The sequence below is a fragment of the Euprymna scolopes genome, chromosome 45 (genome assembly GCF_053919585.1).
Source record: "Euprymna scolopes isolate OS-2025 chromosome 45, ASM5391958v1, whole genome shotgun sequence".
Taxonomy (NCBI): Eukaryota; Metazoa; Mollusca; class Cephalopoda; order Sepiida; family Sepiolidae; genus Euprymna; species Euprymna scolopes.
Genome location: NC_136526.1, coordinates 27,422,487 through 27,546,388, shown reverse-complemented (window position 1 = coordinate 27,546,388; position 123,902 = coordinate 27,422,487). Strand labels below are relative to the sequence as shown.

The 123,902-nt window shown below is 36.7% G+C and overlaps 1 protein-coding gene across 2 annotated transcripts; it reads left to right on the top strand.

Moving 5' to 3' along the window:
- Positions 1-24,664: 24,664 nt before the first annotated feature.
- LOC145269303 (uncharacterized) lies at positions 24,665-86,038 on the top strand. Of its 2 annotated transcripts, XM_080125000.1 has the most exons (3): positions 24,665-25,495; positions 48,193-48,465; positions 81,513-86,038. In XM_080125000.1, the coding sequence occupies exon 3, from the start codon at positions 82,239-82,241 to the stop codon at positions 82,902-82,904; it is 666 nt and encodes a 221-aa protein (XP_079981126.1). In that variant the 5' UTR covers positions 24,665-25,495; positions 48,193-48,465; positions 81,513-82,238; the 3' UTR covers positions 82,905-86,038. The 2 variants fall into 2 exon arrangements, with proteins under 2 accessions (XP_079981126.1, XP_079981125.1); XM_080124999.1 differs by lacking the exon at positions 48,193-48,465.
- Positions 86,039-123,902: the final 37,864 nt, after the last annotated feature.

Below are 123,902 nucleotides of genomic sequence, written 5' to 3'. Positions count from 1 at the left end.
AATTATTGCTCCTCCGTCTCTTATAACGGATTTTCAAATTTTGAAGTCATTTCTCGAAAAAGTTAAGAGAGATTTGACCGAACTCGATAAGTCCTATGGGACTGACATTTTTAGAATATCGATGAAAGAACATGGATGACTAATCTATTTTTTCTGTTTGATTGATACGAGGAGTCCAAGTTTTTCGCCCAGGAAATTCTATTTAAATTGTGTTCTGCTAAAACCATAAAACACAAGAAGGTTGATGCAGCTGTGAACACGTTGATTAGCAATGACTCCTTGAGATTGCAGGAGTACAATATATCTATAAAATTAGGTGATCAAAATCCTTTTAAATTTGCGGCGTTATTTTCCAGGGATTTGAATTTAAAATTCGAAGCTGATAATTTCAATAAAGTTGTTAATAACTTATCTCAAGAAGGTTTCTGATCCAAATTTTCTCCTCTAGTAACTTAAACCCAAAAGTAACAATCCTGTGTCAAATTGATAATCCTGTGTCAAATTGTCAATCCTGTGTCAAATTGATAATCCTGTGTCGCATTGTTAGAAGCACATTCTATTCACTGAGAATCTACACAATAATTTTGTGTTTTATGCAAATGATTTTGCTGTAAGTTCAGATTAAGAAACAAAAATATGGAAAATATTTTTTATATAAAAATGTTTGTTAAAAAGATTTTTTTCTCACTTTTTCATTGATAAAACTCCGTTTATGTTTTACCTAGCACTTCCTAATGTGTGACCCTTCTATATTCTCAGTGTTTCGATTATTTTCAATTATTTCTATGCAATGTACATATATTGAAGTGATAGTTGCTAGTGTTTAGTAAAGAAATCAGAGCCAAACAATATGATAACAACTTTATTCAAGAGAGCGTCCTAGGATGATAAGATTTACATCTGGTAGCAGGCAATCCAAGGCGAATAGTATGCTTAGTTGTATGTGAATATTTCTTATCTGCTTTGTCCTTTGATTTAAAGCGTATGATGATGTTATGATCTTTGCGATAAGATCAGTCATTGTACTGAGTTTTCTTATAGTTCTGCTTCATTTATGCGGTGCCTTCAAGAAAAGTTAAGAGTGTAGTGACCAGCTAAATCAAATCGCTCGCCACATAATCAAAAGAATCTATTTGGCTGGAATTTCAGTTTACCACCACTCACATAAACCCTTTAGTGTGTAAGAGACTCAGCTATAACGCATCCCTTTTACACACAATATAGTCCATGGGACTATATTGTTGTCTATTCACGTATGTAGGCAGTGTATAGGTTGGAACATTCGAGAAAGCCCATATATAAGGGCCAGCCTGGCAAAAACAAAACCAGTCTAGACAGTGTTTCTGCAAATCACCATTGTCGCCACTCGTAATTGTTGCTTGTGTCAGACTCCATCCAAGGACGTTAAAACTGCACCAAATCTCAACAACGATTCCATGACAGCTTTTCACAGGCTGCATAGCCGCTGCTCGAAATTATCATGCATGTGAACTCCATCTTTTTTACATTAAAAAGCTGCACTCGTAAGAGTGTGATGTTCGAACTGTAAATGGACAAATTACTCAATCCTTTACTAATGAAGCTCACGTGAACAACCATAGATGAATATTTTTTGCTCACAAACTTTTTCCTTCCTGGTATTTTTCATTTCTTCATAAAATTATGCTGACATAATTTCCTCAGTCTCCATCAATACCTTTACAATTCTGCAAATATTTTTTCTACTGGAATGATATTCCTGAACTTTCATCTTATTAGAATACACATTCATTGCATTATTAATGGACCCCAATCTTTTTAATTTCATGTTCATTGAGAGATATCATTCAAGAAGGACTGTGACTTGCACATAAACTTTTTCTGATGAAATAAAAAATTTTTTAATGTTTCTATGTGTTCTCGAATCGTTGCTATAAATAGCAACGACTCGAGAACACATAGAAACATTTTAAAAAATTTATCGATGTTTTATTTTGTTTTGTTTTCTTGTTGGAAAAGAAGTTTCGACGTATGCTCCCATCACCGTTATGAATTTGGAGTCGATGCCCCTTCTTCCTACAAACTGGTGACCTCGACTTCAGTAAATCAGTAACACACAACCTTGGTGCTCCCCACAAACTACTCGCAGTTCTCATAAAATTTCTTATTATGAGTTTTAAAAAAGCGTGAGTCACTTCATTTTAAAAAATTTGATGCTTGAATTAAAAACAATCTTACAAAACAAATAACGAACAGATTCTGAAAGGAAGAAAGTAAAAAAAAAAAAGAAAAAAGGACAAAACTAATCTAATAAAATACCACAAACTGGTGATACGCAACCTCGGCCCTCCTTACAAACTAGTGATTCTGGCTTCAGTAAATTAGTGAGTCACACTGATAATCACTCAAAATTCGAAAATTAAACAAAACACAAGCTCCTGTCAACATATGGATTATCTTTCCTTGTTGTTTATAATTCGTGCTGTACGAGTTACTTCCCTGGGAAAATAAAGATGTCTTCCGTGAGCTAACATGCTTTATTTCACCTCCTTAATATTACACATTCATAATAATAATATTACAAAACAAGGAACAGCGTGGTGGCAGCAATAAAACTCGACTATGAACCAGTACTGTTTAAAAAAAAAAAAGGGGAGAACTTTGAAAACAGCCCGATAACAATTCAGTCTTTTTAGCAGACTTTTGAGAACACGTGCATCACCAATGTCATATTATGAGTTATGTCCCCTTCGGTCAACTCTTTAATATAAAACAATACAAGAGTTGCGTCCCTTGTGGTGATAAATACATGGACTTGCTCCATGGCTTATCACGCTTAAATGTATCTTGTCTTCTGGTGTCTTTTTTAATAAGGTTCATCCCGTATCATATAATGAAACAAACATAATCGGACATGGTGGCAGCGGTGGGATTCGAACCCACGCCTCCGAAGAGACTGGTGGCATGCTACGGGGATTTTCTTAAAAAGAGAAAAAAGAAAAAAAAAAGAAATCCATCCACAAATAGAATGAACACAAAAGAAAACATCAGTCTTCGTGTTGCGCGTAAACGCACATGGTGACGACGACAAGCGCCATCTTAAAAAAAAAAATTTATGCACAAATTAAGTTCGCCAATTTCATTCAGTCATGTCATTGTTTTGTTTTCTTTGGGTTTTTTTTATTTAAAAAAAAGGGGTATAAGTATAAAAATAATATAAAAAAAAACAATAATTAAATTAAAGTAAAATGAGTTCTAATGCAAGCGAACCCATTATGCACTGGGAGTCTGAGAATCTATTTGAACCGTTCAGATTCTTCAAGCAATGGTGCGCATTATATTTCTCAGTAAAAAACATTCCCGTCCAGAAGCAGATCGACCACATTCTACTGCTGTCTGGTGAGGAAGGTTTACGGCAATATAACGCCTGGACATTTGATGATGATGCTGACCGGATGAACCGGAGGCAATTTGGCGTAAATTTGAGGAGCGTCTAGAGCCCCAAACCAATTTTCGTATTGCACGTTTCTATCTGCGTGAATATAAACAGAAGAATACGGAAAGCATCGACGACTTCATGGCGAGATGTAAACTACAGGCAAAAAAATGCAGATTTAGGGATAACCAAGAGACTGAAGAACGTCTCATTGAACAAATGATTACCGGCACCAGACACCCGGAGTTACAAAAACTTCTACTTTCGAAAGGCATGGAGCTTACACTCCAAGAGGCCTTAAATAGTGGTAGAACACACGAAGCGTCCCTTAACCACATGCAGCAAATGGCTGAAATTTGAGGCGATTGTCAGGAAATTAGTGCAATAAAAACAAGCCAGTGTCGACGTTGTGGAAATAAACATGAAAAAGAAAAATGTCCAGCCTGGGGCACCACATGCTCAGCGTGTGGCAAAAAAAACCACTGGGCGAAAGTCTGCACTAACAAAAAGAAGGGCACAAGAAAATACAGCCAAACAAAACGACGAACAGTCAAAAGCAGCCGCAAGAAAACAAATACAGAAAGCGGAATAGTAAAATCTGCTCAGTAAAATCTGAGCCCAAGGAGATGTATAGAGAATTTGAGCAGTTAAACTTTAATGCGATTCATCAGCCAAAAGACGAGCGTACTGAAATAATAACGGAACTTAAAATAAAGCTTCCCAATAGACCAGGCACTCATATACTCAAAGCAAAGGTGGACACAGGTGCAGAAAGGAATACACTTCCTCTACGAACTTTTCGAAACATGTTTTCCAACAGAGTTGATGACTTAGGACAACCCATTCCAGGCTCCACAAAGAAAGAGCACACGATTCTGACGGCATACAACGGCTCAAACATGGATCGATCTACATACAATGCGGACACAAGACAAGTGGAAAACTTTAAAATTCTTTGTTGTTACAACAGAAGGGCCTACAATCATAGGATTACCTTCTCTCAGAGACTTGGAGCTGATAAGCCTCCACTGCACCATTCAACAAAAGAAAGATCCTATTAACTCCGTCAGCGAATTAAAAAATCCATATGCAAGTCAGTTCGATCACATAGGACATTTTAAAAGTGACTACCACATTGTCCTAAAATCTGATCATCCTCCAGTAATACATGCACCGAGGAAATACCCTATCCATCTTAGAGAAAAAATAGAAGAGGAGTTGAAATCCATGGAAGCCCAAGGCATCATCAGAAATGTCATCGAACCGACTGAATGGGTCAGCAGCATAGTATATGTTCGAAAGAAGAATGGATAACTTCGCTTATGCCTTGACCCAAAGGATCTGAACCGGGCAATAATGAGATGTCATTACAAGACTCCCACCATGGAAGAGCTAGCACACAAGCTATCAGGTGCTCAACACTTCTCCAAGCTAGATGCCAAAACCAGATATTAGTCCATACCTCTTGACGCAGAATCCCAATTACTAACGACCTTCAACTCACCATTTGGGAGATACTGTCTCCAAAGAATGCCCTTTGGTCTGGTAATGTCACAGGATGTATTTATGCAGAGAATGGACATGATACTGGAAAAATGCCCTGGTACAATTGGACTAATAGATGATGTTATCGTCTTCGGAAAGACTAAGGAGGAGCACGACAGCAACCTCCACCGGCTTATGGAAGTAGCACAAACGGAAGGATTGTGTTTTAGTGGTGATAAATGTAAGATAGATCAAAAGCAGATAAGCTTTTTGGGGCTATCTATGACAAGAACAGCATTAAACCAGATCCTAGTAAGGTAGAAGCTATAAAGCAGCTTCCCAGCCCTACCAACGTCAAAGAATTGCAAAAAGTGTTGAGAATCATCACTTACTTGTCACCATTCATTCCACGCCTATCAGACTTAATTGCACCTATGAGAGATCTGTTAAAAAAAGAAGCAGAGTACCAGTGGACTGCCAGTCACCAGAAGGCTATGCAGAAAATAAAGAATGAGATCTGCAAAGAAACGTCTCTCGCTTACTTTGATCCAATGAAAGAGACAAGCCTACAGGTAGACGCCTCAAACAAGGGTCTAGGTACAGTACTCTTGCAAGAAGGAAAGCCCATTGCATTTGCATCAAAAGCTCTAACAGCAACAGAACAAAGGTATGCAAACATAGAGAGAGAGCTTTTAGCTGTAGTTTTTGGCTGTGAGCGCTTCAAAACATACCTATATGGAAGCAAATTCCAAGTAGAAAGCGATCACAAGCCATTGGAAATGATCAGCTTAAAAAATCTAATTGCTGCTACACCTCGTTTGCAACGCATGCTGCTGCGCCTACAAGGATATGACATGACCTTCATGTATCGCCCAGGTAAGGAAATTACCCTGGCGGATGGATTCTGCCGACTACCCAACAGAAGGAGTAACGAGGAGATCCACCTTAATATCCAAGTTAACTTTGTCCAATTTTCTGCTAAAAAAGTAACAAAGATAAAGCTAGCAACGAAAGCCGACCTTCTACTCTGTGAACTTAAGGAAACCATCCTGCACAGCTGGCCCAATACATCCAGGGAAATAAGCAAAAACTTGCAGCCATATTGGTCGTATCGGGATGAGCTGGCCATCGAAAATGGAATTTTGATGAAGAGTAATCGGATAATTATACCCAAAGTGATGCCGCAGGAAATCCTACAAAAAATCAATTATGGTCATCAGGGTATGGAAAAATGCAAACTGCGGGCAAAAAATTGTGTCTTTTGGCACAATATTAATAAAGATATAGACAGCATCACACAACAATGTACCATATGTCAACAGCACGAAAAAGCCCAGAGTGCAAAACCTCTGATGCCACATGAGATTCCTGTAAGGCCCTGGCAAGTAGTGGCCACTGACCTGTTCCACAGTGAAGGTCACAATTACCTGCTGATGGTGGACTATTACTCAAAGTTTCCATTTGGGAGGAAATTAAAGAAATTTTCCAGTCAGGAAGTAGTCAAACTAATAAAGCAAATATTCGATGAACAAGGGATCCCAGAAAGAGTCATCAGTGACAATGGTCCTCACTATAGCTCCAGTCTTTTCAAACAATTTGCAAGTGAATAGGGGTTTGAACACGTCACATCATCCCCTAGATACCCCCAATCAAACGGTCTGGCCAAGTGCTGTATACAAACCATAAAATCAGCGATGAAAAAGGCTGCCTCAAGTCGTGAGACTTATTGGCCTGTAATGTGAGGGAGATGAGCGATCACCTGAATTCCTAAATACGGGGCATACTGATGAGATTTTCCAGGGTGACGGGAAGCAATTCTCCTTAGGAAAACGTTTAAACAGTTTTGTAAGGATGGGCGCAAGTTCTGGTTGAAGTCTTTTGAGTACTATAATTGGAATACCGTCAGGGCCAGTTGCTTTACTAGAATCAAGGTTTTTCATTAGTTTGGCAACATCATGTACAGATATTTGTATATTACATAGCGTGTTTTCTGATACAGGAGGAAATACTGGAGGTTGGCAGCCTTGGTCACAAAGGTTAGAATTAGCTGTAAAGTTCTTGGCAAAGAGTTTGGCTTTGTCTGATGCTGACGAGATTACCTCAGGTCCATTTATAAGAGGTGGGGTAGAGCACACGCTTCTGTTCAGGATTCTGTTTGCTATTTGCCAAAACTGGTGGGAACCAAGCCGCTGCTCAGGTACTTTGGACTTGACGGACTGAGCATACAACTCTCTTGCGTTCTTTATTACTTTTTTTACAGTGGTTGCTGGCAGTCCTGAAAGTCGCTTTAGTCTCAGTACATCTATTATGTTGGAAGCAATGGAAAAAGTGATTTCTATGCACAATGGCAGCAGGACATCTGAGGTAGATCTGATATAAATGTGTGGAAGCTATTCCAGTCAGCCATAGAGTATCGATATACTGTACGATGGAGAGGTACATCTGGGGACTTATTACATTTCATTTTTATCTTAATTGATACAACTGAGTGGTCGGAAGATCCAAGTGGAGACAGAACAGAAGCTGAACACAGTTCAGGGCAAGTTGTGAGAAAGAGGTCTAGGAGACTTGCATACTGGCCGTCAGTCTCGGGCACACGGGTGGGTTTGTGAACAATCCGAGTGAGGTCATAAGCAATGGAGAAATCATGACAGAACCTCCCCTCATCATCGGTCTTGTTTGAGTGAGTTAATCATTCCACATTGTGAACATTGAAGTCTCCACAGACATGAATATTAGCTGAAGGCTAAGCAGATAAGGCATGGTCAATTTTCTCAGATATGCTTTAAAAGATAATAACTCCACTGATAGAGAGCAAATATAAATGCAGTAGTTTGAGCTAGAGCAACATAGCACATATAGGGTAAGTTAGGATCTTCTATGGGGATTTCCCTACCACATGGAAAGCCATCTTTTATATATGCATATATTCCATACCCCTGGCGATCTTGGGGGTCAGATTTGGAAGTTAAATTAGAGTATCTTTTACTTATGAACTCATCTAGGGAAATGGTCTGTCCAATGCCAGTTTCACTTAGAAATAATATGTCTGGTTTAGTCTCCTGTAATTGGGTTTCAATCTCTGGAAGGTTAGAACGTAGACCCCTGATGTTAGAGAAGGAGACCTGGTAGTGGGGGTCTACATTAGAAGTTTGAGATCCGGGTTTAATCATGTGTTTTTTATTTTCATGATGGTGTTTTGGGATTTGTGGACTAGGTTGACAGACATGCCTGAAGCAAAGCAGGGCAGAGAGGGAAATTAAGAGAGAAATAGAAATGAAGAAATATTTTTTTTTTGTAGCACATGAAAAGGTAAAGCCGTAACAATTACCCACTAATATGGCATCGAGAAGCCCCACCAGAAGCTACTACATAGTCCAGAATCCATTCACCAAATGGCTATACAGCAGCCCCAGTACTTTGCACCTGCTGATAGGACAGCCTCCTTAGTGCTTAATCCAAGGTTCGGGTCCCTGACTATCAGGCGGATAACGTCAGCCCAGATAAAACTTTTACCTCCAGCACCCTTACTAGTGACATGACTACAAGAATAGACATAGAAACAGAAAATTTCCGACATCCCTGGCGGCTGTTCATGCAAAATACTGCCAACCTAGAAAACAGCTTTTTCTTCTCCTTTTGTAAGAAAAATCACTCATTAAAAAATGAGGATTGAGGGACAAATAAAGAGAAGCGAGAGTAACGGGAACTGCCGATAACGCATCCACAATGCATTGTCTACTCTCCATTAAAAAAAAAAAAAAATGAAGTATTGTACGTAATAAAAGTCCATTTGGTGTGTTTAAGAGGGGGTAAGGTGAAAGATTCCCCTCTCACCAACTGAAAATGAAAACAATTGCAAAATCTGTTATACTATCAACTTGGAACATATAAAAATTTATGGACAAGAAAAATCTATGATAAAAAATAAAAAATAAATAAATAAAAAATATATATTCCAAATGAACTTGCCAGATAGAATCGGCACATTTTTCCACGAGAAAACCATTTACACAATTAATAAAACAATGAAATAAAAATAAAGATTAAAAACTGAAATAAATATAATATTAGCATTTGCATCTAGAAAAGAAATATCATAAAAATTTACAGCTGCAAATAGGAATTGATTTTGCTTGAAATAAAAATGCAGTGTTTTCATTTTTGAAAAGAAAACGGTCATCACATGACATAGCTCGCTACTTAGACAAGCATGTTCTTTTATAAGTAGTAACGTGTCGACGAACGGGGGGGGGGGGGCAAGAAACCAGCATTTTAGATCTATTTATGCTCTATTTTAAATGAAACTTACCAGATAGATTCGGCACATCTTTCCACGAGAAAACCATTTACACAATAAATCAATGAAATAAAAATAAAGATTAAAAACTGAAATAAATATAAAAATAATATAAAATATTATAAAAAAACTTCAGTGGATTAGCCGCACATACAACCTCGGTCCTCCCTACAAACTAGCAGCCTTGATTTCAGCACATGCAAACACGGTCCTCCTACAGATTAGCGGTCTTGACTGTCTCACATAAGGACACCATTTTTTCTACAGCTGGTGATCCTGATTTTAGCAAATGATACATTTCCATGAATTGATGACTTCAGATTTTTTCAATGAAGACAGATGCTCTATCATCAACCACAGCCACCCAGGCTGTATTAAAGATCCTGCCATTTTGGACGCAGGACCCAACACATGTGCGAGTACAATTTTTCTTACAGAGAATTCATAATGAGTTGACAAAGCTCAACCATGTGATGGCCTCACAAATGCATGAGGTTAACAGACATCAGAAAAACCCGCAAGATTACTCTCAACCCTGGTGTGCTAACAAACAGGACCATCCCCATCGACAAGCCAACTGCCACCATGATAGCTGTTTGTACCGTTATCATGCGCGTTTCAGCAAAAAAGCTTCAACACGCATATTCATGAAACCCATTGACAGGACAGCAGCAACCAGGCCAGGTAGTATGTGACAGCGATTTACATCCGATTGTAGCAGACCAGCGGAATGTCAAGAAATTAAATAAACCATTCTATCAGCTTATCGGTCAAGCAATTTTCTTCATCAATTTGAATCAATTTGGTGTGATACTTCAGCTGGATATGAACGTCCATACATACCTCTTAAATACAAGCAAGCCATTTTGTTTCAAAGTTGCATCATTTATCACATCCAGGCATCCATGCGACCAGTGGCGGCTCGCTGCAGCACCCCCAATCATTTCTACTCAATATCGATACACGGTAAAAATAATACGTTTATTTTTTCCTTTCTATGTGATAATAATAATAATAACTTATTCTACATAAAATTTTTAATAAGAACACTATTAAGCTTAGCTACAGTTGCACAAATAATCTAGAAAATAAAATTAAAAAACACAACAATAAAATACTAAATAACCACAACTATAATAACAATGGTCAAAATAATTGTAACTGCCTTAACAAACCCCAATGCCCGCTCCAGCAAAATTGTCTCTCAACAAATGTGGTTTACAAAGCAACTATTGCCCCTGCTGAAGACCCACAAAACAAAAAATTTTACATTGGCCTTTCAAGCACCACGTTCAAAGACAGATTTAGAGTGCATAAATGCTCCCTAAATAACCCCAACCACCCAAATAGTACTTCATTAACTAACCACTATCTACTACTTACCCGAAACAACCTCACCCCAATTATTAGCTGGGAAATTCTTAATAGAGCTAGTACCTGTAAATCACTAAACTCCCCATGTTATTTATGCTTAACTGAAAAATTACTGATTACTAATTTTAGAGATAGAGATAAACTTCTAAATAAAAAAACTGAAACCTCACTTAATTGTAAACATTATAAATCCCACCTCTTAAGCAACTTCTCACCCTTCTAATAATAACTATAACCCACCCCTAAAATCTAACACTAACGAATTACACACACCCTATTTACAACCTAAACTATATAGTCCCCCATTCATTTTAAAAGAACCCCTCCACAGAACCCCCACCTATTTATCCCACCATTTTTTAGCTACATCTCTCTTTACCAAACTCATTTTTGTACCCCCCCCCCTTTGCCTTAATCACTCCTTATGTCATTATTTAAAGGTTCTCGCCCCATAGTCTCTTATTGGCTATTTCCATAATCAGGTCTCGATTTCTATTATTTCAATTACGTACTTATCACAATTGGTATCCTTCGACTTGCCTCTCGGTCTATTATCTACTTGTTAACAACTAATCATTTACTTACCTTCTATTTTAATTAATTATTTAATTTACCATCTACATATAACATATATAATACGCTTTTCTCTTATATTTACCTCTTACTAATTCTTTCAATAATAATTATCATATTTTTTAACACGAAGCTTATTTACATATTTTTCGTATTTGTGTTTGTACATATACTCAAGCACATGCTTCTCCCCCATTGATGTGTGTATTTTTTACATGTGTACTCATGTGTATGTATTTGTGTGTTTTTGTTATCTACTTACTATCTACATTTTATTAATAATTATATTAATTTTTATTATTTAATTAACTTACTTATATCCTTAGTTTTTTTACTTTATTAAATAAACCTATAACGTATAATTCACCTATTTACCCTTCTATTTCTCATTTCTTTCTTCCAACTTAACGCCCGACAATTCAAAAAACTATAAATAATAAATTAAAAACAAAAAATTAATTTTTTCAATTTCTCCCTGCCCAGCTAATTTATATATATATATATATATGTGTATATATATGTGCACATGTATATATATATGTGTGTGTGTGCGTGTGTATGTGTGTGTGTTTGTATATGTATGTATATGTGTGTGTATGTATGTATTTATATGTGTGTATATATATGTGTGTGTGTATATGTATGTATATATATGTATTTGTGTTTGTGCGTATCTTCTATATGTGTGTATATGTATGTGTTTTTTTTATATATATTTGTATTTGGTTACGTATCTTCTACATGTATATTTGTGTGTGTGTTTTTCTGTGTGTATGTGTTTTATTCACTTATTATAAATATCTCCCTAATAATTTTATGAATTTTATTATTTGATTAACTTACTGATATTCTTACCTATTTCTATATTAGTAAAATAAACTTGTAACTTATAATTCATTAATTTATATTTTTCTCTTTCTCTCTTTCCTTCAACTACAACGCCTGAAAATTTAAAAATTATTTATAAAATATTTTTCAATTCCCCCCCCCTCCCAGCTAATTTATATTTATATGTATATATATGTATGTATATGTATATGTATATATATATGTATGTGTAAGTGTTTGCATCTGGATGTATGTGTACTTGCATATATGTTTATATATGTATATATGCGTGTATTTTTACGTATCTGTGTATGTGTACATATATATATATGTGTTTGTATATGTATGTTTGTGTATATGTGTATGTGTATATATATATATATATATATATATATATATATATATATATATATATATGTATGTGTGATCACGCATGTGCTTTTCCCCCATTTACGTATGTGCATTTGCTGTACATATTTATGCGTGTGCTTATATTTGTGTGTTACTTATTAAAAATGTTTTGTTTTTTTTTTTTTTCCTATTATTTAAGTTACTTACTTAAGCCTTCACCTATTTTATTTTATTTCACTAAAATAAACCTGTAACGTATAATTTCTACCTGCCCGGCTATTTATTTATATATATATTATATTTAATTATATATATCATTACACTATCAAAATAAACCTGTAAAGTATAATTCATTAACTTATTTTTCCTTTTCTTTTTCTTTCCATTTTATAAACAATAAATATCTTTCAATCTCTCCCCGCCCGGCTAAATTACTTTAAACCCCATTTTCAACCCGTTCCTTCACCTATTTTATTTTATTTTATTAAAATAAACCTGTAACGTATTATTTCTACCTGCCCGGCTAATTTATTTATTATATTTAATTATATATATCATCACACTATTAAAATAAACCTGTAAAGTATAATTCATTAACTTATTTTTCCTTTTCTTTTTCTTTCCATTTTATAAACAATAAATATCTTTCAATCTCTCTCCGCCCGGCTAATTTATTTATATATATATATTATATTTAATTATATATATCATTACGCTATCAAAATAAACCTGTAAAGTATAATTCATTAACTTATTTTTCCTTTTCTTTTTCTTTCCATTTTATAAACAATAAATATCTTTTAATCTCTCTCCGCCCGGCTAAATTACTTTAAACCCCATTTTCAACCCGTTCCTTCACTAACATTAACTTTCCAACCTGTTGCCATGGTGATCCTTTAAATTAACTGTTACTTATGCCGTTATCAACAAAAGTAGCGTCTTTTAAGTTTAAACTGTTAAAAAACACGTATATAAGAATTTACACATAATTAATATTTAATTATAAACCCCTCTCTTTTTTTAATACACTCCTACTACTTTAAACTCCAACGTCCTCTCCCCACCACTCCCCCTTCTTTTCTAACTCCCCTTTATCTACGATCTTTCCATTTTTATTTGACTTTATAACTTAGTCCATCTATGAATTCTGATGATGCTAGTTGGATTTTTCCTCTCTTTGAGGATTTTCCTCTAGTTGAAACAATTTGTAAACTCATTCTGGACTCACAGTAATAAATTTCCTATATACTGCTCTGACTACACATTGAGCACTTTAGTCCGGTTTTTTTTACCACTGGTAAATAAATATATATATATATATATATATATATATATATATATATATATATATATATATATATATATAATCCTGAAGCTTAATGTCGATAACTGTCCCCATATTCATATAAGTATAAAAGTAAAACTTTGCTTGGAGCTGCCAAATTCACAGTTACACATTCTTAGCGAAGTTCGCTTATACGCATGCCCGCTTCAGTCGGCGAATGAAAGCTAAGTTGGAACTGTCGTTTTAACAGTTCCAAATGCTCGTGAAAACCGGTGTTTGCGTGTTTTCGCTTATATTATTTTTTTTTTAAAAGGCTTGTTTAACCTGAGAATTATTTTAAGGTGGATATTTATTTACAAGAACACTTCACACTTTTTTAATAATAGTAAAAACAAAACATTTGTAAACAAGCCTTTTTAAAAAAATAATAATATAAGCGAAAACACGCAAACACCGGCTTTCACGAGCGTTTGGAACTGTTAAAACGACAGTTCCAACTTCTCACACTTTTAAATGCGATTTAAGCAGACAAAAATATACAATATGCGAAACTTTTTTTTTTAATTAAAAGTGTTCGGGCTTTTTACCCGTAAAGCTACCAACGTAACTAATGTTATTTTTTCACGTACGGCTTATTTTGTTTGTGTTTTTATGTAGTTTGAAATCTATTCATTTTGTGGTAGGTAAAATCCATTGAAAGCGGTCGGTGGTTCTATGAGAAAATAAAGCTGTGTACGCATTATAAATGTTTCTTTTCTGTGTCTTACGTTATACATTAGTACATTAGGGGTCATTTCAAGTTAAAAGTTTATTTACTGCACTCATCTGGATTAGAGAAAATCATGATTTAAATGTGTATATCTCGTCTAAATAACTAACGATAATTCTCTGATATAGGCGACCAGACGGGTGATCAAAAAGTCAGATCGAGCGTCGGAAAACGAAATGAGATCAAATTGACAATTTGCCTTTTTTTTTTTTTTTTTTTGGCTTGAAATTTGCGCTTTTCAGATTAATTTGTTATGTTTTATTTTCTTGGTGGATAATTTTTTTTTTTTTTTTTTGCCCGTTTTTTTTTGGGGGGGGGTTCTTGAATAAAAAAAATAACTTGACTGTTTTTTATTCAAACGTAAATAAAATTCAATTTCGATTTGGCTCATTTCGTTAGTCTCATTTCGTTTTCCGGTACGCAGTCGGTACGCTCGATCTGACTTTTTGATCACCCGTCTTGTCGGCCATATCAGAGAATTATCGTTAGTTATTTAGACGAGACATACACATTTAAATCATGATTTTCTCTAGTCCAGATGGGTGCAGTAAATAAACTTTTAACTCGAAATGACCCCTAATGTACTAATATATAACGTAAGACACAGAAAAGAAACATTTATAATGCGTACACAGCTTTATTTTCTCATAGAACCACCGACCGCTTTCAATGGATTTTACCCAAAATCTTTGAAATTTACTTGCTTGCACACGATGGTAAAGTTAGGAGTTTACCATTTAAAAATGGTTTTATTGGATAACAGTTTTATTCAAAATTTAAAAATGTGTTTATAACTAAACTTTGTAAATAAAATATAGAATAAAAACAGTTTACATGTTTGTACTATGAGCAACATTTAAAAACATTTTTTTAACTAAAATGTATTTAAAAAATAAAATTTTCTTCGCTTTTCTTTAGAAAAAAAATGTAAATATTTTTTAAATGGATTTTACCAGATTTTGTTTTTATGAAAAAATGAATTATTAAAAAATTGTGAATAAAATGTATTTAAAAAATGTTTTTTGTTTGTTTGCCTGCGGAAAAGCCCATAAAAATTATTTAATATGTAAAGTTTAAAAGAAATATATTTGTATATTTTTTATTACTCTGTAAAGTGTACACAATTTAAAATAGTATTTTTTTATTAAAATGCTTTTGCGTATTATCCCTTTTTCAACGGCTTAAAATGGCAAAGTTAAAAAAATATTTGTATTAAAAAAAGACAATTTTAATGGCAAGCTTATTTTGTTATACGCCTATTTTTAATTAACAACAAGGTTTTTTATAAATAAAAACGTTTTTAAATAGTAAAACTATTTTCGTTAATAAAAATCTATTATCTAAAATATCTATTATCTAAAACTTATAAAAGTACGATTAAACTCATTTAGAATTTCCGGTTCAGTTGAATCGCAAAAAGAGGATCACGTAAACATTGTATTCCTTCTACCCTAATTAATATTTTACTAATAGACTGCCTAGTACTTACCTTTCCCAACACAATTGCATGAGGTCGCCAAGCTAATAAAAAAACCAAGATTCCAGTAAAGCAACTGATGGCATCCCAATTAAAAAAGCTTCAACCAGAACTTGCTCCCATACTTACGAAACTATTTAAGCGCTGCCCTGCCTTAAGGAGAAGTGCTTTCCGACCCCCTGGAAGACCTCATCGGTTTGCCCTGTATTTAAGAATTCAGGTGATAAGTCATCTCCCTCTCAGTACAGACCTATAAGTCTCCTGTATGTTATGAGTAAGTTGCTGGAATCTGTGCCAGTTGGCACAGTTTAATATTCAAATTTAAAATCATTAAATACAATTTAGGCGCGCAGTGCAATTGATTGTTTCGGCGCGTTAAAAAATGAAAAATGACACCCACGCAAATTCCGGCGTGACCTTTATATACCAAAGGTGCGTACGTAGTTGAAAGCACCCCATGTGATGTCTTCCATCCAATGGAATTCCTCCTAGGACACATTTTAAAACTTATTTTCTAGAGCTCGTTTGGAGCCGATCAAATCAAATATAAACATGCACAAACACAAAATCTATCTCTTTAGTCTCTTAGCCTTTCGATCATTCTTTCGTCTCTTTAAACTCTTCCGACTCATTCAACGCTTTCTCATATGGACTTACCACGTGTGCAAACATCAATTATTTCATTTCCACTGCTCCACGCATTAATACTCTCTTTTAACAGACGAACATTAATATTGTTTCTGTCACATATTTGAACATTCAAAGAACACAAAAAAGAGACTCTCCATCTTTCATAAGAACTCAAAAAAAGGAACTCTGAAATATTGAGAACTATGTTTTAACTTGTTATTATTTGTTATTTCTATTCCGGAAATAAACCTCCGTTTGTGTTGCATATAAGATTTCTTATTTTTATTTTTATTATTTGTGGAGGAAGTCAGTTCCCAAAAAAAGGCCAGGCGACCCCCACAAATTGGTGACCCGACGCAGAAATCATATGCACAACGGAATCTTATAAACTATTAAACAACCATGACTCAGCGGAAAAAGCGACAATTTTTTTTCGACCACAATTTCAAGCTCCGCGTCATCGGAAAAAGTCAGTTGACAGTTTAAAGGCTTTAAAATCACTTTCGAGCGAAGAAAACAAACATGGAACCTTCCTGTGTTGAAAAACCTCTGGCAACGTTAACGGTAAATATACCAGCATTTAATCCTACCAACATAAAGACCTGGTTTATCCAAATCCAGGCCCTTTTCGACGCAAAGCGGATAACGTCTCAACGAACCAAATACTGTTACTTGGTGGAAAAACTCCCGGCAGACGTCGTCGAAGAGGTGGCGGATTTATTGGAGAATGTGCCTGAAGACAACCCATATGACGAACTTAAGAAGGCCATCTTACGATGGACGGGCTTTTCAAACGAAACAAGGTTACGCAATCTTTTCACCCAAATAGAATTGGGAGATCACACTCCGTCACAACTTTTGCGATACATGCGTACATTGCTAGGGGACAACAAAATGTCCAAAAATATAATGAGAAGTCTGTGGCTGGATAAACTTCCAGACACAACAGTACAAATCCTACCACAACGGAAGAGACAAATATTGAAAAACTCGCCGATATGGCAGATCGAATTCATGAAAATCTGAGGCACCGAAAAGTAAACTCAGCACAAGCACAGCAGAAACAGACATGCGACGACGATATATCGGGACTAAAAATGACGGTCGAAAATCTCACTCGACAAGTGCAGGAATTAATACAAATAAACCATCGTTACTCATTTAATAAACAATCGGACTACCGAAAACGAAGTCTTAGTAGAGGTCGAAGCAACACACGGGAACGAGCGAACGGAATCTGTTTTTACCACAAAAAATTCGGCACACAAGCTCGGCGTTGCACTTATCCTTGTTCTTTTAAAAACAGGGAAACGAATATTCCGGCCAGTAGAGACGACGACTGTCGCTGGATTTTCCACTAAAGGTCGTCTATTTTTTATTCGTGATAATAATCATGGATATAATTTCTTAATAGACACTGGAGCTGAAATCAGCGTGATACCACCTCTACATAAACAAAAAGCTATTCCACAGCCTTACCACCTCCAAGCAGCTAATGGCACACAAATACCGACATACGGTGAAAAATATTTAGACGTCAATCTCGGCCTACGCCGCACATTTCCGTGGATTTTTACCATAGCCAACGTGACGACACCAATATTAGGAGCAGATTTCCTAGCACGGTTTAATCTATCGGTAGACATGACTAGTCGCACACTAACTGATAACCAAACAAAAATCGTAATTAAAGGTATCACCACAAGATACCAGTCTACTGGGATTAGTTCTGCCTTACCTGAAGAGACGTACATTCGTCGGCTGTTTCAAAAATACCCACAACTTATTCAGCCATTCAAAGTCACGGATAATATTAAACATAATGCAAAGCATTATATTAAAACGAATAGACAACCAGTCTACGCCACCCCCAGACGTCTGAAGCCGGATAAGTACAAGATCGCAAAAGACGAATTTCAACGCATGTTACAACAAGGAATTATCCGACCTTCCAAAAGTGCGTGGTCATCTCCTCTACATATGGTACAGAAAGCAGACGCGACAACATGGCGTCCATGCGGCGATTTCAGGAGATTAAATGCACAAACTGTACCGGATAGATACCCTATCCCACACATTCACGATTTTGCAATCGGACTGCAAAATGCCACAGTATTTTCCAAACTGGATTTAGTAAAAGCGTATTACCAAATACCGGTGGCGGATGAAGATATCCACAAAACAGCACTGACCACACCATTTGGATTTTACGAATTCGTCAGAATGCCATTCGGACTTAGGAATGCTTGTCAAACCTTCCAAAGGTTAATAGACGAGGTTTTTAGGGACCTTCCATTCGTATTCGCTTACGTGGACGATGTCCTAATTGCTAGTAGAAACCTCGACGAACATAAACAACACTTGGAACAAGTTTTTCAAAAACTGTCCCATTACGGTTTAAAAATAAACTTGGACAAATGTATTTTCAGTCAGCAAGAAGTAAACTTCCTTGGACATTCAATTGATAAGGATGGTATATCACCATTACCCGAGAAAGTAAGCGCCATTACAGATTTTCCACAACCTACGTCTGTTAGACAAGTTCGTCGCTTCATAGGTATAATTAATTACTACAGACGATTTTTACCCAACTGTTCCACAATCCTTGCACCGTTAACGTCATTATTGAAGAACAAAACGAAAAACCAACAATTAAAACTGGACGGATCAGCTTTAAAAGCTTTCCATCAAGCTAAAACTGCCTTAGTCAATTTTACAAAATTGAATTATATTAAGGACAGCAAAGAATCGAAGCTTACACTTACAACAGACGCGTCAGACATAGCTGTAGGAGCAGTTATACATCAACTGACAGGGGATACAATGACCCCTATATCGTTTTTCTCAGCCAAACTGAGCAAGACACAGACAAAGTACAGTACCTTTTCAAGGGAACTATTAGCAATTTATTTGTCAATTTTAGACATCTGTTAGAAGGAAGAAATTTCTGTATTTACACTGACCATAAACCGTTAACATATGCACTGCATACGCATGTAGATAAATATGGTCCAAGAGAAACCAGACACCTTGATTATATTGCCTAATATTCCACAGACATCAGATACGTCAAGGGGCAAGAAAACATCGTGGCGGACGCATTATCACGAGCTGCAATAACTTCACTAAATTCCAGTTCGTTAACTATGGAATTAATTGCACAAAAACGGAAAGACAGGAAAGACAACATCGCGATCGACCGAATTAAACCAGCATACATTGAGGAATACCCTCAGACAATTTCCCCACCAGAACAAATTCCCTTAGAACATGGGAGACCAGCAGAAAATGACGAGGACACCAAACCCACGACAAAAACGGGTAGGAAAGTCCACTGGCCGAAACATTTCAAGGAATACATTACATATTAAAAAAAAAAATAAATAAAAATTTTTTTCCAATCTGGGGGGAGTATTTGTGCCAGTTGGCACAGTTTAATATTCAAATTTAAAATCGTTAAATACAATTTAGGCGCGCAGTGCAATTGATTGTTTCGGCGCGTTAAAAAAATGAAAAATGACACCCACGCAAATTCCGGCGTGACCTTTATATACCAAAGGTGCGTACGTAGTTGAAAGCACCCCATGTGATGTCTTCCATCCAATGGAATTCCTCCTAGGACACATTTTAAAACTTATTTTCTAGAGCTCGTTTGGAGCCGATCAAATCAAATATAAACATGTACAAACACAAAATCTATCTCTTTAGTCTCTTAGCCTTTCGAGCATTCTTTCGTCTCTTTAAACTCTTCTGACTCATTCAACGCTTTCTCATATGGACTTACCACGTGTGCAAACATCAATTATTTCATTTCCACTGCTCCACGCATTAATACTCTCTTTTAACAGACGAACATTAATATTGTTTCTGTCACATATTTGAACATTCAAAGAACACAAAAAAGAGACTCTCCATCTTTCATATGAACTCAAAAAAAGGAACTCTGAAATATTGAGAACTATGTTTTAACTTGTTATTATTTGTTATTTCTATTCCGGAAATAAACCTCCGTTTGTGTTGCATATAAGATTTCTTATTTTTATTTTTATTATTTGTGGAGGAAGTCAGTTCCCAAAAAAAGGCCAGGCAACCCCCACAAATCCATATTAAATAGAGAAATAGTCAACTATCTCAGCAGGAATAACCTTCTTAGTGACACACAATATGGTTTCCGCTCTGCAAGATCTACCGCAGACGTGCTGACGGTTATATCCCACAGGATTAGTGAATCTCTTGACAAAGGTCTAGGGCAATTGCTCTTGACATATCAAAGGCCTTCGACAAGGTATGGCATAAGGGTCTACTTCACAAGATTTCCAGCTACGGTATAACTGGAAATGTTTTCTCAATCATTAAATCATTTCTCTCCGATAGGTTCATAAGAGTAGTGGTAGATGGACAAAAATCGGAAGCCTGCAATATAAATCCTGGAGTCCCTCAGGGGTCAATCCTGGGCCCAACTCTCTTCCTGATCTACATCAATGACCTCCCTAAACACATACTTAAATCATTCGTTGACATCTATGCTGATGATACTACCATCTACGGCAACACATCAAAGGCTGTAAATGACAAAGTTCTCTCGGATTCTCTCTCCTGTGATCTCGAGCACGTGTTTCAGTGGGGGAAGATGTGGCTGGTTACCTTTAATGCATCCAAAACCAAACTCCTATCCTTACATTATCAACGCTCTGATCCCCAGCTGGCATCAATTGTGATGGATGGCTCTCGTCTGAGTGAGGCCTCGTGTTTTGACAAGCTTCTGGGTTTGACGTTTACTCCTGATCTGAAATGGAACACGTACATCAAGTCTGTTGCCAAAGTCGCTGGAAAGATGGTGGGATCCTTCTACCGCTCCAGAAGATATCTCACTACTGATGCAATTCTCTATCTATATAAAAGCCAAGTACGTCCAAGGATGGAATACTGTTGCCATATCTGGGCAGGAGCGGCCAAAAACAGCCCATCATGCCTTGACAAATACAAAAGTACAAAATAGACTTCGTGGCTTAGTGGGGGATGCCCTTTTCTCTACCCTGCAACCTCTCTCCCACAGAAGAGACGTTGTGAGCCTATCCTTGTTTTATCGTTATTTTCATGGCAGGTGCTCGTCTGAACTCCAATCTCTAGTCCCCCCTCGCCAATCTTTCACGAAAAACACCCGTCTAGCTGAATCCACTGTGAAAAATTTCCCCCACTCTATATCTGTGCCTAAATCAAAATGCGGATTCCATGAACAAAGCTTCTTTCTTAGAACTGCACGCCTGTGGAACTCTGTCCCGTCTGTCTGCTTCCCTCCGGACTACAACTTGGATGTCTTCAAGTCCAATGTTAACAAATTCCTAATGAACCGCCCCCTTAATTAAACACTTCATCAAATCTCCACACTAACGTAATGTACTTGCAATAACCCTTATCCCTGAGTGGCTTCCGGGCCTTGATAAGTGGTGATCAATGTGTAAAAAAAAAATTTAAAAAAAAAGAATTTAACCATGGCCTCCTTGCATCCCCAAGAAATAACTTCTGTGACGGTAAGTGAACTTCAACAGATTGAGTTTTCACTGCTGCCTCTCCATGATAAAGTTGAAATTAAGAAAAGAGGCCGTTCAACACCTGATATTCAAATATCTCAGCCAGGCATTAGCAACAACGAAGTGTATATTATTAGCTTTAATTCTGACTGGTACCAATGGAAAAGTTGGCTTTGCGACTGAACTAAAAAAGGCATTGTTCTGCTTTCCTTGTTTGTTGTTTGGGGGGTGATGTAACATGGACAAAAGATGGTTTCAGAACTATTAGCAAAATGAAAGATAGAACTGAAAAGCATGAGAAGTCAAAGAAGCACGTTGACAATGTAGTTTCCCTATCAATTTTGGGGACCGTAAATATTAAAGAAAAACTTAGTGAGGCCTACAGACTTTCAATCAATCATCATAACATGAATGTTAAGAAGAACCGTGAAATTTTATCTAAAATAATAGATTGTATTTTCTTTTGTGGGAACTTTGAAACTCCCTTACGAGGACATGATGAAAAAGATGATTCAGTAAATCCAGGTGTATTTAGAGGATTAGTAAATTTTGCATATAAATTAGATCCAGATTTAAAGAATCACTTAGAAACCAGTAGTGTCTTCAAAGGTGTTTCCAAGACCATTCAGAATGACATTCTTGACTGTCTTTTACAAATATATCGTGATGAAATAAGGGCAGAAATTAGCAAAGCTTCCTTTGTAGCTGTCATGGCTGACGATACAACAGATGTGTCTGAACATACACAAATGATCATTGTTTTACGGTACGTCTTGGATGAAAAAATACTTGAACGCTTTTGGGGATTCTTTATTCCAGAAAACCAAACCGCTGATGGAATATCAAAATGTATTCTACAACAATTGGATATAATCCTTCAAGGGAATTGCCAAAAACTGATAGCTCAGACATTTGATAGTGCAAATGTCATGAAAGGCAAAAAAGCTGGTGTTCAGGCGAAAATAAAAGCAGTTTATAGTAATGCACATTTCACTCACTGTTATGCGCATCAACATAATTTAATAATGAGGAATGCAGCAAGCATTACACGAAATGCTAGAATATTTATCTCTAACATTTTGGCTCTTCCGACTTTCTTTTCTAGATCACCACAGCGTCTTTCCATTCTCAAGAAGCATCTGGATGTAAGCATTCCACGTCCATCCGCCACAAGGTGGAACTTTAACATACGGACCATAAATAGAGTTCATGAAAATGTTCAAGCATTAAAAAAATGTCTCACTGAAATTCAGTCAACATCATATGTAGATGAAACCGTTGCAGAAGCGACAGGAATTCTGAAATATTTGAGCGATGAAAATTTCATATTTTGGTTAGAGCTATTTCATACAAATTATGTCTCATGTTGAAATTATTTATAATCAAATGCAATCTCGGGAAATTAGCATATATAAAGTCAATGAATACATAGCAAATTTCAAAACTGCTATTTTAGAGATAAGAAACTCCAAATACTGTGAAAATCCTTCACAAACACTCAAGGCCGAAGCTAAAGAACTGTGTGACTATATATCTGTTGATATAACGGACAGATATTCTTCAACTAAACATTTAATACTTGCTAAATTGTTTAACAAGAAAAGCTTTGCTAGTTTTAAGAAAGAACTACCTACAGACGAGATATCCTTGACAACTGAAGCATATCCCATGATTGACAAACAAAAGCTTGAAACTGAGTTAGAAATATTTTATAGTAGGTCAGACATCCATGAGTATTGCAAAGTAATTGATCTCCTGAAATTTATTTTGGAAATCACAAAACTCATAAAAATTATCTTGACAATTCCCATGACTACATCAGAGGCAGAGCGTTGTTTTTCAACTCTGAAAAGAATAAAAACTTTTCTAAGGAGCACCATGGGTTGCGAAAGACTAAATGCACTTGCAGTGCTTTCAATTGAAAAAAAGTTCTTCAGCAATCATTCAGAAATTAAGGAGAAAATTATCAATCTTTTCTCACAAATTAAAACAAGAAGAATGGAATTTACTTTCAAATAAATATAAGTAAGCTATTCCAAATATTTACATCTATTTAGAATTCCTTTAAGTTATTGTATTTTTATACGTGTGCATACGTATAAATTATGTATATTTTTTATGTTTGTTTTATTTTTACACAATATTAAAACAATACGCATTTTTTTTTAAACAGCACCCCCACTAATCTTAGGCACGAGCCGCCACTGCATGCGACACAAAAAAGGGTGATGTCACTTTTTATTTGGACTGCCATCAACAAAGATATACACGACTGGACACAAAATTGTATTCCTTGCCAGAAGTCCAAGGCTTATCGGCACATTCAAAACCATCCTGCCTGCAACCACAGTCACTTTTAACGTCTCTGAGTAATTTTGCTTGACAACTTCTACAAGGTCAGGGTACGCACATAAGGCGTCCAATTTGCTGCCTACATCCAGTGATATATTGGCAGCATTTTTATTCTTCTTCGGCATATTGACGTTCCGTCTAGTGAGGGGTCCGTCTAGTGAAGAGGTCCGTCTAGTGAGGGGTCCGTCTAGTGAGGGGGGGGTATGTAGTTACCAGCTAAATCAAGTCACTCATCATATAATCAGAAAAATCTATTCAGAATTTATTCGTGTCAGGTACAATTTGATTTTGCCACCGGTTGCTCACACAAATCTGTCGGTGCATACAGAGACGCAGCTCACAGCTGTAATACGTCCCTTTTACACACAAATCCATGGAACTATATTTTTGTCTATTTGCGTAGATAATGAATGCGTTGGAACATTCAAGAAAGCCCGCATATAAGGGACAGCATGCAAAAAACAAAACCAGTCTGGACAATATTTCTACAAGTCACCATTTTCGCCACCTGTGATTGTTGCTAGCGTCAGACTCCATCCAAGGATGTTAAAACTGCATCCAGTAACGATCCCATGCTTTCCGAGGTTGAGGTGTACGTTGTAAAAATTTACCACTATTTTGAATTCATAATAAATCCATTAAAACACTAATTTTTAAAGTTTCACAATAAAAATTGTAATAAAAAATTAAAAAAAAAAAAACGAAAATCATATTTTAAGGTTTACGGTCGGAGGTTTCAACGACTGAAACGTTGTACCACTAAAATCCCAATATGAGAATAATTGTCTGAACAATCAAAACAATACGAACATTGTTAAGGTTATTTCATTAAAAAAAAAAAAAAAAAGCAATAAATCCGCCAATAATTCAATATGTTATCATAAAAGTTATTTTGATGCGAAAAATATACAAACAAATATGAACTTTACGTAAGAAACTGATGGACTTCTTTCCACAAGGAACCAGATCAAATCTTACACCGATCGGTGTGACGAAGCCTCCTTCTATTTTTAGCATTTCTTTCTTTGTCTCATTTGATTGGAGCTGGATATTTGTTATGAATTGAACAAAGAAGAAATTATGAAGATTAGATGAATTTTCTCGTTTAAAATTCTTTATCTTGAGGTAAGTCGAAAAAGATTAGCAAAACCTGAATTACAAACAAACACAATATTTTTTTTAGAATTACATTTTTTTTTTTTTTGTTTGACTGTGAAACATTAAACAATAAATATTTGAGATAATTAAATCATTTTAAAAAGTTAAAATTACCTTTGCTGGTACTTCTGCAGTTTAAGAACCGTTCTATTTTTAAAATATCTTTTTTGTGTATCGTTTATTATTATTATTGTTATTATTATTATTATTATTATTAAATTATTGGTAAATGTGTAGTTTAACGGCGTAAATTATTTGGCAGACAAAAACTTATAAAAACTATTTCTTTTTATATAAAAACACATTATTAAACAGCAATAAAACCAGGAAAAAAATTCCATTTTTATGTTTTTTTTTTGTTTTTTTTTCATAATTTTTATTAAACTAAAATGTACGACAATTTAGCCTTTCTAAAGTTTGCTTTTTTAGGCCCTTTCATGAACTATGTTTTTGGCCGCCATATATTTTGTAATGAAAGAGCGTAAAAAAGGTAAAATTTGACCTTAAAAAGGCCAATCCGCCAAATCTTAGAAAGACCAAATTTTAAAATCAATATGGCAGTCTCGAATGTCGTACATTTAATCTAATAAAAATGATGAAAAAAAAATATATGAAAATGGATTTTTTTCTGGTTTTATTGCAGCCTTAGGGTTTAATAGTGTGTTTTATATAAAAATTAATAGCTTTTATAATTTTTTGTCTGTCAAATAATTTACGCCACTAAACTACACATTTACCAAATTATTAAATGAAAGTACAAAATAGTCAACAAAGTTCCCTCCCGATGTTAAAAATGATTTTCTAAATAATAAACTTATTTTAGCACGTTCCATAAACTGCAGAAGTACTAACTTGTTAATAAAAAAATCGACCTGTTCAAATTTTAGAATAAGATTTATTGACCCGAGTTTCATACTAAAAGACAATGATATTTCTAATTGAGAATAAACCAAAAATTCAAATAAACAAATAAAAAATATCTAACAAACAACAGTAAATGATGAATATTTAATGCAGTTCTTACTTGAAATTGACACTTATGGTGTCAATTTCAAGTAAAGAAAATACAGAAAAGTCTATACAATGTATGTAGTCATTATAGAACGAAGATATTGGAAAAAAAAATTAATTTTCCCTTAAAATCCAATGACTGCTCAGTCGAGAAAAGGAAGCAATGTGCACCTATCTTAAGTTGCGGAAGAATTGCCTCTCTTCCGCGATGTGACAGTCTGTTAACACTCTCTAGCCAGCAAAGCTGAGGTAATCAAAGAGTAGCTTTCTGGCACCAGCCACAAATGCATCTAAAAAAAGAACTTAAACCATTGGAGAGAATCTCCTTTTAAATAACCAAAAGGTCATGTGATTAACTGTCACCTGACCTGGGAAAAAAAAACTTTAAAAAGGCAGAGAAGGTAAGGCAATCTCTTTTGGTTAGTAAGCAAGGTAAATGCACACTGCTCTCCCTCTCTTGAGCAATCATTAATCCCCCCATTTTTTTTTTCACACATTCCCCAGGAAAGAAAAATAAAATAAAATGCAGGAAAACAAAAAATATAAGGCATGCACTTACTCGAGGAAGTTAACCTGTTAGTATAATTTTTTGGTTATTTTTTTTTGTTTGTTGGTTACTAATTATTCAGGGAGGAGGCTAGGTCTGCCTCACCGCCGTCTCTGGGGTGCACAACTTGGACAATACCATTTCTGTCTGGCAGAAGGTGGAGACTCGATTCCCACACACTGAAAGTGACACCAGTCATCACATCCATCGCAACAAATCATGTCCTGATCACCTTATGGAGAACCGCATATAGGACCAAGCCAAATTAGTTCATTGGCAGGTGTTGATTGAGGAGAAATAGCATTAATCCCATCCTCAGGCCTATCAACAGATGCCGGTATGGATCCATCTTGATCCATTTAAGGATAATTCAAGAGGGAATAGGTTTTTTAACGGGTGGATACACACTGCATCTCTCCCCTCTTTTACCCTTGCTGACCTGACTACCCCATCCTCTCCGTAAAACATCTCCAAAATGATCCCAAGAACCCAAAACGGTCTAGGTTTATGTGGACTCCTCACAAATACCACATCCCCAACCTTTAATCTGTTTTGGAAGGGCACTCTAGAACGCCCCTAGGGTTTCTCTCAGAGGCTCAACAGGTAATCATTATACCATAGAGTGCAGAAATTCTCCAGCCACTAGTCCCGAACCTGCATGGTCCTGAGCAGCCTTTCTTGACTGGGTGGGAGGTGGTAGGCAAAATCCTCATCGTTCAGATCTAAAAGCAACCCAGGACTCTTATTAGGCCGCAAAAACATGTTAGGAGTTACTCCCTCTAACTCTGTATCTGTAGATTCTCGATAAGTCAGAGGGCGGTTATTGATAGCTCTTTGGATATCCGATATGATGGTAAGTAAAGAGAAATAATCCATCTCACCTCTAGCAACCACCTTGTAAAGACAATTCTTAATTGTCTGGATACTCCTCTCCCAAACACCTCCCACCCAAGGTGAGTAAAGTGAAATGGGGCAGAACTTGATAGAACAGGAGCCAAACTTCTGTTGATAATCATGGTTTAGTACCAACCTTTTAAACAATCAACTGCCTCCTAGGAAAGTTTTAGCATTATCACTGTAAATGGTAGACGAAATGCCATACAGGTTCGTGAACTGCACCAATGCCTGCAGAAAGGTCAGTACACTCATGTCAGGTATCACTTCGATGTGTATAGCTCTGACACTGAGACACGTGAAGATCAGTAGATACATTTTCACCTTCTTACCCCCTTGCCTAACCCATGCTTGAAGGGAACTTCCAGTTCAATACAGGATGCAGGCAAGTTAGCTACATTGGGTGGCAAGACTTGTTTGGCATTATACCTTCAGCACAGAGCGCACAAAGTCAGGATCGTCTTCACTGCCTGTCTGCCTTTTGGCACCCAGTACCCATAACGCCTCAGTTCCACTAAAGTGGACGCAATCCCTAAGTGCTGGCACCTAGCATGCGCATCCATTATGATAAGCTTGGTAATCGGGTGATTCTTTGCCAACAGAATAGGGTGTTTAACCTCCCTGCTAAAGTAGAGAGACCTACCAATTCTGCCACCTGACCTGATTAGACCTTCATCATCAATAAACAAATCAAGGTCTCGCACCAACTCAGGTATCGTTTTTAGATAGGTATCTTCCTTTATTCATAACACATCAAAGGATGATCTATGTATCCTGAAACACAAACAGAACAAATAGTGTTAGAAGTGCAGCACTACTAGACATATCTAGTGCGTATCTATCTATCTCCCTTCCCCCCACAAGTTTTTGGGGTAACCACAAAGCTTAATTGAATAAATACAACAAAAGTCTCCAACTGAACACCAACCAAGTCCGTGGTTAACACACATCGGACTAGAGTGGTCATTGGGGTAGACTGCCCTCACACTCACAGCATTATTCTGGCTGGTCCGAATCTAACCATATCATGATCACTTGTCACAACGCGGCTTTCGCCGTGTGGAATGTTCCATTTCACTGCGTCCCGCCGTGTTATGTGGTAGTAGACGTGCCAGGGCACGAGGCAGCTTCTTCTCAGGCATGGGAGGCGTTCCATGGGGAGTAAGAACCGGAGCTGGTTCCACGCCAGCACAGGGTAGAGGGATGCTGTCATGCTCAGACGGGTTGTGGGATGCTGGCTGCGTCTGTGATGGCTGTTGCATGGGTTCCATGGGTGTTGGGGGTGGAGGCTCCGAAGATGGGCCTATAGTGTCAGGGTGCTGATCGGAAGGTGATGGAGATGTGGTGACAATTGGCCAAGGTTCCAAAGACTTGGTGGGAAGGCCCTTATTGGATTGTGTAGTGGACTTTCGGAGTTACCTCTCATGAAAGAGGAGAACTATTTATGGCACAATGGGAGATTCCATTGTGCACACATGGGCCAGTCTATTCTTTGGATTGTGATTGGCTGAATCACCTGATTGGATATGCTTGTACATAAATACAAGCCCTCAGTCCAGCTCAATCTGGTGTCTGTCTTGTGCATAAGCTGGACCCTTGGTAAGTGTTGCTGCTATTATTATTATTGTTGTTGTTGTTGTCTATTATTGACTAACCCAGTTCTTTCGATTATTCTACATCTCCCCTCTCCCCCCCCACGAGTAGGCTGGGTTGTATGAGAGGTGTATCTCTCTTTTAGGCCTAGTTTGTTGTGTGGTAGTAACCTAGAAAGAGCTCGGAGAATCCTTGATCGAAAGCGTGGGGATATATGTGTGGTTTGTTGTTGGGGTTTGGTTGCTGTGTATGTGCTACAGGGAGACAGTGGGAGATGCAAGAATGTAGTATCGCTTGAGGGAATTGTTGGTTCTAGTGCTGCACTTGGTATTGGGGTTGGTGCAGGCTTGAGTTCGCATTTTCTGAGGAAACGGCGGTTCCTAAGTGTGATCCTTCCGGATCCGTTAACCCTGATTCGGTATTGTCGATCTGGTAGGGAACTGATGATTTTGCCCGTTGTGTTCCATCTGCGATTGACTGGATTTTGGATGGCTACGGTGTCACCAGCTTGTAACGGTGGAAGGTTGTGGGTATATTTATTGTATCGTTCTACTATTTTTGCATTGTGGTGGTGGAGCATTTCCTCGCGGTGTTGTGCCGCTGACACCCATTCAGGATGAGGCTTGTAGAGGATTGGCTGTGAAGGGATGGAGTCACGTAGTCGACGGTGAAGTAATAATTGAGCCGGTGATGGGCCAATGCTTTGGATTGGGGTATTCTGATACTGCAAGATGACCCGGGCAACACTGTCATTGTCCAAGGAATCCTGGGGGCCTGTGTTTCCTTTCACAATCCTCTTTGCAGTTTTTACTGCGAGCTCTGCCCTGCCATTGGATTGGGGATACGCAACAGAAGATAATCTGTGCCTAACACACCATGTTTTCAGAAATTCTTGAAACGTGCTGGAAGTGAAAGGTGGGCCACCATCGGTGCTGAGTTCTTCTGGGGCACCATATGTTTGGAACAGTTGTCAGCATATGGACATCAATTTGGTTGTAGTAGTGTGACCTGATTCTAGGCGGTATAAAATTAGCCAACAAGTTAGCCTATCTGCGCAGGCAAGGTATGTGTGATCTCCAATATAAAAAATATCCATGACGATTTGCTGGAATGGCCACTCTGGGGATCGTGTTAGAATGATAGGCTTCCTTGGTTGACTAGGTGCGATGGTTGAGCATACCATGCAATTTGCCCTAATACTGCGGATTGATGCATCCATCCCTGGCCAGTACACCGATTCGTTGGCATGTGCTTTCATGCCGACTACTTCTTGGTGTGCAGAATGCAGGCAGTGTAGGACCTTTTTTCGTTGTGTTTTGGGGATGACGATCCTTCGATCCAACAATACTAGACCATTGTCAGTACTAAGGCGGTGCCTCACCTCCCAATACTCACGGACTTCGGGCGCAGTGAGATTACGTGTTTTTGGCAAGCCTTGCTGTATTGTGTCTATTAATTTGTTATATTGTTGATCGCCACAACCTGCTGAACGAATTAGGTCTGGTGATATCATGGCTATATTACTGCTGTCTGCAAATGTTGCTATTAAGGCTGTTGACTCTGTTATGTTGCTTATGTTGTTCGACTCCAGTATATCCGTTTGAGAGGGTTTTGTTGGAAATACATTGAGGAGGGCTTGCACCATCGCCACTGGGTGGCGGGAGACTGCATCAGGGCCTCTGTGCCACTTCCCGGGGCAATGCTGTATGGTAAATCTATATCTCAGGGTCTTTTCCTTTAGTCTAAAGAGCCGGGGGTTTTGGATCTTGCTCAGATCACGATCGCCAAATATCCCCTTCAGAGGTTCATGGTCTGTGACCACTATGATGTTTGGAGAACCCATGACGAACATACGGCATTTCTCCAATGCCCATGCTATTGCTGCTGCCTCACCCTCTATTGGTGCGTATCTGCGTTCAGCATCTGTGCAAAATCTGCTGCCGGCATATATCAGATGCCAACCTTCGGAACAGCAGATTGGGGCTTTTTCCATGGTACATTGGCAATGTTTTTGTAGGAGCAGGAAGCCCATTCCTTCTTTGCTCCAATCTGGAGCAAGGCAAGTTGCTCTGTCTTTGTCAAATGTTGCTACCCCCTTCTGGACTAGGTGAATTATAACTCGCTTGGAATCTTTGAATGCGTCTTCAAGGTTTTGATTCCAAGCAAATTTGGAGTTTTGTTTGACGAGGTCCCGAAAAGGCACCATAACTGGACCCAGTGAATATGCCCAGGCTACTTGGTTGACAAGCCCAAACCATTATCTGGCATCAGTAATTGTCCTTGGGACTGGAAAATCCTGTATCGCTTGTATCATGGACTCAGAAGGGGTCACTCCTGAAGAAGTTATCTGGAGGCCTCCAAATTGTACGACATCCTGACAGAATTGGAATTTGTCGGTGTTGAGCACAATTCCATTCTTAGCACATTGGAGAAGGAAATCGAAGGTATGATAAAAGGCTCCCTCAATGCTAGAGTCATATAGCAGGGTATCGTCTACTATCTTTACTTTGCGTGGGATATCTTTTATTATCTCATCATATCTGCGAGTGTAAGCATCCCCAGATGCGACATATCCTTGAGGCATCCTAAGATACATGTATCTTCCCCACTCAGTTATGAAGGTGGTTAATGGTTGAGATTCTTTGTCTAAGAGAATCGAGTGGTATCCATCAACAGCGTCTAGGACTGTTTTCTTTGTTCTAGGTGGCACTTGCAGTGCCAACTGGAATGGCAACCCAGTATGGTGGGTTTCTCGCTTGCATTGAGAGTTAAGGTGTTGGTAATCTATTGTTCTCCGTGGATTACCATTCTTTTTGGCAGTTATTACCATAGTACTGCACCAATCAGTAGGCATACCCACGGGTACTGGAGCTATGATACCTTTTTCTACATCCTTCCAAAGGGCTTGTCTTACTGGTTCCTTGAAGTGGAAGGGTACAGGAATTGGGTTATGCCTGGCTTTAGGGATTGCTCCCTCTTTGAGGTGAATGTGGGCAGCTGGGCCGGACATGGCTGGAAATATCCCATCTTTGTTGAATGTCGTTTTGGCAAACTTTTCTAGGAGCCAGCTCTATGTTATCTTCTGTTGCGGGAAAAGGGAGGTTTTTGGGGCGATTTGGCAATTGATCTACACACTTTTTAGACTCGGTGTCTACCTCTTCATGTTCGTCTGCTAAAGGGTTTGGAAAATGTTTGTGGAATATTCCCACATCGATGCAGGCTGCTCTGCTGAGATAAAGCCGTTGTATGCCCTTGCATATGTAGAGGACTTGTTTAGTTGTTTTCCCTCTGACCACAAACTCAACTGGTAGCCAACCCTGACACATGAGTGTGAAACCTCCAACTGTTCGTATGATCTTTCTTGATTGGACAAGACTAATCTCTGTGAGGCCTATTTTGATTAAATGCTTTGGTCCCCCAAGACAAATGGCGGCACCACTGTCGGGAAAAACCTTTAGCGTTGTACCACGACTCCTAGGGATATTGACAGCTTGTCTGGGATCTGGTTTTGGTGAGAATGGGATTACTGATGCATTTATTTCAGTTAACAGATCACCTTCTGTAGTCATAATGGTGCCCCTCATTTGATCGAATGTGATATGGGCCATGAGTGTATTCATGGGAGCTTCTTGGTCTTCAAAACTTTTTATCACTGCCGGGCGATATTTCTTTGTCCGGCACACTGCTGAGAAATGGTTAAGTTTCCCACAAGTGTTGCACATTTGATTCCATGCCGGACATGTTAAATGGTGGGCACTTGTCCTTGGAGTACCGTGTTGGTGACTACCGCAACCTATGCAGGTTTGACGGGGTTCTTTCTCAGCAATGTTATCGTTGTGAGTAGCAGTAGAGCTAGTGCGAATATTGCCTTTGCTAGTCCGTACAGCACTGTTTTTGTTTTTGCCTGCGATATATTGACATCCGGACTGTAGCTATGTCTGAGGTATCAGTCATTGCGGTTTGGTCCCGTAGTGCAGACTCAAATGCCTCAGCATGACAAATATTTTGGTTGAGAGTTCTTAGCAACCCGGCTTTTGCCTGTAGATCGGTCTGAAGCGTATCATTCGATATCCCTTTGATAAATTGGTCCTTGATGTAAATGTCGGACAGGTCGTGATCGCAGTTGGGGCATGAGAAATTACAGTCTATGGCCGTGGACCTAAGACGAACAAGGTATTGTTGGATGGGTTCATCTTCATGCTGTGATATAGATGCAAATGTCATCCAATGGACCATGGGATTTGATTTTTGAGTTACCAATGCTTCTGTCATCTCTAGCAGCTTGTCTGGGTTGGTGGTGAAGAACTTAGGGTACGTATTTATGATTGTGTTTTGGACGGATTCATCAGCGCAACTATATAACTGGATATTGGCCTGAGAAGTTGGCATGTCCGTTATTCTGGTGAATACTTCCCAATCAATCCGAAATTTTCTGAATTGTTGAGGGGTCATTTCGAGATGAAGTTGGGGAGGCCTGGCAGCTGGTGCCTTAGCATAGGTGGTCTGGGTAGCGAGCTCCTTGGCTTGTCGAAGGATAGACAGAGCTTCTCCCATTGTTGTGATTCCCAATTCTCTTAGCATGGCTCGATCCATTACATGAAGGTTTTCTTTCCTCAGTTTTTCCTTCACAAAAGTTGCAGCGTAGCTCTTGGCGGAATCGGCAGCAATGCCTGCTTTGAGGAAATAGTCTTTCCAATCTTCTGTCTCGAATCCTGTTCGTAGCGCCATATTGGATTGTGTAGTGGACTTTCGGTCAGCGTTCAAGTTGTGGATAACTTGACAAAGACTAAAGTTACCTCTCATGAAAGAGGAGAACTATTTATGGCACAATGGGAGATTCCATTGTGCACACATGGGCCAGTCTATTCTTTGGATTGTGATTGGCTGAATCACCTGATTGGATATGCTTGTACATAAATACAAGCCCTCAGTCCAGCTCAATCTGGTGTCTGTCTTGTGCATAAGCTGGACCCTTGGTAAGTGTTGCTGCTATTAATATTATTATTATTATTGTTGTTGTGTGTTATTTACTACAGTTCTTTTGATTATTCTACAGCCCTGACCTTGGGCAGGGGCATTATGGGGTTGTACCCGTAGAGGTGTCTGCCTCTGCAGAAATGGTATGAATTTTCGTAGATGCTGTCTATTGCGTAGGGTCACGCGACCGGATCCATCCACCCGGACCACATACTGGTGGAATTGCCGTACTTCCACAACAACTCCTGTTCGCTCCCAGCGCTTTGGGTGGTTGCCTACAAGATTCTGTAGGTACACATGGTCCCCAACATGTAGAGGTGGTAGGAGTCTGGTGTGAGCATCCCACTTTTCATGTTCTCTGGAGTGCCTGCGAGCTAGGGCCCTTTCACGGGATGTCATGGTTCCTTGCCATGTGTTGTGTGGACAGTACCTCCCAAGTGGGAATGGGATAGCGTCTCTGATTGGTCGGCCAAAGAGTACCAGTGCAAGTGAGGCTTTGGTCTCAGGGTCGATGGAATTCCTGTATGTAATCATGGCTCTCTGGAATCTGTCAGTGTCCAGAGAACCACCAGGCCCAGTGTTGTTCATTAACATGCGCTTGACGGTTTTCACTGCAATTTCCACCCTATTGTTTGCATGGGGGTTGGCAACACTGGAAACCCTGTGGTTCACCTCCCATGCAGCTAAGAAAGCCCGTGTCTCGCCAGCCGTAAATTGGGGGCCCCCATCAGATGTGATTTCTTTTGGGATACCAAAAGTGACAAATATTTCGCACAGATGTTTGATGAGCCCCGCTGCTCCGGATTGTGACTTATAAGAAATCGGCCAGTTGGAATATCTGTCCACCACAACCACATAGTCCATGTTGAGATAGTGGAAGTAGTCGCAGGCAATGCGCTGGAAGGGATAATCTAGGGGAATTATATCAGCAGGCGGCTGCAGAGGGTTGGATTTAGCTACCAAATTACAATGACCACATCTGTTGCGGACCAGTCCAATGTCTGTGGATATATTGGGCCAAAATACAGAGTCAGCAGCATGGGCCGTCATGACGCCTATTCCTTGATGGGCAGCATGAAGGGCATTCAGGATGCTCTGACGCAGTGATGCAGGTATAACAATCCGCTCTCCCATCAATATGACACCATCAACACTGTATAGGCTGTAACTGTATCTAAAATATGGGCGCAGTTCCATGGTCAAATCCTGGGAATTGTCTGGGAAGCCTTCCTGAATTGCGTTCATGAGCTGTTGTAACATAGAATCAGAGGATGTGGCTTCACGAACCATATCCCATGTAACTACATCAGTGACTGAGTTCAGAGCAGCACAAGCGCTGGATGACATGCTCGCCTCATCAGCCAGTTCCTCAATGTCAGCCGGGAGACAATCTGGAGTGACCTCTGGTGGCTCACTTGGTAGTTGCAGCTGGTTTGCTGCTGAAGTCTGGTAATGGGATGCTGCATCGGCTCCCTTGTTCTTATGACCTGGGATGTGAATGAGTGTGGACCGGTATGGCAGGGTCTTCTCCTTTAAGTTTAGCAAGCGGCGGTTTGCAATGTTGGTGAGAGGTTGGTCGTTTAAGACTCTTATCAATGGTTTGTGGTCTGTCGTCACAATAAGGTCCTCACACCCAAGGATGTAGTAATGAGTCTGATGCAATGCATACACAACTGCGAGTGCTTCCCCTTCGATTGGAGCATACCTACTCTCTGCCGGAGACGTGAAGCGACTACCGACGAGGCACAGCTTCCATCCATGTGGGCAGCAAGTAGACAGCTTGACCGGGCACTCACAGTACTTCTGCTTCAACAAGAAGCCAATACCATTCACAGACCAGTCCGTAGAGAGGCAGGTTGGACGGGCAAGATCGAAAAGGCGTACTCCATCCTTCATTTCATTGATAATGGCTTCCTTAGACAGTTTGAATGCCAAGTCGAGTTCGTCAGTCCAGATAAATCTGTTGGAGGGCTTGAGTAGGTGATGAAAGGGTTTCATCTGGCTGGCCATGGAAAAGGCATATGCTCCCTGATTCACCAAGCCAAACCATGCCCTGGCGCTTGAGATGTCCGTTGGCGTAGGGAAACTCTGGACAGAATCTATGAACTTGGAGGATGGGCAGATGTTGGTGGGTGTAATCGTGAGCCCACCCCAGTCTACTGTCTCCTGAGCGAACTGAAGCTTCTAGGGGTTCAAGGTGACCCCGTTGCGGTACAGAAGGTCACACCATTTACACAGTTGGAAGAAGGACTCTCTTATGGAGATCACCTATTTTAGCATGTCATCCACAATCTTTATCTTGTCTGGGAAGTCAGCAATGATGGCATCGAATCGCTGATTGTATCCATCACCGCTAGCCAAGAATCCTTGAGGGGCGACTCTGTATCTGTAACGTCCCCAAGGTGTTATGAAAGTGGTCAGATGACGATCATCTGGGTGGATTGACACAGAGTGGTATCCATTCCATGCGTCTATCGCAGTTTTTAGGGTATGTTGTGAGACCTGCTTGGCAAGATGGAACGGGCTCTGAACATGGTGTGTTTGCCTAACGGAATGTCGATTTAAGTGTTGCAGGTCCACTGTGCGTCGAGGGGACCCATCCACCTTGGCTGCCACCACCATTCGTGAGCACCATGTCACAGGAGTGTTTGGGCCAACATTCTCAAGCACACCCAGGCGCACGTCTCTTTCCAAATCATGAAGCACCTGTTCTTGCCAATGAAGAGGCACAATCACAGGCTTGTGCACAGCATGGGGGCGGGCCTCTGGGTCAACATAAAGTCGCAATGGCTCCTCCGGCATCATACGCATGTTATGATGTTATTATGTGTTATGAATGAAGGAAGATACCTATCTATGATCTATGCATCATCGTTGCTGCCGTCAGGAGAAGGCATGTGACCTTAGTTCTCGCAAGATTCGAGAAATTTCACTGATTTTCTTTCTCTATCTGCTGGCTCTTCCATGAGTCATGGCGTCCTTTTTCACGGATTTGCTTTAACAAGAAAACCGCAATGTGTTGACTGATGCATAGCTCATAGACAAGTATCTTTCTTTATTCATAACACATCAAAGGATGATCTATGCATCCTGAAACACAAACAGAACAAATACAGTGTTAGAAGTGCAGCACTACTAGACATATCTAGTGCGTATCTATCTAGTCTTGCCCGAGGGATCTAGAAAAACATCTAGTTCCTCAGCATATACCTGGCGTTGCATCATCTGCATAAGCAAAATAGTTGCCAGTTTTTCACTGTCAACTTCTAACCGATGCAAGCGATTGATAAATTTCAGGACTTAAGAGTTTATTAAATGAAGAGAACCTTTCCAGGGGCAGAACAGTAGATGTTTCCTCTCCATGGAGGATCTTTTTTTTTTCTTTTTTTTTACACAGTGGTCACCACTTATCAAGGCCCGGAAGCCACTCAGGGATAAGGGTTATTGCAAGTACATTACGTTAGTGTGGAGATTTGATGAAGTGTTTACTTAAGTAGATGGTTCATTAGGAATTTGTTAATGTTGGACTTGAAGACATCCAAGTTGTAGTCAGGTGGGAAGCAGGCAGACGAAACAGAGTTCCACAGGCATGCAGTTCTAAGAAAGAAGCTTTGTTCATGGAATCCACGTTTTGATTTAGGCACAGATAAAGAGTGGGGGAAATTTTTCACAGTGAATTCAGCATTCCAAGATCCACGAGCTATACCTTGGCTGCGTTTGTTGAGGCCTGCCAAGTCTTGAGTAGCCTTTGGAGTGGTACCACCACTCAACCAACCTAGACTATAGCACCAGAACTGGAAGCAGGTTTTGAACCTTTCCAGCGTCATTCCCCTAGTGATCAATTCAGCGAGGTTCTCTGCCGTTGGAATATACCAAAATGAGTGATACAAGCTGAGAATGGCTTCTAATTCAACATTCATCTGCCTATTTCGGCCAAACAAGTTCTTGCTCGCGATGGTCCCTGAGATAAGCCAAGAGTGGATCACTTGAGAATCTGTGGCCACATGAATCTCAGAGGGAGTGAATCCTCCAAATTTTTTTAAAATCGTAGGCAGGCACATCATGGCCAGGAACGCAACGATGAGCTCCAGAGTAGGAAGTGTTTTCTTTTTCAAAGGAGCCACCCTAGCTTTGGCAAATACAAAACAAGATCGACACTTCTGAACCACATATGCCGCGAACCCATAGGCTTCCGGGGAGGCGTCACAAAATAGGAAGAGTTCGCCAGGTTCACTTTCACTGAGTGCCTTACGGGGAAAGGAAATGGTCCCCAATCCAGAGAGATCTGAAGAAAGTTTCTTCCATAAGGAAAAAAATTCAGGTGGAACCAACGCATCCCACCCTAATCCTTTCTCCTAAAGCTTGCTTAGCAGGATACGGCCTCGCAATGAAATGGGCAAGCACAAAGGATCATAGACTCTGGTGGTTTCCCCAAGAATTTGTCTCTTAGTAGAAGCATCAGGGTTGCACTTAACCGCAGCCAATCGAAGGGTGTCGGAGAGAGGACAGTACCAATAACCAAGTACCTTTTCCCAACCACTGCCATGAACACTCAGTGTACCATGCTCCTCCATCTTGCTTCGAATTCCTACATGGTCAGAATTGCAAGACTGTAGTTCAAAGCCTCCTTGATGTAACCGCTCCCGAGAGAGAATGGATAATCCACATAGCTCCTCTGGACTATCACTAGACATGATGAGATTATCTACATAAAAGCGATTTTCCATCATAAATCTGCAGTTATCCATGGGAAACTGCACAGCATGATACTGGAGAACATAATTTAAGATAAAAGGACTGGAAGCAAATCCAAAAATGATTGTGTTGTACCTAAAACAATGTAGTCATTTGCCATCCTTCAAAAAAAAAGCAGAACCTGTTCTTATCTGATTCCAGCTTCAGGCCTTCTTGATGTCTGCCAACACAACATGATTATTGGAGCGGAAAGTGAGTAGCAAATCCAATAGGTCACTTGTTAAGTTTACTCCCTGGTAAGTAGCTTCATTCAAAGATGGAGAGTCCCCAACCTTGAGGCTACAGTTGAATACTGGCCAAATTTTTATCGTCGTAATCGGGTCCAATTTCACAACTGGTCTATGCGGAATCCAAATAAATTCGTTAAATCTCTGAAGAGGCACAAAAATCTCCTCTATTATACCCTCCCGTTCTTGCTGCTGAAAAACCTGCAGATAGTCCTGGTAAAGCTGTTTCCTCTCCAGGTTTCACGCTGCATGTTCTAATATGCATAAGGCGACAGCATGGTCAGGGGGGACACGCGATATTTTATCTTCCTCCCAGGGCAATTGGACGTAATACTTGTTATCTTTAAACAGGATGGATTGTTGGAAGAGCGTAATCTTCCGCTCATCATAATCTGTTAATCCTTGTTCTCTTATTCCTAGCGACTCCACCCTGAACATTTTCTCTAACCCCCTTTGCACGTGACTGTCGGGGAAAAATCACTAAGTGGATCCTCATACATGCTCTGTGACTCCAGCACGAAACAAAGGTGAGAGGGGTTGACTTCAGCCGTTGATGCTAGAACAGAATTGAATGCAAGGCTCTCTGGGTTCGCATCCAGAGAATGGTCCAAATCAAGAAACTGCTTCACCTCACCAAAGGGAACCAGTCCTGTTGGAGTAATAAAGGCTTGTCCATACAAACAAGGAACCAGTTGGAGAGTTCCCAAGCTTTGAATAAAATCCAATCCAATTATTCCATTAATTGGAATGAATCTACCTGCTAGGGGGCAGTTATAACGTTGGAACCCATCTAAAAGAGTGTCCAACTCCTCAATGTGTACAGATATATCCAGGTTCTCCTGTACTATTACAGGAAGAGAATGTGGAGAATAAGATCCAACACTAACCTCCAATTTTACTTCCCTAAAGCGCCTATTACAGTCTCCAAGTATGGTAGTCAATTTGAGTTCGCAATTCAGGGACCAAGGTGTTCTACCACCTTACCCAACAGATGTCTGGCCGCTGCCAGTGTCCAACAAACAGTTGGTGGAAACCTGGTCACCATCCTTGCCAAAGGTAACACATAAAACAGGGGGGAGGCATGAGAAGTTTCCACCTGGAGTACGACAAATGGAGTTAGCCTGAAGTAAAGAGTCCCTTCAAGAGGGACCAGGCCTTGGCTTAGATGAAATATTCCCCAATGACCCTCAACTAGTATTAATTCTTGATGAGAAGACATTTAACCGCCTCTCTAGTATCCCGCAAAATGGACGACAAGGTGGGGATTCTCTTCCCAGAAATTTGAATCAGCTCCCCTCGGAACTCTCTGGGGAATTTGGAAATGAGAATCTTCGCCATAAGTCGAGCCCCCGAAGAATGGTCCTTAGAGAAGGAACAGCCAAATGAACCTTCCAGCTCCGCCAGAAGAGAGGCTGCCTTGGTAATGAAGTTAGTCAGAGTGGTATAACCTCTATCTCATTTATAGGTGAAGTCCAAAATGTCCTGGAATGTGTGGTCTATTATCTCATCCTCATCGAGGTATTCGCTCTTCAGGACAGAAAGAGCCACCTCATAATTTCTGTTGCAAATAGTTATATGATTGATGAGCAACAAAGGTTGACCGGACAGCAAACATTTTAGGAAATTCAGTCTTTCGGCATCGTTAGCTATGCCGGCCACACAATTTTCAAGTCTTGATAGGAAATTCCTGAAACTCATGGGGTTGGATTGCATCTCCAACCCATCAAAGGTAGGCCCAGTAATCTGAAGCTGAGGCGGCTTTATGATAAAAGAAAATGTACCTCTTTCAATTCCAGGGGAACATGGAGCAGAAGTTATGGACTCAGACGTAGTAGGGAGGAACTTTAATTTGAGCTGCTCAAATTCCCTTCTAAATCTCAGGGTACGTGCCAGAGATTCTTTCTCAATTTGAACCCAGTCCTCCTCCTCCTCCTCCTCAGATAACAGCTGAATCTTATTAACACATATGTCAACTTCAGTCAAATATTCGGTAACAGATTTCTGCAATGCAGCAAATGATTTACTAGAAAGTTCATCTTCCATGTGAGCCATCTCCAGAATAGTTCTGATTTTGGTCCACAGAAATTCTTTTCTGTAAATCTGCCTTGCTTCTATCCATGTTAGTAAAGGATTCTTCCGCAAAATGTGAAAAAAATTAATTTTCCCTTAAAATCTAATGACTGCTCAGTCGAGAAAAGGAAGCAATGTGCATCTACCTTAAGTTGCGGAAGAATTGCCCCCCCCCCTTCCGCAATGTGACAGTCTGTTAACAATCTTTTGCCAGCAAAGCTGAGGTAATCAAAGAGCAGCTTTCCGGCACCAGCCACAAATGCATCTAAAAAAAAAAACTTAACAACTGGAGAGAATCTCCTTTTAAAACACCAAAAGGTCATGTGATTAACTGTCACCTGACCTGGGGAAAAAAAGCTTTAAAAAGACAGAGAAGGCAAGGCAATCTCTTTTGGTTAGTTAGCAAGGTAAGTGCACACTGCTGTCCCTCTCTTGAGCAATCATAAATCCCTCCATTTTTTTTCACAATATCATTTTCCAAAAATCATGTAAATCGATCAAGTGGTTTTATTTAAAACTAAGAAAATCAAAGTTTACATTTTTTAGCGATTTTACTACTAAGTACATTGAACAGAAGGCTGATTTTTCACCTCTGAACTTCGATTTGAGTTGTATCCCCTTTTTTATTTCATCGGATTTAATCATGGCTCATGAAAACACTATAACTTGCTTGAATTTGATTACAAAAAAATCGTTGATCAAATTACATGAATTTTGTTATATTTTATCTTTGTTCTGTAATATCATACAAATTCTCCAGATGGATAGTAAAAAAATAAAAAGTGATGCCGAAAGGAAATAAACATTTACTTTTTTAATAATAGAATAATCACTGTGATATTATCAAAAATTTTCTGACACCACAGTTACAAGGTAGATTAGAGTTGAGTAGGGTGTAAAGCTTGCAAATTATTGTTGCTAAGTTGTGACCCCAACTCTGTCGTCTCAGTCAAGTAATTCTTGTTTAAACTATACAGTAAACCAGTACACATGAACTCTATTGAAACAAACTAGTAAAAGTTTGTAGCATTTTAATTAATGTTCGAACACTATTTATTCTCCCAGAAAGAACTGATACTTTTTATTACCGGTAACAAAATACATATGCAAATTACTTCCTTCCAGTATAAAGCTAGAGCCAAGCACATGACTAGGTTTCCCAAAGTTAAAGAAACTGACCCTCCTCCAATCACCACCCTTCTCATGACATGTAAATCGTTTAACTTACTTTTCTCACAATGTTGAAATTAAAAATATAATGGTTAAAAAGACCAGACAAACGTAGTTTTCTTTTAAATAAACATCTATTTATTTCAAATCCAATTTTTTCAATTAACATATTTATTTATTTCAAATCCAATTTTTTAAATTAACATATTTATTTATTTAAAATGCAAATTTTTTAAATAAACATATTTATTTAAAATTGAAATTAAAAAAATAAATATATTTATTTCTTTAAAATTCAAAATTCCAACTCATAACAGAGTCTTCATCAGGAAAATTCAGACAATATTTTTTTTTATTACATGTTGTTATTATTTTGTTGTCTTCAGATGTTGACGAAAACAATGTTTAATAGGTACGTACAGATTGAATAGCTGACCCCACCCCCCAAATCATATAAACATTTTGGACCCTCTCTTCACTCCAAAATTCATTGAAATTCAAGAAATCAACCAACTGTAATAACATTTTCAGTATTTATTAACAATCACAGAATATATCAACCCATTGTTTTTTTTAAATCTTAGTAACCTGAAAGTTCTTGCAGTTTTTAACTTTTAAATTTAAACAAACTTTTGCTCAAACAAAAATTTATTGATTGAAATAAACACCATCAGAATCAACACATTTTTGCCAATGCAAAACAAGTGAATTTATGCCAATAATGTAAAAATCTTGCGTTCTGGTCTTGAAGTTGCTGAAGGTATATTTGATATCGCTTAGGTTTTTAAATCATTTCTGTAGTTTGCGTGACACTGCTGTCCGAACTTTCACTTTCTGGTTACCACTTGACGTGTCTTCTCTCAACTCCAAAACGAACTTCTGCAACTTTAGCTTTTCTCTCCCCGAATCCGACTTTTCTCTTCTACAAATACAACTTCTCTGCTCGCAATCTAACTTCAGAATGCCTTCCTTCCCCAAATCACTCCTCTTTTATCTCCAATCAGGAGCATCTCATTTGCATACCTCGTGGTCACCCTGTAGGCATATAAAGAAACAGGGCAGCCATTTTTGTTTCTTTCTTCTTCATTATGAACACGAGGTAAGCCACCCAAAAACGCGGTCGGTCGTTCTTGTTTCTTTTTTCTTCATTTACACCACACGCCCCCCTGATCTTCGAGATCAATAGGATACTTCGTAATCCTCCATCCAAGCAGGCCGCCTCCTCTCACGTCGAGGCCTCTGGGGGACAACTTCTCGGGGGTTAACATTTTCAGGTTCACTACAACGCGGGCCTAAGTCAGGTCGAGCAGCATCATTTGCTTCTCGGTGGCCCTCGATTTCCCCTTCTTCACTGCCCTCACTGCATACCGGCAATGTCACACGACGCAGGTCTAAGATATGCCGGGGAACGCCATTCACCATCACATTGTTCTTCGACTGCAATCCTGTTACGACCCCTCTTTTCCAACGAGTGGTACACTGTGCATTGGGGGGTTTCACCCACACCTCTTCACCTACTTTGATAGTGGCTTCTTCACTCTCAATTCCTGCTGTTTTGTTGCACGGATGCCGACACTTATATGTGAAAACGGCCCTATGAGGCACAGTTGTCTCATCTTGTTTGGTCTTCGGCGAGATGTTATACCAAAACACCACCTCTATGGGTGATACGTTGCTTTTTTCCGCAGCGGCTTTAATGGTGCGATGATTCCTCTCCACTATTCCGTTGCCACTCGGCCGATACGCTGCTCTGAAAAATTGCCTTACTCCCCACTTATCGCACACCTCTTTAAAGGCTTCTGATCGGAAAGCGGGGCCATTGTCCATTAAGAGTTCCTCAACCGGCCCTCTCTCCAAGAATATCTCCTCGATGACCCCTCCGATCGCCCATGCAGCTTCTGCCCTGATCTCTCTCCAGATGGCAAACCTTCCCGGTCCACAGTCGACCATCGACAGATACAATTTGTGGCGATAGTGTGTCACATCAATGGCCAATCGCTTCCAGTCCTCCGTAACATGTAGCTCTCCTGCTTCGTGTCTGGACGGTCCAGGGTCAATTGATTGGCACTCTCGACAGTTCTCCACCACCTCCCTAACCTCCTCCTCGGTGGTCTCCGGGTAAACCTCTCTGGCTAGGAATAACGTTCGTTCTTGACCAAAGTGGTGCATTTCGTGTGACTCTTTGACTTCTTCCCCTGCACAGCATACCGAGGAGACCTCCTTTCCCTCCTGCAGCCAGGCCTTCTTCACGCGTGTCATCGAATCCGCCTTGTTTTTTTCTGACGGGACCAACACAACAGATACTCTCAACTGGAATTCGGCTATCAGGTCGGTGAGCGCTCCGAGTCTGCGCTTGATCAGCATTTCCGCAGCACCCCTGGTCTTAACTCTCTTATCGTCAGTTACTGCCGACCAAATCCACGACGCTACCGTTGCCGAATCGGTTTTGACTTCAATTATTTTCAATCCCCATTTCAGGGCCAGATTGATTCCTTTTATAGCGGCATCTAGTTCTGCTACGTTGATATGGGAGAAGTCGTTTTTTTTTAGCCACGCCGCATCCTCCACAGTTACACCTCCTATCTCTAGTACAACGCCCAACGCCAGGTTACTGGCATCGCACCAAACCACACCCGCGTCTTCGCCGCTGACATACCATTTCCCTTTCACTGGGTCCTCATTTCTCACTCTCGCACTGACTTCTTGCAGCATGTTCATGACCTCCTTCGTCACACGGCCCTCCCAGCCATCAGTGCCTGTTTGTCGTTTAATAAAGCTGCATGCTATCCTTAGCCAGCCAGCGATAGGACGTGCCCGACCAGCCTCTCGCAGACTGAGAAGAGTTCTCGCCTCGTCAGCTCAGATCCGACTTCGGGTATTGCATTCCCTCGTTCGAAGACAAGGCTTTCTTTTCCATCTCGCCTTAGTTTCAACCCCAGCACCGCTCCTCCATCTAGGGCCTCCGCCGGTTTTGCAGTTAACCCATACTTCTCGACATGGCTTCTTACTTTCTCTGCTGTCACCTCTGCCTCCTCCACCAGGATGTCGTCAATGTACGAACTAGTGGCCTCCTCCACTGTACAGTCTTTGCTCAGCACTGTCTTCAGCACGGCAATCATAATTTTGGGGGCTGAACTCAGCCCAAAGCCTAACCTCGTCAGACAATACACCCGCCCCTTGTACCGGACCAGTTGGTACTGCCAGAGTTTTTCATCTACATGGATCTGCAGATATGCCGATTTCAGATCGACAATCTTAGTGGCCCGCCCCATTCTTCTCCATTTCCTCATGACCTCCTCACATACGTCGATCCCCGTTCCAGTGTGGCAGGCTATGTGTCTGTTCAATTCCCTAAAATCCAGCATGGGCCTAATCTTGGTTTTGGTAGGCTGAACAACCGCCAGTAGTGGCAACACTCCTTTTTCTTCCCCTGTCCACGGTTTCAGAATTCCTTCTTTTATCCACCTCTCCACTTCTTCCTCGAATCCTTTTCTTATTTCTCCTCGCAGGGTGTTTTCGTAGCAGCCCACCTTATTCTGTAGTTCTGGGGGCCCGGAGATCCATTTCCATTCCACCGTCCACCTCACGCCATCAAACTTCGCCAGGAAATCTTTGTCCTCAATGCAGCAAACCTCCGGTTTTGGGGTTCTGACGGTTCTATCATCTTCCACTCCTGCCATCCCCACTGCGCCGAGACGTCCAAACGTCACTTGGCCCCCTCTTAACCTAGCGCCCCCCAGTCGGTTAATTGCACTCATACCTATAATCACGTCGACACCACCGACCAGATGATTCAACACTAGGGCTTGCAGTCCAATGGGCACCCCTTGCACCATTACTTCCGCTGTCGTCTCTCCTAGGCATTTCACATCCCTGCCATCCACGGTCCTAATAATCCAAGTTCCGCTCCATGACCTCGCGACATTCCTCGCTAACAACGTTGTAGTGCAGCCTGTGTCGACAAGGGCTATGGCTCTCTTCCCATTGACTACCACCGGTAACTGAGGCAATGTTCCATCATGCGCCATTTCCACACAGAAGGGGTAACCACTGGCGCAATAGCTCCCCTTCACTCGTTTCCCTGGTACCGTGCAGCAACACAATAGCGGCTAATATGCCCCACTTGTCCACATCGGTAGCACGTGATCCCCGGTCTCGGCTCTTTGCAGTCCTTGATAAGATGAGGACCCTGGCACCGGAAACACTTGATGGCAGGTCTCCCCTCCTGTCGCCTCGCCGGCTGCCTCTCATTCAAGTGAGGCCTCATGCACATATTTCCACTCACAGCTGCAGCCACGATTGGGCTTTTAACATTTTTCACTAGGACTCTGGCGTGGGCCAAGAGATCGTCCACTTCCATAGAATGGATCCCCGTGATTCTCTGCATGTTCGCAGAGATTTCCTCTGGGAAGCCGTTCACTAGGTACAGCTTTACCGTCATCTTCAGGCTCCTCCCCACATAACCAGCCAACCCTGCCAGTCTCCTGATCTCTGCCGCAAAGACGTCAACGGACTCGCCGGTCTACCTCAAACTTGACAGCTTGCCAAGTGCTTCAAATAGGCCCTCAGCGAAGGCCAATTTCAGCCTTTGCTCCACTAAGGCAAGGTCTTCCTCGTCTTCATCTCGCATCTGCTGGTAAATCGTGAGGGCTTCCCCCTCTAAGTATAGCGGCAGCAAGGTGACCACATCTTCTATCTTTTGCAGCTTCGCCACCATTTTTAATTTCTCCAGCCACTTAATCAGGTCACCCTCCCCAGTAAAGGGTCTCAACATCTGAGTGCTCAGTCTCCACTCAGCCATGTTAATTTGCTTGATGCGCCGAAATAGCTTGTAGTTTGCGTGACACTGCTATCCGAACTTTCACTTTCTGGTTACCACTTGACGCCTCTTCTCTCCACTCCAAAACGAACTTCTGCAACTTTAGCTTTTCTCTCCCCGAATCCGACTTTTCTCTTCTACAAATACAACTTCTCTGCTCGCAATCTAACTTCAGAAATGCCCTCCTTTCCCAAATCACTCCTCTTTTATCTCCAATCAGGAGCATCTCATTTGCATACCTCGTGGTCACCCTGTAGGCATATAAAGAAACAGGGCAGCCATTTTTGTTTCTTTCTTCTTCATTATGAACACGAGGTAAGCCACACAAAAACGCGGTCGGTCGTTCTTGTTTCTTTTTTCTTCATTTACACAACAATTTCTCATGCAGAAAGTTGTTGAGATGCTTGAAAAAGTGCTAGTCAATAGGTGAGAGATCTGGAAAGTATGTCAGATGAGGCAAAGCTCCATAGTTCAATTTATTCGATTTCTGAAGCAACAATGCAGTCGAAGATTGTTATGGAGGAGAATTGGACCTTTTCTGTTGACTGATATTGGGTGTTGTTGTTGAAGTTTCTTATGCATTTTATCTATTTATTGACAGTACTTCACCGCCATAATGGTTTCACCTGCATTCAAAAAACTAATGGATTAGCCCAGTCACAGACTACCAAGCAGTCAGCATAACTTTCTTTTGGTGGAACTCTGGCTTTGGGAAGTGTTATGGAGCATTGTTGGCATCTAACCACTGAGCTGAGTGTCGCCAGTAAAGAACTCACCTTTCGTCAGAAGTCAGTCAAGAAATGGCTCATCCATGTTGCATTACAGAAAGATGTGACACTTCATAATGGAGTTTCGTTTGGTTCTTGTTCAATTTGTGAGGCACTCATCAAGTTTTTTTTTGTTTTTCAAATCTCTCTCAAATGATTGGTAATCGTATTTATTACCTCTAATTCAGAAGCGAATTCTTGAACAGTTCTGTGTGGATTGACTCTGACTAATTCATTCTGTGAATTGACTCTGACTAATTCATTCTGTGAATTGACTCTGACTAATTCATTCTGTGAATTGACTCTGACTAATTCATTCTGTGAATTGACTCTTACTAATTCATTCTGTGAATTGACTCTTACTAATTCATTCTGTGAATTGACTCTTACTAATTCATTCTGTGAATTGACTCTTACTAATTCATTCTGTGAATTGACTCTTACTAATTCATTCTGTGGATTGACTCTGACTAATTCATTCTGGTAATTGACTCTGACTAATTCATTCTGTGAATTGACTCTGACTAATTCATTCTGTGAATTGACTCTTACTAATTCATTCTGTGAATTGACTCTTACTAATTCATTCTGTGAATTGACTCTGACTAATTCATTCTGTGAATTGACTCTGACTAATTCATTCTGTGAATTGACTCTGACTAATTCATTCTGTGAATTGACTCTGACTAATTCATTCTGTGAATTGACTCTTACTAATTCATTCTGTGAATTGACTCTGACTAATTCATTCTGTGGATTGACTCTGACTAATTCATTCTGTAGATTGACTCTGACTAATTCATTCTGTGAATTGACTCTTACTAATTCATTCTGTGAATTGACTCTTACTAATTCATTCTGTGAATTGACTCTGACTAATTCATTCTGTGGATTGACTCTGACTAATTCATTCTGTGGATTGACTCTGACTAATTCATTCTGTGAATTGACTCTGACTAATTCATTCTGTGAATTGACTCTGACTAATTCATTCTGTGGATTGACTCTAACTAATTCATTCTGTGGATTGACTCTAACTAATTCATTCTGTGGATTGACTCTGACTAATTCATTCTGTGAATTGACTCTGACTAATTCATTCTGTGAATTGACTCTGACTAATTCATTCTGTGAATTGACTTTGACTAATTCATTCTGTGAATTGACTCTTACTAATTCATTCTGTGAATTGACTCTGACTAATTCATTCTGTGAATTGACTCTTACTAATTCATTCTGTGAATTGACTCTTACTAATTCATTCTGTGAATTGACTCTTACTAATTCATTCTGTGAATTGACTCTGACTAATTCATTCTGTGAATTGACTCTTACTAATTCATTCTGTGAATTGACTCTGACTAATTCATTCTGTGGATTGACTCTGACTAATTCATTCTGTGAATTGACTCTGACTAATTCATTCTGTGAATTGACTCTGACTAATTCATTCTGTGAATTGACTCTGACTAATTCATTCTGTGAATTGACTCTGACTAATTCATTCTGTGAATTGACTCTGACTAATTCATTCTGTGAATTGACTCTGACTAATTCATTCTGTGAATTGACTCTGACTAATTCATTCTGTGAATTGACTCTGACTAATTCATTCTGTGAATTGACTCTGACTAATTCATTCTGTGAATTGACTCTGACTAATTCATTCTGTGAATTGACTCTGACTAATTCATTCTGTGAATTGACTCTTACTAATTCATTCTGTGAATTGACTCTGACTAATTCATTCTGTGAATTGACTCTGACTAATTCATTCTGTGAATTGACTCTGACTAATTCATTCTGTGAATTGACTCTGACTAATTCATTCTGTGAATTGACTCTGACTAATTCATTCTGTGAATTGACTCTGACTAATTCATTCTGTGAATTGACTCTGACTAATTCATTCTGTGAATTGACTTTGACTAATTCATTCTGTGAATTGACTCTTACTAATTCATTCTGTGAATTGACTCTGACTAATTCATTCTGTGAATTGACTCTTACTAATTCATTCTGTGAATTGACTCTGACTAATTCATTCTGTGAATTGAATCTTACTAATTCATTCTGTGAATTGACTCTGACTAATTCATTCTGTGAATTGACTCTGACTAATTCATTCTGTGAATTGAATCTTACTAATTCATTCTGTGAATTGACTCTGACTAATTCATTCTGTGAATTGACTCTGACTAATTCATTCTGTGAATTGACTCTTACTAATTCATTCTGTGAATTGACTCTGACTAATTCATTCTGTGAATTGACTCTTACTAATTCATTCTGTGAATTGACTCTTACTAATTCATTCTGTGAATTGACTCTTACTAATTCATTCTGTGAATTGACTCTTACTAATTCATTCTGTGAATTGACTCTTACTAATTCATTCTGTGGATTGACTCTGACTAATTCATTCTGGTAATTGACTCTGACTAATTCATTCTGTAAATTGACTCTGACTAATTCATTCTGTGAATTGACTCTTACTAATTCATTCTGTGAATTGACTCTTACTAATTCATTCTGTGAATTGACTCTGACTAATTCATTCTGTGAATTGACTCTGACTAATTCATTCTGTGAATTGACTCTGACTAATTCATTCTGTGAATTGACTCTGACTAATTCATTCTGTGAATTGACTCTGACTAATTCATTCTGTGGATTGACTCTGACTAATTCATTCTGTGGATTGACTCTGACTAATTCATTCTGTGAATTGACTGTGACTAATTCATTCTGTGAATTGACTCTGACTAATTCATTCTGTGAATTGACTCTGACTAATTCATTCTGTGAATTGACTCTGACTAATTCATTCTGTGAATTGACTCTGACTAATTCATTCTGTGAATTGACTCTGACTAATTCATTCTGTGAATTGACTCTGACTAATTCATTCTGTGAATTGACTCTGACTAATTCATTCTGTGAATTGACTCTGACTAATTCATTCTGTGAATTGACTCTGACTAATTCATTCTGTGAATTGACTTTGACTAATTCATTCTGTGAATTGACTCTTACTAATTCATTCTGTGAATTGACTCTGACTAATTCATTCTGTGAATTGACTCTTACTAATTCATTCTGTGAATTGACTCTGACTAATTCATTCTGTGAATTGAATCTTACTAATTCATTCTGTGAATTGACTCTGACTAATTCATTCTGTGAATTGACTCTGACTAATTCATTCTGTGAATTGACTCTTACTAATTCATTCTGTGAATTGACTCTGACTAATTCATTCTGTGAATTGACTCTTACTAATTCATTCTGTGAATTGACTCTTACTAATTCATTCTGTGAATTGACTTTGACTAATTCATTCTGTGAATTGACTCTTACTAATTCATTCTGTGAATTGACTCTGACTAATTCATTCTGTGGATTGACTCTGACTAATTCATTCTGTGAATTGACTCTTACTAATTAATTCTGTGAATTGACTCTGACTAATTCATTCTGTGAATTGACTCTTACTAATTCATTCTGTGAATTGACTCTGACTAATTCATTCTGTGAATTCACTCTTACTAATTCATTCTGTGAATTGACTCTGACTAATTCATTCTGTGAATTGACTCTGACTAATTCATTCTGTGAATTGACTCTAACTAATTCATTCTGTGAATTGACTCTGACTAATTCATTCTGTGAATTGACTCTGACTAATTCATTCTGTGAATTGACTCTGACTAATTCATTCTGTGAATTGACTCTGACTAATTCATTCTGTGAATTGACTCTGACTAATTCATTCTGTGAATTGACTCTGACTAATTCATTCTGTGAATTGACTTTGACTAATTCATTCTGTGAATTGACTCTTACTAATTCATTCTGTGAATTGACTCTGACTAATTCATTCTGTGAATTGACTCTTACTAATTCATTCTGTGAATTGACTCTGACTAATTCATTCTGTGAATTGAATCTTACTAATTCATTCTGTGAATTGACTCTGACTAATTCATTCTGTGAATTGACTCTGACTAATTCATTCTGTGAATTGACTCTTACTAATTCATTCTGTGAATTGACTCTGACTAATTCATTCTGTGAATTGACTCTTACTAATTCATTCTGTGAATTGACTTTGACTACTTCATTCTGTGAATTGACTTTGACTAATTCATTCTGTGAATTGACTCTTACTAATTCATTCTGTGAATTGACTCTGACTAATTCATTCTGTGGATTGACTCTGACTAATTCATTCTGTGAATTGACTCTTACTAATTAATTCTGTGAATTGACTCTGACTAATTCATTCTGTGAATTGACTCTTACTAATTCATTCTGTGAATTGACTCTGACTAATTCATTCTGTGAATTCACTCTTACTAATTCATTCTGTGAATTGACTCTGACTAATTCATTCTGTGAATTGACTCTGACTAATTCATTCTGTGAATTGACTCTAACTAATTCATTCTGTGAATTGACTCTGACTAATTCATTCTGTGAATTGACTCTGACTAATTCATTCTGTGAATTGACTCTGACTAATTCATTCTGTCAATTGACTCTTACTAATTCATTCTGTGAATTGACTCTGACTAATTCATTCTGTGAATTGACTCTTACTAATTCATTCTGTGAATTGACTCTGACTAATTCATTCTGTGAATTGACTCTTACTAATTCATTCTGTGAATTGACTCTTACTAATTCATTCTGTGAATTGACTCTTACTAATTCATTCTGTGAATTGACTCTTACTAATTCATTCTGTGAATTGACTCTGACTAATTCATTCTGTGAATTGGCTCTTACTAATTCATTCTGTGAATTGACTCTTACTAATTCATTCTGTGAATTGACTCTTACTAATTCATTCTGTGAATTGACTCTTACTAATTCATTCTGTGAATTGACTCTTACTAATTCATTCTGTGAATTGACTCTTACTAATTCATTCTGTGAATTGACTCTGACTAATTCATTCTGTTAATTGAATCTTACTAATTCATTCTGTGAATTGACTCTTACTAATTCATTCTGTGAATTGACTCTTACTAATTCATTCTGTGAATTGACTCTGACTAATTCATTCTGTGAATTGACTCTGACTAATTCATTCTGTGAATTGACTCTGACTAATTCATTCTGTGAATTGACTCTGACTAATTCATTCTGTGAATTGACTCTGACTAATTCATTCTGTGAATTGACTCTGACTAATTCATTCTGTGAATTGACTCTGACTAATTCATTCTGTGAATTGACTCTTACTAATTCATTCTGTGAATTGACTCTTACTAATTCATTCTGTGAATTGACTCTGACTAATTCATTCTGTGAATTGACTCTGACTAATTCATTCTGTGGATTGACTCTAATTCATTCTGTGGATTGACTCTGACTAATTAATTCTGTGAATTGACTCTTACTAATTCATTCAGTGAATTGACTCTGACTAATTCATTCTGTGGATTGACTCTGACTAATTCATTCTGTGAATTGACTCTGACTAATTCATTCTGTGGATTGACTCTGACTAATTCATTCTGGTAATTGACTCTTACTAATTCATTCTGTGAATTGATTCTGACTAATTCATTCTGTGAATTGACTCTTACTAATTCATTCTGTGAATTGACTCTGACTAATTCATTCTGTGAATTGACTCTTACTAATTCATTCTGTGAATTGACTCTTACTAATTCATTCTGTGAATTGACTCTGACTAATTCATTCTGTGGATTGACTCTGACTAATTCATTCGGGTAATTGACTCTTACTAATTCATTCTGTGAATTTACTCTGAGGAATTCATTCTGTGAATTGACTCTTACTAATTCATTCTGTGAATTGACTCTGACTAATTCATTCTGTGAATTGACTCTTACTAATTCATTCTGTGAATTGACTCTGACTAATTCATTCTGTGGATTGACTCTGACTAATTCATTCTGTGAATTGACTCTGACTAATTCATTCTGTGAATTTACTCTGACTAATTCATTCTGTGAATTGACTCTGACTAATTCATTCTGTGAATTGACTCTGACTAATTCATTCTGTGAATTGACTCTGACTAATTCATTCTGTGAATTGACTCTGACTAATTCATTCTGTAGATTGACTCTGACTAATTCATTCTGTGAATTGACTCTGACTAATTCATTCTGTGAATTGACTCTGACTAATTCATTCTGTGAATTGACTCTGACTAATTCATTCTGTGAATTGACTCTGACTAATTCATTCTGTGAATTGACTCTTACTAATTCATTCTGTGAATTGACTCTGACTAATTCATTCTGTGAATTGACTCTGACTAATTCATTCTGTGAATTGACTCTGACTAATTCATTCTGTGAATTGACTCTGACTAATTCATTCTGTGAATTGACTCTGACTAACTCATTCTGTGAATTGACTCTGACTAATTCATTCTGTGAATTGACTTTGACTAATTCATTCTGTGAATTGACCTTACTAATTCATTCTGTGAATTGACTCTGACTAATTCATTCTGTGAATTGACTCTTACTAATTCATTCTGTGAATTGACTCTGACTAATTCATTCTGTGAATTGAATCTTACTAATTCATTCTGTGAATTGACTCTGACTAATTCATTCTGTGAATTGACTCTGACTAATTCATTCTGTGAATTGACTCTTACTAATTCATTCTGTGAATTGACTCTGACTAATTCATTCTGTGAATTGACTCTTACTAATTCATTCTGTGAATTGACTCTTACTAATTCATTCTGTGAATTGACTCTTACTAATTCATTCTGTGAATTGACTCTTACTAATTCATTCTGTGAATTGACTCTTACTAATTCATTCTGTGGATTGACTCTGACTAATTCATTCTGGTAATTGACTCTGACTAATTCATTCTGTAAATTGACTCTGACTAATTCATTCTGTGAATTGACTCTTACTAATTCATTCTGTGAATTGACTCTTACTAATTCATTCTGTGAATTGACTCTGACTAATTCATTCTGTGAATTGACTCTGACTAATTCATTCTGTGAATTGACTCTGACTAATTCATTCTGTGAATTGACTCTTACTAATTCATTCTGTGAATTGACTCTGACTAATTCATTCTGTGGATTGACTCTGACTAATTCATTCTGTGGATTGACTCTGACTAATTCATTCTGTGAATTGACTCTGACTAATTCATTCTGTGAATTGACTCTGACTAATTCATTCTGTGAATTGACTCTGACTAATTCATTCTGTGAATTGACTCTGACTAATTCATTCTGTGAATTGACTCTGACTAATTCATTCTGTGAATTGACTCTGACTAATTCATTCTGTGAATTGACTCTGACTAATTCATTCTGTGAATTGACTCTGACTAATTCATTCTGTGAATTGACTCTGACTAATTCATTCTGTGAATTGGCTCTTACTAATTCATTCTGTGAATTGACTTTGACTAATTCATTCTGTGAATTGACTCTTACTAATTCATTCTGTGAATTGACTCTGACTAATTCATTCTGTGAATTGACTCTTACTAATTCATTCTGTGAATTGACTCTGACTAATTCATTCTGTGAATTGAATCTTACTAATTCATTCTGTGAATTGACTCTGACTAATTCATTCTGTGAATTGACTCTGACTAATTCATTCTGTGAATTGACTCTTACTAATTCATTCTGTGAATTGACTCTGACTAATTCATTCTGTGAATTGACTCTTACTAATTCATTCTGTGAATTGACTTTGACTACTTCATTCTGTGAATTGACTTTGACTACTTCATTCTGTGAATTGACTCTTACTAATTCATTCTGTGAATTGACTCTGACTAATTCATTCTGTGGATTGACTCTGACTAATTCATTCTGTGAATTGACTCTTACTAATTAATTCTGTGAATTGACTCTGACTAATTCATTCTGTGAATTGACTCTTACTAATTCATTCTGTGAATTGACTCTGACTAATTCATTCTGTGAATTCACTCTTACTAATTCATTCTGTGAATTGACTCTGACTAATTCATTCTGTGAATTGACTCTTACTAATTCATTCTGTGAATTGACTCTGACTAATTCATTCTGTGAATTCACTCTTACTAATTCATTCTGTGAATTGACTCTGACTAATTCATTCTGTGAATTGACTCTGACTAATTCATTCTGTGAATTGACTCTAACTAATTCATTCTGTGAATTGACTCTGACTAATTCATTCTGTGAATTGACTCTGACTAATTCATTCTGTGAATTGACTCTGACTAATTCATTCTGTCAATTGACTCTTACTAATTCATTCTGTGAATTGACTCTGACTAATTCATTCTGTGAATTGACTCTTACTAATTCATTCTGTGAATTGACTCTGACTAATTCATTCTGTGAATTGACTCTTACTAATTCATTCTGTGAATTGACTCTTACTAATTCATTCTGTGAATTGACTCTTACTAATTCATTCTGTGAATTGACTCTTACTAATTCATTCTGTGAATTGACTCTGACTAATTCATTCTGTGAATTGGCTCTTACTAATTCATTCTGTGAGTTGACTCTTACTAATTCATTCTGTGAATTGACTCTTACTAATTCATTCTGTGAATTGACTCTTACTAATTCATTCTGTGAATTGACTCTTACTAATTCATTCTGTGAATTGACTCTTACTAATTCATTCTGTGAATTGACTCTGACTAATTCATTCTGTTAATTGAATCTTACTAATTCATTCTGTGAATTGACTCTTACTAATTCATTCTGTGAATTGACTCTTACTAATTCATTCTGTGAATTGACTCTGACTAATTCATTCTGTGAATTGACTCTGACTAATTCATTCTGTGAATTGACTCTGACTAATTCATTCTGTGAATTGACTCTGACTAATTCATTCTGTGAATTGACTCTGACTAATTCATTCTGTGAATTGACTCTGACTAATTCATTCTGTGAATTGACTCTGACTAATTCATTCTGTGAATTGACTCTTACTAATTCATTCTGTGAATTGACTCTGACTAATTCATTCTGTGAATTGACTCTGACTAATTCATTCTGTGGATTGACTCTAATTCATTCTGTGGATTGACTCTGACTAATTCATTCTGTGAATTGACTCTTACTAATTCATTCAGTGAATTGACTCTGACTAATTCATTCTGTGGATTGACTCTGACTAATTCATTCTGTGAATTGACTCTGACTAATTCATTCTGTGGATTGACTCTGACTAATTCATTCTGGTAATTGACTCTTACTAATTCATTCTGTGAATTGATTCTGACTAATTCATTCTGTGAATTGACTCTTACTAATTCATTCTGTGAATTGACTCTGACTAATTCATTCTGTGAATTGACTCTTACTAATTCATTCTGTGAATTGACTCTTACTAATTCATTCTGTGAATTGACTCTGACTAATTCATTCTGTGGATTGACTCTGACTAATTCATTCGGGTAATTGACTCTTACTAATTCATTCTGTGAATTTACTCTGAGTAATTCATTCTGTGAATTGACTCTTACTAATTCATTCTGTGAATTGACTCTGACTAATTCATTCTGTGAATTGACTCTTACTAATTCATTCTGTGAATTGACTCTGACTAATTCATTCTGTGGATTGACTCTGACTAATTCATTCTGTGAATTGACTCTGACTAATTCATTCTGTGAATTGACTCTGACTAATTCATTCTGTGAATTGACTCTGACTAATTCATTCTGTGAATTGACTCTGACTAATTCATTCTGTGAATTGACTCTGACTAATTCATTCTGTGAATTGACTCTGACTAATTCATTCTGTAGATTGACTCTGACTAATTCATTCTGTGAATTGACTCTGACTAATTCATTCTGTGAATTGACTCTGACTAATTCATTCTGTGAATTGACTCTGACTAATTCATTCTGTGAATTGACTCTGACTAATTCATTCTGTGAATTGACTCTTACTAATTCATTCTGTGAATTGACTCTGACTAATTCATTCTGTGAATTGACTCTGACTAATTCATTCTGTGAATTGACTCTGACTAATTCATTCTGTGAATTGACTCTGACTAATTCATTCTGTGAATTGACTCTGACTAATTCATTCTGTGAATTGACTCTGACTAATTCATTCTGTGAATTGACTTTGACTAATTCATTCTGTGAATTGACCTTACTAATTCATTCTGTGAATTGACTCTGACTAATTCATTCTGTGAATTGACTCTTACTAATTCATTCTGTGAATTGACTCTGACTAATTCATTCTGTGAATTGAATCTTACTAATTCATTCTGTGAATTGACTCTGACTAATTCATTCTGTGAATTGACTCTGACTAATTCATTCTGTGAATTGAATCTTACTAATTCATTCTGTGAATTGACTCTGGCTAATTCATTCTGTGAATTGACTCTTACTAATTCATTCTGTGAATTGACTCTGACTAATTCATTCTGTGAATTGACTCTTACTAATTCATTCTGTGAATTGACTCTTACTAATTCATTCTGTGAATTGACTCTTACTAATTCATTCTGTGAATTGACTCTTACTAATTCATTCTGTGAATTGACTCTTACTAATTCATTCTGTGAATTGACTCTTACTAATTCATTCTGTGGATTGACTCTGACTAATTCATTCTGGTAATTGACTCTGACTAATTCATTCTGTAAATTGACTCTGACTAATTCATTCTGTGAATTGACTCTTACTAATTCATTCTGTGAATTGACTCTTACTAATTCATTCTGTGAATTGACTCTGACTAATTCATTCTGTGAATTGACTCTGACTAATTCATTCTGTGAATTGACTCTGACTAATTCATTCTGTGAATTGACTCTTACTAATTCATTCTGTGAATTGACTCTGACTAATTCATTCTGTGGATTGACTCTGACTAATTCATTCTGTGGATTGACTCTGACTAATTCATTCTGTGAATTGACTCTGACTAATTCATTCTGTGAATTGACTCTGACTAATTCATTCTGTGAATTGACTCTGACTAATTCATTCTGTGAATTGACTCTGACTAATTCATTCTGTGAATTGACTCTGACTAATTCATTCTGTGAATTGACTCTGACTAATTCATTCTGTGAATTGACTCTTACTAATTCATTCTGTGAATTGACTCTGACTAATTCATTCTGTGAATTGACTCTGACTAATTCATTCTGTGGATTGACTCTGACTAATTCATTCTGTGAATTGACTCTTACTAATTAATTCTGTGAATTGACTCTGACTAATTCATTCTGTGAATTGACTCTTACTAATTCATTCTGTGAATTGACTCTGACTAATTCATTCTGTGAATTCACTCTTACTAATTCATTCTGTGAATTGACTCTGACTAATTCATTCTGTGAATTGACTCTGACTAATTCATTCTGTGAATTGACTCTAACTAATTCATTCTGTGAATTGACTCTGACTAATTCATTCTGTGAATTGACTCTGACTAATTCATTCTGTGAATTGACTCTGACTAATTCATTCTGTCAATTGACTCTTACTAATTCATTCTGTGAATTGACTCTGACTAATTCATTCTGTGAATTGACCCTTACTAATTCATTCTGTGAATTGACTCTGACTAATTCATTCTGTGAATTGACTCTTACTAATTCATTCTGTGAATTGACTCTTACTAATTCATTCTGTGAATTGACTCTTACTAATTCATTCTGTGAATTGACTCTGACTAATTCATTCTGTGAATTGACTCTGACTAATTCATTCTGTGAATTGACTCTTACTAATTCATTCTGTGAATTGACTCTTACTAATTCATTCTGTGAATTGACTCTTACTAATTCATTCTGTGAATTGACTCTGACTAATTCATTCTGTGAATTGGCTCTTACTAATTCATTCTGTGAATTGACTCTTACTAATTCATTCTGTGAATTGACTCTTACTAATTCATTCTGTGAATTGACTCTTACTAATTCATTCTGTGAATTGACTCTTACTAATTCATTCTGTGAATTGACTCTTACTAATTCATTCTGTGAATTGACTCTGACTAATTCATTCTGTGAATTGACTCTGACTAATTCATTCTGTGAATTGACTCTGACTAATTCATTCTGTGAATTGACTCTGACTAATTCATTCTGTGAATTGACTCTGACTAATTCATTCTGTGAATTGACTCTTACTAATTCATTCTGTGAATTGACTCTTACTAATTCATTCTGTGAATTGACTCTGACTAATTCATTCTGTGAATTGACTCTGACTAATTCATTCTGTGGATTGACTCTAATTCATTCTGTGGATTGACTCTGACTAATTCATTCTGTGAATTGACTCTTACTAATTCATTCTGTGAATTGACTCTGACTAATTCATTCTGTGAATTGACTCTTACTAATTCATTCTGTGAATTGACTCTTACTAATTCATTCTGTGAATTGACTCTGACTAATTCATTCTGTGGATTGACTCTGACTAATTCATTCGGGTAATTGACTCTTACTAATTCATTCTGTGAATTTACTCTTACTAATTCATTCTGTGGATTGACTCTGACTAATTCATTCTGTGGATTGACTCTGACTAATTCATTCTGTGAATTGACTCTGACTAATTCATTCTGTGAATTGACTCTGACTAATTCATTCTGTGAATTGACTCTGACTAATTCATTCTGTGAATTGACTCTGACTAATTCATTCTGTGAATTGACTCTAACTAATTCATTCTGTGAATTGACTCTGACTAATTCATTCTGTGAATTGACTCTGACTAATTCATTCTGTGAATTGACTCTGACTAATTCATTCTGTGAATTGACTCTTACTAATTCATTCTGTGAATTGACTCTGACTAATTCATTCTGTGAATTGACTCTTACTAATTCATTCTGTGAATTGACTCTGACTAATTCATTCTGTGAATTGACTCTTACTAATTCATTCTGTGAATTGACTCTTACTAATTCATTCTGTGAATTGACTCTTACTAATTCATTCTGTGAATTGACTCTTACTAATTCATTCTGTGAATTGACTCTGACTAATTCATTCTGTGAATTGGCTCTTACTAATTCATTCTGTGAATTGACTCTTACTAATTCATTCTGTGAATTGACTCTTACTAATTCATTCTGTGAATTGACTCTTACTAATTCATTCTGTGAATTGACTCTTACTAATTCATTCTGTGAATTGACTCTTACTAATTCATTCTGTGAATTGACTCTGACTAATTCATTCTGTGAATTGAATCTTACTAATTCATTCTGTGAATTGACTCTTACTAATTCATTCTGTGAATTGACTCTGACTAATTCATTCTGTGAATTGACTCTGACTAATTCATTCTGTGAATTGACTCTGACTAATTCATTCTGTGAATTGACTCTGACTAATTCATTCTGTGAATTGACTCTGACTAATTCATTCTGTGAATTGACTCTGACTAATTCATTCTGTGAATTGACTCTTACTAATTCATTCTGTGGATTGACTCTGACTAATTCATTCTGTGAATTGACTCTTACTAATTCATTCTGTGAATTGATTCTGACTAATTCATTCTGTGAATTGACTCTTACTAATTCATTCTGTGAATTGACTCTGACTAATTCATTCTGTGAATTGACTCTTACTAATTCATTCTGTGAATTGACTCTTACTAATTCATTCTGTGAATTGACTCTGACTAATTCATTCTGTGGATTGACTCTGACTAATTCATTCGGGTAATTGACTCTTACTAATTCATTCTGTGAATTTACTCTTACTAATTCATTCTGGTAATTGACTCTGACTAATTCATTCTGTGGATTGACTCTGACTAATTCATTCTGTGAATTGACTCTGACTAATTCATTCTGTGAATTGACTCTGACTAATTCATTCTGTGAATTGACTCTGACTAATTCATTCTGTGAATTGACTCTGACTAATTCATTCTGTGAATTGACTCTAACTAATTCATTCTGTGAATTGACTCTGACTAATTCATTCTGTGAATTGACTCTGACTAATTCATTCTGTGAATTGACTCTGACTAATTCATTCTGTGAATTGACTCTTACTAATTCATTCTGTGAATTGACTCTGACTAATTCATTCTGTGAATTGACTCTGACTAATTCATTCTGTGAATTGACTCTGACTAATTCATTCTGTGAATTGACTCTTACTAATTCATTCTGTGAATTGACTCTTACTAATTCATTCTGTGAATTGACTCTTACTAATTCATTCTGTGAATTGACTCTTACTAATTCATTCTGTGAATTGACTCTGACTAATTCATTCTGTGAATTGGCTCTTACTAATTCATTCTGTGAATTGACTCTTACTAATTCATTCTGTGAATTGACTCTTACTAATTCATTCTGTGAATTGACTCTTACTAATTCATTCTGTGAATTGACTCTTACTAATTCATTCTGTGAATTGACTCTTACTAATTCATTCTGTGAATTGACTCTGACTAATTCATTCTGTGAATTGAATCTTACTAATTCATTCTGTGAATTGACTCTTACTAATTCATTCTGTGAATTGACTCTGACTAATTCATTCTGTGAATTGACTCTGACTAATTCATTCTGTGAATTGACTCTGACTAATTCATTCTGTGAATTGACTCTGACTAATTCATTCTGTGAATTGACTCTGACTAATTCATTCTGTGAATTGACTCTGACTAATTCATTCTGTGAATTGACTCTGACTAATTCATTCTGTGAATTGACTCTGACTAATTCATTCTGTGAATTGACTCTGACTAATTCATTCTGTGAATTGACTCTTACTAATTCATTCTGTGAATTGACTCTGACTAATTCATTCTGTGAATTGACTCTGACTAATTCATTCTGTGAATTGACTCTGACTAATTCATTCTGTGGATTGACTCTAATTCATTCTGTGGATTGACTCTGACTAATTCATTCTGTGAATTGACTCTTACTAATTCATTCAGTGAATTGACTCTTACTAATTCATTCTGTGGATTGACTCTGACTAATTCATTCTGTGAATTGACTCTGACTAATTCATTCTGTGGATTGACTCTGACTAATTCATTCTGTGAATTGACTCTTACTAATTCATTCTGTGAATTGATTCTGACTAATTCATTCTGTGAATTGACTCTTACTAATTCATTCTGTGAATTGACTCTGACTAATTCATTCTGTGAATTGACTCTTACTAATTCATTCTGTGAATTGACTCTTACTAATTCATTCTGTGAATTGACTCTGACTAATTCATTCTGTGGATTGACTCTGACTAATTCATTCGGGTAATTGACTCTTACTAATTCATTCTGTGAATTTACTCTTACTAATTCATTCTGTGGATTGACTCTGACTAATTCATTCTGTGGATTGACTCTGACTAATTCATTCTGTGAATTGACTCTGACTAATTCATTCTGTGAATTGACTCTGACTAATTCATTCTGTGAATTGACTCTTACTAATTCATTCTGTGAATTGACTCTTACTAATTCATTCTGTGAATTGACTCTGACTAATTCATTCTGTGAATTGACTCTGACTAATTCATTCTGTGAATTGACTCTGACTAATTCATTCTGTGAATTGACTCTGACTAATTCATTCTGTGAATTGACTCTGACTAATTCATTCTGTGAATTGACTCTGACTAATTCATTCTGTGAATTGACTCTGACTAATTCATTCTGTGAATTGACTCTGACTAATTCATTCTGTGAATTGACTGTGACTAATTCATTCTGTGAATTGACTCTTACTAATTCATTCTGTGAATTGACTCTGACTAATTCATTCTGTGAATTGACTCTGACTAATTCATTCTGTGAATTGACTCTGACTAATTCATTCTGTGAATTGACTCTGACTAATTCATTCTGTGAATTGACTCTGACTAATTCATTCTGTGAATTGACTCTGACTAATTCATTCTGTGAATTGACTCTGACTAATTCATTCTGTGAATTGACTTTGACTAATTCATTCTGTGAATTGACTCTTACTAATTCATTCTGTGAATTGACTCTGACTAATTCATTCTGTGAATTGACTCTTACTAATTCATTCTGTGAATTGACTCTGACTAATTCATTCTGTGAATTGAATCTTACTAATTCATTCTGTGAATTGACTCTGACTAATTCATTCTGTGAATTGACTCTGACTAATTCATTCTGTGAATTGAATCTTACTAATTCATTCTGTGAATTGACTCTGACTAATTCATTCTGTGAATTGACTCTGACTAATTCATTCTGTGAATTTACTCTTACTAATTCATTCTGTGAATTGACTCTTACTAATTCATTCTGTGAATTGACTCTGACTAATTCATTCTGTGAATTGGCTCTTACTAATTCATTCGGTGAATTGACTTTGACTAATTCATTCTGTGAATTGACTCTGACTAATTCATTCTGTGAATTGACTTTGACTAATTCATTCTGTGGATTGACTCTTACTAATTCATTCTGTGAATTGACTCTGACTAATTCATTCTGTGAATTGACTCTTACTAATTCATTCTGTGAATTGACTCTGACTAATTCATTCTGTGAATTGACTCTTACTAATTCATTCTGTGAATTGACTCTGACTAATTCATTCTGTGAATTGACTCTGACTAATTCATTCTGTGAATTGACTCTGACTAATTCATTCTGTGAATTGGCTCTTACTAATTCATTCTGTGAATTGACTCTTACTAATTCATTCTGCGAATTGACTCTTACTAATTCATTCTGTGAATTGACTCTTACTAATTCATTCTGTGAATTGACTCTTACTAATTCATTCTGTGAATTGACTCTGACTAATTCATTCTATGAATTGACTCTGACTAATTCATTTTGTGAATTGACTCTGACTAATTCATTCTGTGAATTGACTCTTACTAATTCATTCTGTGAATTGACTCTAACTAATTCATTCTGTGAATTGACTCTGACTAATTCATTCTGTGAATTGACTCTGACTAATTCATTCTGTGAATTGACTCTGACTAATTCATTCTGTGAATTGACTCTGACTAATTCATTCTGTGAATTGACGTTGACTAATTCATTCTGTGAATGTACTCTTACTAATTCATTCTGTGAATTGACTCTGACTAATTCATTCTGTGAATTGACTCTTACTAATTCATTCTGTGAATTGACTCTGACTAATTCATTCTGTGAATTGACTCTGACTAATTCATTCTGTGAATTGAATCTTACTAATTCATTCTGTGAATTGACTCTGACTAATTCATTCTGTGAATTGAATCTTACTAATTCATTCTGTGAATTGACTCTTACTAATTCATTCTGTGAATTGACTCTTACTAATTCATTCTGTGAATTGACTCTGGCTAATTCATTCTGTGAATTGACTTTTACTAATTCATTCTGGTAATGGACTCTTACTAATTCATTCTGTGAATTGACTCTTACTAATTCATTCTGTGAATTGACTCTTACTAATTCATTCTGTGAATTGACTCTGACTAATTCATTCTGTGAATTGGCTCTTACTAATTCATTCTGTGAATTGACTCTTACTAATTCATTCTGTGAATTGACTCTGACTAATTCATTCTGTGAATTGACTCTTACTAATTCATTCTGTGAATTGACTCTGACTAATTCATTCTGTGAATTGACTCTGACTAATTCATTCTGTGAATTGACTCTGACTAATTCATTCTGTGAATTGACTCTGACTAATTCATTCTGTGAATTGACTCTGACTAATTCATTCTGTGAATTGACTCTGACTAATTCATTCTGTGAATTGACTCTGACTAATTCATTCTGTGAATTGACTCTTACTAATTCATTCTGTGAATTGACTCTGACTAATTCATTCTGGTAATTGACTCTTACTAATTTATTCTGTGAATTGACTCTGACTAATTCATTCTGTGAATTGACTCTGACTAATTCATTCTGTGGATTGACTCTGACTAATTCATTCTGTGAATTGACTCTTACTAATTCATTCTGTGAATTGACTCTGACTAATTCATTCTGTGGATTGACTCTGACTAATTCATTCTGTGAATTGACTCTTACTAATTCATTCTGTGAATTGACTCTGACTAATTCATTCTGTGAATTGACTCTGACTAATTCATTCTGTGAATTGACTCTGACTAATTCATTCTGTGAATTGACTCTGACTAATTCATTCTGTGAATTGACTCTTACTAATTCATTCTGTGAATTGACTCTGACTAATTCATTCTGTGGATTGACTCTGACTAATTCATTCTGTGAATTGACTCTGACTAATTCAATCTATGAATTGACTCTTACTAATTCATTCTGTGGATTGACTCTGACTAATTCATTCTGTGGATTGACTCTGACTAATTCATTCTGTGGATTTACTCTGACTAATTCATTCTGTGAATTGACTCTTACTAATTCATTCTGTGAATTGACTCTGACTAATTCATTCTGTGGATTGACTCTGACTAATTCATTCTGTGAATTGACTCTTACTAATTCATTCTGTGAATTGACTCTGGTTAATTCATTCTGTGGATTGACTGACTAATTCATTCTGTGAATTGACTCTTACTAATTCATTCTGTGAATTGACTCTGACTAATTCATTCTGTGGATTGACTCTGACTAATTCATTCTGTGGATTTACTCTGACTAATTCATTCTGTGAATTGACTCTTACTAATTCATTCTGTGAATTGACTCTGACTAATTCATTCTGTGGATTGACTCTGACTAATTCATTCTGTGAATTGACTCTTACTAATTCATTCTGTGAATTGACTCTGACTAATTCATTCTGTCAATTGACTCTTACTAATTCATTCTGTGAATTGACTCTGACTAATTCATTCTGTGGATTGACTCTGACTAATTCATTCTGTGAATTGACTCTGACTAATTCATTCTGTGAATTGACTCTGACTAATTCATTCTGTGAATTGACTCTGACTAATTCATTCTGTGAATTGACTCTGACTAATTCATTCTGTGAATTGACTCTGACTAATTCATTCTGTGAATTGACTCTGACTAATTCATTCTGTAGATTGACTCTGACTAATTCATTCTGTGAATTGACTCTGACTAATTCATTCTGTGAATTGACTCTGACTAATTCATTCTGTGAATTGACTCTGACTAATTCATTCTGTGAATTGACTCTGACTAATTCATTCTGTGAATTGACTCTTACTAATTCATTCTGTGAATTGACTCTGACTAATTCATTCTGTGAATTGACTCTGACTAATTCATTCTGTGAATTGACTCTGACTAATTCATTCTGTGAATTGACTCTGACTAATTCATTCTGTGAATTGACTCTGACTAATTCATTCTGTGAATTGACTCTGACTAATTCATTCTGTGAATTGACTTTGACTAATTCATTCTGTGAATTGACCTTACTAATTCATTCTGTGAATTGACTCTGACTAATTCATTCTGTGAATTGACTCTTACTAATTCATTCTGTGAATTGACTCTGACTAATTCATTCTGTGAATTGAATCTTACTAATTCATTCTGTGAATTGACTCTGACTAATTCATTCTGTGAATTGACTCTGACTAATTCATTCTGTGAATTGAATCTTACTAATTCATTCTGTGAATTGACTCTTACTAATTCATTCTGTGAATTGACTCTGACTAATTCATTCTGTGAATTGGCTCTTACTAATTCATTCTGTGAATTGACTCTTACTAATTCATTCTGTGAATTGACTCTTACTAATTCATTCTGTGAATTGACTCTTACTAATTCATTCTGTGAATTGACTCTTACTAATTCATTCTGTGAATTGACTCTGACTAATTCATTCTGTGAATTGAATCTTACTAATTCATTCTGTGAATTGACTCTTACTAATTCATTCTGTGAATTGACTCTGACTAATTCATTCTGTGAATTGACTCTGACTAATTCATTCTGTGAATTGACTCTGACTAATTCATTCTGTGAATTGACTCTGACTAATTCATTCTGTGAATTGACTCTGACTAATTCATTCTGTGAATTGACTCTGACTAATTCATTCTGTGAATTGACTCTGACTAATTCATTCTGTGAATTGACTCTGACTAATTCATTCTGTGAATTGACTCTGACTAATTCATTCTGTGAATTGACTCTGACTAATTCATTCTGTGAATTGACTCTTACTAATTCATTCTGTGAATTGACTCTTACTAATTCATTCTGTGAATTGACTCTGACTAATTCATTCTGTGAATTGACTCTGACTAATTCATTCTGTGGATTGACTCTAATTCATTCTGTGGATTGACTCTGACTAATTCATTCTGTGAATTGACTCTTACTAATTCATTCAGTGAATTGACTCTTACTAATTCATTCTGTGGATTGACTCTGACTAATTCATTCTGTGAATTGACTCTGACTAATTCATTCTGTGGATTGACTCTGACTAATTCATTCTGTGAATTGACTCTTACTAATTCATTCTGTGAATTGATTCTGACTAATTCATTCTGTGAATTGACTCTTACTAATTCATTCTGTGAATTGACTCTGACTAATTCATTCTGTGAATTGACTCTTACTAATTCATTCTGTGAATTGACTCTTACTAATTCATTCTGTGAATTGACTCTGACTAATTCATTCTGTGGATTGACTCTGACTAATTCATTCGGGTAATTGACTCTTACTAATTCATTCTGTGAATTTACTCTTACTAATTCATTCTGTGGATTGACTCTGACTAATTCATTCTGTGGATTGACTCTGACTAATTCATTCTGTGAATTGACTCTGACTAATTCATTCTGTGAATTGACTCTGACTAATTCATTCTGTGAATTGACTCTGACTAATTCATTCTGTGAATTGACTCTGACTAATTCATTCTGTGAATTGACTCTAACTAATTCATTCTGTGAATTGACTCGGACTAATTCATTCTGTGAATTGACTCTGACTAATTCATTCTGTGAATTGACTCTGACTAATTCATTCTGTGAATTGACTCTTACTAATTCATTCTGTGAATTGACTCTGACTAATTCATTTTGTGAATTGACTCTTACTAATTCATTCTGTGAATTGACTCTGACTAATTCATTCTGTGAATTGACTCTTACTAATTCATTCTGTGAATTGACTCTTACTAATTCATTCTGTGAATTGACTCTTACTAATTCATTCTGTGAATTGACTCTTACTAATTCATTCTGTGAATTGACTCTGACTAATTCATTCTGTGAATTGGCTCTTACTAATTCATTCTGTGAATTGACTCTTACTAATTCATTCTGTGAATTGACTCTTACTAATTCATTCTGTGAATTGACTCTTACTAATTCATTCTGTGAATTGACTCTTACTAATTCATTCTGTGAATTGACTCTTACTAATTCATTCTGTGAATTGACTCTGACTAATTCATTCTGTGAATTGAATCTTACTAATTCATTCTGTGAATTGACTCTTACTAATTCATTCTGTGAATTGACTCTGACTAATTCATTCTGTGAATTGACTCTGACTAATTCATTCTGTGAATTGACTCTGACTAATTCATTCTGTGAATTGACTCTGACTAATTCATTCTGTGAATTGACTCTGACTAATTCATTCTGTGAATTGACTCTGACTAATTCATTCTGTGAATTGACTCTGACTAATTCATTCTGTGAATTGACTCTGACTAATTCATTCTGTGAATTGACTCTGACTAATTCATTCTGTGAATTGACTCTTACTAATTCATTCTGTGAATTGACTCTGACTAATTCATTCTGTGAATTGACTCTGACTAATTCATTCTGTGGATTGACTCTAATTCATTCTGTGGATTGACTCTGACTAATTCATTCTGTGAATTGACTCTTACTAATTCACACAGTGAATTGACTCTTACTAATTCATTCTGTGGATTGACTCTGACTAATTCATTCTGTGAATTGACTCTGACTAATTCATTCTGTGGATTGACTCTGACTAATTCATTCTGTGAATTGACTCTTACTAATTCATTCTGTGAATTGATTCTGACTAATTCATTCTGTGAATTGACTCTTACTAATTCATTCTGTGAATTGACTCTGACTAATTCATTCTGTGAATTGACTCTTACTAATTCATTCTGTGAATTGACTCTTACTAATTCATTCTGTGAATTGACTCTGACTAATTCATTCTGTGGATTGACTCTGACTAATTCATTCGGGTAATTGACTCTTACTAATTCATTCTGTGAATTTACTCTTACTAATTCATTCTGTGGATTGACTCTGACTAATTCATTCTGTGGATTGACTCTGACTAATTCATTCTGTGAATTGACTCTGACTAATTCATTCTGTGAATTGACTCTGACTAATTCATTCTGTGAATTGACTCTGACTAATTCATTCTGTGAATTGACTCTTACTAATTCATTCTGTGAATTGACTCTGACTAATTCATTCTGTGAATTGACTCTGACTAATTCATTCTGTGAATTGACTCTGACTAATTCATTCTGTGAATTGACTCTGACTAATTCATTCTGTGAATTGACTCTGACTAATTCATTCTGTGAATTGACTCTGACTAATTCATTCTGTGAATTGACTCTGACTAATTCATTCTGTGAATTGACTCTGACTAATTCATTCTGTGAATTGACTGTGACTAATTCATTCTGTGAATTGACTCTTACTAATTCATTCTGTGAATTGACTCTGACTAATTCATTCTGTGAATTGACTCTGACTAATTCATTCTGTGAATTGACTCTGACTAATTCATTCTGTGAATTGACTCTGACTAATTCATTCTGTGAATTGACTCTGACTAATTCATTCTGTGAATTGACTCTGACTAATTCATTCTGTGAATTGACTCTGACTAATTCATTCTATGAATTGACTTTGACTAATTCATTCTGTGAATTGACTCTTACTAATTCATTCTGTGAATTGACTCTGACTAATTCATTCTGTGAATTGACTCTTACTAATTCATTCTGTGAATTGACTCTGACTAATTCATTCTGTGAATTGAATCTTACTAATTCATTCTGTGAATTGACTCTGACTAATTCATTCTGTGAATTGACTCTGACTAATTCATTCTGTGAATTGAATCTTACTAATTCATTCTGTGAATTGACTCTGACTAATTCATTCTGTGAATTGACTCTGACTAATTCATTCTGTGAATTTACTCTTACTAATTCATTCTGTGAATTGACTCTTACTAATTCATTCTGTGAATTGACTCTGACTAATTCATTCTGTGAATTGGCTCTTACTAATTCATTCGGTGAATTGACTTTGACTAATTCATTCTGTGAATTGACTCTGACTAATTCATTCTGTGAATTGACTCTGACTAATTCATTCTGTGGATTGACTCTTACTAATTCATTCTGTGAATTGACTCTGACTAATTCATTCTGTGAATTGACTCTTACTAATTCATTCTGTGAATTGACTCTGACTAATTCATTCTGTGAATTGACTCTTACTAATTCATTCTGTGAATTGACTCTGACTAATTCATTCTGTGAATTGACTCTGACTAATTCATTCTGTGAATTGACTCTGACTAATTCATTCTGTGAATTGGCTCTTACTAATTCATTCTGTGAATTGACTCTTACTAATTCATTCTGCGAATTGACTCTTACTAATTCATTCTGTGAATTGACTCTTACTAATTCATTCTGTGAATTGACTCTTACTAATTCATTCTGTGAATTGACTCTGACTAATTCATTCTATGAATTGACTCTGACTAATTCATTTTGTGAATTGACTCTGACTAATTCATTCTGTGAATTGACTCTTACTAATTCATTCTGTGAATTGACTCTAACTAATTCATTCTGTGAATTGACTCTGACTAATTCATTCTGTGAATTGACTCTGACTAATTCATTCTGTGAATTGACTCTGACTAATTCATTCTGTGAATTGACTCTGACTAATTCATTCTGTGAATTGACGTTGACTAATTCATTCTGTGAATTGACTCTTACTAATTCATTCTGTGAATTGACTCTGACTAATTCATTCTGTGAATTGACTCTTACTAATTCATTCTGTGAATTGACTCTGACTAATTCATTCTGTGAATTGACTCTGACTAATTCATTCTGTGAATTGAATCTTACTAATTCATTCTGTGAATTGACTCTGACTAATTCATTCTGTGAATTGAATCTTACTAATTCATTCTGTGAATTGACTCTTACTAATTCATTCTGTGAATTGACTCTGACTAATTCATTCTGTGAATTGACTTTTACTAATTCATTCTGGTAATGGACTCTTACTAATTCATTCTGTGAATTGACTCTTACTAATTCATTCTGTGAATTGACTCTTACTAATTCATTCTGTGAATTGACTCTGACTAATTCATTCTGTGAATTGGCTCTTACTAATTCATTCTGTGAATTGACTCTTACTAATTCATTCTGTGAATTGACTCTGACTAATTCATTCTGTGAATTGACTCTTACTAATTCATTCTGTGAATTGACTCTGACTAATTCATTCTGTGAATTGACTCTGACTAATTCATTCTGTGAATTGACTCTGACTAATTCATTCTGTGAATTGACTCTGACTAATTCATTCTGTGAATTGACTCTGACTAATTCATTCTGTGAATTGACTCTGACTAATTCATTCTGTGAATTGACTCTGACTAATTCATTCTGTGAATTGACTCTTACTAATTCATTCTGTGAATTGACTCTGACTAATTCATTCTGGTAATTGACTCTTACTAATTCATTCTGTGAATTGACTCTGACTAATTCATTCTGTGAATTGACTCTGACTAATTCATTCTGTGGATTGACTCTGACTAATTCATTTTGTGAATTGACTCTTACTAATTCATTCTGTGAATTGACTCTGACTAATTCATTCTGTGGATTGACTCTGACTAATTCATTCTGTGAATTGACTCTTACTAATTCATTCTGTGAATTGACTCTGACTAATTCATTCTGTGAATTGACTCTGACTAATTCATTCTGTGAATTGACTCTGACTAATTCATTCTGTGAATTGACTCTGACTAATTCATTCTGTGAATTGACTCTTACTAATTCATTCTGTGAATTGACTCTGACTAATTCATTCTGTGGATTGACTCTGACTAATTCATTCTGTGAATTGACTCTGACTAATTCAATCTATGAATTGACTCTTACTAATTCATTCTGTGGATTGACTCTGACTAATTCATTCTGTGGATTGACTCTGACTAATTCATTCTGTGGATTTACTCTGACTAATTCATTCTGTGAATTGACTCTTACTAATTCATTCTGTGAATTGACTCTGACTAATTCATTCTGTGGATTGACTCTGACTAATTCATTCTGTGAATTGACTCTTACTAATTCATTCTGTGAATTGACTCTGGTTAATTCATTCTGTGGATTGACTGACTAATTCATTCTGTGAATTGACTCTTACTAATTCATTCTGTGAATTGACTCTGACTAATTCATTCTGTGGATTGACTCTGACTAATTCATTCTGTGGATTGACTCTGACTAATTCATTCTGTGGATTGACTCTGACTAATTCATTCTAGTCAACATCTGATTACTGACCACTACGCTAACCATCTTCAAAAATCTCGTAGCTACCTTGAAATTTTTTTCAATTATTGTTTTGTGTTGTGCTGGGCCAAACGCTTCGTTGATATTGTGAGCTGTTTTGGCCTTAATTTTTTTAGCTTTAATTGAAATAAAAAGATTGTGCGAATTCGCCTATTTTCATTTTGTATTCAGCATTCTGAAAAGAATACATAATTACGACTGTAATTTAAATAATTAGAAAATGCTCTTTGAAATAATATATAAAGTAAAGGTATTATAAACTTATTTGAAAATACATCATGTGAAAATCAAAATTAAAAATTCTGCAAAAACTTTATTTTTTGTAAACAAAAACATTATTAGTAATGTTTTAAGTATCACAAAATATATTTTTGAATGAAAATAAAAGCATTGTAGATGTTAACAATTAAACATTTTAAACAAATATTTCAGGAACATTACAAAAAAAAATCCTTAAAGTCTGTATCAATGAAATCAATATAATTCCTAAAAATTATTTCTTGAATTATTGATATTATCATTGAATTAAGCATTGTTTTTATTTAATATTTTCACCACAAAATAATATAATTTGTTGCAAGTTTGCCTAGTATTTACCTTTTACTATATTTTTTTTCAATTGTTAATTTTACTATTAGTTACCTTTTATTTAATTTTTTTCAATTTTTGTTTTAAGTTTTATTAGTATTTACCTTTTCCTATAATTTTCTTTCAATTTTTTTAAGTTTGACTAGTATTTACCTTTTCCTATAATTTTCTTTCAATTTTTTTAAGGTTGACTAGTATTTACCTTTTACTATAACTGTTTTTCAATTTTTGGTTTAAGTGTGACTAGTATTTACCTTTTACTATAACTGTTTTTCTTAACTGTTTTTCAATTTTTGGTTTAAGTGTGACTAGTATTTACCTTTTACTATAACTGTTTTTCAATTTTTGGTTTAAGTGTGACTAGTATTTACCTGTTACTATAACTGTTTTTCATAACTGTTTTTCAATTTTTGGTTTAAGTGTGACTAGTATTTACCTTTTACTATAACTGTTTTTCAATTTTTGGTTTAAGTGTGACTAGTATTTACCTTTTACTATAACTGTTTTTCATAACTGTTTTTCAATTTTTGGTTTAAGTTTGACTAGTATTTACCTTTTACTATAACTGTTTTTCATAACTGTTTTTCAATTTTTGGTTTAAGTGTGACTAGTATTTACCTTTTACTATAACTGTTTTTCATAACTGTTTTTCAATTTTTGGTTTAAGTGTGACTAGTATTTACCTTTTACTATAACTGTTTTTCATAACTGTTTTTCAATTTTTGGTTTAAGTGTGACTAGTATTTGCCTTTTACTATAACTGTTTTTCATAACTGTTTTTCAATTTTTGGTTTAAGTGTGACTAGTATTTACCTTTTACTATAACTGTTTTTCAATCTTTGGTTTAAGTGTGACTAGTATTTACCTTTTACTATAACTGTTTTTCAATTTTTGGTTTAAGTGTGACTAGTATTTACCTTTTACTATATTTTTTTCAATTTCTGTTTTAAGTTGTATTTACCATTTACTATGATTTAAAAATTTTTTTTTTTTTTAAGTTTGACTAGTATTTACCTTTTACTATAATTTTCTTGACCATCACAAAAAAATCAAGAATTAATTAAAGAAAACGAATAACTATTGTATTTGCCAATAAAGAAGAGTAAAACACAATCCAACTGTCCCAAAAGGAGCACACACGGGATTTGAAAAAAATTACCTTAGTTGTTCAAGATTTTTTAACTTACATATTTTGTGTTTCTATTTAATACATTAATTTTCTTGTTGTAACGTTATTTAGATTTAGTTTCAGTAAGAAAAATCAGACTGAGCAGGAATTTTTAAAAAAATAATTTTTCTGTGAATATCAATTGAAGTATACATTAGAAAGGTATTTGCAAAAAATAAGCTCTGTTGAATTTTGTTCATTTCAATAATGCAGCAAGAAATTTAACCATATTTTCTGTTGATGGCTCCAGATCACCTAAAAGCAGTTTTAAAATTGAATCTTCAGCAGAAAATAGTCAAGGGTTGTGTCATTTAGATAATAAAACCGTCATGCATCAGTAAATTGTTTGAAATACCTCATTTCATTAGAAAAAGCTGATAAAATAGGAGATATAATGAATTACAAATATTTACAACTTAAGCATTCTATACAAATTTAGATAGCATAAAAAGTCTTCCACCATCTCATTTTGCCACAGGTATCTGAAATAAGCTTAAAGTGTAGCACAATGTGCAATATCAGTGCTTTCATTTTTGACATAGCATACACAATATCCAAACATAAAGGAAGAATGTGTGGGGCAGTTTGTCTTTTGTCACATGATTAGATATGATAACAATAAGTTTCTCTTTTGTCACACGATAAGATATGATAAGAATAAGTTTCTCTTTTGTCACATGATTAGATATGATAACAATAAGTTCTCTTTTGTCACACGATAAGATATGATAAGAATAAGTTTCTCTTTTGTCACATGATTAGATATGATAACAATAAGTTTCTGTTTTGTCACACGATTAGATATGATAACAATAAGTTTCTGTTTTGTCACACGATTAGATATGATAACAATGTTTCTCTTTTGTCACACGATTAGATATGATAACAATAAGGTTCTCTTTTGTCTCACGATTAGATATGATAACAATAAGTTTCTCTTTTGTCACATGATTAGATATGATAACAATAAGTTTCTCTTTTGTCACATGATTAGATATGATAAAATAAGTTCTCTTTTGTCACACGGTTAGATATGATAACAATAAGTTTCTCTTTTGTCACATGATTAGATATAATAACAATAAGTTTCTCTTTTGTCAAAGGATTAGATATGATAACAATAAGTTTCTTTTTTGTCACAGGATTAGATATGATAACAATAAGTTTCTCTTTTGTCACACAATTAGATATGTAACAATAAGTTTCTCTTTTGTCACATGATTAGATAACAATAAGTTTTTCTTTTGTCACCCGATTAGATATTATAACAATAAGTTTCTCTTTTGTCACACGATTAGATATGATAACAATAAGTTTCTCTTTAGTCACATGATAAGATATGATAAGAATAAGTTTCTCTTTTGTCACATGATTATATATGATAACAATAAGTTCTCTTTTGTCACATGATTAGATATGATAACAATAAGTTTTCTTTTGTCACATGATTAAGTATGATAACAATAAGTTTCTCTTTTGTCACATGATTAGATATGATAACAATAAGTTCTCTTTTGTCACATGGTTAGATATGATAACAATAAGTTTCTCTTTTGTCACATGATTAGATATGATAATCATAAGTTTCTCTTTTGGCACACGATTAGATATGATAACAATAAGTTTCTTTTTTGTCACAGGATTAGATATGATAACAATAAGTTTCTCTTTTGTCACACAATTAGATATGATAACAATAAGTTTCTCTTTTGTCACATGATTAGATAACAATAAGTTTTTCTTTTGTCACCCGATTAGATATTATAACAATAAGTTTCTCTTTTGTCACACGATTAGATATGATAACAATAAGTTTCTCTTTAGTCACATGATAAGATATGATAACAATAAGTTTCTCTTTTGTCACATGATTATATATGATAACAATAAGTTTCTCTTTTGTCACATGATAACATATGATAACAATAAGTTTTCTTTTGTCACATGATTAGATATGATAACAATAAGTTCTCTTTTGTCACACGGTTAGATATGATAATAATAAGTTTCTGTTTTGTCACACGATTAGATATGATAAAAATAAGTTTCTCTTTTGTCACATGGTTAGATATGATAACAATAAGTTTCTCTTTTGTCACATGATTAGATATGATAACAATAAGTTTCTCTTTTTTGTCAGACGATTAGATGTAACAATAAGTTTCTCTTTTGTCACACGATTAGATATGATAACAATAAGTTTCTCTTTTGTAACATGATTAGATATGATAACAATAAGTTTCTCTTTTGTCACATGATTAGATATGATAACAATAAGTTTCTCTTTTTTGTCACACGATTAGATATGATAACAATAAGTTTCTCTTTTGTCACACGATTAGATATGATAACAATAAGTTTCTCTTTTGTAACATGATTAGATATGATAACAATAAGTTTTTCTTTTGTCACACGATTAGATATGATAACAATAAGTTTCTCTTTTGTCACATGATTAGATATGATAACAATAAGTTCTCTTTTGTCACACGATTAGATATGATAACAATAAGTTTCTCTTTTGTCACACGATTAGATTTGATAACAATAAGTTCTTTTTTGTCACATGATTAGATATGATAACAATAAGTTTCTCTATTGTCACATGATTAGATATGATAACAATAAGTTGTTTTGTCACATGGTAAGATATGATAAAAATAAGTTTCTCTTTTGTCACATGATTAGATATGATAACAATAAGTTTCTCTTTTGTCACATGATTAGATATGATAACAATAAGTTTCTCTTTTGTCATGATTAGATATGATAACAATAAGTTTCTCTTTTGCCACATGATTAGATATGATAACAATAAGTTTCTCTTTTGTCACACGATTAGATTTGATAACAATAAGTTTCTCTTTTGTCACATGATTAGATATGATAACAATAAGTTTCTCTTTTGTCACATGGTTAGATATGATAACAATAAGTTTCTCTTTTGTCACATGATTAGATATGATAACAATAAGTTTCTCTTTTGTTACATGATTAGATATGATAACAATAAGTTCTCTTTTGTCACATGATTAGATATGATAACAATAAGTTTCTCTTTTGTCACATGGTTAGATATGATAACAATAAGTTTCTCTTTTGTCACATGATTAGATATGATAACAATAAGTTCTCTTTTGTCACATGATTATATGATAACAATAAGTTTCTCTTTTGTCACATGATTAGATATGATAACAATAAGTTTCTCTTTTGTCACATGATTAGATATGATAACAATAAGTTTCTCTTTTGTCACATGATTAGATATGATAACAATAAGTTTCTCTTTTGTCAAAGGATTAGATATGATAACAATAAGTTTCTCTTTTGCCACATGATTAGATATGATAACAATAAGTTTCTCTTTTGTCAAAGGATTAGATATGATAACAATAAGTTTCTCTTTTGCCACATGATTAGATATGATAACAATAAGTTTCTCTTTTGTCACATGGTTAGATATGATAACAATAAGTTTCTCTTTTGTCACATGATTAGATATGATAACAATAAGTTTCTCTTTTGTCACATGGTTAGATATGATAACAAAAAGTTTCTCTTTTGTCACATGATTAGATATGATAACAATAAGTTCTCTTTTGTCACATGATTATATGATAACAATAAGTTTCTCTTTTGTCACATGATTAGATATGATAACAATAAGTTTCTCTTTTGTCACATGATTAGATATGATAACAATAAGTTTCTCTTTTGTCACATGATTAGATATGATAACAATAAGTTTCTCTTTTGTCAAAGGATTAGATATGATAACAATAAGTTTCTCTTTTGCCACATGATTAGATATGATAACAATAAGTTTCTCTTTTGTCACATGGTTAGATATGATAACAATAAGTTTCTCTTTTGTCACATGATTAGATATGATTACAATAAGTTCTCTTTTGTCACATGATTAGATATGATAACAATAAGTTTCTCTTTTGTCACATGATTAGATATGATAACAATAAGTTTCTCTTTTGTCACATGATTAGATATGATAACAATAAGTTTCTCTTTTGTCACATGATTAGATATGATAACAATAAGTTTCTCTTTTGTCACATGATTAGATATGATAACAAAAAGTTTCTCTTTTGTCACATGATTAGATATGATAACAATAAGTTTCTCTTTTGTAACATGATTAGATGATAACAATAAGTTTCTCTTTTGTCACATGATTAGATATGATAACAATAAGTTTCTCTTTTGTCACATGATTAGATATGATAACAATAAGTTTCTCTTTTGTCACATGATTAGATATGATAACAATAAGTTTCTCTTTTGTCACATGATTAGATATGATAACAATAAGTTTCTCTTTTGTCACATGATTAGATATGATAACAATAAGTTTCTCTTTTGTCACATGATTAGATATGATAACAAGAAGTTTCTCTTTTGTCAAAGGATTAGATATGATAACAATAAGTTTCTCTTTTGTCAAAGGATTAGATATGATAACAATAAGTTGCTATTTTGTCACATGATTAGATATGATAGCAATAAGTTTCTCTTTTGTCACATGATTAGATATGATAACAATAAGTTTCTCTTTTGTCACATGGTTAGATATGATAACAATAAGTTTCTCTTTTGTCACATGATTAGATATGATAACAATAAGTTTCTCTTTTGTCACATGATTAGATATGATAACAATAAGTTTCTCTTTTGTCACATGATTAGATATGATAACAATAAGTTTCTCTTTTGTCACATGATTAGATATGATAACAATAAGTTTCTCTTTTGACACATGATTAGATATGATAGCAATAAGTTTCTCTATTGTCACATGGTTAGATATGATAACAATAAGTTTCTCTTTTGTCACATGATTAGATATGATAACAATAAGTTTCTCTTTTGTCACATGGTTTGATATGATAACAATAAGTTTCTCTTTTGTCACATGATTAGATATGATAACAATAAGTTTCTCTTTTGTCAAAGGATTAGATATGATAACAATAAGTTTCTCTTTTGTCAAAGGATTAGATATGATAACAATAAGTTTCTCTTTTGTCACATGATTAGATATGATAACAATAAGTTTCTCTTTTGTCACATGATTAGATATGATAACAATAAGTTGCATTAACTTTTACTGATGTTAATCTTTTTCTTTTTTCCAATTTTAAATTGTGTTGTGTTTTTGTCTTTTTAGTTTTGAAGTAAAACTCATTATCAAGAATATCACAGATCAAGATGTCGTTTTCATTAGATTTTATCTATTTCGTAAAACCATATTGTAAATATTCCTCATTGTAATGTCTTGTAAGTTTCATCTTGTTAGATGTCTCAAGTCAATATGTGCTCAACATGGAAGATACATTCACACATGTATTTGTTTCAGTTGATTTTACACTTTTTCCGTCATCTTAGTTTCGAATGATATAATAACCCATCATTAAGGTTCGGAATAAAAAGGAAATACATATGTACATATCTTCTATACATGTGTTTGGTATGGAACTTTTTTCAACTATTTAATCGTTACTCATCAAATAAGCTTATTCCAATATCGAAACAGTTATTATTAGGGAAAGCGAGAAATAAGTAAGATATTTTTCAGGAAACGTTAATTTTTTCACTATCCTCTCTAACTTCTTCTACGACTTTGTCTAACTGGCATACTTTTAATTTCCTTTCTTTTTTGTCATAACCCATCAAATATTTTATGCAACTGAATTGTGCTGTTTTATAGTAACAAAATTAATTTGTACTTACAATGAAATCTTAAGATTATTTAAATTTTAAACTAATCAACATTTGAAAACTGTATATCATGATGTATATTTTATTTTATTTTGCAGGTAATTTAGTTAGAAAATTACATGTTTCAACATTTAAATGAATGGTTATTTCTAACCGAGACAACGGAAAAACTGAAATGAATGAAGCTTGAATTATTCAGAAACTTTCCAATGTTACATGAAGACAATTGATACATACATTAAAACATAACTGAAAAACTTTTTGCTTTAATGATAAATTTTGTTAACAAGATTATAGTACACCATTATATCAACTAACCATGGACTTTTTTGAATATGAGGCAACACTTGCTCTTGAAAATATATTAAAACTAAAGGGAAATCATATAAATTGATGTATAAAACCTCTGTTTGTGTTAGAAGCCTAATTTTGCACAGGAGATAATGCAAATTTAACGAAAATCTAACAAATGAATCATCATATAGGGGTTAATAATAATGTGGAATAAAACATATCTGAGTTCACACGAGAGAAAAACTAAGATATTTAAAAAAAAAATTTAAACCTATTTCATGCAGAAGTCAATTTTGACAAGTCATATGAAAAACTACAGTAGTGAATTATGCAGTGAATTATTCTTAAAAAATTTAGATCAGCATATATGGAAGGAAATATTCTATTAGAGTTCGTTATACAGAGGCCATTCTTGGCAAAGCGAAAATACACATATCCTTGTAAAGTATACAGCAAATCATTAGAAGAAGAAATAACTTTTATAACTATAAGAAGTCACACTTGAAAAAAAGGAGAAATATTCTTGTGACATGTCCAACATGGCAACACGTATAAGAATACACACTGGAGAAAAACCATACTTTTGTGACATATGTAATAAATCGTTTTCACAGAAAGGCCACTTAAATAAACATATTCGTACGCATACAGGTGAGAAGCCATTCTGTTGTGACCTTTGCGGAGCATCCTTCACACAGAAAAACTCCTTGGAAAGACATCAGAGAATACACACTGGTGAAAAGCCATATGTTTGTGAAATATGCAGCAGATCATTTTCATTGAAGGATCATTTAAATAAACACTTAAAAACTCATACTGGGGAGAAGCCATATTCTTGTGGGGTTTGTGGGGTTTCATTCACACGAGAAGGTTCCTTGAAATATCACATGAGATTACACACTGGAGAGAAACCATATGTTTGTGAATTTTGTGGCAAATCATTTTCGGAGAAAAAGACTTTAAATCGACACATTCGAACTCATACTGGAGAGAAGCCATATTGCTGTGAAATTTGTGGCACTTGTTTTGCACAGAAGTCAATCTTGACGGGTCATGTGCGGATACATACGGGAGAGAAACCATATTCTTGTGAAGTATGCAGTAAAACATTTTCGGAAAAATCAAATTTAAATAAACATATAAGAACACATATTGGAGAGAAACAATATGTGGAATTTTCTTTACCACAAAGTTAAACTTAAAACATATGAAAATAAACTGCTTGATACCATTTTCAGGTTTCCTCAGAATCTGTTTAGTTTTTCAGACATGACTGACATGGGAATAGTTGTCATTAGAAGAAAACCTTGACCAAATATAATAAAATGCTGTCTCCTCAAGCCATCAGCATGTCTCCTGGATTAGGAACCCGGCACCTGCTCTATTCATAGAGAGCAGCAAATAGAAATAAAAAATCAATATAAAAATAGAAATAAAAAAATCAAGTAATGGCAGAATAAAATGTCTCCTTCACTCATACATTAGGTAAAAAGGGGCAAACAATGAAGTGACATTTCCATCACGGTAGCCATTAATCAGTCATTCTTATAAAAATATGGAGCTATTTTCTGATGCTCAAACAATAGTGTACCTGTCTTGCTACCACTACTCAAAGCAGTGACCACTACTCAAATGAAATGCTAGTCAAGATGAGTATATAAGAGATGCAGAAAAATTAAGGAAGAAGAAACAAGAGACAAGAGTTTAGATGAAAGAGGGAAGAAAAGTAGACTGAAAAGTTGTGAGCTATGAAACACACCAAACAAAAACAGGACAGAAACTTGGAGGAAAATATTCTTGCACTTCTATCTAACCAAAGAAAATGTTGCTTTCCCTCCCACAAAAAATGTTGGCTTTAAGGTTTTTAATGAAGCTGAGATAAATTTCAGAGGGAAAATATCAGTTCTCATAAAAACAAAAAATCCACTAGAAAGTCCCTTTACAATGCATTATCTTTAAAACATAAGCAGAACCATCTGAATGATCTGTACCCATTCCACCTCACAATGGATCAATTTTACTACCAGCGACTAACAACATAATAACTTAATCACTGAACTTTGATTCTTCCTCACTTGATTCTTCCTCACCACTATCGTGGAAAAAAATACTACTACTACTATTGATCTGGACCACAACTGCTACCTCAGAAATTGTCAGAAATAAATGATGAGCAGTTGGATCTCAAGGAAAAGATTAGTAAAACCATTGAGAAGGTCCAGAAAATATGAATGGAGGAAAACCTAAGCTGCCAAAAGTTCAAACTACAAAGGCTACACGGACAACAATAAAGAGTTAATATTCCTCTCAAAAGACTTGTCCCATACAACACATCACACAAGGAAGTGAATTGGATTTTGTATGCTGGAGAATTATATTATTAGAAAAACAGCGCCTAAATTCAAATTCTAGAACAAAAACCATGAAGTCACTTAAGAAATGGAAACTCCAAAGTCAACGAAACCATTGCAAATAGGAATTATCTCAGGTCAAATAATTCCTTGTTGGCTCCACAGTACAGGAACAGCTGAAGAACATCATCTGAAGTATGAGAATAAAAAATGGGACAGAAGTAGGGAAACTGAAGAACATAGTGAAGTCAAGGATCCCACAAAAGAATAAGAAAAAAGAAAGCAAGAATGAAAATCGAAAATAAATGGTTTTAAGAAAAAGCATGACTGTTCTACCCAAATTTAATAAAGGACATAATAACATTAGAAAAATCAAGAGCTGGGGGATTACTGGAGGCCTTTGCTTGAGAATGAGGTTCATTTAATCAAGAGGGCAAATGAATATTAGATATGTCAAAAGCAATGAAAACAAGCAAAAATGTCAGTGTCAAATAACAGTTGGCATAAAATACTATTAGAAAATACTTAGCATAGACAACTTACCCAATTTCTGGCTTAAACAATGGATCACACTTCATAGTAATATTCATCAGACTATTGAGGGGTGAAAAGGCCACTCCAGCATGCTTGCTTAAAAGTGACACAGCCTTCATACCTCAAACATGGTGTCCTAGTAAATACAGGCTCATCAGTGCAAGAGAGATACAAACAATTGCAGTTTTCAAAAGAAAAATTGTGTTTAAATGAAAATGTTGAACCTAATCTACATTTGCAAAAATCTGATAATACATTTCAGCCAAGCTGCAAAAATTATCACCAAAGAAACTTTGGATCTGGCATTATTGTGACAAGATAAATTTTGATCAACTCTGCATGTTTTTAATTCCTGTCGAACATGGGCAGTATTTTTCAGAATAAACTATTTGGTTGTCAACATCCTTTTCCAATAAAGCGTAACTTTAAAAACATAAAAATATGAATAAAAAAATTTATCAATTTCATTTAAAATGTTTGCAATTCTAATCTGTTTATAAAGCAAAGCACAGACAGAAATGCAAAACCGAAATTTTTTATTCGAATAATGTAGCACATTTGACAACCGCAAATGTTTGAGGCTGTTTTAAATGTGTTTCTTTAAAAAAAAGTCAGATTTACTTGTTTTGATTGTCTAATTTCAAATCTTAATATATTTTATTTTTATGTATACATAAGAGAATCACAAGAAACAAAGTTTTCTGTTATAACCAGAGGGAAGGAAATTATTATTTTGTTCTAGAAGAAAAACCAAATTTCACTTTTAAAATTGCAGTTTTTACAATCATAAAAATCATCATATGTAAAAGAAGATTACAATATACAATGTCTATAAAATATAAAAATCAAATGAGGCAGATCTTATTTACTATGATTTTCTACAAAAAAGGCAAATAACAAATTCTCTGTATAATGATTTAGTCATTTTTATAATTATGCAAGTATATATGTTTCCTGTAAGTTAAAAATATATGTGAAATGTTAAGATGTATTTTATTTGTCATTTCACTTGATTTAAAGACTGCATTTAATTTCCTACAAATCATTTTCCAAATAATGAACCAATGACTTATTCAGACATCCCAGTGTGCTTTGTAGAACTTTATATGAACATCAAAACAAATGGCTGATATTACACAATTCGGTGCAGCCTTGACAATAGCTCAAAATCAAAAATTAAATTTTAGTACATGGAAACTTCAGGATCAGACACATTACTTCTTTTTGAGATTTTATTTTCTCTGGATTACCGCAGTACTGTATATCTTCTTTCATCCTACCTCCGCATCACTGTTGGACAGTCAAACTAATTTTACTGTTTAAATGTTCTTTCCATTACTGGACTTGAGCAATTTTTTCTTTTCTAAGTCCATTGAGTATTGTATGAAATATTTTGGGAAATTGAACCCCATATTATAATTAAAAAATATTCTTCTGTATAAATCCACGGTTGTTTGTGCATTTTGTCATATTTGCCATTCATATGCACCACTTGATTATTTCATGAGAACAATGATCAGAAACAGACGGCGCATCACTAACGAGCCATAACTGACACATCACTCTATATATTTTTTTTTATTATTAATGTGTTGAAAGCAAAGTAAGGGGAGAAACTGCCATTTTGTAGTGTAAGAAATTCTGCTCCGGGAATGTTACCGACTTGGTTTTTAACACTATAAAAAAAAGAAACAATTTGAGCAGAACAGGTTTTTATGATTTTACAATTCTGCAAAGATGTAGCATAATATGGAAAAGGCAAACATCTGATGGGGTGTCATAGTATTAGTCCTTTTGTTTTTTATGTCATAGTATTAGTCCTTTTGTTTTTTATGTCATATTATTAGTTCTTTTGTTTTTTATGTCATAGTATTAGTCCTTTTGTTTTTAATGTCATAGTATTAGTCCTTTTGTTTTTAATGTCATAGTATTAGTCCTTTTGTTTTTATGTCATAGTATTAGTCCTTTTGTTTTTATGTCATAGTATTAGTCCTTTTGTTTTTAATGTCATATTATTAGTCCTTTTGTTTTTTATGTCATAGTATTAGTCCTTTTGTTTTTTATGTCATGTTATTAGTCCTTTTGTTTTTAATGTCATGTTATTAGTCCTTTTGTTTTTAATGTCATAGTATTAGTCCTTTTGTTTTTAATGTCATAGTATTAGTCCTTTTGTTTTTAATGTCATAGTATTAGTCCTTTTGTTTTTAATGTCATAGTATTAGTACTTTTGTTTTTAATGTCATAGAATTAGTCCTTTTGTTTTTTATGTCATATTATTAGTCTTTTTGTTTTTAATGTCATAGTATTAGTCCTTTTGTTTTTAATGTCATAGTATTAGTACTTTTGTTTTTAATGTCATAGTATTAGTCCTTTTGTTTTTAATGTCATAGTATTAGTCCTTTTATTTTTAATGTCATAGTATTAGTCCTTTTGTTTTTTATGTCATAGTATTAGTCCTTTTGTTTTTATGTCATAGTATTAGTCCTTTTGTTTTTTATGTCATAGTATTAGTCCTTTTGTTTTTTATGTCATGTTATTAGTCCTTTTGTTTTTAATGTCATAGTATTAGTCCTTTTATTTTTAATGTCATAGTATTAGTCCTTTTGTTTTTAATGTCATAGTATTAGTCCTTTTGTTTTTTATGTCATAGTATTAGTCCTTTTGTTTTTAATGTCATAGTATTAGTCCTTTTGTTTTTTATGTCATAGTATTAGTCCTTTTATTTTTAATGTCATATTATTAGTCCTTTTGTTTTTTATGTCATGTTATTAGTCCTTTTGTTTTTAATGTCATAGTATTAGTACTTTTGTTTTTATGTCATAGTATTAGTCCTTTTGTTTTTTGTCATATTATTAGTCCTTTTATTTTTAATGTCATAGTATTAGTCCTTTTGTTTTTTATGTCATAGTATTAGTCCTTTTGTTTTTTATGTCATAGTATTAGTCCTTTTGTTTTTTATGTCATGTTATTAGTCTTTTTGTTTTTAATGTCATAGTATTAGTCCTTTTGTTTTTTATGTCATAGTATTAGTCTTTTTGTTTTTAATGTCATAGTATTAGTCTTTTTGTTTTTAATGTCATAGTATTAGTCCTTTTGTTTTTAATGTATTATTATTAGTCCTTTTGTTTTTAATGTCATAGAATTAGTCCTTTTGTTTTTTACGTCATAGTATTAGTCCTTTTGTTTTTTATGTCATAGTATTAGTCCTTTTGTCTTTAATGTCATATTATTAGTCCTTTTGTCTTTTATGTCATATTATGAGTCCTTTTGTTTTTAATGTCATATTATTAGTCCTTTTGTTTTTTATGTCATAGTATTAGTCTTTTTGTTTTTAATGTCATAGAATTAGTCCTTTTATTTTTAATGTCATAGTATTAGTCCTTTTGTTTTTAATGTCATAGTATTAGTCCTTTTGTTTTTATGTCATATTATTAGTCTTTTTGTTTTTAATGTCATAGTATTAGTCCTTTTGTTTTTTATGTCATAGTATTAGTCTTTTTGTTTTTAATGTCATAGTATTAGTCTTTTTGTTTTTAATGTCATAGTATTAGTCCTTTTGTTTTTTATGTCATATTATTAGTCCTTTTGTTTTTTATGTCATATTATTAGTCCTTTTGTTTTTATGTCATAGTATTAGTCCTTTTGTTTTTAATGTCATATTATTAGTCCTTTTGTTTTTTATGTCATATTATTAGTCCTTTTGTTTTTAATGTCATAGTATTAGTCCTTTTGTTTTTTGTCATATTATAAGTCCTTTTGTTTTTAATGTCATAGTATTAGTCCTTTTGTCTTTTATGTCATAGTATTAGTCCTTTTGTTTTTTATGTCATATTATTAGTCCTTTTGTTTTTAATGTCATATTATTATTCCTTTTGTTTTTAATGTCATATTATTAGTCCTTTTTTATGTCATATTATTAGTCCTCTTGTCTTTTATGTCATATTATTAGTCCTTTTGTTTTTAATGTCATATTATTAGTACTTTTGTTTTTTATGTCATAGTATTAGTCGTTTTGTTTTTTACGTCATAGTATTAGTCCTTTTGTTTTTTATGTCATATTATTAGTCCTTTTGTTTTTAATGTCATATTATTAGTCGTTTTGTTTTTTATGTCATATTATTAGTCCTTTTGTTTTTTATGTCATATTATTAGTCCTTTTGTTTTTAATGTCATATTATTAGTCCTTTTGTCTTTTATGTCATATTATTAGTCCTTTTGTTTTTAATTTCATATTATTAGTCCTTTTGTTTTTTATGTCATATTATTAGTCATTTTGTTTTTTATGTCATAGTATTAGTCCTTTTGTTTTTATGTTATATTATTAGTCCTTTTGTTTTTATGTCATATTATTAGTCCTTTTGTTTTTTATGTCATAGTATTAGTCCTTTTGTTTTTAATGTCATAGTATTAGTCCTTTTGTTTTTTATGTCATAGTATTAGTCTTTTTGTTTTTAATGTCATAGAATTAGTCGTTTTATTTTTAATGTCATAGTATTAGTCCTTTTGTTTTTAATGTCATAGTATTAGTCCTTTTGTTTTTATGTCATAGTATTAGTCTTTTTGTTTTTTATGTCATATTTATAGTCCTTTTGTGTTTTATGTCATAGTATTAGTCCTTTTGTTTTTTATGTCATATTATTAGTCCTTTTGTTTTTAATGTCATAGTATTAGTCCTTTTGTCTTTTATGTCATATTATTAGTCCTTTTGTTTTTTATGTCATATTATTAGTCCTTTTGTTTTTAATGTCATATTATTAGTCCTTTTGTTTTTTTTTATTTTAGATCATTACAGATTCAAACAAACCTTTTCCGAAAAACAGCCGTGAGTGTTAAACCACGTCCCAAAACCTGTGACCCTTAAAATACATTTGGTTCAACTTAGTCACATCTAGTCAATACTAGCAAAAAGAAAATGTTGGACAAAACTAAATAATATTAACATCCCAAATATTGTTGATTGCAATAAATTCACTTATGGATTAATTATAATTAATTAATTAATTATGAGCAAGGTGTGCCTCCTTCAAAATAAATTCAACAAGATTCGCTCAGAAAAGCCAATCAGCCATGGGAGGGCCCTTTTTCAAGGTAGCTCTCAAACTGCTAGAATGCAATTCAACCTTTCAACATTTCTACTGCTATGACTCCTGCAGTTCCTGCTCACTTCTACAGCTACAGTTCACTCCTGCATTTCCGACCCACTTATGCAGTCTCCTGCTCCATCTCATTCCCGCTCTAGTTTCCTCAAGTGATTCTTGCCTGTAACCTCTGCCCCACTGTTCCAATGACTATCAATGCCTGGCTTCAAGCTCTAACCTTTCTGGACTAGACTTAACTGAGGCATCTCATCACACCTCACGGATGACCACTTTAATCTCTGTGTGACATCATTCCATGTTGTCCAAGATCCAGTTTCCACATAACCAGCCTTTCCACTTATCCAGCACCCTGCATTCCTATCTATCCAGTCTCCACTGCTTTCTAAGCACAACATTCCCTATTTAACTAACCTTCTTGCTTCAGAATCCTCATCAATCGACTTTTTTTTTCCCCCTTGCGTATTTACAGAGAAATAAATATAACTTTTTATAATTATCTATTTGTGCTTGACCTCTCTTCTTTACGTTTGTCATATTTTGCTTCTCTCTACTTTTTGGGGGGAACAATCGACTGGCACCCCACCGATACAGCTTCCTTTAGGACACTTTGACATGAAGGAAAGACCTCTTAGCATTACCAACTAGTAGTGTGGCGCCTCAGCTGTTAGCAAATTGCCACTGTTCTCTCGAAAGCAAAGTTAATGCCTGGGATGATGCACATCATAAGACTGAGCTGAATCATAACCCATTCCAAAAAAGTATGCCTTTAACTTTTCAGAATAATGATAAGGCAAAACCTGGTATGAACAAATAAACAAGGAACAGATGCTACACTTTCATTTTTCTCTACTGTCACTGGATATTTTATGCAAACGTGTGCAAACATGACAGTCAGATAAACTATTTCAAATAAATCAAAGCATGAAAACAGTTTTTTTTAGACAAACAACCATGCAAAAAAGGTAAAACTAAAAAATAAGAAAAAAAAAATTGAAATGGATTTTTATGATTTTACGATTCTGCAAAAATGTAACACAAGACAATTGAATATGAACAAAACCAAATCAACCAACAAGGCATGCGGACCAAAGAAAAAACAAATCAAAACATAAAAAAAAGAAAGCTGTGACAAATTTTATTATTAGATGAAACATTTAAAAAGCTGCAACTTTTTTCTACATTTTTTATGACTACATTTTTAATTAAAAAGTAAATGTTATGGTAAGGTTTTTAAAAAATGAATCTTTAACCTTAAAAAAAAGAAACTTTTTGATAAAACAAGCTTGCCTAATTATTTTATTTATTTAATTATTATTATTTACTGTTCATTGGAGAATATAGTATTATTGCTGTAATAGTGTGGTGGGCTCTTTAGGTCCAGTCTCTATGGAGCCTTTAAACATCTGCATGATCTTCTCAGCTCGAAGGTAGATATACAGGATCCATTAGCGTGTAATTCACTAGTCGGCTGCATTGTATTGTTGCGTTGTATTGTTGCATTGTATTGTTGCATTGTATTGTTGCGTTGTATTGTTGCATTGTATTGTTGCGTTGTATTGTTGCATTGTATTGTTGCATTGTATTGTTGCATTGTATTGTTGCGTTGTATTGCATTGTATTGTTGCGTTGTATTGTTGCATTGTATTGTTGCATTGTATTGTTGCATTGTATTGTTGCGTTGTATTGTTGCATTGTATTGTTGCATTGTATTGTTGCATTGTATTGTTGTGTTGTATTGTTGCATTGTATTGTTGCATTGTATTGTTGCGTTGTATTGTTGCATTGTATTGTTGCATTGTATTGTTGCATTGTATTGTTGCGTTGTATTGTTGCATTGTATTGTTGCATTGTATTGTTGCATTGTATTGTTGCGTTGTATTGTTGCATTGTATTGTTGCATTTTATTGTTGCATTGTATTGTTGCATTGTATTGTTGCATTGTATTGTTGCATTGTATTGTTGCGTTGTATTGTTGCGTTGTATTGTTGCATTGTATTGTTGCGTTGTATTGCTGCGTTGTATTGTTGCGTTGTATTGTTGCATTGTCATCATATCATAAAGGAGATTGTGTGTGATATATCTAATCAGCCTTAATGTCGTGTGTGATCGTCGAGTGGTCGAGTCTATTAAATGATATGTTCATATGCCGTTGTGTGTGTGATACATATATTTTTCAACATACCTTCTGTGTCTTGGATGTTGGTTCATCTGGAAACATCTCATGTCTTGGAGGGGAGACGGTACCTGTTTTGGATGGAGGTTCATTCACTCCAACACGATGAATTTGTTTTATAGTTTTTATTTCACTTTCCAGATGTCTCGCAGAAGATGGAAAGTGGATCCCTGGCCTGCATCGTTTCTTCTTCTAGGTCTTATTTCTACACACGTCAGCGTCCCCTCCCCAGTGAAGGGGAGGAGACAATGGTGAAGCCGTCCGTCCCCTTCTAAGTCTAAACCAAATCTCTACGATTCAGCTAACCTGATCACGTGACTCACACGCAATCCGATCAGCTGATCCTGACTTCCAGTCAACGTGTCTACGATATAATTTACACAACTCCCCCTCCTCTCCTTCTCTCTTGATCCATTCTCTAACAGTATGTGTAGGTGATGCCTGGCCCTCAGACCCTTCCTCTGGCTAAAGTCGGCAGGTGACCTGCTCTGAGGTGTGTGTGATGTCAGGATACTGCTGATATGCGATTCCCTTTGTTATGCACTTACTTCAGATGCATGTGGTTGGTCAGATCTGCCCTCACGTATCGAGCTTCTTTTAACTGGTCTAATGAATTGCCTATTCCTCTGGTAGATGTTACCATTTTTAGACTCCACTTCATATGATCTTGGTGCTGCAGCAGGATGTTGAATGATTCCGGGCTCACATAGCTTTGTTTTCTTGTGCTGCCATTGATTTTCTGCCCCGCATGTTGTGGTGGGTGTTCTCTGCCATGTTGCTTGTCATAGCAGTTCTTTGATCCTTGTATTGCTGTATTTGTTTCCTCATCACCAACTTGCTGCTTGGATACTGCATTTGTTGGTCATTGAACAATTCTGCTGGAGATTTGATGTTTGCAGACATGGGTGTGGCTCTATATGCCATCATTGCTAGGTAACTCTCTTGTCCAATTTCTCGTGCCTTTAGAAGTGTTTTCTTGCATATTCCTACCATCCTTTCGGCAAATCTGTTAGATTCCAGGTAGTGTGGAGATGATGTCTTGTGCAGAAATTTTTATGATTTGGAAATTTGCTTGTGAACTGTCATTGTCTGAATATAAAATTTCTGGTACACCTTGTTCCTCAAATATTACTTTTATATTTTTGATGCCAGCTTCTGAGGTGGAGTAGAGGCGTCATATGAATGGACTTCAACTGTACTGGTCTGCTATAAGTAAATATTCTTTTCCAGCCAAAGAAAACAAGTCTGTGCTGACATATTGCCAAGGGTAGTTAGGTGCTTCATGCTAGTGCATCGATTCGGCAGGAATACTTGCCTGATATTTTTGGCAGGTGTGACAAGCACTCTATCTTCAATGTCTTTATTCATCCTTTAGTCTGATCTTCTCAACTTCTTGATGCGATACATGAAGTTTTTCCAATTTATTCTTTGTAATTTGTAGGAAGTTATTATGATTTTATTGCTCTTTAGCAAAATACCATCTTGAACTCCAATCTCATTTCTAAAGTTCCAAAACGGTAAAAGGCAACGTTAGCAGTCAGTTCGATTTACAGGTCAACCAGACATTAGCATATTTGCAACTTATTTTAGTAATGGTTCTTGCAATGTCTCCACCCTGATGGTCTCTGTTCTAGTTGGTGAAAAATTAAGGTAGGTCACTATACTGTGGTCATTAAGGTCAATTCCTTCAATATGTTTGCTAGGCCTAGTTGATAGTCATGATAGGCAGTTCACAGTTGTTATTGTTTTTCCTGGAGTATAATTCACAGTGGAATCGTGTCCTTCTACTCTCAGTAGCATCTTTGCAAGTCTTGAGGGTACGCATGATGTTTTTTAGCACTACCGATTCTAATGGCTTATGATCTGTGTGGATCGTTATTTTGTGCCCCACACATAATGGTGAAATCTCTCCAAGCCAAAAACGATGGCTAACATTTCCCTCTCGATGTTTGAGTATCGAGTTTCTGGGCCTGACAGTGTCTTGCTTGTGAATGCGACTGGCAGCCCTTTTTGTAGCAAAGCTGCACCTATACCTGCAGTCGATGCATCCAACTGTAACGCAATGGGTTTCTTTGGGTCAAAATATCGAAGTGTTGTATTTCTTTCGATCTCTCCTTTTATTTCCTCAAATGCGTTTTCTTGCTGGGATGACCATATGAATTCATTTCTTTATGTCAAATTGCAGAAGGGGTTTGGTCATAGTTGATGAAAATTTGTTCAGATAATTAACCAATCCTAGAAAAATGGTGAGTTTTCAAGAATTCTGGTGAAAGAACTGACCCAGTAAATTATCGCCCCATTAGCCTCCTCCCACTTTTCGCCAAAATATTTGAGACAATAATTAACCAAGCTCTAGTTCATTACCTTACAGATGCTAAGCTTCTTACTGGCCAACAATATGGATTTAGGCAAGCCCGTTCCACAGCAGACATCCTAACTGTAATCTCAGAATGTATATACCATTCACTGGACAAAGCGGGGAGGGTAGAGCGGTAGCTCTAGATGTATGTAAGGTTTTTGACAGGATATGGCATGAGGGTCTTCTCAAGAAAACCAGATCATACGGTATCAATGGAAGAATACATAACATAATTAAATCCTTCTTAGATAAGAGAAAAATCCAGGTTGTCGTTGACGGTCATACATCTAAACAATATGATATAAATGCGGGAGTGCCTCAGGGGTCTATCCTTGAACCTCTGTTATTCCTAATATTCATAAATGACCTCCCTGACAAAACTGTCTGTGAGATGGGTATATATGCTGATGACACCACGCTCTATAACCGACATGATAGGAAAACAAATGAACACATATCTAAAGAAATGGCAGAAACACTAGAGGATGACCTCTGATCCGTAGTGGAATGCGGACAAAAATGGACTAAACTTGTTTCGTTCAATAACTGCAAGAAACCTTCCCTACCACAATATATATAGCAATGGCCAAAGACTCTTTTATCTTTACTCCTCGGCTGGAACAATTACATGGAGAACATTGCCAGGACCACTGCGAAGAAGGTGGGTTCTCTCTACCGTGCTAGAAAGCTATCAACACCTGAAAGTATCTTGTACCTCTATAAGGCCACCATTCGCCCATGTATGGAGTGTTGTTGTCATATTTGGGCTGGTGCATCTGCTACTAGTCTCTCGCTCCTAGACAAGGTTCAAAAGAGAGTTGCCAATCTGATAGGTCCTGAACTGTCATCTAAACTTCAGCCTCTGTCCCATCGACGAAATGTTGCATCTCTCTGCCTGTTCTACAAGTACTTTAACGGTGAATGCTCTGACAAACTGCAAGCACTTATGCCCTCTCAATGTAAATACCCACAACAAACCCGACAAGCAGCTAAATCCCACCCCTTCACACTTGAGATCGATCCGTAGATGTAAGAGAGCCTTTTACTCCAGTAGTTTCTTCCCCAGAACCGCTAGACTTTGGAATTCCCATCCGGGTCCCTACTTCCCCAACTGTACTGACATGCAGAAGTTCAAGTGTAACGTGAACCCACATCTTGCTGCCCAACTCCCTACACAGTACCCCTGATGCTTATGTACTTGATAGTAGCCCCCTACAACAAAGTGGCAATGTGCCTTGTTTGGGGTGAAAATGCAATAAAAAATAAAAAAACTTAAAACTAGCTGGACTCATTTGTGTGTGTAAGCAAAAACAATGATTAGCTCAAACTATGCCTAGACTCTCAGCACTTAAATAAAGCAGTGTGCAGACCACATTATGCAACTCCAATGTTTGAGGACGTCATTGCTGAGGTAAATGGCGCCAGGTGGTTCATAACCGTCAACATTAAATCTGGGAACTTAAAACTGGACAAGAATTCCAAAAACTTACGACATTCATAACACCATATGTTCAACAGTTTTTCATGGGATTAAAATGTGTCCAGGATGAATTTCAGACAGCCATGCAAAAGAATTTTGGTGTCCTTAAAAACGTTTCCATATGTGATGACATAATCATATGTGGATTCGAACTGAGCTCCATGGGTTATATCATTGAACCTAACGGTCACATTAAACCTGACCCCGAGAGGTTGAAGCCTTTAAAAGAACTCCCTGATCCAACTGACGGCAAATCACTCAAGCGAGCCCTGGGTTTTTTCTCATATTATTCAAAGTGGATCCATAGGTATTCTGACAAGAGTCAGCCTCTTATTAAGACTAATTTATTTCCCCTTAATCAGGAAACTCGAAATGCCTTTGACAGTCTAAAGGTAGATATTGAATCAGCTGTAATAAAAACTATCGACGAGAATGCCCCTCTTGAGTTGGAAACTGATGCCTCTGATTGTGTTCTTTCTGGAGTCCTCAACCAAAATGGTAGACCAGTTGGTTTTTTCTCACAAACTCTACACGGCTCTGAACTAAACCATCCAGCTGTTGAAAAGGAAGCGGCTACCATTATAGAAGCAGTTAGATATTGCCACCATTACCTCTTGGGGAAGTACTTCAAACTTGTTACTGATCAGAAATCAGTAAAATTTGTTTGCGACCAAAATCACCATAGTCGAATAAAAAACGATAAATTGCTCCATTGGAGATTGGAGCTTTCATGCTTCAATTTCGAGATTATCTATCGCCCTGGTGAGAATGATCTTGTAGCTGACGCATTGACACGTGCTTCTTGCGCTACTGTGAATAGTAGCAACAACCTCCTCAATTTGCATCGATCCTTTTGCCATCCTGGGATTACAAGGATGATGGTCTTCATAAGGAGTAAAATCTCCCTTACTGTCTTGAGGATATTCGGCAGATGACAAAGGACTGTATTGTTTGCAACAAGTGCAAACCAAGATTTTTCCGCCCTGTTGATGGGCATTTAATCAAATCAACTCAACCTTTCGAGAGGTTGAACCTCAATTTTAAAGGACCCCTTCCTTCATCTACCCCAAATAAGTATATGTTGGTATTAGTTGATGAATACAGTCGCTTCCCATTTGTATACCCTTGTAAAGACACAAGTAGCCAGAGTTTACTGCAATCTTGCTCCCACCTGTTTTCTATATTTGGCATGCCCAGCCAAGTTCATTCAGATAACGGGAGTTGTTTCAAGAGTGCTGAGTACAAGAATTATATGCACGGCAAAGGGATCTCCACCAGCTACAGCACTTCATATCACCCACAGGGGAATGGTCAAGTGGAGCGAATGAATGGAACAGTGTGGAAAACTATTTCATTAGCATTGGAAGACAAAGGTTTGCCGACTGAACACTGGGAAGAGGTTTTAGCAGACTCCCTTCATTCCATTCGGTCTTTAATATCCACAAATGAGATACCTCATGAGCGCCTGTTTAAACACCCAAGAAGATCAGTGTCTGAGAAAGTGGTACCATCTTGGATGACCAAATCTGGTTTTGTTTTAATGCGGAGACACAACCGGTTAACTAAATATGAACCACTAGTTGATAAGGTTGAACTTCTAGATGCTAACCCCCATTATGCCTTTGTTCGATCTAACGAAAGTAGGCAGATGACTGTATCTACACATGATTTGGCCCTGTTGAAAGACTTCCAATCACCCACATAACTCAGAAAACTAGAATGAAACACCAGCAAATCAGCAAGAGGAAAATTCACCCCCACCAGTAGAACTACCTGTTTTGCGACGGTCAGAACGTAGTAGAAGACCACCAGATAAGTTGAATTTGTGATTCTAGAGTTTAGTGAATCTTGATTAAATTTATTTTGCGCATCAGAACTATTAAATTGCACTCCTTGTGCTGGATGAATTAGTGAGTTTTAACATTGTGAACCTGCATTGGTTGTGATCAACCCACCTTCATACACTAATACTTGAATGAACTTTCCACCCATGGCAGGAACTTTCTAATTTAATGGAGGGGAGAATGTTGTATTGTGTTTTGTATGGATACAAAACTTTCCAATAGCACTCTCCCTGATGAAGCGCTAGCTCTGTATACTACTCCAGTAGTGTCCACCATGTTACTTTATAGTGTTGACGTTGGACCTGACGTATCGTTCTTTTGTGCTAATAAAAACCTTATTTAAAGGGTATACAGTATTTGTTTTACTTATAACAACGTTGGCAAATTGTCCTTTTTTGTTGCACGATTTTCCTTTTACTGGGCACTCTCCTCGAGGATGTCCTTTGTCACAATATCCACATATCTTTTTTATTTTTATTTTATTTTTTTATTTTTTTTATTTTTATTTTTTTATTTTTTTTATTTTTTTATTTTTTATTTTTTATTAATTAGTTGCTTTTTTATTATTCCTCACTTGCATGTGTACTGCTCTCTTCCACTTGTATGACGTCATCGTTTCGTTGGGGAGAGTTACTTGGTTGAGGAACGTCCTGGGAAAGCAACCAGCTCCCCCGGGGTGAATAAACAATATCCAACGATATTTAAATGCTAGGCACATGTTGGAAACATCAACAGAAACGGGTCGAGATGTCGTCGGCTATAACTGGCTGTCATAAGTCGCTTCTTGTCTTCATTGCATCGTTACAGGCATCTTCCCATCGTTGGCATTAATGGCATGCTGAAATTTGATGCTTACACAAAAATAGCGAACAAATGCATGTTTATAAAAATATAATTTATTTAAGATTTAACAATGAGGAGCATATTGTTATAAAGACCAGTTGAAACCAGATGCATGCTATGTTGCGTCCATCTGTCGACTTCATAATCCAAGCTACAACTGTTTAAAACAATAGAATTGTTTAATTCTCTTTTTCTTCATTGAAAGAGAGAGAAGATGAGTGAAAGGGAGGGAGAGAGAGAGAGAAGGACATAAAAAGAGAGAAGATATATTCATACAGTTTGAACATTGTTTTGTTCTCGAATGCCTCGTTGACGAGTTCTCCGGGTTTAACCTTTGAAATTCTAAGGTCCTATATCGTTTTGCCTTGGTTGAATATTATAAACAAACTGTCATTCTTGGCAGAACATTTTCGAAATCACAAACACCTGCTTAACACATCTGCACCTCACAAGTACAGACAAGTTAGGCACAAGGTTCATTAATGTAGAAGCCCCAGCTCCGTTTAAAGGGGCACTCTCTATTGTGCCACATTTCGTCTCCCTTTTTTGTGACCTTTGACCTAGCAAATGTCACAATATCGTTGGGTCGTTGGCACAATGTTTATTTTTTTTAATTCTTTTTCTCTTCTCTCAATTATTCGTAAGTATTAATCACTCATTTTTTTAACATAAATTCTTTTGATCGTCATTTTTTTATCAAATATTATTATTTTTTTTTTTTTTTGAAAAACGTTAATCTTCTACTGTTAATTTTTTTTCATTTAATTTTATGGACTTTTTTTAAAAACATTCTTTTGATCATTTTTTTTCTATAATATTTGATCAATTTGTTTTGTTCTTTTTTTTGTGAAGCTTTACTTGTTTTGAATTTTTCAACATTTCTTGTGTGTGTGTGTGTGTGTGTGTGTGTGTGTGTGTGTGTGTGTGTGTGTTGGTGACAATTTCTCTTTCTTCCTGTGTATATATACTTTTCTTTCTTTTTTTTACAAATTTTTTGGCCGTTTTCAAAAGTATTTTGTTTTGTAGTCAGCTTCTACTTATAATGTTGGACAATGTCATGAGTTATGTCCTCTTCGGTCAACTCTTTAATATAAAAGAATACAAGAGTTGCGTCCCTTGTGGTTAGTAAAAATAAATACATGGACTTGCTCCATGGCTTATCACGCTTAAATGTATCTTGTCTTCTGGTGTCTTTTTTAATAAGGTTCATCCCGTATCATATAATGAAACAAACATAATCGGACAGACAAGGGTAAATTCGAGAATTGTCTAGGTTGTGGGTTATCCAGATATTTTGTAAGCATTTGAGAGTTTTCGGATTTTTGTGTGAAGGAATTTATCATCGTAACACCCTTCTTTTTTGGAAAGGAAAAGTCCTGTGAAAACCCGACAATTTTTCTGAGGTTTTTACGGTTCACAGGTACCTGTGGGGTGGATAGGTGGGGGCATACTGTAATTGCCTCCATTACGGGTTTCTTTTCTTGGACTGAAATCCGATGCTGACGGGGTGGATTCTTTTTATGTTTGTTAGAAACTCCTCTAACAGTGTGCATCTTGTGCGAGCCTTTTCAAGTCTCACACAAAAACACATTCACATTTCAAGTTATGTCATATACATACGCCCACACAAACATACCCGCCCACGTCCACACACATACATATATTCACGTTCGCGTACATACACTCACATTCACGTGTATATACATACACGCTAACGTACACACATGTACTCACACATGCACACACGAACGCACACATGGACGACGTCACTTCCGCTTTCTAAGGAAATATACACATGTGCACCGGAAACGAGTATAAAAGAGAGAGCAACAAGCGGTTTCCCTCTTTTAGGCCCAGCTTTCGAGCTGGTCGGTCTACGGACCGACCGACCGCATGCCTCACACCACTTTACTACTATGTGGGGCAAAAAGCTAACAGACCGTATGTACACCTTCTCACTCTATCTCTATCTACTACTGGTCCCTGAGAACACCACCGCGTAGCTGACTGCTAACATGGCGCACAGCTTAACCTCTATCCTCTTCTTTGTCTACACGATGGACAGCCATTTCTAATTCTATTACATTACTCACTTCAATTCCCACGCACGAACAAACGATAGTGACCCGAACTTGAGATGAAAACACATTTCCTTTTTCCTTCTACAATACCAGTCCTGCAACGAACATTGGTTATACTCGTGCGGACATGAACACATGTTATAACTAAAACGTTCATTCTTTCAACAGTAAATAAATGACGTTTATCTTATCCATCAATTGAGTCTTTGTTTCCTTCAATTCCATTCGTTTCATTATTTTCTTGTAGCGAGCTAGGGTATTATATCCTGGTCCGCAACAATCTTTGCAGTGCATGGCGATAACTTGGCTCTACCACTGGTATTATTACCAAGTGGGATGTCCACTCCATTAACCGGTAGTTGGTTAGGGTGAAAGGTTATTTGGGTGTGGTTCCTTTGCAGCCAGCCTGAACCTAATATCAACTCTCGATCTAAGTCTGGGGTGATATAAAACCTAGACAAAGTTTTCACCGTCTTCATTTTAATAGGCAAATGGGCCATGCTTTTTAGTGCCATCCTTTGCCCGTTTGCGAGAGTTACTGTTAGGTTAGAATCCCTTAACTCTCCTTTATGCGTTTTTATCTCCTCAAAAACTGATGTTTTGAGGAGTGAGACTTCCGGTCCAGTATCGATCAGTGCCTCTATCGGTATACCCCTTATTTTAACTATACACTCCATTCTGGAGCCCTGGTTGGGGAGTTTATTTCTTCAGGTGTCTCTATTTTCCCGAGTTTTCTTGACCGATTTATTTCTTTGGTGGGCCCGTTTAGGTTTGTTTTAACCACTTTCTAGACATCCATGACCTCTGGTGTTTATCTTTCCCAGGGTTACTCCTCTCTTTGAGGATTTGTCATGGTTGCATGTCTGTGTCTCTATGTCGGTCGGTGTAACTTGAACTTGCTTTTTCCTGAAGTGAAGTTATTTAATCTTTCTTCAGGTGACCATTGCCAGTCTCGTTCCAGCCTATAATAGATGGAAATGACCTCAATCTTGCCGAAGCACACACACAAAACATACCTTACAGCATTACAGCTGCTGTAAGGTTCGGTTTTGGGTACCCTAAATCTAGTTGGGGCCCTCCTTGGTGCCTGATACCTGTTAAAGCTATTATTTAAGAAAGCCTGCTCCTTCTTGTGGCCACTTCGGAGTCGCTCAAAGAGCATTTCGCTTTGTCTAGCAGCAGACAAGGGCTCTGATAATGTTATCGGATCCTATCTGACCGCATCTTCCTTGATAAAGGAGTTATTTAACGCATCTATGAAGAATTCAGCTAAGTGCACTTGCACAGCTGAACCTTCCCTCATCTCTGCATCTCTATAAGCTAACTTAGCAAGTTTGTTCATCCTACTTGCTAAATCTGCGAGTACCTCACCTCGATCTTGTTTTATTCTTATTAAAGCCCGAGCAGCGTCGGCAGCATTTGTGAATTCGTCGTACTGGGCTGCCACTTGATCAAGCAGATCCTTACTGGTGCAGTTCAGATGATCATCGAGAAATTCTCCGATCATTTCTAATACTAGACCATCTGGAAAATCATATGCTAGGTTTACTAGCTATGGGTCTGTAAGCTGGTAGATCCGCTCTTTCTTTTCCAGAAAGCCATGGCCCAAATTCGGATGGTTTTCCAGTAAAGATTGGGATCTGAAACATTATGTAAAAGAATACCAAAACATGAGATTCATTTATGAGAAGCGGAATACGGTTTCCATCTTTTTTTATTGAACTCCAGTTCCGTGTCCAACGGAAGTGAAGGTATATCCGAAACTTCTTTACTGAAGAGTTCTTTAAGGGGAGGTAATGGTTCATACTATCACATCCTTCTTCTTTCAATAATTGAAATGGAAAGAGAAAAAAAAGGAATTTATTTACAATGATAAGATAAAAAAGAAAATAAAAAGTCAGTTATTAACTGTCTCATCTCTGAATCTTTTGTGGGGTCTGACGATACGTCCAGATCTGGTTGCTATAGGTGCCCGTGTCTGGCACTCCATAGGGTGTACGTTTGAAAGGTGCCTGTTGACATTGTGTACTGTCTGTCTCTATACTTGATGAACCGTCCCTGGTAGGTTCCTGAGGAATTTCAGTGGAGTGCATCTCTGGATGTGCTATGCTTCTGGAGGGGATTACTCTAAGATGCTGTCGATTTCGACAAAGAGTTTTTCCGGAGGGGGTCTGTACTATGTACGCCCTTGGTTCTCGGTCCAATTGTGTGACAACTGCAGGAGACCACTCACCTGCTTCTTTATTTAACACACGTACAGGTTGTCCGGTGGGCAGTCTGGGCAGCTCTTTTGTATGTTGATCATGGTACATCTTCTGTTTTTCTTGCTTCTGATACAGTCGTTCCATTATTTTCTCCTTGTTAGCGTTTTGGTTGGTGCATTTGACTGGGATGTTCCCTGCTAACTTCCTTTGGTATATAAGCTCAACTGGTGAGGGAAGGGTATGATCTAAAGGAGTCGAACGCAAGCATAATAGTACCATATCCAAGTCATGACCGCTTGAGGCAGCTTTTTTGAATGCAGATTTCACTCCCTGGATACAGCGTTCAGCAAAGCCATTTGACTGCGGAAACTTAGGTGAGGATGTGTGGTGTTCAAAACCCCATTCTTTTGTGAATTGCTTGAAATGTATCGAGCTGAAGTGTGGGCCATTGTCACTTATCATTCTCTCTGGAATTCCTTGTTCTCCAAACATTTGCTTTGTCAATTTAATAACTTCCTGACTAGAGAACTCCTTCAACACTTGCACAAATGGGAACTTGGAATAATAGTCCGCAATGAGCATAAAGTTGAGACCTTCAATGTGAAATAAGTCGGTAGTCACTATCTGCCATGGCCTCACCGGAATCTCATGGGGCATCAGGGGTTCAGCACTCTGCATTTTTTGGTGCTGCTGGCAAATGGTACATCGTTGTACTATGTTGTTGATGTCTTTGTTAATGTTGTGCCAAAAAACGCAACTTTTGGCTCGGAGTTTACATTTCTCCATCCCTTGGTGCCCATAATGTATTTTCTGTAATACCTCTTGTTGCATCGATTAAGGTATTATTATTCTGTTTGCTTTCAATAATATGCCATTTTCGTCTCGATAGGGCCAATAAGGTTTCATATTCTTGCCCATTTCTCTGAGAGTGTCGGGCCAACCTCTCAGAATAATGTCCCTCAATTGTGTGTGGCATCTTCACTTGTTGCTTGGTTTAGCTGAGCTAGCTTTTGGGTTGAAAATTGAACAAAATCCACCCTCAGATCCAAGTCAATAGCTTCTTTAGCTTTTTTATTTGGTAACCTTGAGAATCTATCTACTAGTGCCATATCTTTTCCAGGGCGACATACAATTGTCATATCATACCCCTGCAAATGTAGTAGTATGCGTTGGAGGCGAGGTGGAGCTGCAACCAAATTTTTTAAGTTGATCATTTCCAAAGGTTTATAATCACTTTCCACCTGGAATGCACTTCCATAGATATAAGTCCGAAATCATTCGCAGACGAAAACAACTGCAAGGAGCTCCCACTCTATGTTGGCATAGTATTGTTCAGTTTCTGTTAAGGACTTGGATGCAAAAGCTATGGGTTTACCTCCTTGCAGGAGTGCGGCGCCGAGTCCTTTACTTGATGCATCGACTTGGATAACAGTTTGCTTGGAAGGGTCGACATATGATAGCAACATGTCTTTGCAAATTAGATCCTTGATTTGCTGGAGGGATCTCTGGTGATTTTCTGTCCACTGGTATTCCACTTCTTTCTTTAGGAGATCTCTCAAAGGTGCTGTGAGATCGGACAGGTGTGGAATTAAAGGTGCCATATATGTGATGATTCCCAACACCCTCTGCAGGTCGGTAGTGTTTGCTGGACTAGGTAACATTTTTATTTCTGTTACCTTGCTGGGATCAGGGTGCATACCATTCTGATCATAGATTGCGCCAAAAAAACAAATTTGTTTCTTATTGATGGCACACTTTTTGCGGTTGAAGCACAGTCCTTCCTTTTGAGCAATTCTCATTAGATTGTGGAGGTTCCTATCATGCTCTTCTTCGGTTTTTCAAAGACAATGACATCGTCAAATAGCCCTAAGGTGCCAGAGCACTTCTCCAGAATCATGTCCATCCTCTGGGCAAACACATCCTGAGACATCACTAGACCAAAAGGCATCCGCTGGAAACGGAATCTTCCAAAAGGGAAGTTGAAGGTAGTCAACAGTTGTGAAGCTGCGTCTAGTTTGATGGACCAATATCCATTCTTGGCATCCAACTTGGAGAAATATTTGGCACCAGAGAGTTTATGTGCAAGTTCTTCCATTGTTGGGGTCTTGTAATGGCATCTCATGATGGCCTTGTTTAAATCTTTTGGATCTAAACACAGACGGAGCTTTCCATTGCCTTTCCGCACATAAACCAAGCTGCTGACCCATGGTGTAGGCTCGGTTACTTTCTGTATGATGCCTTGTTTTGTCATATTTTCCAATTCGGTCTGGATTTCCTCCCTCATATGTATAGGACATTTTCTTTGTGCATGTATGACAGGGGTGTTGTCTGGTTACAGGACAATGTGATATTCACCCTCAAAATTGCCGATATTGTCAAAACGGTTTGGGTACATATTTACCAGATCCTGTGTTGAACGTACTTGTTTTGTCGGGTCCTTGTAATTTCTATGCTACCACGTGGTGACCGCTGCTACTACATTTAAGAGGAGGAAGGAAAGAACCAGAAACGCGTTCGTTCACATCAAATACTTTAGTTAGCCTCCCCCTGATATTAACCAAGGGCAAGTAACTCTTTATTATTACACATCTCCGTCTGTCGAGATCCTTTTTTTTTCCTTCTTTATTTACAAACAGTTTTAACCTTTATTTACAAACAGTTTTAACCTTTATTTACAAACGGTAACATTCATTATCTTTGCAAACAAAGTCTTTCAAGTAGTTCCGTTTTTTTTTGATAATCGTCCTCTGCTTGATACAGTTGTCTCCTGTTTTTGCTTAACTTCGCTTCTTCTGGAGGAGTTGTCTACGTTTTCCAAAATAGGTAGTAAATGTTTTCTGTTCCTTTTTAGACTTTCTCCAGAGTTCAACTTTACTGTATATGTCCTATTTTTCTTATTTGTTGCTGTGACTATACCAGTATTTCTCCACATTTTCTCTTCATCCGTTTTCTCTCGGATTCTGTCTCCCACTCTTAGTGGTTTCAAGTCTTTACTTCCATGTCTTTTATCGTAATTTATTTTACTTTTTGTTTTGTAAACCCCATCTCTCTCTTTTACTTTTCGTAAATTTGGCCATTTGGGTTTTAATTTATTTGGATGACTGGGTAAAGTTGTTTTAATTTTTCTACCCATCAAGAGTTCCGCTGGGCTAACTCCCGTAGCAGTTATTGGTGTACTACGGTAAGCCATTAATGCGAGAAATGTCTGGCTGTCGTAATATTCTTTTTGCAATTTTCACTGCGCTTTCGGCAGCTCCATTCGCCTGAGGGAAATGCGGACTCACTGTGGTGTGTGTGAATCCATATTGTTTTGCAAATTCTTTGAAATATGTGCTTATGAACTGTCCACCATTACCACTTACGATCTCCTCAGGTATTCTCCATCGAGCAAATATTTCTCGTAATTTCCCAATTATCGTTTTGCTGGTTAGTGGATTTAATCTCGCGATTTCCAAGTAACGGGAGAAATAGTCTGTTATGACTAAGTAATATTCTCCCTCCAATTTTAGGATGTCTGTCCCCAATTTCTGCCACGGCCTATCTGGCAAAGTAGTTGGTTTCAATGTTTCATTGGGATTTGCAGCACGATGACTATTGCAAAAATCACATCGTCTAATGTGATCTTCTATTTCTTGTGATATTCTCGGCCACCATACTGACATTTTGGCTCGTTCTCGGCATTTGTTTAACCCCAGATGTCCTGTATGTATTGCTTGTAATATTTCTGCTCTGAGATTTTGTGGAACCACTATTCGATCTTGATAAAATAAAATTTCCTGATGAACTGATAGATCATTCCTAAAGTTAAAGTAAGGTTTAACTCCCTTGTTTAATCTATCCTCCTTGCTCGGCCAACCATTTGATGTTAAATGGATAATCTCCTGTAGTTTTGAATCCTTAGATGTAGCATTCCTAATTTCTTTTAATTTTCTATCAGTAGCTGATCTGGTCTTTATGATAGTGTCTATATAAATTTTTACATCTTTCTCCGTGGTGCTTTCTGCTTTTTCGGTTGAACTTCTAGACAGTGCATCTGATACCAGCAAAAGTTTCCCAGGAACATACTCTGCTATAGGATTGTATCTCCTAAGTCTCATCAACAGTCTTTGACATCTCAAAGGAGTGTTATTCAGATCCTGAGTATTTATCAACAGTACCAAAGGTTTATGATCCGTTAGAAGACAAAACTGATCTAGTCCCACGATGTATCTGTCAAATTTCTCACAGGCCCATACGCTCGCTAAACATTCTTTTTCAATTTGAGCATAGTTTTGTTCTGTTTGTGTCAGCGTACGAGAGGCATAAGCTATGACTCTCAATATTTTATTTTCTTCTTGAAAAATGGCAGCGCCAAGTCCATAGCTGCTCGCATCCACACTAATCGTGATGGGCTTTTTTGGATCATAATAAGTCAATATCGGTACCTGTGTCAATAGTTTTTTAACGCTTTGGAATGACTTTTCTTGAAGTTCATTCCAAGCCCAAATTGTAATGCCGCTGCTAAGTTAGGCATGAATTTCCCTAGTGAAGCAAAAATGTAGTAGGAAAAAAAAAATAAATGTTCTGTCAGCAACAGTACAACTTCAAAATAGTCAATATCGCCCACCTCCAGAAGAGAGGGAATTCCTGTCCGTGATAACCGTGGTAAAAGAAGACACACTCCAATCGCTAGAAACACCCATACACACAATTTGCAGGACACTGCCGACTCGTCTGTAGCCTCCTGCTTTTATAGTGGCCGGGAATTATCCATTTGCATAATCACATGAGAAAGAAACGTGATTTTCCGAGAGTTGCATGGAGTAAACGCTAATAAAAACCCCCGGACGCCATCTTGGAATTCTCTTTTCCCCCAACCGGTGACACAACAGACGTACCCGAGGTAAGCTCTTTTTCCCCTCATTTTAGTTATTGCTACTTCTGCTACACTCCCCCCTGATCTCATGATCACAAACGGGGCAGGGGGGCAGTCGTCTCTGTCTGGTACTTCTCCGAAGAACCGGAGGCAGCACTTCCTCCCTGCCATCCTCCTCATCGCCATTATTGCCACCAGTCTGCTCCATAGGCGGTGTTTCACAATCAGGGCAGGGGGGCAGTATTCGTCTCTGTCGGGTACTCCTTCGTAAAGGCAAGACGGGTGGTCCTTCCTCCGCTTCTTCAGTATGTACATTATATGGCTCAAAATCCTCTCCGTCGTCCTGCATCATTCTCTCTGTCTTTTCAGAAGACATCATACTGTCTGAGTCTCCCTCTTCCTCCGATGTAACAACATAATGGCGAGGGCGCAAATCCTTCACATGACGAGGCACACCGTCCACCAAAATCGACTGAGGGCTGATCACCTTGGTCACCTCACCCTTGCCGAACCTCGTGGTACATCGATTTTGCGGTCTTTTGACCCATACGCGATCTCCAACCTGGTAAAAGCTGTTCTTGGGACCTGGGGACGCAGTTGCGAGATTGGTCTCCTTTACTCGAACTTCGTATTGATAAATCCTGTTGGCAGGCGCAGTGGAGGGAGATGTGTCGTCTCTTGGTGTGATGTTATACCAGTAGACAGCCTCCTGTATGAGACAACATATTCTAGCCGCTATTCGTTTCACTGTACGGTGACATCGCTCCGCTATGCCATTCCCGGCTGGAGCGTATGCACAACGGAATCGCAAGTGAACTCCCCATTTACATGCAAATGCTTGGAACATATTGCTGCAGAAAGCTGTGTCATTGTCTAAAAGGAGTTCATGCGGCGCGCCACGCTCGAGGAACACTGCCTCCAACTGATGAATCACGCTTGCCGAGTCCTGCCTTGCCAATTTCCTCCAAATGGAGAAACGCGATGGACCACAGTCTGTTAAAGTTAAAAAATGGAAGGTGCCATAATGCGTGATATCCATTCCAATTCTCTGCCAATTCTCGTTAACTTCCAGCTTTCCCTTTTCCCACCTGACTGGCACTGGGTCAATGGACTGACATTCCTCGCATTTCTGTATGACCGTTCTGACAGTTGCTTTTGTCGTGGTTGGACATCTTCTCCTGACAAAGTAGGTAGTGCGTCGCACCCCCGGATGTCCACTATCTTTGTGAATAGCCATGATTTGACTCTCATCCAGCTCGTCTGTGTGGACCGCGCCTATCACTGGGTCAAGACCGTTTTTCTTTTTCATTGCCTCAAACCACCGCTGTGGCACTCGTGTCAGTCAGTCAGCAATGTTTCGTGCTGATGGAACCAGCGTCACATCCACTGTCAGCCCGTACTCTTTCACGAGCTCCTTAAGAGTGCTTAATCGCCTCCTAATAAGCATCTCGCTTGCTGCTTTGGTGCGTACTCGCGCCTTTCCAGTTAGCGTGTCCGAGACCCAATGGTATACGCAAACAGAATCTGTGTGTAGCACTTTGCTCTGCCACTGGAGAGCCAAATTGATGCCTTTCAATATGGCATCCAGTTCAGCCAAGTTGATATGTTGAGAGTCATCTTCAGGTCGCAACCAACATGCATCTTCCAACACGGTTTCACACATCTCCAAGGCTGCCCCAATTGCTAGGGAGCTAGCATCGACCCATACATTCAGCTCTTTGCCGTCCACACACCAATTTCCCTGTGCCGGATCGTTCTGCTGCGCAGATTTTAAGGTTTCAAACATCATACGATGTAGTACGGCGTCCCTTGCTTCATCATCCCAGCCCTTCGTTACCGAACTTACTCTCCTTCTGAGTATTCCGCAAGCCACACGAAGCCAACTGCACACCGGAAAGTGCCCGACAAGTCGACCACACAGGGAAAAGATTGTTCGTCGCGTAACAATACTGGGAGCCTCCGGAATTGCATTTCCTCGCTTCCACCGCAGTTCATTGCGTTCCATCCTGACTGCCAATCCCAGCACCCATGCACCGGCCTTCAACTGCTCCGGGTTCTTGCACTCCAACCCGAACTGCGCGAGGTGTTCTCTCACACGGGTCGCGGGCACCACGTCTTCATTGACAAAAATGTCATCAATGTAAGCAGATGCTGCGCGGCTTATAACTTCTTCCTGAGATAGTACTTCGCCGACAATTGCTCTCATTATCAAGGGAGCCACATTCAAACCAAACCCCAGACGGGTCAGACAGTATTTTTTCCCATCGATTTCCACAGTCTGGTATGGCCACAGTGTCTCATGGACCCGGACTTGTAGGTATGCTCTTCTGAGGTCCAGTAGAGACACGTTAGCACCTTTTTGTCTCCACTCACGCAGCTTAGCCGCACAAACATCTGCGTTGGCTGTAAATGCGTCTATGTAATGATTTAGCTCCCAGTAGTCCATCACCGGGCGCACTTTGGCTTTGTTCTGCTGTATCACAGCCATCAGGGGAATTAGACCTTTGGGGGGTCCCAATTTATCCTCTGGGTATGGCACGAGCCAACCATTATCTATCCAGGTGTGGAGCTCCTGTGTGTATTCTTCACGAATTTCTGCTGGCACTGGGTACTCTGACACTCGATTATGCAGCCTTTCAGGGGGATGGTCCACAGACCATTTCCACGATGCGGTCCACGTTCGGTTTTGATGGTCAAAAGTTAGCAGTGAAATCTGGTTCATCGATAGAAATGGCTGCGCATTTAATACTTTTCCTGGCGCCCAGCCGCACTGATCCTGTAGGCTTGACGACACCTCCTAGAGCTTTTATGGCGTCGATCCCTAGAAGCAAGTCAAATCCCAGTGGCTTGCCATGCACCACCAACACATCGACTCTGGCAGACACACCTTCATCAGTGGATACAGAGACCGTTCCAACACCGCAGCACGCATGGGACATTCCACCAATTGTGTTGACATTTACGTTTGTTTTTCTCCAAGACCGGCACCGGTCTGCATGTAAAATTGTCCTGGAGCATCCTGTATCAATAAGCGCCAAACATCGCGTCCCGTCAACATGGATGCTTATCACCGGGAGCGTCGTGTTCACATCTTGGTTGGGAAGGAGACTGGCGCATATGCGTCCTCCCCTTGCCTGTTTCCCAAGCAGTTCCGAGCCCAGTGTCCACTCTCACCGCAACGGTAACACCGTGTTCCACGTTTTCGACAGTCCCTTGCAAGGTGGCCTTTAACATTGCATTTGAAACAGGTCACGTTAACAGGATTATTCTGGGCCCTGTTGTTGGGTGAGCGTGTGGCCGCAACCACATCCTGATTTTGTTCGCCAGTCGTCGTCAAAATTCTCGCTCTCGACATTAGCTCCCCCATGGTCAGGGCTTTGATGTTCGGCACCTGTTGAAGAGCAATTGAGATGGTGTCAGGGAATCCAGTGACAAAAATTAATTTTGTGAGTCTCTCTAAGCTTTCTCCTGTGAATCCGGCCAATCCAACCAACTGCCTGATTTTGTTGGCGTACACATCCACACGTTCACCAGCCCATCTAACCATAGTTATTTTTCTATATGCTGCAAACGCGTCATCAGTAAATGCCTCCTTTAATCGAGCCTCAATCTGGTCTATTTTCTTTTGATCGTCCTCCTCCATTTCCATGTAGAGGGCCAGCGCATCGCCTTCCAGGTATAAAGGTAGCAGACTCGCTACGTCATCCACCTGCTGAAGTTGTGCGACAAGTCTCACTTTTTTCAGCCACGCTACAACGTCTCCCTCGCCAGAGAACGGCTTGATAATATCACTGCTTATCCGCACTTTCGCCATATTCGGGCCGAAATAGCTTGAAACAAAAATGTAGTAGGCAAAAAAAAATAAATGTTCTGTCAGCAACAGTACAACTTCAAAATAGTCAATATCGCCCACCTCCAGAAGAGAGGGAATTCCTGTCCGTGATAACGGTGGTAAAAGAAGACACACTCCAATCGCCAGAAACACCCACACACACAATTTGCAGGACACTGCCGACTCGTCTCTAGCCTCCTGCTTTTATAGTGGCCGGGAATTATCGATTTGCATAATCACATGAGAAAGAAAAGTGATTTTCCGAGAGTTGCATGGGGTAAACGCTAATAAAAACCCCCGGACGCCATCTTGGAATTCTCTTTTCCCCCCAACCGGTGACACAACAGACGTACCCGAGGTAAGCTCTTTTTCCCCTCATTTTAGTTATTGCTACTTCTGCTACACCTAGATACTGACTCATTCCCAAAAATCTTCTGAGCTCTGTGACTGGTGTAGGGGCAGACAACTTTTTTATTGCTTGTAACCGTTCTTCAGTGGGTTGTATCCCCTTAGCTGATATGCTGTGTCCGAAGTATTTTATAATGCTTTTCCTGAATTCGCACATCTCTTTGTTTAATTTTATTCCTGCTTGCTCTATTATTTTTAGTGCTACTGTAAGCCTTCTATCATGTTCCTCCATCGTTTTCCCATGAATTAATATGTCATCTATTATGACGTGAACTCCTTCCACATTTTCTAGAAGCTTGGACATTTTCCGTTGAAAAATTTCCGGTGCTGATGATATTCCAAAGGGCAATCTTTTAAAACAATATCTCCCGAATGGGGTTATGAAAGTCGTAAGCAACCGACTCTCTTTTGCCAATGGAATTTGGTGAAAACCACTGGCTGCGTCCAGTTTTGAAAATATCACTGAGCCGTTCAATTTGGGTGATATATCCTCCAAATTCAGCAGCATATAATATTCGCGTTTTACTGCTGAATTTAATTTTTTTAGATCGACACACAACCGTACTTCTCCATTTTGTTTTCTCACCGGAACGATTGGACTGCACCAATCCGTTGGTTGTGTGACTTTCTCGATCACACCATCATCCTCTAAACGTCGAAGTTCCTCCTTTACTTTTGGCATAATGGGAAATGCTATCCGTCGGGGTATAATACAGTTTCACACCGTCTTTTAACGCTATTTTCACTGGGTCTGTTTTCATGACTCCAGTTACCTCCCCTTTGTTTACATTTGACACAAATTTAACCAAATTCATTCGATACGCTGTTTCTCTCGATAGGAAGTTGTCTGTACTGCTATCAATAACATGTATTTCGAATGAGTATCTGCTATCCTTATGTCTCGTATCAACCGTAAACTTCCCTATACAGTTCAATATACCTCCGGGGCTTTTGTATATGCCATATGCTGGTTTCAAAACAGGGTTTTTTCAAGCTACGAAGCGTTTCGTAACTGATAACATTTATGTCCGCTCCGGTGTCGATTTTAAAAATTAAATTATTTTCACATACCTTTAACCGCACGTGCCATGGGTCTATTGCATTTTCTCTGAATTCTTTTCTTTTATAAATAGCCCCAAGAAAGTATTCCTCTGTCGTATGTTTTTCCACTTGTCTGACATTATGGGCTTTGAATCTGCAACATATTGCGAAGTGATTTATTTTGTCACAGTTTCGACATCGTTTTCCGTTCGCTGGACAATAATCTTGCCGTTTGTGTTTTTTGTTACATTTTCCACATCTCTGCTGCTGCGTTTCTTTTTGTGGATAATTTTGTTTCCATTCGTTTTGTTTTACTGCGTCAACCGATTTTTCCTTCATTTCAGCCATTTGCTGTCTCACTTGTTTGTAGCTGCGTGCTATTTCTATAGCCTTTTCCAAGCTTAGGTCGTCTCTAAGTTGTAGTTTTTCGGATAGCTCTCCACTTCTTAACCCAATGACCAGCCTGTCTCTTATTTGGTCATTTTTGTGTGGAAAATCACAGTTTTCCGATAGTTTGTGAAGTCTCTGAATAAATTGTTCTATCGATTCGCCTTCCCTTTGTGTTCTGAGGTGAAATTTTGTGCGCTCGTGCATAATATTTTTTTTCGGCATGAAGTGGCCTTCAAATTTGTTCAGTATCACGTCGAAACTCTTTTCATCTTCCTTTTTCTTGAAAGAGAACGACTTATATATCTGTTTGGCATCCGGTCCCATACAATACACAAGCGTGCTAATTTGTGTATCGGGCGACTTCATATAATTTTGTCGCACTCCGAAAACGTTGAAATCGCTCTCGCCATGTCCTCCACTGGTTCGGTTGCGTAAAGTCAAGATGCTCTGGGGCTGAAGTCTAAACATATTTCTTTTTGAAATAGTTGACGTTAGTCCTTTTTTTTTTCTCGTTATAAGGTTTCCTTACCCAAAGAAAAAAAATTATCCCAATCTGACACCATGTTTCGTCGGGTCCTTGTAATTTCTATGCTACCACGTGGTGACCGCTGCTACTACATTTAAGAGGAGGAAGGAAAGAACCAGAAACGCGTCCGTTCACATCAAATACTTTATTTAGACTCCCCCTGATATTAACCAAGTGCAAGTAACTCTTTATTATTACACAGTACTGAAACTGGTGTTTCCTGGATTGCACAGTGTAACGTTACCAGTCTCAGGTCTCTGATTGAAGGTAGTCCTATGATGGTAGGCCCTTCTGTTGTCACAACAAAGAATTTGATCGTCTTCCATATTCCTTTGTGTGAACAAGCTATTTTAACGGCTCCATGTTGGGTAATATGAGAACCATTATAGGCTGTTAGAACAGTTGGTTCATCCTTTGTTGCACCGGGGAGTAGCTGTCCTGCTGCACTTATTAGATGTGGGAACATCTTCCGGAAGGTATGTAATGGAAGTATGTTGCCTTCAGCTCCTGTATCAACCTTAGCTTTCAGAAAATGGGTGCCTGGGAGGTTGGGAAGCTTGATTACAAGGTCTGTGAAAACCTCTGTCCGACTGTTGCCTTGTCCTTGAATAGAGTCAAAAGACATTTGTTCAAACTTGTTATAAATCCCTTCATTGTCCCTCTGAGAGGTATTTACCGAGTGCATATGGTTGCCATGTTTCCAGTGTTTGTACTGGTCCCTTTGTGCTTCTCCATGTCCTGGTTTATTACCTCCATCTTTCCATGTTGTGCGTGTCGGGAAACGTCCTGCTGCATTTTTATTTTTGCTTGTGCAGACCTTAGCCCAATGATTTTGTTGTCCACACGCGGAACATGTGGTACCCCATGCTGGACATTTTTGCCTCGGATGGGAGCCTCCGCATCTGTTACACTGTTTGTACGTGATTGCATCTATTTCATGCTTATTCTGCTCTAGTTCAGCCAACTGTCTCATGTGGGTTATGGAAACTTCATATGTCCTATCACAGTTTATAGTTTCCGGCAGTGTCAATTGTTCGCTTTTCGCTAGAAGCTGCTTTTTGGAGTTCTGGGTGCTTTGTTCCTGATATAACCTGCTCGATGAGGCGTTCCTCCATTTCCTGGATATCCCGGAACTTGCATTTCAATGCCTGCGCTTTACACCGGGCCAGAAAGTCATCGAAATTCTCTGATTCCTTTTGATTATACTGGTGCAGGTAAAAACGAGCGATTCGGAAGTTTAATTGCGGCTGCAGTCTTTCCTCGAATTTTTCCCAAATTATTTCTGGATTATTCCTGTCGCCCTCGTTTTCGAATGACCAAGTGTTGTATCTTTTAAGGCCTTCTTCTCTGGACAGTAGCAGGATGTGGTCGACGTGTTTTTCCAACGAAATATTTTTAACCGAGAAGTAAAGATTACAACGTTGCTTAAATAATCGAAATGCTTCGGTTAGGTCTGTGGACGACCAATTCATCAACGTTTCGTTTGTAGCCATTGTATTTATTTATTTCGTTTAGTTCCAGACAATATAAATTCAGTCTTCCGTTTATTTATTTTATTTATTTATTTATTTTAATAAACTGACAGAACAAATGTACATGTATATGTGTTTTCTGTGGAAAACTTAAACGTCTGAGAACTTATACATATACTTCCTAATATATGTATTTTTTTTTTATGACAGTAATATGTATACATATATATGTATTTATTTTCGTTGCATTTGAAACACGAAACATGAAAAACAATGCTTACTCACAGTTTGAAGCTTGACACCAAGTATTAATTTTTCCCATGCGGTCTGAACGTGGCCAATTTTATTTATTTATTTTTTTTTATATTTCTTTTACTGTCATGTGTATATAATAGGGACGACCTGTTCGTAAGGTTTCCCAAATGGGAAACAACCACCGCTTGCCACCATGAAACATTATGTAAAAAAAATACCAAAACATGAGATTCGTTTATGAGAAGCGGGATACGGTCTCCATATTTTATTGAACTCAAGTTCCGTGTGAAACGGAAGTGAAGGTATATCCGAGACTTCTTTATTAAAGAGTTCCTTAAGGGGAGGTAATGGTTCGGTTCATACTATCACAACCAATGGCGTCAGAATTCCCTTCGTAATGGTTCATACTATCACAGGATCTTCGATCCACCTGTGAGGACTCTGTTGAATTGGGCTTGATTCATGTTAGCCATTTTGTTAGCCATTAGAGGGTATATATTTTTTATATATTTTTTAATAGCCGACGTGTAAAACAAAAAGCAATATCCACAAAATAATCTTTACGAATTATTAAACCAAAAACCAATTATTAAAACAAAAAGAGGAAAAAGTTACCTTAGTTTTTCTGGAGTTTCCTGGTGTCTTTTTTTTTCTCTGTAGATGCTGGGTTGAAGTGTTTTTCAGTTGAGTTCTTGCATTGTTGTGCTTCCGTGGACTTTGATGAATCAAGTGTTTCTTTTCTTTGGTTGTTGTGTCCGTATATTTTTATTTATTAGTGGTTGATTTTTTTATTCTTGTGTCTGTGGATTTTTCCGTAGGGTCGTGCTTGTTCCTATGCGAGAAAAAATCCTGGATTGACAGCAACAACATAATACTATCACTTCCCCGGGGAGGGTTACTTGGTTGAGGAACGTCCTGGGAACGCAACCAGCTCCCCAGGGAAATAAACGATATCCAAAGATATCCAATGATAGGCACATGTTGGAAACATCAACAAAAACAGGTCGAGATGTTGTCGGCTAAAACTGGCTGTTCTTGATTTGAGTTCTGGCGTTGCTGTGTTCCCGTGAACTTTGATTAATCAAGTAAACTGAGAATGGAGCAACGGACTTATATTAAGTAGATATAAATAAGTCCTCTCACATTTTTTTTTAAATGGAGAGTAGATAACGCATGTGGATGTGTTATCGGCAGCTCCAGTAACTGTCGCTTCTCCTTTTTTTTCCATCAGTCCTCATTTCCAATGAGTGATTTTTCTGACAAAGGGTGAAGAAAAAACTGTTTTCCAGGTTGGTAGTACTTCGTGAACAGTAGCTTGAGATGTCGGAAATTTTCTGTTTCTATGTCTATCCTTGTGGTCATGTCACTAGTAAGGGTGCTGGAGGTAAACGTTTCATCTGGGCTGACGTTATCCGCCTCATAGTCAGGGACCCGAATCTTAGATTAACCACTAAGGAGGCTGTCCTATCAGCAGGTGCAAAGTACCGGGGCTGCTGTATTGCCATTTGGTGAATGGATTCTGGACCATGCAGTAGTCTCTAGTCGAGCCTTTCGATGCCATACTGGTGGGTAATCATTACGGATTTACCTTATCATGTGCTACAAAAAAAAAAAAAAATCCTGTCTTTTTCTGTCTTACTTTCCCTCTCTGTCCTGCTCCAACCAAGTCTATCGACCTGTTCCACAAATCCCAAGCCTCAACATGACAAATCTCCAGAAAAAAAAACACGAATAAACCTAGAACCCCATCCTCCAACGTAGATCCCTACTACCATGTCTCCTTCTCCAACATCAGGGGTCTACGTTCCAACCTTCCAGAGGTTGAAACACAATTACAGGAGACGAAACTGGACATTTTCTTTCTAAGTGAAACTGGCATAGGGCCGACCCTTTCCCTAGATGAGTTCATAATTAAAGGATACTCTAACTTAACATCTAAATCTGACCCTCAAGATCGCCATGGGCATGGAGTGTGTGCCTACATTAAAGATGGCTTTCCATGTGGTAGGGATATCACCAGAGAATACCCTAATTTTTCTTATATGTGCTTCCGGGTTGCACTAGCTTATACCACTGCATTTATATTTGCCCTCTATCGCCCCCACAACAGTGGAGTTACTATCTTTAAGAGTATATCTGAGAAAATTGACCACATCCTGTCTGCTCATCCTCCGGCTAACATTCACATTTGCAGTGACTTCAATGTCCATAATGTGGAATGGCTGACCCACTCAAATAAGACTGATGACGAGAGGAGGTTTTGTCATGATTTTGCCATTGCCTATGACCTCACTCAGATTGTTCACGAACTCACCCATGTGCCCGATACTACTGATCAGTATGCAAGATTTCTAGACCTTTTTCTTACAACTTCCCCTGAGCTATGTTCATGTTCCGTTCTATCTCCTCTGGGATCCACCGACACTCCGTTGTATCAGTTAAGATAAAAATGAAATGTAATAAGTCTTCAGACGTTCCTCTCTACCGTACTGTACTCATACTCTATGGCTGACTGGGACAGCTTCCATACATTCATATCTGATCTACTTCTGCATTCCATGTTTAAAAAAGATGTGTCCTCTATAGGATCAGACCTGACCGAATCGTTAATTGTAGGCATAGACCGATTCATACCATCCAAAAAATTCCAACAAAAACCTAACAGCCAGCTATGGTTCTCCCCAGAATGTGCTGCTGCCATCGCGCACAGAAATCACTTTTTCCATAGCTACCAATGTAATAGATATACTGAGATTAAAGCTGCTTTCAGGACTGCCAGCAACCACTGTAAAAGAGTAATAAAAATTGCAAGAGCGCTATATGCTCAGTCCGTTAAATCCAAAGTAGCTAAGTAGCGGCTTGGTTCCCACCAGTTTTGGCAAATAGTAAACAGGATCCTGAACAGAATCGTGCGTTCTATCCCAACTATCATCAATGGACTTGAGGTCATCTCATCAGCTTCAGACAAGGCCAGATTATTTGCCAAGAACTTTGCAGCTAATTCTACCCTAAGCGACGAAGGCCATCAACTTCCCGTATTTCCTCCTATAACACACAACACGCTATGCAACATACAAATATCTGTGCATGAGGTCGCCAAGCTGATCAAGAACCTTGATTCCAGTAAAGCAACTGGCCCTGACGGCATTCCAGTTATAGTGCTGAAAAAGTTTCAACCAGAACTTGCCCCCATACTTACAAAACTGTTTAAGTGTTGCCTTAAGGAGAAGTACTTTCCAATACCCTAGAAAACCTCATCAGTATGCCCTGTATTTAAGAATTCAGGTGAAAGTCATCTCCCTCTCAGTACAGACCAATAAGTCTCCTGTGTGTAATGAGTAAGTTGTTGGAATCCATATTAAATAAAGAAGTAGTCAACCACCTCAGCAGAAACAACCTTCTTAGTAACATGCAATATTGTTTCCACTCCGCAAGATCTAACAGCAGATGTGCTAATGGGTATATCTCATAGGATTAGTTAATCTCTTGACAAAGGCTTCCTTTCCAGGGCAATAGCTCTTGACATATCAAAGGCCTTCGATAAGGTATGGCATAAGGGCCTACTTCACAAGCTTTCCAGCTACGGTATCACTAGAAATGTTTTCTCAATTATTAAATCATTTCTCTTGAATAGGTTCATAAAAGTAGTGGTTGATGGGCAGAAATCAGAGGCCCACAGTATTAATGCTGGAGTCTCTCAGGGGTCAATCCTGGGCCCAACTCTCTTCCTGATCTACATCAATGATCTCCCAAAACACATACTTAAATCATTCGTTGACATCTATGCTGATGACACGAACACTTATGGCAACACATCAAAGGCCGTAAATGACAAAGTTCTCTCTGATTCTCTCTCCTCTGATCTTGAGCGCGTGGTACAGTGGGGGAAGAAGTGGCTGGTTACTTTTAATGCATCCAAAACCAAGCTTCTATCTGTACATCATCAACGTTCTGATCTCCATCTGGCATCAATTGAAATGGATGGCTCTCGTCTTGGAGAGGCCTCATGTTTTGACAAGCTTCTGGGTTTGAATTTTACTCCTGATCTAAAATGGAACACGTACATCAGGTTTGTTGCCAAGGTAGTTGGGAAAATGGTGGGATCCTTCTACCGCCCAGAAGATATCTAACTACTGATGCAATTCTCTATCTGTATAAAAGCCAAGTATGTCCAAGGATGGAGTACTGCTGCCACATCTGGGCAGGAGCTGCTAAAAACAGCCTATCCTGCCTTGATAGAGTACAAAATAGACTTTGTGGCTTAGTGGGGGATGCCCTTTTCTCTTCCCTGCAGCCTCTCTCTCACAGAAGAGACGTTGCGAGCCTGTCTTTGTTTTATCGTTATTTCCATGGCAAGTGCTCATCTGAGCTGCAATCTCTGGTCCCCCCTCGCCAATCTTTCACAAAAAACACCCGTCTAGCTGAAACTACTGTCATTAATTTTCCCCACTCTTTATATGTACCTAAATCCAAACGTAGATTCCATGAGCAGAGCTTCTTTCTTAGAAGTGCACGACTGTGGAACTCTCTTCCGTTTGCCTGTTTCGCACCTGACTACAACTTGGATGTCTTCAAGTCCAAAATAAACAAATTGCTGACAAACTGCTCTTTTAAGTAAGACACTGTATCAAATACAATGATTACTACACTAACCCTTATCCCCGAGCGGCTTCCGGGCCTTGATAAGTGGTGACCTCCATGTGAAAAAAAAAAAAAAGTATTTCTTTTCTTTGGTTTTTGTGTCCGTGGATTTTTATTTGTCTAGTGGTTGATTTTTTTTTTTTTTTTTTGTGAGTGTGTAGATTATTTTTTGTAGGGTCGTGCTTGTTTTTATGTGAGAAACAATCCTGGATTTACGTTTACGTCATTAACGCTGCCTAATTGAAGTTAAGATTTTCTAAGAAAACTTTATTCCACCAGTCAATCACAATCGCATCCCATTCAGTGGTGTTTTTGAAGATTGTGTTAATAAACGTTGTTATTGTTTATAACAAGCGCTTTCTGACATTTTCTTTTGTGTGCTTGGCAACTTTTCTTCCAGCAACAACCCAACCTTTGTCAACTGGACCGTACTCATCTCTTCTTTCTACGGATCTTAAAGCAACGTGGGCTTGGAAGGAAACAGAGAAAGACCAGTCAAAATATGTGGTGATCATGAAACCATCGGCCAACTCGGGTTCGTGAAGATATCGTACCACACTGGGGGCCGTATCACTTCAACTTGCTTGCACGTCGCCTCCATTGTCTCTACTATGCGTAGAGCGGTCTCGCTATATTCTTTGATTAAGGATTTCTGCACTGACTTTAGATAAATTCCGAATATGAAGAGATAGACTACAAGAGTATCCTCCACTATTTGGTCGTATTCATTGTTTGGCTATTTGACGAAACCATTTCCAAAATGTGTGTGCTGATTCATCTGAATCTTGTCTGCACTGTGCAGCAGAGTTTGTGTCTTGCAATGCGCAAATTCGACCTTGGGTTCACATACTATATTTAATGTAGCTGTTCTGTCTAGCGTAACATAGCTTTATTAGGAGTTATCTCCCTTTACCGGCCCTTCTAATTAATGGGTTTATTTCCGACTAAACATCGACTAACCGCTTCTGGTGCTCATTCTAATTCAGCCGAACACACACACACACACGCACAACAGCCGCATGATGGCGTAGTTTTTTGTCTATCCTTTTGATATATTGACATTTTCGGCCATCTTCATTTTACCTTTGTTGACGCACAATAAACCTGAGAAATATACCATGTCTCAGAGTTTTGCTTGTTGACAAGAGTTTATATTGTTTAATGGTTGTATACATTTCCATGAAATACACGCTTTTCCCAAAAACAGCATAGTAGTTTTCAACTGTCCTTTCTTCTTCATGCTGAAAAACAGATGTGTCACTTATTTCTTGTCCTTCGACACCAGCCCATAACAAAAGATATCTAACCTTGATATCGTCGTTAACATTGTGTGTTGTTGTTGTTGTTGTTGTTGTTGTTGTTTCATCCAAATACCAGTAGGTGCAGATGAAACGTGAACAAATTCCACGGAATCTTTCACGTTTTTTCTAATGGCTGAATATACTTGATGCTTCGCCAAGGCTATCAAGGGTATTTTTATCGTGACGTCATCAATAGATGGGTTGTCTTCCATGGCTTAAGAGAGGCCCATCTACTCTCAAGATAAGGATAGTAAGGAAATTTTGGGGTGCGTTGCGTCACTAAAATCCTCTTTTCATGGCAACAAAAAGGAAAGAAAAAAAGAGGGAAAAAAATCATTTATGGCAAATTTCTCGGAAAAGAGTAACTAGTGGAAATGAGCAAAAGAAACCCAGACCCGAATAAGTTTAAAATGATCCAAGTTTATTAAAACAAAAAGTTAGCAATTGCCTTTATTTCCCAAGGCTGGGGTTAAAAAAAAACCCTTAAGAAACATTTTAAAATACATATTAAAAAAAAAATACAAAAAAAGAAGATGTCAATCCTTACTTGCAAGAAAGGCTGAAAGAAAGAAAACATAAAAAACAGAAAACAGTCCTTGTTTAGAATTCAGCCCTTTTAACAAAATGTTCTTTTTTTGACAAAATGTTCTTTTTTTTTTTTAGAAAATGTTCTTTTTTTTTTTCTTTTCCGAAAGGACAAACAAAAAGTTTCTTTGACCCTAAAAGGGAGACAGAAGTAATTTCCCTTGTTAAGACTCGTGTGCCTTTTAATTCAAAGGGGAGAGAAGACCATAAAGCCGCTTTGGTAGGCTTTATGAGGGGTAAATGCTTGAATTATGGAAGATTTGAAGGTTGAAAATCTTTCAAAAAAGGATTTCCTTTCTAGGGGCGATATTCTGCTCGTCTCGTCGGCGGAATTTATTTTTGTTCTTTACAGTAAAGAACTCTTCAAACATGGCGGTTTCTTTCGTTAATCCTTTGATTAATTGGACCAAGTAAAGAATAGATATCCCGTAGCAGACGACGACGCCTGGCGGTGCCAGGCACACATTTCAACTAACACCGGTGATTCGACCTTGACATTCGCACAAGCACATGCCGTCGGTTGTTTTTAAACACGTCAAATAACAAACATGCTCGAATATTCGCCAGCATTTTTTTTTTTTTTTTCTAAATATATTTATATTTAGAAAACTTTTGAAGATTTAAAAGAAAAAGTATATATTTACAAATCATTTTTTTTTTTTTAAGTAAGTAACAAAACGAACGTATTTAAATAAAAGATATTTTAATAAATGGGTGTCTCTTTCTGTTTCGGATTTTTGCGACCAAGATTTATTTTTATGTACCGTGTTTTATGGGGGTGGGGTTCTGTGTGCGTTTAAGACAATTCAATATTTATTTAATTATTCTTTAAAATATTAACTTCAGCGACAATTAATATATTTTTCAAATAATATTTTGAAATATTAATTTTTTACGAATATTCGCGAGCAAGATTTTTTTTTTAAATAAAAGATATTTGAATAAATGGGTGTCTTTCTGAGTGCGTTTTTAATATATTTACAGAACTTTTTAATAACTATTTTATTCTTTTTATTAAACAAAAATAGAACTTTTATAATGACATATATGTTATGGATGGACTGTTTCGAAATTTTTAAATTAAAGTTAGTTTTATTTAAACAAAAAAAAAGACGAGGTGTTTGTTTTTTTTTTTCAATTAAATTATAAACTTTATTTGAACTTTCAACAAACTTTTACAGACATAAAAATAGACTTTATAGATATTTTATAATAATTTTTTTTAAATATATTTAACGAAAAGTTTGTTTTTTATCATTTCATTCTTGAATAAAATTTCAAAGTAATAAATGGTGAAAAAAATATCTCGAAAAGAAAAAACACCTCGTCTTTTTTTTGTTTTAAATAAAACTTTAATTTTAAAATTTCGATGTTTGAAAAACAGTCCATAATATATATTTCATTATAAAAGTTCTATTTTTGTTTGATAAAAAGAATAAAACAGTTAATAAAAAAAACAACAATCCATAAGTTCAAATAAAGACTGTTTGAATAAAACTTATAAAAAAAGGTTTATTCTATACGGTTTTGGCCATTTTTTTTTTTTTTTTTGTACGTTTTTAATACAATTCAATATTTATTTACAGTGCGATGTATGTCGGTGGTCAATGAAGGGAAGGAGAAATCCTTTTAGACCGAGGCAATTTTTTATGCATAATAAAATCACAAGTATAAACAATCGAGATAAAAAAAATATTATTTTATTCACATATCTTTTTATAACTTTTATTTTTATAAAGATGAAATGTAGTATCACAAGATAGAAATCTTTTTATAATTTTTATTTTTATTTAAAAAAAAAAAAAAACGCACTCAGAAAGACAGTACACCCATTTATTCAAATATCTTTTATTTAAAAAAAAAATCTTGCTCGCGAATATTCGTAAAAAATTAATATTTCAAAATATTATTTGAAAAATA

Excerpts from the sequence above, each read along its gene's own strand:
- LOC145269303 (XM_080124999.1), top strand. The coding sequence starts at position 82,239 with ATGTCCAACATGGCAACACGTATAAGAATACACACTGGAGAAAAACCA.